A 135,306-nucleotide genomic window follows, 5' to 3' on the forward strand; every position below is an offset into this window, starting at 1 on the left:
CGGAAATCGTGGCATCTCCCAACATTGGAACGGGCCAGGAAGTCCTCGATGAGCCGGACACCGATGTTGTAACCCCTGTGAAGGGACCAGAGCAGCAGCTTTAGAAAGACAACAAATACTTATAAAATAAGACAGCAGAGAAGCAAAGCCTAATCTGAGAAACGTCAGCGTTAAATAACTTCAGCCTGCCAGGACTTTGCTCCCGGAGCAGCACGTATGGATGTGGCTGTGATCCCTGCCGTGATCCCACACGGCTCCAGCACAGCACATCCCCTCCCATTTGTGCATCCACTCACATTTTGTCCAGCTGCTTGTTGACGTCGTCGTCGTTCTCGTAGTCCTTGCAGAGCTGGGTGACCAGGGCACCGTAGGTGAGCGTGAACAGCTCCGAGTTCTGCGCACAGGGAAAGAGATTCACACAACAGAACGTGCCCCAGCTCCGCTGCCTCCGTGTCCAGCGCCGCCACCCTCGGCACGCAGAGGGGAACAGGGACCTGCTGTCTCAAAGGAATCTGGTGCTTAATAAGGAGAGATCCCAGCTCCAATTCTGGCAACAACTTCATTCTGCTTGGAACAGGGCTTGGAGGAACCTGGTCTACTGGAAGGTGTCCCTGCCCTTAGCAAGGGTGGAACTGGATGAGTTTTAAGATCCCTTCCAACCCAAACCATTCTGGGATTTTGGGAAAGAGACCAACACCTCCCGGGTAGCTGGAGGTGCCATGCCAGGGCCCTGAATTTACCTCAACTACTGGCCTAGAGCTGAGATCTGACTCAAACTCTTCCCTCTGTTTTGTGAACATGCTACAAACGGGCAGTGCCCGTTAGGCTCCAGCTCTGGTCCTTCCAACAGGCCCAAAATGCTCCTCCAGTCAGGGATTTATGAAATTCTGTACCAAGAAAAAGGACTCGTCTGGTCCCTAGAAAGTTGTCCAGGCACAGAATTTGCTTCACAGATTGAAATCAGCTCCTCAGACCCAGAATAGGCTCAGGGAGGCCAAAACCAGGCCAGCTCACCACACAGGTGCTGTGCACATCCACTGGGACTGGCCACAACCAAAGTCACTCATGTTTTCTTTGTACGATTGTCAGATTTGCAGAAAATTTGTGAAAAAAGGGAAAAGTTCTCCTCTCCCAGCCACCACCTTCGATCTTCACCCTTAAATGATGTCAAAGAGCATTTTTGGGGAGCCTTAAGTCAGACCAGTGATTAATGAAGTCATTACAGGCTGCAGAACAAAACTCTGCAAAAGGAAGTATTTTGGGGAACAAACAAACCCCCAGCACTGCTTTCTGCTGTCAGTTTTGGCATGCAGAGGGATCACAGGGGCTGACCTGGGATCTGTCACCTACCATGAGCTGCAGAGAGGCAGAAGGTGAAATGAATGGCAAATACCAATACTAGAGAATGAAAGCAGCAGCAGGCAGGGAGGGAAAAGAGACAAGATCAGAGTTAAGTGACAACACAGATCACCACAAGTTCACACAAAGCCACAACAAACACACAGAGGAAACACCCCCAAACAAACAGAAATTGGGTTTGTAGAGGACACGGGGAATTCCACCTTGTCTTGTTCCTGGATTAGGAAAAAATTCTTCCCTGTGAGGGTGGGCAGGCCCTGGCACAGGGTGCCCAGAGCAGCTGTGGCTGCCCCTGGATCCCTGGCAGTGCCCAAGGCCAGGTTGGACGGGGCTGGGAGCAGCCTGGGACAGTGGAAGGTGTCCCTGCCCATGGCAGGGGTGGGATGGGATGAGCTTTAAGGCCCCTTCCAATCCGTACCACTCTGTGATTCTGGGATTGCCATTCACAAGGACAACAGCAACCAAAAGGCTTCAGGTATGAAAACAACCAGTCAGGCTGCTTGGAGCTGTTGCCCCACTTTGGATCTAAAGAACTGAACACATTATTCAGGGGTTTTACTTAAAAACTTGCTCTCATCTCAGAAAACTAAAAGTTGGGCAATTCGCATCACTGGAAGGACAAGGTGGAAGTTCCTTTGGCTCAGCTGGAGTCAGAGACTTGGCAGAGAATTTAACAGACATGCAGAAGAGGTTGTGTTGCTTTTAAGAGTTTCAGTCTTCTAGTAAAGACAGAGGTGAAGAGGGGATGGGGATGGATGGAGGGAATCCAGCTGTCCCCAGCCTGAGGTGCTGTCACGGTGCGAGGCCATGGAAGTGTCACCTGCCACCATCAGCCCCAACACACCCAGAGGTGATCTCAGTTATTGCTGAGACGTTGTTATTAAAGGCAACTTAAGCTGTTACAATAAGGCAAACTCCTACACTCAGATTTGGACAAATTTTTTTCATTTTCAGCCCATCTGATGCAATTAAAGTGCCCAAAACTTCTCCAGTATTTTTATTATTTGACACTGCAGAGCAGTGTACAGTCTCCACACGATGCATCTGTTCTATGGCTACGGAAGTGTCGGAACTCCAGTGAATTAACACCATTTTTTAAGCAATAGTTGCATTTAAGGAGCTGAATCCCTAGAAAAGAATTCCCTGGGTGTGGAGAGGCAGGAGGGGGGCAGCTAAGCCTGACCCAGCACCTCCTCACGGCCAAAGAGGGAGAAAAAAACCCAGGTTTTATTTTTTATTACTCCTTTTGCATTAAAAATTAATGAATTCGACCTGGTTTGACCCAGAATCCGAGCTCAGCTCCGGAGCTTTGGGCTTCATCTCAGTTCCTGACTCAGCTGGGCTGATAACGCGGAATGAGTTGGTGAGGGGAAGCGAGACACGCCAGGGAAGCATTTTGGGTGTGAACTTCCCACAAACGAGAGCGCCCGGTGCCGCTGATGGCTGCCCGGCCCCACCGCACCGAGCGCTCCGGGCCGGGCCCGATCACTCCCGCCCCGGGCCGGTCCCCCGGGTGCCCCGCGCCCTGCGCTCGCCGCACCGGCCCCTCCGTTACCATTTTCTTGCTCTCGGTGCCGCGCCCGCCCTGCCGCGACATCGTGTCCGCCCGGCCCGGCCCGGCCCGGCCCGGCCCAGCCGCTCCGTCCGCCGCGGGGCACCAAGGGACTCCCGGGGCACCGCAGGGCACCACGGGACACGCAGTCCCCGCCGCGCCGCCCGCCGCGCCCCGCCCGCACCGCTGGACTACAAGTCCCAGAGTGCACCGCGCGCACGCTGGGTTCATCTGTCCCGCGTCACGTGACTGGAGGACACCGACCAATCCCGGCACGTAGGGGAGGTCAGGTGACGGCCGCGGTCGCCGCCAGGGGGCGCTACTGCCCGCCGCCAGCGTGGTGCCGCCGCTGTCGAGGCCCCGTTGGGCCCGGCCGCTCCCGGGACCGCCGCTCCCGCTCCCCCGGCCTCACGTCCCGAGGTGTCCGCCGGGAGCGTGCGGCCCCTGCCCGGCCGGTGACGGGATGGTGGCCCTGATGCTGCTCCCTGCGGTCGGTCCCGGCGCTGGCGGCCTGGTGCTGGCGGCTTCCTGCAGGCCTCCCCGCGGCCCCCCAGCCCCGGCTGACGTTGCTGGGTCAGTAACTCCTCACGGGCCGTCGGCAGAGCAAGGGTCTCCCCTTGGAAAAGGGACTTTTTCTGGTGCACCTGGGCTGGGCTCCTGCTCCCACCTTGGTCCCACACTGCCACCTTGGAATCGGAATAGAATCATGGAATATCCCGAGCTGGAACGGACCCACAAGGATCATCGAGTCCAACTCCTGGCTCTGCATGGGACACCCCAACAATCCCACCATATGCCTGGGAGCATTGTCCAAACGCTCCTTGAGCTCTGCCAGGGCCAGGCCCTGCGGAGCCTGTTTCTGTGCCTCCCTTGCCCAGCTCCAGGGGCTCAGCAGAGGCTGATTCCTGGAGAAAGGGCGACTGGTGTCCCTGGGTGGATGAAGTGAGGCCTGTGCTGGCAGGATTGGGCAGGCTCCGAGCCTCAGGCTGCGGCTCAGAACAGGAGCAGGTTTCCAGCCTGTGAGAACTGCAAATGGCCCCCAAGAACAGAGCAAAGGACAGGGTGTCACAGAAACCAGCCTGGCCTGGGGCTCCAGGAACTGCAGGGAATATTCCCTGGAACAACCCAGCTTCTCCTAACCCTCCTCAAGCCAGCATTGCCCCTAGAGCACCAGGTTCTGCTCCCAGACAGACTGTGCCTGCTGTTGTTAACTTATTTATTTAATCTCCTGTTATTTATTTATTCCATTATGTCTCTGTCCCAGACCTGTCACTGAGCGAGTGCTGAGCCCTGACCCAGCTGGGTGGTGTGCCAGGGGCAGGACATGCTCTGGGCACAGGGGGTCTCCCCCCACTCCTGCGGGCTGCTCAGGAATTCAGCAGCTGGGAGCTGGCTCGCTGTCATCGCCGAGCAGGAGCGTGGGGACCGGCTGCAGTGACCCACTGGCATTGCCTTACATGGCTGCATCCCTGGGACACTGCCGGCTGCGAGGTACCGGGCCTGGCACTGGAGTGTGTTGTGGTTGTCCCGGGCTGGGGAGCTGCCAGCGTCACCTCCATTGTGCCAGTGAGCTGATGAGATGTCTGTGCTCCCTGTCTCCAGCCCAGCAGTGCCAGGTCCCCTCCTGCTCCCAATCCCAAATGCCACCTTGTGCTCTCTGCCACAATGGCTCCACTGTGCTGGTGGCCACTGGAGATCATTGAATCCTAGAACATCCTGAGTTGGAAGGGACCCACAAGGACTATGGAGTTCAGCTCCTGGCCCTGCCCAGGACACCCCAACAATCCCACCATGTGCCTGAGAGCGTCATCCAAACGCTCCTGGAGCTCTGGCAGCCTTGGGGCCGTGCCCATTCCCTGGGGAGCCTGGGCAGTGCCCAGCACCCTCTGGGGGAAGAACGTTTTCCTAATATTCAACTAAGAAGGCACCATGTTCCCGGTCACTGCAGAGGTCCCTGGCAGTGTCCCCCCATGCTGAGCTGGGGGGCAAGAGGGGCACATAGGCAGGCCCGCGCTGGCATCTCATTCCGTGTCTGGCCAAAACGCCCGGTGAGCACATGGAGATCCTTCCCAGGTGGAGCCGTTACTGCTCCCCGGCCCCGGGCAGGGGCCGAGCCGGCCCCGCTGCAGCCGAGGGCACCGAGAACCGGTCCGACGGCGCCGGGCGGCTCTGCCGGTTCCCGCCCGCAGACGGGAGATGCTCCGGAAGACGGGTGGAACCAAACGCCGCGACTTGTCCCCGCGGCGGGGCCCGGCTGCGCGGAGCTCGGGGATACAGATACAGACCCCGATGCACCGGGTGCATCTCGCAAATCGGCCCGGGGAGCGGCAAAGGCCCGTGCCCCCGACCCGTCCCGTCCCATCCTGCCGCGCTCCGCCCCGTCCGGTGGGCGCAGGACCGGCTGCAGCGCGCTCCGCCCCTCCGCGCCCATCGCCGGGGCCTCGGGGCGCGGGGGCCGGGCCGGGCCGAGCCGTGCTGTGCAGATCCCGGGAGCCGGGCCGGGCCATGCCGTGCGGATCGCGGGGGCCGAGCCGTGCCGTGCGGCGCGGGGCTCGCCCGGGAGCGGCGCTGGGGCTGCGGGTCCTGGTGCTGAGCGCGGCGCTGGGCGCGGGGGCGGTCCGGGCTCAGCCGCCTCCCTTCCCTTTCTGGGACCCCTCGCTGCCCTGGCACCGCCGCCTCGACGACCTGCTGGGCCGGCTGAGCCCCGCCGAGCTGGTGCTGCAGGTGAGGGGGCGGTGGGACCCCCCCCGGACCCCCGCGGGATTCCCCGCTCAACGCCGCTGCCCCGCAGGTGGCGAGGGGCGGAGCGATGGGGAACGGCCCCGCGCCCCCCATCCCGCGCTTGGGCATCTCGCCCTACAACTGGAACACGGAGTGCCTGCGGGGCGACGCCGAGGCACCCGGATGGGCCACGGCCTTCCCGCAAGCGTTGGGGCTCGCCGCCGCCTTCAGGTACCGGCAGCGGGCACCGGGCACCCTGGGGTGTGGCATGTGGCCTTGTGAGACAGGTCCCCCCTTGCCTACGCCGCCCTGACACCCCTGTACTGTCCCCACAGCCCCGAGCTCATCTACCGTGTGGCTAACGCCACGGCCACCGAGGTGAGAGCCAAGCACAACAGCTTTGCTGCCGCTGGCCGCTACAGTGACCACACCGGGCTCAGCTGCTTCAGCCCTGTCCTGAACATCATGAGGCACCCACTGTGGGGGAGGAACCAGGTGCCAGCCTGGGAGGGTGTCGCCTGGCTGGGATTGGACCGTGGCTGACCAGCTGGACGTGGCCATGGCTTGCCAGGCTGTGGGGGTGTGGGGACGGGGCTCCCAGCGGTGACCCGCCTGTGCCTCGGACAGGAGACCTATGGGGAGGACCCGTTCCTGAGTGGGGAGCTGGCCCGCAGCTTCGTGCAGGGGCTGCAGGGGCAGCACCCTCGTTATGTCACGGCCAGTGCTGGCTGCAAACACTTCAGTGTGCACGGAGGCCCTGAGAACATCCCCGTCTCCAGGCTCAGCTTCGACGCCAAGGTGAGCGCAGCAGGGCCAGGGGTGTTAGGAGGGCAGAGGACTCACCAGGTGCTGACCCTGCTCTGCCATGGCGCTTGCAGGTGCTGGAGCGGGACTGGCGCATGACCTTCCTGCCCCAGTTCCAGGCGTGTGTGCGTGCTGGCTCCTACAGCTTCATGTGCAGCTACAACAGGTGTGGAGCGTGGCAGGGGCCACGTGGGCTGGGCTGCCCTTGGCATGGCCAGTGCCCTGCTCTCCCGGCTGCCCCATCCCCTCTCCAACAGGATCAACGGCGTTCCTGCCTGTGCCAACAAGAAGCTGCTGACAGACATCCTGCGTGGCGAGTGGGGATTTGATGGGTACGTGGTGAGCGACGAGGGGGCTGTGGAGCTCATCATGCTGGGGCACCACTACACGCGCACCTTCCTGGAGACAGCAGTTGGTGAGCTCGCAGGCTGGGCATGGGGTCAGTCCCCAGGCATTGCGCAGCCGTGATGGGAGTTCTCTCTTCTCCCTGGCACGGCAGCCTCAGTGAATGCTGGCTGCAACCTGGAGCTGTCCTATGGCATGAGGAACAACGTCTTCATGCACATCCCTCAGGCTCTGGCCATGGGCAACATCACACTCCAGGTGAGTGAGGGGAGTGGGACCAGGGGCGTGGGCAGACAGCCTGGGCTGTTCCTGCCAAGCACAACTGGGGCATTGGGTTGGGGTCCCCACAGATGCTGCGTGACCGGGTCCGGCCCCTCTTCTACACACGGATGCGGCTGGGCGAGTTTGACCCCCCAGCCATGAACCCCTACAGCTCCCTGGACCTGAGTGTGGTGCAGAGCCCTGAGCACCGCAACCTCTCGCTGGAAGCTGCTGTCAAGAGCTTTGTGCTGCTGAAGAATGTGCGGGGAACACTGCCCCTGCGGGCCCAGGACCTGTCTGGCCAGCGCCTTGCGGTGAGCCCCTGCAAGGGGGCGGGCAGGGGGGCGTGCTGGCTCCACACCCGTGGCACACAGGTGTCACAGGGCTGCTGGTGCCCACCCTCACCCCTCTGCCCTCTGCAGGTTGTGGGTCCCTTTGCTGACAATCCCCGGGTACTGTTTGGGGACTATGCACCAGTGCCAGAGCCTCAGTACATCTACACTCCCCGGTGAGAAAGCGTGGTGCCACCTCATGTCCCCCTCTCCTGGTCACTGTCCCTCTCTTCTGGGCACTCTCCAGGGCTGCTGCTGGAGCTGCTTGGCCCTTGGCTGGTGGCCAGGGCAAGGGGCGTGTCCCCATTGTGCCCCTACCCTGGGGCACAGCTGCCCCTGTGTCCTCTGCTCTTCCCTGGTGCAGGAGGGGGCTGGAGATGCTGGGGGCCAATGTCAGCTTCACGGCGGGCTGCAGCGAACCACGGTGCCAGCAGTACTCACGGTCAGAGCTGGTGAGGGTGGTGGGGGCGGCTGACGTGGTGCTGATCTGCCTGGGGACAGGTAGGTGGGAGCGGGAGGGCACTGGGTGGGCACTGCCAGGGGGAGGGGAGTGCTCTGGGGGAGGGGGGGTGCCCATGACCCCCTCTGAGGCGGTCAGTGCCCCTCTGCCCTGTCTGCCCAGAGGGGTGTAAGAAGCTGTCCTTGGCTGTCCCCACCTAGGGGTAGATGTGGAGACAGAGGCAAAAGACCGGAGTGACCTGTCTCTGCCGGGGCACCAGCTGGAGCTACTGCAGGATGCTGTTCAGGCGGGTAGGGCCTCTGTGGGACCTCAACCTGCCCAGGTGTTTCCCATCCATGGGACACCCCAGGGCCATCCCAGCAGTGCCAGTACAGGGCTCTTGGTGATGGCCACCTCCCTGCAGCCGCTGGGCGCCCCATCATTCTGCTGCTGTTCAATGCGGGGCCCCTGGATGTGAGCTGGGCACAGGCACATGACAGCGTGGGAGCCATCCTGGCCTGCTTCTTCCCTGCCCAGGCCACTGGTTTGGCCATAGCCAGGGTCCTGCTGGGCGAGGCAGGGGCCAGCCCGGCTGGCCGGCTGCCGGCCACTTGGCCTGCAGGCATGCACCAGGTAAGGCCAGGGCTGCTGGTGGCACCCATAGCCTTTCCCTGCCTCAGTGGCTGGAGCAGCTGTGGGATGCAGGGCTGGTGCTTGCCTGTGCCTGCCCAGCCCTGCCCTGTTCCACTGGCCCCTTGTCCCACAGGTGCCGCCAATGGAGAACTACACCATGGAGGGACGGACATACCGGTACTATGGGCAGGAGGCTCCGCTCTACCCTTTTGGGTATGGGCTGTCCTACACCACCTTCCGCTATCGGGACCTGGTGCTGAGCCCCCCAGTGCTGCCCGTCTGTGCCAACCTCTCTGTGTCTGTGGTGCTGGAGAACACGGGGCTGCGGGACAGCGAGGAGGTGGGCACAGCTGCTCTGCACTGAGCCGGCTGCGCGGGGTACAGACGTGCCCAAGCTTCTCCCTGCAAGGGGGCTGCTGTGAGGTCCCATTGTGCTGACTGCCATCCCTCCGTGCAGGTGGTGCAGCTGTACCTGCGCTGGGAGCAGTCGTCCGTGCCGGTGCCCCGCTGGCAGCTGGTGGCTTTCCGCCGTGTGGCCGTGCTGGCCGGCCGGGAGACCAAGCTGTCCTTCCAGGTGCTGGCCGAGCAGCGCGCGGTCTGGGCGCAGGACTGGCGCCTGGAGCCCGGCACCTTCACCCTCTTTGCTGGTGGGCAGCAGCCGGGCCAGAAGACGCGGGCGCCCTCGGAGGTGCTGAGCGCGCGGTTCAGTGTCACCGGCACGGCCCGGCCCCTCCGTGGGTGTTAGCGGCGGCCGGTGGCCACGGGGTGCTGGCAGAGAGAAGGGACGCGAGGTACCCTGTGTGCCGCGGGCAGCGCGGTGGTTCTCTGCCCTGCAATAAAGTGCTGGTGCTCCGTGGCAGCTGTGTGGTGCCTCCCCTCCATCCTCCCGGCACGGCTCTGGGATCTCCCCGGAGCAGGACCGCGCTGCTCTTGCCCTGCCCAGTGCTTTCACCTTTCTCCCGTCGCTGTCGCACCCCGAGGTGCTGCTGCAGCCCCACACCCTGTCCGTGCCCCACACCAGCCACGGGGCAGCGGCCGCCCGGACCCGCGTGTGCTGCGGCCACACGTGCCTGCGCCTCCCGCTCTATTTATAGCTGCCGGGCTGCTCCAGCGCATTCCCTGGGCCGAGGGAGCGGGTGACCGGCAGCCCTGGGAGGCTCGGGAGGGCAGGGCCTGACCCTTCTTCCGAGGTAGGATCTACTTCCCAGGCAGCATCCAGGGAACGGGCAGGATGCTGCAGGGAAGGGGGCAGAGATGCAGCTGTTGGAGCGACCAAGCCCTGCGCTGGTCTGAGGGACAGGTCCAACCCTGCAGCAGCTCGGGGGCTGTGGAACAGCGCTGGGATGTGATTCTGGCAGCAATGCTGGCGGGGAGCCGGAGCCAGGCAGGAACTCCTCCGGATGGTGTTGGAAGACTGTGATCTCCTCCAGCCCCGAGGCCGGAGGCCAGGGTGGGGGTGGCAGGGAGCTCGTGGGGCTGCCCAGGCCTGACCCCATGACATCAGGACACTAATTACAGATGCGGCTTGGGATAATTACAGAGCAGGCACGAGCTGTGGCAGGGCAGGGCACAGCCTGCTGTGGCTCAGCCCATTGCTGGCCCATTTGTCACTGACACCCAGAGGGGATTGTCCTGCAGCAGCCGGGATTTGCCATGGACAGTGGCGTAGCCCCATGGCAAAATGCTGGGGGTCTGGTTATAGCCCTGAAATGCTGCTGGTGATGGGTTCCTATTGCATCCATCCGCCCCAGGACAGGACACAGGCACTGACACTCGCCTCCAGGATCCTGTTGGGTCACTGCCCCATGGCTAGTGGGAATCAGCTGGAGTGTTTTGGGGACCGGGATTCAGATCAGCCCTTGTGGGCACCATGTCACAGAGCAGCAGGGTGGGAGCAGCCTGGGGCCAGTGCAAAGTCCTGGGGCTGAGGAGAGGTGGGAGCAGAGGGATGGGGAACAGGTGGAAACGGGTGGGATGGGGTGTCCCACATGGAACTTTGCTCAGAGGTGCAGGCAGGGTTTGTTTGCCCTCCTTATCCCTGTTTGCTCCCAGAGTCCCACAGCGTCAGCTCATGCTGGCAGGGCTGAGCTGTGGCTGTAGTTGTCCTTTGACTTTGAGGTGCTGATCCCTTTGGGTCCCTACAATCAGTGTCAGGGCCAGGTGTTGGGCCTCGGGGTGCAGCCCCCTGCCCAGGCTGGCCTGAGGAAGCCATGGCAGTGTTGCATCCCATGCTGCAGGGCTGAGGAGCACAGGGAGTGCTGGGGCATGCAGCAGCTAGGGCTGGGTGCCGTGCTCATCATGAGCTCATCGGATTTTCCATCAGCTCAGGGAGGGCAGCTGTTCCCAGCACCACGGGAATGGGGGGGCTGGACCCAGGAACCCCAACACAGCAGGGCTCTGTCTGCAGCAGAGCAATTGATCAATCCCTGCTTGTATAAGCCCATCGACTTGAGCTGGTGTGGTGCTCACGAGCCCTCTCATGTTGCACTATTGGAGCACAGCCACAGGCCCTGTACACCCATAGTTGCCCCTTCCTCACCATGCCCCCTGCTCCAGACTGACCCCACAGCGGGGAGAAGGACCATGGACATGGCTGGACCCAGTGCCAGGCTGTCCCAGAGCCTTGAGATGCTCATCTGCTCTGGGTGATGCTGTGGGACCCACAGGCAAAGAGGCTTTGGAAGCCACCCACAGACACTCTTGGAGCATGTCATGGAGTGGCTCCAGTCCTGCTCTGCCGGATCCCTTGTGTGCCATGGAAATATGGGGTGGTAGGGCCGCTGGAGCCCCTTGGAGGCTCAGCCATGCAACAGTGTGAGTGGGGCTGTTCCCCTTCCCTGTCCCAGGGCATATCCCAGCTTTGTGAGCTTACTGGGACTTTGCACTCCCTGCCATCCTCCTGGGGTACCCAGCTCCCAGAGCTGAGGCTTGGCCATGCAGCATTCCCTGGTGGGAAGTCAGCTGGCAGGTGAGGCTCTGGGAGTTTCGGGAAGTCTCTGCTCTGTCTGAGCCAGGTGAGAGGGTGCCGACCTGGAGGCTGTAGGAGGGTGATGATTTTAGGGTGATTTGGGTGTAGGGCTACCCCTGCAGCATCACAGAGTGGGGCCACCCCATCCACTGAGGAACTCCCCATCCTTGAGTCAGGGGAATGCACTTCCAAAGGAAAGGGCTGGGATTTCGGTAAACCTGTTTGCCTGGTAGGTGAGGGAGAATGAGTGCCAGGGGATCTTCTGGCCTGTGGTGACATCATCCCCAAAACAGGCATCTGTGATGGGTGCTGCCTGCAGAAAACTAACTTTGCTCATATACACACCCAGAGCCGGGCACTCTGCGGGATGCCTGGAGCAGTCTGGCCCCGTGGTGGACAAGGACATGTCCCTGGCTCCTGGTGCCCCTGAAGAGCCTGGAGCCGTGTTCCTCCCACTGCTGGTCCTGCCCACTTGTCCCGTACCCTGGCCGTGCTGCTACACTCCCGTCCTTGCAGGGCCGAGAGGGGTTTCAGCCCCGAGCCGGGCCGAGCCGGGGCAGCTGCTCCTGCCCGGGGAGAGGGAGAGGCCTCTGTTGTCTGCCGGTTACCGGGGCAGGGTGGGATGCGGTGGGGGAGCCCCGCGAGCGGGGGCGGCTGCTGGCGTTGACTAAGGCTCACGTGTGACGGGGAGTGGGGGAGAAGCAGCTCCAAGGCCTCTCGAACAGCTGAGGTGGGGCTCGGAAATACGAAACCGGTGTCTTTTTGGGGTGCCTGAGGCTGGGGCAGCTCGTCCGGGTGGCGCTGGCTGTGCATCGAGGTGCTGCTCGGGGCGGGGCGTTTTTGCTGCGGAGCCAGCGCTTCGCGCGTGACTGGAGCATCGTAAAATGTGTGTGCGAGCCCCAAAATCTGGGAGAGCAGGGGCTGGAGGCGGGCGAGCGGCCGAGCAAAGCTGGGGGATGCTGAGCACTGCGGGGGCAGGCAGCGGGTGACGGACGCGGGGTCCCAGCCGCGGCTGCGGGAGGAGCGGCGCCGGGTCGGGGCTGCGGGGCCGCGTCTGGAGCCGGGGCGAGGCGGAGCATCCCCCGGCCTCTCCCCCCGGCCGGAGCCGCGGGGCCGGGGCGGGGAGCGCTGAGCGTCCTCCCCCGCGGGCCGGGGGGAGCGGGGCTGGGCCAGCCCCTGCGCCTGCCGCGCCATGGAGCGGAGCTGCGCCGGGCGGGAGCCGCAGCCCCGGCCCCAGCCCCAGCCCCTCGGTAAGGATCCGCGGCGGCACCGGGGCCGGTACCCGCTCCGGGGGGGGCCCGGGCCCCCTCCCTTGAGGCGGGGCCGCACGGAGTCGGGGTGCGGGATGCGGCCGAGGGGCTGCGGAATGGGGCCCGGGGGTGCGGGGTCTGCCGGGGGGTGCGGGATGCGGCCGGCGGTGCCGGCGGAGATGCGGCGGCCGGGTCCGCGGAATGCGGCGGAGCGGAGCGGGGCGGCGGCTCGGAGAGGCGGTGGAGGAGCCGGGGGGGGAGGGGGGGGGCAAACGCGCTGCCGGGGCCGGGGCGGCTTCCCGGGAGGGACAAAGCCCGGGCACGGCCCTTCCATCTTGGGGAGGGCCGTAGCGGCCCCGGCCCCGCCGCCGTGGGGGGTGCAAGGAGACTGCCCTTGGGGAGCCCCGGGGGTGGCGGCGCCGGCGCTGCCCCGGCTCGTCCCCGCCGGCCGGTGGGCGATGCCCCCTGTGGGAGGCACCCGCTGCCCCCCGCCCGGGGCCGCCCCCGCCCCGCCGCGTGGACTCGCGGCTCGTCCCGGCAGGGCCGGTCCCGCTGCCCCGGGATGAACCGGGGAGGGCGGCGGCGGCGGGGCCGTGCTCGGGGCCGGGGCCGGGGTTGGCGCTGCCTCCCGGGGCTCCAGTGCAGTGCTCGCTGTGACTAAGCAGAGCTCCGCGGCGAAGCCGCTTCCCACCGCGGGAGGAAGAGGAGAGGCGGCTCCCCTCCCCCTCGGCCCCAGTGCTCCATCGCCCACGGCCCGGGCCCGCGGAGAGGGAGGGATGGCTGCGGCTCCCGGCGGTGCTGAAAACCGGTGGCTCCTGCACCAACCGGCCGCGGGTCCTGGCATGACTGCCCGAACGACGCGTCCTGCGCCAGACATGTTGTCTGAGTCCCGCTCTCTGCCTGCGCCGCCTTCCCGCCCGCCGTGGCCTGCCCACTCGATGCTGTCGCTGCCCGGGGACCAGGGCTGGCTGCTCCCGGCTACCCTGGGCTCCCCGCACACCTGGGTGGGTCATTGGCTGCTCTACTGTGAGCACAGAATGGTGATGAAGGAGCGCGGGCAGCTTTGCACCATGTCCTCCTTCAGGGTCCATCCTTGACCTGTCCCATGTAGGTGACCTGCATGACTGGGCAGCGCGGGCTGCTCCCTGTCTTGCTGCCTAGAGCGGGTTGGATCCACCAGCAGGGATGGGATTTCAGTCTAGGGGCCAGGACCCACCATGGTGTGGGCAGCCAGTGGCACCGGAGGCCAGAAACTCGTGAAGGGCAGCCAGGGCAGGGTGTGACCTGGGGAGCTGCCCAGGTGGGCAGAGGGATGCAGTGGACAGAGGGACAAGGGCCAAGGCAGGGAGCAGGTAGAGGTCTGTTTGTATCCAGGTTTCTTCCAGCTTCTCCAGCCCTTCTACCTTGGCACGGCGGAGAGGGAGGGTGAGCTGGTTGCCCGCCAGTGCCTGTGTTTGGGAGTTCAGCAGCTCGGGAGTTCTCCCAGCGCGGGAGCTGCTGCTGTGAAACCGTCAGAGCAACGTGATGCGACGTGCAGAGTGGTGATGTGACAGTCCCGTGGTGCCATGTCCAAAATAGTTAGCACAGCTCTCTCTCCTTGGAGGGCTCTGGGCAGGGTTGGGCAGCCCCACAGGCAGCCTGCTGGGAATGGACCTGGATCCTGCATGGCCCCAGCCCTGGTAGGTGCCACATCCATGTTGTGAGGCACAGGACCTGTTTTTTGGGGATACTGACCTGCTCCCCAAGGGACTGGATGCTGGCAGGTGCAGAGCCCCATGCCCTGCCTTCCAGCCAGGTTTCTGTTTCCCAGCGTGATGCTAGCAGACAGGTTTTCAGGAGCGTGGCTGGGCTGGCTGCCCTGGGCACTGGTGGACCGCCACATGGGTCGCCCCAAGGACGAGGGCACCTCCTGTCGCCACTGCCAGCATGCCAGATGGATGGTGGGCAGGTGTTCCTGCCCCTGCCCTCGGGCTGTTTGGGGTTGCGCTGTGACCACAGCCACAGTTTGCTGTGGGGGTGCTGGGGCCAGCAGCAGCTCCAGCTCTTTCCTCTGCCTGTGTTTTAAACCCTGGAAACCCCCTGGCTCTGGCCTCACTCTCACCACGAGATCCCAAGTTCCCCTTGTTGCTCTCCAGCTCGGCATGTCACTGCTGGCTCGGCAGTGCTGCGGGAGCTCAATGATCTCTGCCCTGGCCCAGGGGCTGGTGCAGTTCCCCCATGGCTGCCCCCCATATGCCTATCCCAGAGCCTTGGCAGGACACGAGCCCTGGGAAAGAGGGCTGGATATGCCTCTTTCGCCTGCCTGGCACCTGGTTATGTCCTCCCAGGGGCCCTGCTGCCTGCCCCCTCCTGCCTGCTCCAGCCTATCCCCGGAGGCCTGTCCCCCAAAGCGGGGCTGTGGGCAGTGGTGGGGCACCGTGGGCTGAAGCCCAGCCAGCTGCCAGCTGTGTTTCACTGGCTCCAAGCTGGCGGGGAGAGGAGCCAGCCATGGGTGACAGTGCCCGTGTGCCTGGGGACAGGCTGCAGGTGGCTGTCCCCATTCTAGGCAGGGTGTCATTGCTGATGGCGGCTGCCAGGGTGGCACTGGCCACCCCCGAGGTGGGGGCTGCTGGCATTGCCCATGTCTCCCTGCCCAGGCATGTGAGCTGTCACTGAGGGTGCGTGTCAGTGCTGTGCCTGCAGACAGGACATAGTGGGGACGTGTTGGGAATGTGCTGTGGACGTGCCAGGGATGTGTCAGGAGCGCTTGCTCACTGTCCCTGTCATCCAGGTGTGAGTGTTGCTGCAGCACAGGGGAATCCCAGGAGCTGGGTGGGACAGGGCAGGGCTGAGCCCCAAGGCACATCTGAATGTTGAGGCGGGGGTGGGATCAGGGGCAGCACTGGGGCTTGGAGCACCCCCAGGGCTTGAAGCATCCCGGTGCATCCCACAGTGCTCTGGTGGCCTCAGAGTGGCCACCAGCACCCACAGAGCAATCCCTGCCCTGGAGCCACGGCTGATTTCCTGCTCTGCACCAGGACCTGCTGGGACAAGAGACCCAGGGACTCATTCCCGTGGGGCTGCTGTCAAGGCGGGGGAGGCAGCTGGGCACAACTGCACCAGGAAGGGCCCAAGGGTGTATTGTGCACATGGATGTCCCCACGGGCTGTGGGGAGCAGCCCTGCAGGGCCAGCAGTGGCTCTTGGGGCTGGCCTCAAGGTCTTGTCCTTGGCACAGCAGGGACTGGTGCAATGGCCAGGGTGGCTGGGCGCTGTGACACCAGCACCTTTGGGTGGTTTAGCAGTGGTCACCAATGACCTCCACTGCACCACCAGCCCTGCTCTCCTGGCCCTTGGGGCAGGGGTGGGCCCTGGCTGATGACCCCTGCCCCGCTGGGCACTGCACGAGGAGCTGTGGAGCGGGAACACAAGGATACGGAGCTGGGGGGACCTGAGGTGACATCAGGAGGGTGCCCCCCCGATCTTACGGGCAGTGCCCTGCAGGGGTGTACGGCGGGCAGTTAATGAGGGCCGCTGGTCCGAGCAGTGCCCGTGGGCCTCGATGTGCTCTCGCTTCACGGCACCGGGGATCTGCCTCCGCCTGGCTGAGCATCCCTTGCCATGTGCTGGTCAAGGAACCGTGCTGTGCCGGGCACTGCCGGGCCAGAGGTGCCGTTGGTGCTCGGTGGCACAGGCACCAGTGCCAAAGGGACCCATGGGAGGAGCAGGATGAGCTGGGTGATGCGGCGTTGAGGGCAGCACCTCGCCCTGTGCTGGGCACAGCACCGTCCCGGTGGCAGCAGTGGGGCCGGTGCCATGCAGGCTCGCCCGGGCTGGGTGCTGCGGGGCAGCCGTGCCTGTGTGTCTGGGGGGACCAGAGCTAATCCTTGTGGAATGCCCTGGCTGGGGGAGAGGGGACGCCCGCGCCGCTTGGGCGCAGGCAGCGTTGGGTTTCAGGGCAGCTGCCGTGCTGGAGCAGCGACAGGGACAGATGGCGGCAGGGCTGGCCCTGCCCCACATTGGGGGTCTTGGCTGGGCCTGGAGGTCTTGGCCATGCCCACAGCCCTGCCCTGGCCACAGGTGTTGTTGTCTCTCTGGCCAGTGGGGCAGGGCAGATCCTGCCCAGGGCTCTGTGCCTGGCTGTGTGGGGTGGCAGGAGGCACCCACTGTCCCCTGCCAGTGCTCCCCACACGTCCAGGGCTCTCTGAGGTATTTCCATCTGCTCAGGGGATCAGCCTGGCCTCGATGCTTTCTCTCAGCCCTCTGGGCAGCACTTGGCTGTGCCACCACAGTGGTCCCAGGGTCACCCCTCCCAACTGGCACACACGTGGTGACACTGCAGGTACCATCCTGGGATCTGGCACCTGGGAGCTGCCAAGCCCTTCTGCCTATGGATGCCCATCTGGGGCAGCCCTGGGGGGACAGAGCAGGGGACCCCCCAGTCCCAGCCCCTCATCAGACCGCTGGCCGCCTTGCAGGGTGCAGCGCTGGGGACATGGGATGTGCAGGATCAGGGCCAGGGGATGGGCCGGCTTCCTGCGGCAGAAAATACCCGGAAGGTCTGCGGGGCGGCCAGGGCTGGCTGTGTCCCGGGCTGGCTGTGTCCCCACAGAGTCCAGGGTGGAGGAACCCTGTTAACACAGTCCTGGCCTGGGGGGCTGCAGCAGCACCCCCAGCCCCTCTCTGGGGACCAGGGGACCAGGGGACCTGGGGTGTGCCCATGCTGTCAGTGCAGGGGGCTGGCAGTGCCTCTCTGGGTAGCCTGGGCTGACCCTGGCTTGGAGTGCTCCAGCATGGGATGGGTAAGAAGCCATGGGGTGGGTGAGGAGCGGCGCCGGCTGTGTTTGCAGAGCCCACACTTTGCCCCTCGCTGAGGGTTGTGGAGAGCTCTGCAAACACGGCTGAGCCGGCGCGTGACATCAGCTGGTGGTGGGTGCTGCTCACTGGGGTTCTGCCATCCCCCCTGCAGCTGGGGGCTCGCTCTGCAGTGGTGCCCAGCGGGCTGGAGTGGTGTGTCCTGGGATGGCTCTGGCATCATTCCGGCCAGGAGCGATGGTGCCGCCGCTGCGTGGGGGTTGGAGTTGGGATCCTGGCAAGTACTGAAGGGTTTGTTTGCAAAGGGCTGATAATGGGGGCCGGGGGAGTCACCACCACTGTTGTCACTGCAGACACTTCCGTCACCACTTCTAGAGGGCACGTGCTGTGGCATTGCCAGGCGCTGGCACCGTGTTGGGGTGTGCTCAGGGCTCCCTCGGGTTGCCTGGGGGGCATCCAGAACGGGGGTGATCCCCCGGGCTGCCCCACGGCCGGCCCCACGCGGGGAGGGGGCTCTGTCTGGCGGCCTCGTGTGCATTCCTGGGCCATGAGTTCATGGCTGCGGGTCCGTGGCTCGATGGAGGCCGTGGGCTGTCACGGTGACGCCACGGCCCGCGCCCATCCTGCCTCCGGCTGAGCTGTCTGTGCCGCGGAAGCGCTCGACGTCCTCGTCCCCCCGGGGAGAGCTGCAGGGGAATGTGGGGTCCCTGTGCCCATGGGGGGGGTCTCTGGCCCCGTGTCCCCCCACGGCAGGGCCAGGCGGCAGCTGCCAGGGGATGAAGGGCAGCTTTGTGGTGGCAGTGCCTGGCGGAGCCCGGCTGTCCCTCTGTGCATTGTGTGCCCAGCGCCTGGCACCCGCCGCGGATGCCCCCCAGGATCGGGGCAGCAGCAGCAGGGCTGAGGTGGGATCCCACTGCCCTCCCTGGCCTTGCTCCTGAGGGCTGTGTTTGGGGGGGACAGGGCTGTGCCCCTCTGAGGGCTGTGTTTTGGGGGGATGGGGCTGCCCAGTTTAGTGACTGCGTGTTCTGCTCTGCTCCTCTTGCAGGGAAGCCACCATCCCCGATGGGAGACAGCATCCCCCCACCCTCCGCACCGCCCCCTTCACCTGGGGATGCCCTGCAGGGAGACCGCAGCCCCCCTCAGCGTGACCAACCCGGCCCTCCAGATGTCATCCCCTCGGAAAAGACCGTCCCACCCATCCCTGCAGCCATCCCCCCCTCTGAAAAGATTGTCTCGCCCGTCCCTGCAGCCATGCCCCCCTCTCGGCAGCCCAGCTGCCCCCCGGCTGTGATGCCCCCCTCTGAGAGCAGCCCCCCTCAGCGTGACCGACCCAGCCCTCCAACTGCAGCACTGTCAGGACAGCCTGTATCTCCCAGCCCTGCAACTCTGGTTCCCTCAGCACAGAGTGTCCCCCCCCAGTGTGACCAGTCCCCCCCCGGGCCCCCCAAGCCCCCTGGGACAGAGCACCCCAAAGAAGAGGCACTGCCCCATGCCACTGGCCAGCCTGTCCCCGTCCACGCTGCCGCCCCTTGCTCGGCAGAGACACCGCCCCACGGGAGCCAGCCCCCAGCCCCAGCTGCCGCTGAAGGGGCTCCTCCTGATGCCAGGAGCTCCCTGGGTGCCGCAGGTGGGCCCTCGAAAGATGTGACCCCCCGCAGCAACCGCCCCTCACCGTCTCCTGCTGCCAGCCCCCGGCCCAAGCAAGGTGGGTGCCAGGAGGTTGTGGTGCTCCAGTGATGCTGCACCCTGTGAGCACCACTGGATGCCTGGTGGAGCTGGGTGCTACCCTGACAGCCTTTCCCCTCTGCAGATGCCCAGAAAGCCCAGGCAAGGCACAAGCAGGCAAAAGAGCGGCGTGAGGAACGGGCCAAGTACCTGGGTATGGGGCTGGGAGGGAAAGTGGATGGGGGGGAGGCAGGGGCTAAGGCGCTTTGCTGGGTCATGGGCAATCCCATTAGCTGTGATGAGCTGAGCCCAGGCGGACACGGTGGTGCTGGCAGCTCTGCCCACCAGGCACACCACTGATTCCCCAGCACACTGCTGACCCCTGGGCACACCACTGACCCTCCGGCACACCAGTGACCCCCAGACACACCACTGACCCCCAGGCGGGCCACTGACCCACCAACACACTGTTGCTCCCTGCTCTGGATATTCCCCAGGTCTGTGCAGGTGCCACCAGCCTGGTGCCCAGCTCTGTCATGTGCAGGCAGCCCCAGGCAGCCCCACAGTGGCTGGGGGCAGCGGGCGAGTGGGGCCCCTGCGTCGCGCATGGGGCCTCCTTGTCCCTGCGCTCTTTCCACCCTCATTCCCCCATTGTTCACCGCGCGGCTCGGCGGGCTCCTGGCGGGCTCCCGGCCTCCCTTTTGTCCTGGCCCAAACCCCTCCCTCGCCGGCCGGCCAGCCGGTGGTGATGCTGCCTGCCCCGCAAGCCCGGCCGCGTGCCCTGGACGCAGCCAGCCTGTGGCCCCATACCACCGGCATGGGCATGCGGTCCCATCACGGGGCTGCCCAGGGCTGTGCCTCCGGTGCGATCCCACTGCCCCCCACAGCTGCCAAGCGGGTGCTATGGCTGGAGAAGGAGGAGAAGGCCCGGCTGCTGCGGGAGAAGCAGCTGGAGGAGCGGCGCAAGCGGCTGGAGGAGCAGCGGCTGCGAGCGGAGAAGCGCCGGGCGGTCCTGGAGGAGCGGCAGAGGCAGAAGCTGGAGAAGAATAAGGTGGGGATGGGGATGGGTATCATGGGTGCAGTGGACAGAGGGCTGGGGCAGCACATGGATTGCAATCCCTGAGGAGTCCTCATGGCTCCATCAGTCCTTTCAGGAGATGCTTCATGAGCCCTTCGGGAGCTGCCCACTGTGCCCATCCTCTGCTGCCCCTCCTTCATGGTGCAGAGCTTGCACCGTGCCCAGCTCCTTGGCACGTGTGCCCTGGCCAGGGCAGGCATCACTGTCCTGTCTCCCTCCAAGCACCAAGCATCCCCATTGCTGCAATGGCCTCATGCTGGGAGGCTCTGGCTGGCCCCAGCCCCACTCCTGCAGCCGCCGGGCTCAGCCTGTCCCTCTCCCTCGGGCAGGAGCGCTATGAGGCAGCAATCCAGCGGTCGGTCAAGAAGACGTGGGCAGAGATCCGGCAGCAGCGGTGGTCCTGGGCTGGGGCCCTGCACCACGGCTCCCCTGCACACAAGGACGGTGAGTGCCGGGCGGGGCACAGGCACCTGGGACCCTGTGGCTCTGACGGCAGTGAGGGCAGCTGGGCATCTCTCTGCCAACCCTCAAACCCAGCTCAGCCCCACTTGGTGGGGTCATGCTGCCATCACTCTGGGCTGTGCTGGGGACTGATGGGGTGCTGTGGCTGTTCCCTGCTCCTGTGGGGCTATGTGTAAGCTGGAGGCTGTGTGTCACAGTCCCTGTTCCACTCAGGGACCTGCGTGGGGACAGCCCTGGCTGCCTCAGCATGCCATGGCCATGCTGCCAGGTCTCCAGCAGCCATGAAGGGCCCCTGGCCCCAGGGGCTGTGGAGCTGCATAAGGCCTCTGCGAGCTCTGGTTGGGGTCTGTGCTGTGGCGTGTCCCCTTGTTCCCCAGCTGGATGGGGGCAGTGCTTGGCCCCTCCAGCTCCAGTGTGGGGGTGACCGTGGCTGTATATGTGGCTGCAGAAGCTGGTCCTGCTCCTTGGGGGCTTCTCAGGGACACCCGGCACGATTCAGCACTTGGACATGTCTCCACTGTCCCCTGACTGCTGTGCTGTGCTGTGCTGGCAGGTGCTACCACTCTCTGGTATGGATGGTGACAGAGGGGAGTGCTGTGTATTTGGGAACCGTCTGGCCTTCATGTGCCATGGGGCAGCTGTTGTGGCCCCGGCTGTAGCTGGCCAGACTGTGTACAGGTGTTGTGTTCCTGGCTGTACCTGACCGGGCTGTGTACAGGTGTTGTGTGCCAGGTTGCGCGTACTGGCACGGTGTGCCCAGTGCCATGTGTGTACAGGTGTTGCGTGCCCGGCTGTACCTGGCTGGGCTGTGCGTACAGGCTCCATGTTCTGAGTACACCTGTCTTGGTGCTGTGTGTGCCACTGTGGCTCATGGCACACTCGGGGGCAGCCCCTTGTGTCTGTGGTGCAGCACCTGGCAGGGTCTGGCAAGGGGACACCTTCCCCTGCCACCTCCCATTGGGATGTGCTGCTGGAGCTGCTGCCAGCTGTCACTCACCAATCTCCCGCCTCCACCACCCCTGAGCTTCCCTGGCTGTTTTGTCCAGAGGAGCCCGGCCAGGGTGGGGAGATCCCAGCTACTTGTGGAGGTGCTGCCAGCCACCAGCACTGTCCTGGCAGTGCCGTAGTGACCCAGCACCAGTATGATGTTGTCTCGTGTCTGTCTGGACCTGCTGCCCTCACCCTGCTCCCCCAGGGTGGATGCTCGCCTGGTGCTGCCGAAGTCCCCGGCCACCCACTCCCGATTCCCAGGACTGTGTTTGGGAAGACTGTTGTAGCGGGGCCTGGGAGCCGCCCTGGCTCTCTGAGGATGAGATCCCTGCATGACCCCAGCATGACCCTGCAGGGTTCAGACACTGCCATACTGAATGCCAGTGCTGTGTGTTGTGTCCCCAGACGGCAGTATCTCCTCTGGCCCCACTCTGTGCTGTGTCCCAGAGTCCAGCATCTCCTGCCCCAGTCTGTGCCATGTCCCTGGATTCCAGCATCTCCTGCCCCAGTCTGTGCCATATCCCTGGATTCTAGCATCTCCTACCCCATTCTATGCTGTGTCCCTGGACTCCAGCATCTCCCCTGGTCCTTCCACTTCCGCCCCAGTGCCCTGGCACGGCCGTGCATGCTGCATGTGGGGGGCCTGGCCCCGGCCCCGGGACCTTAATGCCCTTGTGTCTTTTCCCTCCTCCAGGTGCGAGCCGGTGCTCGGTGTCCGCTGTAAACCTCCCCAAACACGTCGACTCTATAATCAACAAGCGGCTCTCCAAATCCTCCGCCACCCTCTGGAACTCTCCCAGTAGAAGTAAGAGCCCTTTGTGTTTGCCCCAGCGCAGGGGGCACAGCCCGGCCCCCGCCCAGCGCTGGGGACCCCCGAGGCCAGGGTCCCCCATCCCCAGGTGTCCGCGGAGAGAGGAGAAGCCGTTTGCTGTTTGCGGGAGGAGGCTGGAACCGGCCGGTGGCTCCTTGAGGCTGTGTGGGCTGGGAGGAGAAGAAAGAAGAGGAGGAGGAATGGCTGGGTGGTGGCAGCCCCGTGGGGCGCCAGGACGGGGATGGGAGCCTGGCTCCCTGCCCCAGGGCAGCTCCAGTGGGTGCCGGTGCACCCACAGAGGGGCTGCCTGTCACTGGCCCTGCTGGGGCTGGGCACAGTGCCGGTGTCCCCACAGGCTCCTGGGGCTGGGTTCCACAGAGCTCTGTGGCCATGGTGCTGCAAGGTCGTCCTGGCCCTGGGAGTGCTGCCCAGGGCTGCAGCCGTGCCGGAGGGATGTGTCCAACAGAGGGATGTGTCCAGTGCCGGGGCTGCTGTTGTGTTTGGGGTTGCCTGGTGATGGGCGCCTTCCCGGACGGGTATAAATAGCCAGAGCAGCTGACGCCGGTGGCTGCGGTGACGCAGGCAGCTCCCACCGCCCCGTGCTGGGGCTCAGCCCAGGGACAGGCACCTGGGGGCTGTCAGCAGTGCCCGGGTGGGAGCAGCATCTCCCTGGGCCGGTGCCAGACCTGCCATCCTGTCCCCCCGCAGCACCCATGGCTTTGTGCTCTCCCCTCCCGGCAGCCGGTGCTGCCCCTGGCCTGATGCCCAGTGGAGAGGGGCAGAAGGGCCCTGTCTCCATGGGCGCTTCCCATGCGCCGTGGGGTGTTTGGTGACAAGTGCTGCAGGGCAGCCAGTGGCAGCCCCGTGCCCATCTGAGCCAGCTGTGTGGTTGGGCATCGCCGTTCCGTGAGTGCTGTGAGCCTGGTCTGGCTCCTGGGGCATGCTTGGTGATTCAGCACAGCTCCCGTGGGATGAGGGCACACTGTGGGGCCGCTGGCACGTGCCAGAGCCTTGGTCACACAGGGCAGGAGCACAGAGGGATGCCATTGCTGGGCACAAGGAGAGGGCAGAGTGGAAGGGCTGCTGTCACCAGGGTGGCATCCAGCACCACTGGTACACGGTGACTGTGGTGTCCACAGGACACAGGGATCCCACTGTCATCATGCCACAGCGCCGTCCCACAGGTGCCCAGCCGCCCGCGCATGCTTGGGCCCGCATGACCCTTCATCCTGCTCAGCTGTGTGAGGCAGTGGGGACCCTTCCAGCTGCCTGGGGTCGTGGGGACCCCTCCCCAGCATGTCCAAGCTCTGGGCATTCCTGAAACTGTGCATGCGCCATGGTACTGCTTCAGACACATGGCTGCTCCCTCCCAGCGGTGGCAGGACTGGGATCTGAAGGTTTGTGGCGCACTAATGGCCCCTGTTCCTCCCCAGACCGGAGCCTGCAGCTGAGCCCGTGGGAGAGCAGCATCGTGGACCGGCTGATGACGCCCACCCTGTCCTTCCTTGCGCGCAGCCGGAGCGCTGTGACGCTGGCTGGGAATGGCAAGGAGCAGGGTGAGCCCCCGGGGGTCAGGGACACCCGGGTCCTGGCACAGGCAGGGAACCAGGATGAGGGAGTCTGTAGTCAGTGGGGAGCTGGAATTGGTGCTGGCTCTGTCCTGACCATGGTCACTCCTCTCCCAGTGCCCGTGTGTCCCCGCTCAGCCTCTGCCAGCCCCCTCAGCCCCTGCCACAACCACCGCCTGCCACACCGCTGCTGGGAGCGCCGGAAGGCAGCCGCTGCCAGCCCTGATGTGACGCCGCGCCGCAGGACCGAGCCCTCGCCCGTGAGTGCCACCTCCCACGGGACCCTGGGTGCCAGGGCAGCTGTGGGACACAGTGTGGCTTCCGGCCGAGCCCAGCACCCAGCGTTGACACCATTTCTGTCTGTCCTTGGCCGGAGTAGAAGAAGAAGGAGAAGAAGGAGAAGGATCGGGACAACGCCAAGGAGCGCAGTGCCCTGTCCCGTGAGCGCAGCCTCAAGAAGCGGCAGGCACTGCCGGCAGCACAGCCCCGGCTCCTGCCTGCGGCTGACAGCAGGTCAGGACCTCCTACCCTGAGGCTTCCCAGCCCCTGACCCCACCCGGGGGCTGCCCCAGCCCCACTAACACGGTCTGTTGCTCTGTTTGCAGCCCTGGCCCCAAGAACCGTCCCTCATCCCCTGCCGTTCCCAAGAACCGTCCCTCGTCCCCTGCCACCCCCAAGAACCGTCCCTCATCCCCTGCCACCCCCAAGAACCGTCCCTCGTCCCCTGCCACCCCCAAGGCCCGGCCGGCGTCCCCCAGCCCGGCCCTCAGCTCTCCCCACAAGCCACCCCTGCCTCGAAGTGCCCATTCCTCCCCCAAGGTGCGGGCCAGGGCCCGGGAGGAGCGGGGGGAGCAGGAGAGCCAGGCGAAGGTGCGGGAGAGGATGGAGGAGGAGCGGGGTCTGGCACCCCCGGCCCTTCCTGAGCCCCCCAAGGTGCCCGCAGAGCCGACAGCAGGTGGGTACATTGTGGCCAGGGAAGCCGTGAGGCTGGGAGAAGCCAGAGCAGCCCTGACGCTGCCTGCCTCCCCCAGCACACCCAGTCCCTACGGCCCCCGGCCCTGTGCCGGCCAGCCCCCCAGCCAGACCCTCTGCCGGCACCACGGACCGGGAGGAGGCTGCCCGGCTGTTGGCAGAGAAGCGACGCCAGGCCCGGGAGCAGCGGGAGCGGGAGGAACGGGAGCGCCGGGAGCAGGAGGAGCAGGAGAGGTGGGTGTTGTCCCCCTAGCCCCCAGCCCTGGCCTCCTGCCGTGCTAAGGGCTCCCTCCCCGCAGGCGGGCGCAGGAGGAGCGGGCGCAGCGGGCGGCCGAGGAGCAGAGCCGGCGGGAGGCCCTGGCACGGCAACGGGAGGAGGAGCGGCGGCTGCAGGAGGAACGAGAGGCCCAGGAGAGAGCCCGAGCCGAGCGAGAGGAGATGGAGCGGCTGCAGAGACAGGTTGGGGTGACAGGGTGTGGGGGAAAGGGGCTGCAGCAGGGGATGGGGGGACAAAGGCAGGGATGGAGGGGGAAGGCAGGGATGTTCTTCTGGGGGATGAATGGGTGAGAACCAGCCCAGCGCCTCAAGGCCCAGGGTGGCAGGAGAGAACATGGGGCAGGGCTGTGCTGAGCTGTCCAGGCAGCACATCCCATCAGTCCCTTCCCTGGTCCTTGCCCCATCCCATCCCTCCCTGTCGTATCTCATCCATTCCCCCTCTGCTGTGACACAGAAGGAAGAGGCCGAGGCCAGGGCACGCGAAGAGGCTGAACGGCAGCGCCTGGAGCGGGAGAAGCACTTCCAGCGTGAGGAGCAGGAGCGGCTGGAGAGGAAGAAGGTGAGGGTGGGGGGCTCCTCCAGGCAGGGGCACAGCAGGTTTTTCCCTGGAAGGGATCCTGCCTGGCACCAGGGGCAGATCTGGGTGGCCAGGGCCCCTCTGTGAGCCCCTCTGTGACTGCAGCGCCTGGAGGAGATCATGAAGAGGACGCGCAAGTCGGATGCAGCAGACACCAAGGTGGGAGCCTGTCGTCTGTCCCGGGGCACAGGGAACTTGGGGCACTCTACAGAGCCCTCCTGCCCCTGCCCGCAGACCCTCACAGCTCTCCTGTCCCTGCAGAAGAAGGAGGACAAGAAGGTGGTGAATGGGAAAGCAGCTGAGCAGGAAGATGTCCCAGGTGTGTGGGCACCCCAGGATCCTACTTCCCCCAGCCATGGTCTGGTCCGGGCCATGGCTGAGCCAGGTTCTGCCGTGTCCTCAGGCCGCGAGAAGCACCTGGGGCCAATCCCGAAGGCAGAGGAGCTCCCGGAGACAGAGACCCCAAGTGCAGGGACACCAGGGGGAACGAAGGCCTTGGTGGGCGAGGGGCTGCAGCCAAGGTGAGCGCGGGGACACTGGGGGTGCCGGGGGGCAGCGGGGCTGGGGCTGAGCCCAGCCCTCCCATCCCGCAGCTCCAAGGAGGCAGCGGCCCTGGTGAACGGCGTGCAGCCCAGCAAGCACGAGAACGGCTTCTCGGGCACCGAGGGCTCCAAGGAGCTGCGGGATCTCTCCCACAACGGTGGTAGCCCTGGCAGCATCATCCCCTTCGGCGACAAGGAGCCTTTCCTCAAGCAGGCCGTGGTGAAGCCCCCACAGGTGACAGGTGAGCAGCGGGAGGGGTGTGGGGGGACGGCGCTGTGCATACCTCAGGCTCACACTGCTCTCCCCACCTGCAGAGGTGCTGTGAGGGCCTGGCCGATGTTCCCAGGGGCCACTGCCCGTGCCGTGACCCCGGCGGCGGCCCATGCAGACCCGTAGCTGTCACCAGAACACGACCCTTGCTGCTCCTCCCGGGCGCCCGGGGGCTGTGGGACCCCGGCGAGGACGCCTGGCTCCTCTCTTTGTTCTCGTTTTTATTTCGTTTTGTTGGGTTTTTTATTTTAAATATGCACCTTATCAGACTGACAGCCCACCCTCGCAGCCTGCCGGAGCCGCCCCAGACGTGTGGTGTAATGATGTAGTTATTTAACTCGCTGGGTACAACGTCTGTGAATACTGTAAATAGAGCCGGCCGGGTGTGGGGATGCTCTGGGGGGCTCGGGGAGGTGGGGGTCACAGCTCCCTGTCCCCACATTCCCCCGCATGTCCGTGTGTCCGGTGTCCCCGGGCCCGGCCGGCACCACGCTGCTCTGTGCCCTTGTGACAGTGTTATGCATCCAGACAACCTTTGACAACAATTAAAAGTGGACAATGCCCTCGGCGTGCCTCTCTGAGTCCGGGGAGGGGACTGGGCGGGTCCGTGCCCGCGCCTTGGTGCTCCGCAGGGCAGGGCAGGGCAGGGCTGGGCAGGGCAGGGTAGGGCTGGGCGCTCTGCCGGCCCCCACAGCAGCGGGGCAGCTTCGCCCCCGCGCCCGGCCGAGCCCCCAGCGCTGCCCACTCCATCAGCTCCGTCCCGGCGATGGGCGTGAGGGGCCTCATCCCTGCGGTCCCACCTGCAAGCAGGGCCCTGTCCGAGGGCTGCCCCTCCCCTCCCGGGCCCTCAGGAGCCGCACGTGGGACAAACCGGGAGCCCGCACCGTTAGGGCTGGACGAGAGAGGCCCCGCAAGGCCCCTTCGGCGAGGAACCGCGCCGCGCCCGCCCACTCGGCGGAGGACGCCACGCCACGCCAGGCCAGGCCGGGCCGGGCCGGGCCGGGCCGGGCCCCGTCACCACCCCCTCCGCCATTTCCCGCCCGCGGTCCCGCTCCCCGCCGGAAGGGCTGCGCGCATCGCCGCGCCATGGGCGGAGGCGGAAGTGACGGAACGGCGTGCGCGAAGCCCGCCGGGAGCTATAGTGCGGCGGAGCAGCCGGGCGGGGAGCGCGCAGAGTGGGCCGGACTACAGCTCCCGGCGGCCCCCGCGGACGGGCAGAGCGCGCGCGCGGGCCGGAAGTGCGTGAGGCGGAGGCGGAGGGGGCGCCTGGTGCGGAGGGGCCGCGGCGAAGCGGCGCCGGTGAGTGCAGGGACATCGGGGAGTCCGCGGGGTCCCTGCCCCGCCCCGCGCGCTGCCACTGGGAGCTTTCCTTACCCCCGTCCCCCTCCCCGGGCCATCAGCAGCCGCCTCGCCCCGCCTCTGCCCACTCCCCCCTCCCGCCCCTCCTGGGCCTCACCGCGGCGCTGCACCCCCCCCCCCCCCCCCTTTCCCGGTGTCGTGGCCCCGCATGTCCCCGGGCGAGGCTCGTTCGCTGCTCCCGCGACCGCTCTGGCCCGGCCCCAGCGGCGCCTCGTGGTGGGCCTGGGCCTGGCCAGGCCTTGGCGCCTCCTCGCGGCCCCGGCGCCAGTTGGGCCCGCCCGGGCCTTTCCCGAGGCCGCTCGTGTTCCGCTGGGCTCTTCGCAGACTGTTCCTCTGTCCCATTCCCGGAGATCCCTGTCCTCCGCCTCTGGGCCGCGCCACCGGAGTTTCCTCCCTGCGTCGGTCTGTCCCGGAGGTCCCATCCCGATGTCCGGGGCTCCGCATGCTGCCGGCGGCTCGGGAGGCGGGCGGGGCCGGGGCTGCGGGAGCGGCAGCTCGGGGAGGCCGCAGCCGTGACCTCGCGTCCCAGCCCCAGTTGGTGTGTGGCTCCCGCACCGGCGCTCGGCACCGCCCGTTTGCCGGTGCAGCAGGAGGGATGTGTGCTCTTACGCTGCCTGCTCTGCGTCTTGCTTTAACGTGAAGTTCGGCTGAACTTCAGGCGATGTGGCAGAAGGGGCGTTGCAGTGGCTCAGACACACATGTGGAGCCTGAGTCTTGATTTTACTTGGGCCGATAAAGGCTTTTCGGCTAGTTCATGTTGTTTTGGGGAAATGAACGTGTTTGAGGTTTCTGCAAATGCATTTCAAAGTCTACCCAAGGTGATTGTAATTGTCCTCTTGGTTTCTGGGTGTTTGTGTAGAAAGTGACGTGATACGTCTGGGTAAGTCTGGAATAAGCCGTGCTGCATAGAATCACAGAATCATGGAATGGTTTGGGTTGGAAGAGACCATAAAACTCATCCAGTGCCACCCCCTGCCATGGTTCCCAGGTTGCTCCAAGACCTGTGCAACCTGGCCTTGGGCACTTCCAGGGATGGGGCAGCCACAGCTTCTCTGGGCAGCCTGTGCCAGGGCCTCACCACCCTCACAGGGAAGAATTTCTCCCTAATCTTTGATCCAAACCCACTTTCAGTGTGAAGCCATTCCCTATGCCCTGCCTTGGGAGGAGCAGGTGAACTCGTGTGTGTGGTGTGTATGCAACAGTATCCTCTCAGGACCTGTCAGAGGTGGGGGACTCCTTGATTTTTATGTGTACAGTGATGTGCCAGGTGCTGTGGCACAAGAACAGGTTTGTTCCTTGAAATAAGCGATTAAAAACCATTTGGAAGATGTTCTGGGTTGTCTTGTAGCGGGTGGTGGAAGAGAAGAGCCTTATTGCTTCAGCAGTGCAGAGGCTGCAGGGTCACATCAGCAAATGGACGTTTTCAGGCTGCTTTTCCTGAGAGCACAATTAAATCATCCAGTTACTCTCTGGAAGGACTCCTGACAATTCCCTCTCATGGGGAGCTAAGGCAGATGCTGTGTCAGTGTGACATGCTGATGGTGTGTGACATTCTGGGTGGGCTTTACTGTGCCATTGGTGGGTGCTGGGCTGGGAGAGCTGCTCCCAGCGATTGGGTGTCATAACCTTGGCTCCACTCACTCAAAAGGTGTTTCAAAGCTTTGCTTCTCAGGTTTCCTCAAAGGGAGTCAGCTGCAAGCACAGGAAAGCAAGTGCTAGGACACAGCAGTGCCTTCTCGTGGAGTCTTCCATGGTTCCTCTGTGTCCTGCTCTGGAACTTCACAGGTGCCCAGCATGGAGCGAGGAAATGGCTGGCTTTGTGACCTCTCTTGTGAGTTGCACAATCTCACAGCAGATAAGAGGACAAAATAAGACAGTTGCTGTAGAGAGCTTTTTCAAATATACTTTTTTGTGTCCTAGGATCCTCTGGAGGGTCTAGGGCATTGTGATTTTTGTCTAACATTTCTTTGGGTGCTGCTGCATATTTTTTATTTGCATCCTTCCTTCTGGGAATATTGTCCCTACTTCAGCAGGAACAGGGAGGGCAAGTAAGAACTCAGTTTGAACAGTTACCTCCAATGTCCTTAGGAAGCTGAAGGTTGGGAATATGCTGCTTCTGAGGCAGTGCTCCAGTGGATGGGCCTTGGTATCTGTTCCTCGTGAGTGATTTGGAAATGCTACAATCTGGTCACAGGGGTTTGCAGAGTTCTGGGGTCTGAACCCTTCCCCTCCAGTTGGGGGTCCTGTCCCTGGGATGAGGGAGGCCCAGGGCAGCTGAGGGCTTGCTGCCCCTTACCTCATTTTCACATGTTTTTTGTTCAGAGATCCAAAGAGGAAACCTTTTCCCTGTCAGGTTATTGCACAGGGTGGTCAGGCACTGGAAGGGGCTGCCCAGGGAGGTTTGGAGTGCCCATCCCTGGAGGTGTCCAAGGAACACCTGGACGTGGCACTCAGTGCTCTGGGCTGGATGGGGATTGGTCACAGGCTGGGCTCGATGATCTTGGCAGTCTTTTCCAGCCTAAATGAATCTATAAAGAAATGACCTGGCCCTGGGAAGGAGTGCTGTAAAGCCTGGGAGCAGCAGCAGCTCTGGCTGCAGCCGAGTGTCCGCCCAGACTGTGTTGGCAGCAGCAGGTGCGAGCGACAATGGATCCCTGCCCGTGTTCTTTGTCTGCAGGAGTCCTGTCTGTGTTTCTGCTGAGTTACACCCTGGTGACTTCCTGCTGTTTTCCATCCTTCCTAATTCCCTGCCTCTCCATGAGTTCTGGAAGACATAGTTCTGCTCTCAGTGCTTCAGCAAATGCTGTCTGGGAAGAGGCTTCCCTGGACACTGGGGTTTTGGAGCAGCCATGTGCCCTGACCTTCACTTCTAGTTCTTTTTCATGGAAGTAAGGCTTTATGTGTATTGTAAATAAAATGGGTATTCTGCTGTTGGGGTTCTGATAATATAACTTAGCTGTCTGCTGCTCTCTCCAGCTCGTTTAAGTCAAGGAGTGTGTAAAGTATTAAAGAAAACAATCATTTGGGTCAGGCCAGGCATGTGGGCTCACCTTGAGATGTTTGAGGCTGCAGGAAAGCTGGTGAACACTGGCATGGGTGTTACTATTAGAAAACAAAAAAGATACAGTTATAAAACTCCAGGATGTGACAATCTATGCACATCAGCTGATCTAAATGTGGTTTACCTGTTCCCACTTTCTCTGCTGTCAAAGAAATGTTGCTTTGGGAGGCCTAGGGAGGGCTGAGCCACACTGGATAAGCCTGAGGATGCTTTTTGTTGTAAGGCCGTGGTGTTCCATAGTTGTATCCCTGAAGGAATAGAGTGGTTTTGCCAGAAGTTTGAGTATTTTTCAGCTCACTTGGCTTTGTCTTTGGGAAATCACAGTTTGTCGTGTTGCAACTCGTTAATTGTTTGAGCAGCCACGGAGCCCTTGAACTTTTTCTCCATTTCTGGAAAAGTTTACGGTATCCTGAGCTGTGTTTGATGGCTGCACGTGGCAGGGCAGGAACATGGGGTTTGGGTCGTGTGGTTTCCTCAGAATTATGGCGGTACAGGGAGTTCTTTGGTGATGCAGGAATTTCAGGGTATTTAGCCACACAGTTCAGGCCACAGGCATTGGAAGAGAGAGGAATGGTGGTGGTGGTTGCAGAAGCTGTTCTGGCTCCCCGGGGAGCTTGTGCCAGGTGATGGTGCCAAGCTGTGTGACAGCTGCCAGTGGCAGTGGGGCTGTGGCAGTGCCCCTTGAGCTGCCTCTGTTCCTGGACACGGTGGTGCCTGTGCTGGATGGGCCTGGGAACAAGGCTTAAACTGCTCTGTGGGGTTCTGTAGTGGGTCCTAAGATGAGGAAGTTGTTAAATTTGGCCCTAGCAACTCAGTTTTTGTTCCCACTGGTGCCAGGCCGAATTGGTGCCTGGGAAGGAGCCGGTGCCATTTTGTTTCCGGATGACAGGCTGGGTGTGTGGGTCTGGAGTCTCCTACCGTAAAGGAAACATCCTTCCCCTCCTCACAGGGAAACTGTGTTAGCAGAGCCTGAGCGTGGGGGGAGTCACTGCTGGGAGCTTGGAGAAGTTAAGAGTTCCTGCTTAATTTAGCTTTATCATGTCAGAGCTATGAATAGTGAAATCACGGGATCACATTTCGTGCCAGCTGGGAATGGTGTTTGCGCTGCCTCACTCCATGGTAACCGGAAGCTGCCGGGCCATAAAAAAAAAAAAGTGAAGCTAATGGCACACAGAGGTGGCAGCCGGCTGCACTGGGGGTTGTTTCCTACCCAAGGAGGGGTTTTCTCTTCATGTTCTTGCTCCTGTCACACATGAACACAGCTTGTACCTCTGCGGTGTCCGAGAGTGAGGCCTATGCACAGCCCTGCTCGCGGCTCCAGTGATCCCAGAACAAGTGCCCTGCTCACAATTTCACCTCCACATTCGTCACCCGGCCATTTTTAGCCTGCCATGATTTACAGGGTGAGATGGGTGCGCACACCCCAAAGAGCCCCTGCTGGGACCACAGGGTGCGGAGCTGGCTCGGCCGGCCACTGCTCCCGCTGCTGCCTTGGGTCGCTCCTGCCTTTGGCTGAGTGAGAGCAGCAGAGGAAACCGGGGCAAGGAGCCCCCCGGGAGTGTCTGCTCTGGGAGCACTAAAGGTGATGGGGGAGTGTGGTGTGTCAGGCTGGAATTCTGTGCTCCAGGGACTGAGGCTCAGCATTAAGGATGTTAACTAACCTGTGCCTTAACAGGGGGCTGGACATGTGATACCAGGTGGCATCGTGTACGTTGTAATTTACACCTGAATAATTACAGTAATTGCTCCTGTGGGGCTGTGGGTGAGGTTGGTTTCCCGAGTTAAGACCTGTGTATGCACTGTCTGATTAGATGATGTTATTTTGGTGGCCTTTTTTTACTGGGAATCAGTGCTGGGATGAATGGCTACAATCAGAATCCTTTCCTGTGCTGCTAAAATAGGAGGATTTGCCAGTGTCTTGTTTAGTTTAAATTTGATTTTCTTTTTTTTTTCACTTAGGTCAATTGCTTCTAAGAAAGCAGCGTTTAGAACCAGATTTGATGGGACACTTGCACAAGGTACGTGAGCACAGCACGGAAGGTTGTTCAAATAAGTTTATTCCATATGTACAGGATTCCTGTGGACAGGCATTTCCCTCTGTTTTGAAGCCTGGCGGAGTGTAGAGATGGCCTGGTCTGGTGCCTTGTGCTTACAATAATGCCACAATTTAAAAAAAAAATTTAAGAACTTTAAATGTTATACCAGGTCATGGAAATCCTTTTCCTTGTTTACCCCCTGAGGTAGTGGGATTCCAGTTAAGGTAGAGATAAGTGAAGTGCTTGCTTGAGAATATGGGAGTAGTTTTGCTTTTTTCAGCTTATAAATGAAATTTGCTGGAGTTGGTATTTTCATAGGTTAAATGTGCGGAGAGTTGTAATCCCTCAGGAGAGTCTGTTTTGGCTGTAACTGTACTGTGTGTTGCAGAAGAAATTCCAAAGAATCCCCAATCAGTTTTTCTGTTACTTGCTGTTTATTTGGAAGCAGAACTTCCACGGTTTTTAAGTGTGTGTGGAGCCTGCTGGGCTCCAGCTGGCAGACACCTGAGAGGATGGAAATGTTCATCCTCCCTTTGCTGAGAACTTCACTTACACACAAGTTTGAATTGTTTGAGTTAACTGATTTGTGAACAGTTTTCTTAAGAAAAGTAAATTAGACCGCTTCTTGTGGGGGTTCCAAAACTCCAGGCACAGATTCCCAGCCCCTCAGCAGTGTTGTCAGAGCTTCAGTTCGCATCCAAAGCTGCTCCGAACAGTAGGGCTATGCTGTGAGAAAGCTATCAGTTTGGGGAAAGACCTGATCTTTCTGCTTTTCCCAAGCTGTGTAAATTTGGAAGGAAGAAGCTGATGAATATAGGTTTTTCCCTTTTTTTAAAAATTAAGGATGTTTTGTTCTGTGTTTAACAGAAGTTCCAGCCGCCCAGCTTCTGTAACAAAACCACCCAGATTTCTAATCAGCTTTTTCTTGGATTGTTTCCTTGAGCTCCCTGTCACTAAACTGTCTGAATAACAGTATATAACTTTTTAAGCTCAAATATTTATAAAATAGTTTCTCTCAAGTAGCCAGTTTCAGAAAAGTGACTGACTGGGGTTTGTAGCTGGTCAGATTATTTGGAAAGGGATTGTTCAGCACTGCAGTCTGCAGAATCAGTCCTTTCCAGAAGAACCTGTAAATACTCTTCCAACCATTCCATAGAACCTGCTTCTAATTATCTGAACCCAGGAGCTCAGGGTTAAACTTCTTCAGGGATTAGTTTAATGGTGTGAAAACCCAAATGTGCTTGAAGGAAAATCTTAGTTTTGAAAGCACATAGACTAGAGAGAAATTGAAACTGCTGCTGACAAATTTGTGTTTCTCTTGCTGTGGCAAAATAATTCTGGATGTTTTCCCCCAAGTGTGTTTGGCACATGTTAGAGTAGAACACTCTGTTTTGTGGTTGGGTTTTTGGTCATTTCTTTTAGCAGTGTTGTCTGGACATCTTTTGGTGAGGAGGTCGGTAGGTGTAGCTGTAGCTTTAGTTAATGTGCATCATAAATCTTCTGAAAACATACACTGAATCTGGGAATAGAAGTCTTTCTGCTTTTTGTTCCCCCAATGAGATTTGATTAGAAATAACATTTTAATTTGCTCTTCCCTGGCTGGCTGTAGGAGCTGTGCAGGTGGTTCTTCCCTTCCCCTCAGGTTGATATCAAGAACATACTTGAGGTTAGCTTGAAGAGGAAGAATCCAGTAGAAAGTGAGGTGTTAAGAGCTGGGTTCTAAGCTAACAAAGATGAGTCTGCTCTCTGTACTTGCTGCTGCACTTCAGGGACATGGAGAGAGCTGCAGCTCTTTATGAGCTTATTTTTGCAGTGATTGTTGTTGCCTCATTGCACAGAGTGCACTTTGTAAGGTGTTTTGTGGGATTATTCCTTTTTTTTGGAATGAACTAATCTTGTTTGGGTTTTGGGGCTTGGGATTAGGAATTATAGAGCTGGCAGAAGGAGAATTAATTTTTTTTCTTCCCTGATAATGGAGGGTGTTGAGCAAATGAAGGAGCAGTTCAGCTGTTCCTCCTGAGCTGAATGGCTGTGCTGGTGACACCAAATGGATGCCAAGAGGCTCGGGCAGAAATGTGCTCTCTAATGAGGTCCCACCTCATTTACTTTGGGCCTCACAGCAAAATAAACCACAACAGCTTCACTCAAATGCTGGCCAGAAGAAAGCAAATTTTTGTTTACCTACCACGCTTCTATAGAGCTTTCTACAAATGCTTTTACAAGACATTTAATATTTATGAGCTGAGTGTTTGCAAACACCATGTGATAAATGGAAACCACTGTAAGGAATTTCACCACACTGTGCTCGTGTCTGAGGTATGTACACAAGCCATGTCACTTGTTTCCAGGTGTTTTGGGGTTTATGCTCAGATACGAACACAAACAGCTGCCTTGGCAGGGAGGTGTGTGCTGTGTTTCCCTCTCCAAGCTGGCCAACAGCCGTGGTGCTCCGTGTGCAGGATCCTCACTGACACCTTGGGGTGGAGTGGGCTCAGCTGGAACTTGTGCCAGCTGGCTGCTCTGGGCAGGGCTGTTCTGCAGCAGCTGGGGAAGGGCTGAAATCCTGACATGTGCTGCCTGAAAGACCTTGAACAAAGGAGTGGAAGATGGAAAGAGTCATAAAGTAATACAGGCCAGTTGGAAACAGGGAACAAATTCCTGGAAAAAGGCTTTTTGACAACCAGCAATGTTCTTCATTTGACCCATGACTTGGCACATGGAAATGTTCTTTACAGTGTTCTGGAATAAGAAACTCCTGGACTATGATTTCTACTTCAGCAGAGAGCCTTGAGCACGTTTCCCAATTTCCTTTCCCTATCTGGAAGAAAGGTTTGCAACTCCTGCCTGTTGTGTGTTGACTTGGTTCCTTTTTCTGTAGTAGTGCTCTAAACACAAGAACAGTATTTTCCTCCAAAGGAGAATCCAGGTTTTGCTCTGTGTGTGGGATTGTACCGAAACTTGGTGGTAACACTGGTGTTTGGGATATAGGAAAAAAAACCCCAAAGCCCAAGTGTTCTGTTACAAAGCAAGAAATAATGGGTATGGCAAACTCTTTCTGCCACTGTGAAAGGCTGGAAGTCAAAGGTGTTTGTAAGATATAAGGTGAGATTTCTTTTTATGGACATTTAGACAGATGGACAAGATAACAGTAAAAATAATAAAAAAAGGTCTGTGGCATGCTGTTCTTTGTGGCTTTTTCCCATGATTGGTAAGCAGCATTTAAAAATCACTAGCTACACTTTGCAACACCGCCTTCCCTCTTAGGTGAGAACAGGACTTAATCACCAGTTCAGAAAAAGGTTTAAAAGCTACTTGAAAATTGTGCTTTTTCAGTGAAGTAAGGACAAGAAATTAATAGCTTTAAACAAGTCTATTTTTATGGCTGAACAGAGAGTAAGTGACAGTCTTGCTGTTAGATCAGAGGTTTAATAACATGGAGTAATTTCTGAGGTTGTGTTTAATGTTGTTTTCTCTTCTAAAACCTCCACCCCTCTAGCAGTGCATGGAAGGATTCTGAAATGTAACTGTAGACCTGTCAGAAAAGCTCCCAGTGGACTGGTGGCTCCCTTGGATGATGGTGATATACTGATGGATGATTTGTCAGGAAAACAATTGTTTCTGTTGGCTTGTGGATTCCTTTAACAATATGGGAAAATCCTTAGTCCTGAGCCCAGTAAGACCATTCAAATGGGCTGAGAGAAATGGCTCCGGCACGGCTGTACAGGTGCACTGACAGATGTGTGTCACAGGAGGTGGGATGGGGCAGGGGAGGGTGGAGCAAGGAAGGAAGAACACTTAGAATTTTGAAAGCATGAACAATCATTTTAAAAGCTACATTTTTCCATAGAAGTCCATGAAAAAAATTCCTGGTCAACTGCAGTGTATGTGCTCTCTGAAACACTGGGGATCTGATGAACATTTTGGGTGCAGCAGGAGCTTAGGGCAGCCAGTTCATCTCTGGTGGCAGTACAGCAATGCATGTACAAAGGTGTATTTTCTTCTCATTTCAGGTTTTCTTCCTGATTTCATAAGTGACAAAGCTGAGACAGTGAAATCTGACAGAAGGGTGCAAGGTGTGAGCCTGCTCAAGCAGGTAGGCAAAGCAAATAAAATCTTCACAAGAGGTAAAACTGCATGTCTTGGGATTTGGAATAGATCTTCTTATATCCCTTCTCTTCTGGGCACGCTGCAAGTTAAACTGATGGTAGAATTCTGCTTTCATTGATAATGTTGCTGTGCAAAAAATAAGGAGCAGGTTTAGAAGAAAAAACTCAGCCTTGTGTCTTGGAATGTTTGGGCTTGTCTTCCCAAGTAACTGCAAAATATAAGGGTAAAGTAGAACAATTCAGTGAAATAATCTTGGCTGTCCTGGAAGAAGTATTACCTCTTTCTGTTTTTTTAATGCTATATTTACTAATCTTTGGATTTGCACCCTGGTCATTTCTGGGAGAAGAGCACTGCTTCCCCAGATACCTTAACTGACCAGATTATTAAACATCACACTGATCTAAGTGTTAAATCCCATATTCTGCCATGTGCCCTCCTCCAGCTTTTGTTCTTTGCTTGAGCATTGCAGTGATTCCAGCAGTGACCTTAAAAGTTTTCCTTAACTATTGTGAACATTTAAATTCCAAGGCTGTGGAAGCTCATGGAAGTGCATAGCAGTGAGAGACTCTCAATGGTGACTCTTTTTCATTGCTTTGGAGCAGAGTTGAGCTTCTCTTTTGAGCTTGTCAGGAGGTAAAACATTAACTTTCCTGCCACTGCTTACTGACAATAGTTTGCCTTCCGGGTAAAGTCCATCTGGTGCTTTAGTGGGAGCATTTGGTCCTCTATTGTTTCCATCAGTGGTGTGCTGGATTGCCCTGAGAATTAGGGAATGGAGAAGGCAAAGTTTGCTCTATACAGTGTGGTTTTATGACAGATGAACAAGCTGTCAGGTGTCTGTTTCCCAGGGTGTGATGCCTTACCAGAACTTTTAAACTCAGCACACAGATCACATCCAAAACCAGCGAATGTTTTTGGATGGGAGACTCCACTCCTTGGGAAGATCTGCTGGACAGCTTAGAACTGGGCCTGCAGAAGAAACAAATGGAAAAACAAAAGTAGAAAATCCCTGGCAATGCTTCCAGCAGGACATGCCCTCCAGATGTGTGTAGTCACGCTTGTCTGCTGGGAGAGGAGATGTGGATCAGGCAGCCAGATCAACCTTGTCTCTTCCCAGGTGCAGGTGGAGCTGGTGTTGGGGGGCTCTGTAGCTGTAGGAAGGAAATGGGACTCTGGCAGGGCAGATTGTTAAGGACAAGTCCCCATGGCACTGTGCAAGTGCTGCTGCTTGCAGTCTTTGCTCAGGGCCAGACACAGCATTTCTAGGAGCTGTGTGCTCTGGGCACAGCTCTGTGGGCAGGGGAAAAATGGGAATGGGAGGTCAGCAGCCACTGCTGTTCTCAGTTTGCCTTTGCTTTACTTACGGGCACCTCTTTATTTAAAAAAATATAAAATCCTTTTTATGTATAAGAACAGATGCTTTCAGAGCAGGGTATTTTGCTGAACATATTTTATATATTTCGGTCATTCTTAAAACTAAATGTGTATCACAGTAAGTTTACAACTGCAGTTAACTCAGGGGAGCTGACATGACTCCAGTGTGCAGTTTGTTTAACCTTTTGAGTGCTGACGGGGCGTAGCAACTTTGTTTCTATCCTAGTAGGAGTCACCTCATGTGTTAGGAATGAATCAGTTTTAAAATGTTGACAAAGATAAAGAATCCTTCCAAGACGTGAGCGTTTGGCACACATTGCACACACCAGGGTGATGTTTGGCTGGTAAGTGCTGTGGATCAAAGTGAAAGACAAAAACTCTTAAACAGATCAAAGTGATGTTTTTAAAATCTATTTTGGGGTCTTCTTGGGATATCCTGAGAGTTAGTGCCACGTCTTCTGTATCTTGGAGTAGTTCCTGTTACCATTGCTTTCTTCTGCTCCTCTTCCGTGTTTTGCTTTCCAATGCTCAGCGTTGGATTTTTTGGCCAACGGAGTAGGAAGTGTTGCTGGTTCAACAGACATACTCAGTAAATTAAAAGGAAATACTTAAAAATTATCCTCTCACACATTCTTTCCCTGAAAAATGACCAAGCACAAGAACAAACTTTGGTTCTTAGTGGCAGTGTATTTTGATTTTCATCCCTGGGGCAACAGGGATTAAAACAGCTATTGTTTCCTAATAGAACAGGAAGCATTAATTTTACTATTTTTTCTGCATGCTTTGTGATGTGGAATATATTGGAATATTTCAGTTGAATTGATCTAACATCTTTAATATAGTGAAAGGGAAGAACAGGAACACGTAACGTGATTTTTTCAAAATAAAAGCCAACTTCCCATTTCTAGAAAGTCCCAGCTCTGGTGATGAACCACCACCCACTCTCCCAGCAGCTGCTCCAGTGCTGGGCATTGTGTTCTTCCTGGAAGTGCCTTGGCAGAAGTTGGAGCCTTTGGTAACCATATATGTAATTTTGGAGAGCGACTGGAAGTGAAGGCATTGCAAGTCAGTCCTCTGGAATTTCCTTAAAATGGATATAACAGCAGCAGCACTTGATCAGTTGTGTTTATGTACCTGAATGTCTCTATTTTTAATCAGTGAGTAAAAAGAAGATGAAGTTTGTACTAACATAGTTCATTTTTATTTCTGGCTCTTTCCCATTAGTCATTTTAGCTGGGAAGTTTGTTGATAACTTATCGAATGCGCAGTTAATGCAAATTTCACTCGTTGGTATAAGAGAACAGATCAGGGAGGGTGTAACTGAAAGATTTGTGTGCTCAAACTATGCCCTGAATCATCTTCTAAGCGACTCTCTAACCTTTACCTGGATACATGCCTGAAAATAGCCCAGGTAATTCATAATTATAGCTATTTTGAGTCATTTAGTGCTACAGTGTAATCTGTTCTGTCTCTGAATATTTGGAAGGACATCTGATTTATTTTGGCTGCAACAGAACTCCTGGCTGGGTGATCCATGCTGGTGACTGATCACAGCAACTGCGGGAACTGCACAAGCAGAGAGGACAGGATTGAACCTGAGCAGAGCTGTGCGAACAGGGTCACATTCCTGGGTCTTGGAGTATGAACTCTTTTTTTTTATTTCCTCTGAAAGTTTAGATAAAAGTTTATGGGGTGGGTTTTTTGATGGTAAGCTTTTTTATTTCTTTCGTGTCCTTTAAAGCAGTGGCAGCTGGCTGCACAGACAGGGATGTGGCTGCAATTACATGGAATTTTCACTTCCATGGGCTAGTTTGCCTCTAGAGGTGTCCTTGTCTCAGCCAGCAGCGTGGCCCTGCCTCTTCCCAGGTTTGTATTAACTTGGTGCTTTCAGCCGTCATGCTCTCATTTATGATTACTCTGGGTTTAGAGCCTTTTATTCTTTTTGCAGTTTTCCTCCTTAGACTGAAATAAACCTTCTATTCTAAGCCCAGAACCATTCATCTGTTCCTAGCAGGCACTTCAAACGTTCCTATTTCCAGCCTTATCAAGCTCCGTGTCCCTGGAATCTGTCAGCCTGCCAGGTGCTGCCTGTTGTCTCCTATCAACCACATGCTTCATTTCTCAAATACTTCTATTTCCCTCTTTCCCTCAGGTGCACTGACAAGTGCTTGCAAAGATGTCTAAAACTAACAAATCCAAGTCTGGATCCCGTTCCTCCCGCTCGAGGTCTGGATCGAGGTCCCGCTCCCGTTCCTTCTCCAAATCCCGCTCCCGTTCCCGCTCTATCTCACGGTCAAGGAAGCGCAGACTGAGGTGAGTATGTGCAGCCCTGGAGCCAAAGGGTGGAACAGGGCTTTTCCTCCCTTGCAGGTGGTTTGTCACTTAACTCTTTTCCAGGGAAAGACTTTGATTAGATCCCAGGACAGATAATGTCCTGTGTCTCAGGTTGTTTCCTGCCAACCTCTGCTGTTTGGGTGTTTTCAATGACTTAAGAGAATAAATTGTGAATAAATAAATAAATTAGGAGAGTGAGATGTTTGTCAGCACAGTCAAGATCTTTCTTTTGAGACTTTGGCTTTTTTAAGGCTTTAATGTAATTGATCCCAGACTCAAGGGGCCTTTGCAGACGTTGTGTGCTTTTCCCCTCTTGAGAAGTGAATTCAAGCAAGTTTTAATATCAATTTTAGACACTGCTGTGAAAGGTGGGGACAATTCTTGATATTCCTTTGCCCCTCCCCTCGACATGCAGGAGCCAGGTGACAGGAAAGATCCTTCTGGAGGGTTAAAGTGGATAAAGATAATTTTGCTGCAGTTAATTTTAAGAAATCATTAATGTATTTAATAGTTGTTCCTGTCTCCCTGAATTGCTTCTGAGCAGGCCAGTTACAGGCTTATGTCTTCCATGGATATCTGTTTTTTCCTTTTCTCTTGGCTAAGCATTCTGCATCTGGCAAAGCCATTCCAGTTGGATGGGGTATGATGGTGTTCTCCTGCCTTTTCACTCAGATGAATAGCACGTATTCTGAGAACTGCTGGGCTGTGAACGCATGCAAGTGTTACCAGTTAGAGATTCTTAAAGTACAGAGGTTCTAATGAATGTACAGTTGGAGAAAGAAGGACATGACAAAACTAAATTAGAGGCGGAGACTTGAGTCCAACCGGAGCCCTTTGCAGAAGGAAGCTGGAATGCTGGAAGATCAGTGCTCATTTGGGAATGTCTCCTAGCTGTGAAGGAACTTTGGCAGTTGGGAAAAAGGCACTCTGTGCAAACATGATTGTTTCCTCTGTGCTGCTGCTGAAGCTACTCTTGCTTTATAAATAACTCTTTTTAAATAAAAAAAAGTCCAAATGGAGCGAGTCAGCCCAGCCCAGCCCCCCTGCCTGGCCTTGGGATGTTCTCCGAGGTAGGTCTGGTGGGATCTTGGCATAAAAGGCCATTGCTGTGTACTTCAAGATGCACCACAAATTGTTTTATTCTTCCTTTGGTAGGTTTGCTGTTTCTTCTAAGTTACAGTGCTGTGTTGGAGTCTGCCTGATATCTCCTGCTTTCTTTATGACTTTGTTTCTCACTTCTTGTAAATGCTGGGGATTTAGCCCTGGAGCAGTGCAGTGCCAACAGTTCTCGGGGCTGGCAGAGTTGGGGGAATTATCACTTTTGGTGTTTCTTTTACTGTATAACTTTTACTGTATTTTTATAAAAAGATTTCTGATAAATAGCGTCTGCAACTTTTGGAGTGACATCTTCCTGCTGCAACCTCTCTAAAAGCACTAGAACAGATTTTGGAAGCATCATGCAGGTCCTTGCTGGTAATTGATCACAGATGGAGCACTTGTCTGAAAATTGAGCGTCTGTGTTCCTCATGCATTGGACTAGTTTGTTATAACTGGTGCTTTCCTCCTGCCTCTCTGCTTTTCCTTCTGGTTGCTGTTGTTTGAATGAAGAAGTGTCTCAGAGAAGTTTTTTGGTTGTTTGAAGGATTGAAAAATCTGTTAAAATGATTGTTAAGCTGTTTGTTAGCAATGATTGGAGTATGAACAAGAGTTTCCTACTAAACTGTGACCTGTTTGGTAGGAGGAAGACGTTAAAACAGAACTAAAGTTCATCTCTTGACTGCACATGTGTGCTAAGTGTGCAGGAATTCCGACAGCAGGTTGTTGTCCCTTGGTTCTGGGGGTTGGGGTGTGAGAGGTGAGGGGCAGCACTGAGATCTGTGTGAGGAGGTTCATGTCCATTGGAGTACAACCATTGTGTGTGTCAGAGCCAGAGCTCGGAAAGCGAGAAAGGGCTGTGGAAACTGTTCCAGTGAATGTTATTTACTAAAATTCCATTCGGAAAAATCTCTTTTCTGTTTCAACTTCCTGCTTTGGCCAGTCCTTCGTGTAGCTCTGGCATCTGAGCTCCAGTGGGACCTTTAAACAAGGTGACACAACGGCAGCAGTTTAATGGGGGAGGCTGTTGGGACAGTCAGCCCCTGGAACCTGCGTTTTTCCCGGGTTTGTGCGTTCCTGGGTGCGGGCGGGGGCGCGCACAGCGCCGCCTGGCGCCTCCCGGCGGAGGTGTCGCAGCGCGCTCCCTTCCCGGGAGCTCCATGGGACTGTGCTGTGGGATGCGCCTTTGGGAGCTTAAAACCATAGGGCAGCGTGCCCTTCGCCCCGCTGCTGCCCTTCTGCTGTGGAGGTGTAGCCATTTGTTTAACTTGCGTGCCAGAGAAGTGAGGTTTCATCTGGATTATCAGAATTTTAAAGTATGTGTGAAGTTGAGGCACGAGAGGAAGATTTGGGATCTGTTCCAGTAACAGTAGCATGATTTGCATGAAAAAATACTTCTTTGTAGATGAGTTATAACCATGACCTTGAGCTGTTAAGGGCTGGGTGCTTGAGATCTGTCACTTTTTCTGAAGCTGGATAGCAGCCATTTTCATCCCAGCAAAATGGAGAGCAGTGTGTGCTTCTCATGGTCTCTGCAATGATCCTGAAATCAAATATTTGACAGTATCACAGGTACAAATTATTTCCACTGCAGTTTATTCATGGCGGAGTATAATACCTCAATCAGATAAGGGTAAACCAAAGAAATTTCTTTTAGAAGTGAGTTTTTCAAATTCTTTTTTTAATAAGTCTTCAAATAAAAAGTTGTGGCAGAAGAATAAACTACAAAAATAAATCATAAAAAGAAACTATAATATAAAATATTTGTGAAATTTTTTTCTTTTATCAGTTCTAGGTCTCGTTCAAGATCCTATTCTCCATCTCATAACAGAGAAAGGAACCATCCGAGAGTCTATCAGAACCGGGATTTCAGAGGCCATAACAGAGGATACCGGAGACCGTATTATTTCCGTGGCCGAAACCGAGGGTTTTATCCCTGGGGCCAGTACAACCGAGGAGGATATGGGAATTACAGGTCCAACTGGCAAAACTACCGCCAGGCCTACAGCCCTCGCAGGGGGAGGTCACGCTCCCGCTCGCCCAAGAGAAGGTCTCCTTCCCCACGGTCCAGAAGTCATTCCAGGAATTCTGATAAGTCATCTTCCGACCGGTCAAGGAGGTCTTCCTCTTCCCGCTCATCCTCGAATCACAGTCGAGTTGAGTCTTCTAAGCGTAAATCTGGAAAGGAGAAGAAATCATCCTCCAAGGATGCCCGGGCATCCCAGGCCTCAGGAGATAACCAAGGAGACGAGTCTAAGGAGCAGCAGTTTTCAGGAGCTGGGGCTCAAGATGCCAAGGCATCCGAGGGATCAAAACCGTGGCAAGATGTGAGCAGTTATGGCACAGGCTCCACGTCCAGAGGGTCGGTGTCGGAGCTGAGCCCCCGGGAGCGCAGCCCTGCCCTCAAGAGCCCGCTGCAGTCGGTCGTGGTGCGCCGGCGCTCTCCCCGGCCCAGCCCTGTGCAGAAGCCGAGCCCGCCGCGCTCCAGCCCGTCCCCGATGGGCTCTGCCGCCCAGAGCGGCTCCACCTCCTTCCAGGGGGGCTCCCACCAGAGCCCCTTCGAGCACGGCTCGGCAGGAATGAGCCCCACGAGGAAGAGCCCGGTGTGCAAAAGCCCCACACCTGTCAGTTCGCTGTATGGTGCCACTCCGAAGGAGGAGGGCACAGCTCCTGGGGGAGGAGCCTTCTCCAAGAGGCAAGTGATGCGTTTTGTGGTGCTGGGTTATTTTTTGGGATATTTTGGAGGAGCCAGCTGCACATGTGGATGCTCCCCATGAGCAGGGCGAGGGGCTGGGGCAGAGTCCAGCTGGGAAGTTGTGCCAGTGCACCGTTCTGGGCCTGTCTGAATTAGGGAAAAAATACAGACAGCCCAGAGTTGTAGGAAGTTGGAACTGGTTTTCCAGCTTGGATAGTTCTAAAGATTGTATATGTTCCCTGCAAAAATGTTCATAGCCCATGAACACTTGAAGTGAAGATTGCCCAAGGAGATGGAAGCTCACATTTCCTGGTTATTTACATGTTGGTTGTAGACATTCTTAGTGTTGCCTTCTGGAATTGTGTTAGGTAATGTAAATTGAAAGGAATTAATTAAATCCTACTGCATATCCTGCTGCAAGCAGCCCAAGGCAGGTGCAGCTGCAGTGCTTGTGCCTGTGTATGTGGATAAGATGAGAAACTGAAGCACCAAGTTCATCTCTAGAATGAAGACAGCCTTCCATGCAGAAGGCATCTGCTTCCATCATTCTCTTGGTTAGTCCACTGCAGATTGTGCCCAAAGGTGACACTTTGTTTTGAAAGATACAGCACCATTCATAAGTCTTCATTCAAGTCTTTATTATTTTTAAAGATGTTTTGATCTGATTCTGTATCAAGGATGTCTGAAATTTCAAAAGAGAAGGGAAAAAACTCCTGTGACTCTTTGGGCCTTCCAAAGCACTGAGCTGGTGTCTGTGGGCTTTCCTGCTGTCCCACAGAGACAGGGTTTTGATTTGTGGATGCTTTAAAACTGTTCAGATGCTATAAACCAGCTGAATTGTTCTCACCAGAAGTGTTTTATCTTTCCCAGCAGCATATTCTCCTCTGTTAACCTGTTTGCTTTTATTTGTATTTGCAGTCTGTCATGAAATATTTAGCTTACCTATGAAACTTGCATCCCAAATTTGAAGTAGCTTTTGAGGCTTTTATTTCCAGTGTGTTGTTTAAAGCAGGACAGCCAATTTGAAAGGTTTGATGTGTTGTTCTCCTGAACCAGGTTTGTAAGTAAATAAACGGAGTGGGTAAGATGTTCCTCTTTTCCTTCCAATGCATCTGTGGGTCAGCTGGGTTTGATTTGTTCTCGAGCCTCATTCCATCAGTTCTGCATATCCATCTCCTTGTACATTTGCTGAATTTAGTGAGAACAAAAGTCTGAATTCAGGCTGAGTAATCTGCTTGACATTTTTATTATTTAGGGCCTAGAGGCAGCTTTCTGTACATGAATAGCTTGGTGTTTTCTGAAGTTTGACTCTGAACTGAACTATTGACCTTGTTGACCTCTAATAAGAAACCTCCTGTAATGTCTGTTTATGACCAGGTATCTGGAAGAGCAGAAGACTGAGAATGGAAAAGACAAAGACCAGAAAGTAACAAATGCTGAGAAAGAAAAAAGTAAAGAAAAAGGGAATTTCTCTGAGTTGGGATCAACAGATGGAAAGGCAAAGTCTGACTCATACGGATCAAAAGCTGACTCGGAGAAGGGATACCGCGGCAGCCAGTCGCCCAAGCGCTACAAGTTCAGGGATGACTTTGACAAGCTCAAGGTCCCAGAGTTCCACAAGGAAGGTCATTATGGGAAAGATGAAACAGATGAGCAGGACAAGAAAGACAAGGCAAAGGGCCGGAAAGATTCGGAATTTGATGATGAGCCCAAATTTATGTCTAAAGTCGTAGCCACTTCAGGTAAAAGTCAAGAAGAGGATAGGTCAGGAAAATGGGAAGGTGTGGTGTTCCTGCCACCTGGAAAAGAGAAGCAAAGGAAACCTGATGAAATGGAGGAGGAAAGCTATTCTGAAAGATCCAAAAAAGAAGAGAGACCAGGATCCAAGAGAGCTGAACCTGGTCACAGGGGTTTTGTACCTGAAAAGAATTTTAGAGTGACCACTTACAAGTCAAGCCAGGAAAAAAGCTCTTCCCCTCCACCAAGGAAGGCTTCTGAGGTGAAGGAGAAGCCAAGCACCAAAGTAGAGGGGCTAACTCCTGGCAAATCCTCCTTTTCCATTACTCGTGAGGCCCAGGTCAATATTCGAATGGATTCCTTCGATGAGGATCTTGCACGGTAAGGATCTGCCAGCTTTTGAGCAGTCTCAGTAGTGGTGTTTTTTCCTGTTTGTCTTCCTGAGATCCCCATGTGCTTGCCAAGTGTGAGGAAGGCTAAGCAATATTGCATCACAGTTTGTGGTTTGGGGAGCTGGAGATTTAACTTTTTCCTAACCTTTGCTATGACTGGATGTAAGATTAGTTTAGGATGCACCAGGCTCTGAGAAGAGTCCCAGATGGAGTCAGGTACTCAGTGGCTTTTGGCTGAGGGAAGCTGAGTTGTGCAGGGGAGTTACTGTGCTGCTTAAATCCATTTGATTCTCTGCCATGTGTTTTACTATGCTTATTCTCCGTGCAGCACTAGAACAGTGACCTGAATTATCACAGTAACCTGGAGCAGTGTGTTTAGGAATGTTTAAAGGAGCTCCTTGCTCATGCTTTTGAGTGTTCGTGGGTGCCTCCCTAATAACAACATAAACCATCACTGGGCTCCCAGCTTCTGCAGAATTAAACACCTTAAACTGCTCCCCTTCACCCCATTCTTTTATTTCATGGGCTCTTCTTTTTCCAGTCCCAGTGGTATATTGGCTCAGGAGCGCAAGCTCTGCCGGGATCTCGTGCACAGCAACAAGAAAGAGCAGGAATTCCGTTCCATTTTCCATCATATCCAGTCGGCTCAGTCGCAGCGAAGCCCTTCTGAACTGTTTGCTCAGCACATAGTGACTATAGTCCATCATGTAAGAGGTGGGTCAGGAGTCCGCGTGTCCTCGGGGAAGGTTCACTCTTGACCAAATAAGTGGGGTTTGTCCACTCGAAATGCCTGGAGTTGTTTTCCAGCAGATATTCCAGAGATGAGACCAGCAGCATGATCATGATCATCTTTATTTACATAAATACTGTTCTGTACAGGCAGAAGGTGTTCTTGCTTTTACCTGAGAAATATTCAGCATCTGGGACTTAGAATTGTATGTTCTGATGAATTTGTGACTCACTCGAAGAAATTGTTCATTTCACTGAAACACCAAAAATTGAAACTGGAATTTGTCAGCAGCATTAGAGCTCATCCCCATGGTGCTTCACTGTCCTGCACCTGGGTTTTAACAAGCTGTGCGATGGGTGGGCTTTGACTTTTTACAAAACTGGCACTAATATTTTGGCATTGTTTGTTTGAACCCCTGGCAGAGCATCACTTTGGATCCTCAGCAATGACACTGAATGAACGCTTTACCAAATATCTAAAGAAAGGAATGGAACAAGATGCAGCTAAAAACAAAAAGAGCCCTGAAATCCACAGGTCGGTGCTGTTAGACACTGTCTTAATATTGCAGAGGTATTCCAGATTTCATTTCTTAAACTCTGGAATAATTCCACAGTAATTCAAGTATATAACTAACTTCAGCCAAAAAACAAAAAAAGGAAAAATACAGGGAATTTTAAATACATTTGGAAATACTGGTTTGCTTTGAATGACATTTGATGTAAAATCTTCAGATTCTTCTTATGAGCAAGGTTATATCTGTGTATTTTTTTTTTTTTTCCTTAGGAGGATAGATATATCTCCCAGTACTTTTAGAAAACATGGATTCTCTCAAGAGGAATCGAAAAGCTCCAGAGATCCTGGCTTCAAGGTGAACTGTTACTCTGATTAGTTTAATTCAACAAAATGAGTGCATTGGGCATGAACTTAACAGTGATGTTTTTGTTTAAATTACTCTCTACTTAAGTTTGTGTTTTTCTTTTAAGGATGGGCATAATTCTAAAAATGAACTACAAAGGGTTAATTTTTATTAAAAATGTATCAACAACCTTTGTGAAGTGGTTAGACTATGGTAAATGACCCCAAAGTCAATTGAGGTGAGCTTGAGAAAAAAGAGAGGATTTTTGGAACAAGTGCCCATGATGAGAGAAGAGACTTTTTGTGATATTTTTCTGCTTGTAAGTATGATTAACTCCATTGTTACGTGCAATATTGCCAACCATGTTTTCAAAGACGTGCATGTCAAAAAGAGGAAAGTAAAACTAAATGCTGAGCTAAAGCAGATACACTATTAAGCAGATGATAAATTTTGTTCTAACAACTGACTGTGCCATTTCTGTTGATTGCTGTTACTTTAACATTCAGCACTTGTCTTAGATCCAGAGCATTTGGGATTGAGTGTTTTAGCTTTGCTGAGTAGATGAATGTTAAGCCATTGCACTCACTGTAAACAATCATAAAAAAGGCTTAACGTAAAATGTTTGAGATTTTAACCTTTGTTTATTCACCTTCATACATATTTACATTGAAGAGATTTTAACCAGTCCTGCTGAAACCTTACTTGTTTCATATTTGTTTTCGATTTTTTCCAAACACACTTGTGGCTTGACATGGACGATGGTGAGATGGATTTGATGGGCCTGAACTCTGAGCATCAGCTTGGCAGAGTGTGTTATAAACGTGGTTTCCAAACAGCTCGCCAGCCTTCCGTGAAACAGACGTGCCCTCCCAAACCCAAATAGGTGTTTGCTGTGCCACATAAGGGAGCTGCTGCCGATTTTGTCACTTATCTGTCATCCATCGTGTTGGGAGCAGTTTTATTCTCAGAGTAGAAATTAAAGCTCTTTGCCTGGGGAAAGTAGAAGAGCAAAATACCAAAACAAAATGCCTGCTCTCACTCCTGCGTTATTTGACATATTTATTTAAACAAAAAAGTGGTTAGAAACTCATGTAAGTAAAAAATTTAACAGCTAGAGAATTACTAATCCTTTTGTATTTAATTGAAGATGATTAATTTGATGTATGTTGCATATCAAGTCATACAGTTCCCAGGATGAGTGTTGTGTAAATGCATTAGCAATGGCTGAGGCTGGGTGTTGGTACCAACATGGTGTAAGGCTTCCTGCAGCCCTCCTGCTGCCCAGTTACCTGTTTGTCAAACCACAGCCACTGTCACTTCAGGCAGGCAGCAGAATCACACCCAGGTGCCACAGGGCTCAAAGGAGGCGCAGGGAAAACAACTACTCCTTTCCCAAAGAAACTCCTAATCCCTTCTTGAAGTACCAATTTAAATACAGCTCAAAGCAAGCATTACCAGGTGTCTTTTGTGATTGTTTTTAATTAGCAGTGTAAATTCAGTTTTAATGTTTCATGCAGCTGGTGGGTTTTTGCTCTGTGAGACACCAGCTTGCTGTAGCAGACTTGGCAGGACTGTGGGAGACACACAGTGTGTCTGTGGGGCTTTGTGGCACCTGTCACACGGTGCCCTCTGGCCCAGGGGAAGGAGCTGTAGGTGGCATCTGCATCGAGTAAATCTTCCTGACAGACGTAGTAATGCCTCCCTATCCATGGGATGTTGCCCTTCTCCCAGACCCCTTGGATGCTGCCTTTCATCTGGTTTTCTCCTGCCCCTTGGATCACTAATCTTGGATATCTCCAAGCAGCAAAGAGCTTTTGCTTCTCCCAGAGTGTCACTTCTAGACCTGGGATTAAAATCCCTCTGGCCCCTGCCAGGTGAGGCTGTCAGCAGGACCTCAGGTGCTGCTGGATGGGACCAAGCACCCACAGGCTGTCAGACAGCTCTGCCACACTGTACTTGTGATCCATAATCAGCTGGATGGGATTCCCAAGTTGTTCACATCCTCACTGGCTGTGGTGTACAATAAGTGTCAGTTTCCATGTCTCCCTCCCTTCTTCCAGACTGTTTATTTTAATGGTGTTTAAAGAGGAGATTAAAAATTTAAAAAGCAGTGATTTTAAGAGTAGGAAAATTGAATTCTGACAAAAGCAAACTTAATTTAATAGTGCACTATTTGACATCTTAAAGTGGAATATTGATTAGTGCTCAGTTAAAACTCCAGTTCTCCAGAAGTCTGTGCAGTCAGTAGCAAAGTAAATGGTGCTGAGCTGGGGCACTGCAGACCTTGTGTTCAACTCTGCCCTCCCTCTCCCCTGCGTTTGTAGGCTGAAGGGAAATATAAGGACGACCCTGTTGATCTGCGCCTTGATATTGAACGCCGTAAAAAACATAAGGAAAGAGATCTTAAACGCGATAAATCCAGGGAGTCGGTGGACTCGAGAGATTCAAGTCACTCAAGGGAAAGATCAGCTGAGAAAACGGAGAAAAGTCACAAAGGCTCAAAGAAAAAGTATGTAGGAAACCCAGTAGCCATTTGCTTGTGCTTCTCGTGTCTCTGCTGCTCAGGTTGGAGATGACATCGTGTACAACAGTTGTACACACAGTTGTGCACCTGTGACATAACTCCTCCAGTGGCCTGAGCTACCCCCTCTGCGTGTCGTCTCGCTATCATTGTATCTCTCAGAAACACTAAATAATTGTAAAAGGTAGATGGGAAGGCTCCATGTGTCAGGATGGGTGAGTCACTTTTCCTTCTTGTTCCTGTTGTGTCAGAGAGAAACAGCCATGTTTAAATGAGTTGGCTTTGATGTTCATTTAATCCTTTTCTATTAGCTTAATTTTCCATTTGATTAAAAACTCCATGGATGCATGCTAAGCTGAGAGCAGATGGTGTAAACACCTTAGGAAGGAGCAACAAGTTCCTTCTGGAAAGATCTTGGGCCCTGTGTTAGAGCCTGAGCTCTTACTATGGCTTTTCCCCTTGTAGTAGGAAAAGGAGAGCGTGGCATTGATAAGGGAGTGATAATGAAGTGGTTTTGTATCAGATGGGTCACAGCTGAGTTCCTAATGCTGTTGTGTCCCCCTCCCCTCCATTCCCATCACTGAAACAGGAAACACCGACGGGTGCGTGAGAGGTCCAGATCCAGCTCATCGTCTTCATGGTCCTCTCACTCAGTCAAAGCAGAGGAGTATCCTGAGGAGACTGAGGAGAGGGAGGAGAGCTCCACAGGCTTTGACAAGTCCCGGCTTGGAACTAAGGAATTCACTGGTCCAAGTGAGAGAGGAAGAGCGAGAGGAACCTTTGTAAGTGTTCTCCACACCTGCCCCAAATGTTCTCCACGCCTGTCCCAAGGGCTGATGCCCAAAGTGGGCAGGAATGGCTGTTTTGTTGTTGCTCCTTCAGTTAAAGCTGCCCGGGAGGAGAAGCCCCGAGGCAGTGGCTGGTTGTGGGTGATGAGCCCTAGCTGGATCACTCCAGGTCTGAGGCATGAACCAGGCTGCTGGGGATGTGCTGTGGGCGGCAAACTCCAGATGGGAGGAGCAGCACAAAGCCTGGAAGCTTCTTTGTGTTAGTGATGCTGAGCAGCCCGATGGGCACACGCCGTGCTTCTGTTGGGGCTTGGCCGCGCTCATGTTTGCAGTCCATGTACAGAGGGGTCTCACCTGCTTGAGCTTGCCCTGGAAATGCCTCTACCTGATCTTCAGCAGCTTTATAGGGACTGTGATGTGCTGTGTGATCAGATGAACTAAAAACCCAAAAATGTGCTGTCCTGTTGCTTTAGTGATAGGTTTTAAAGATGTTTTGGATGGTCAGGGAAGGGATGTTGGACCTCTGGAAGCTGGCTGGGGTGCAAGGGTGCTGCCTCTGCAGCCGTTCTATTTTTCTCCCCTGTGTTGCTGTTGCAGCAGTTCAGAGCTCGAGGGAGAGGATGGGGCAGAGGCAACTTTTCAGGCAACAACAACAGCAACAGCGGCGGCAACAATGACTTCCAGAAGCGGAGCAGGGACGAGGAGTGGGATCCCGAGTACACACCTAAGAGCAAGAAGTACTACTTGGTACGTACCTGGGTGCTGAGACACCCGTGTGCTCCAGGTGTGCCCGGTCTCAGGTGCTTTGGGGGCACCAGCTGTCACTGACACACCAGGTAGGGCTTCGGGTGGTGCTTCACAGGAAGCTGCTGGCTCCTGCCTAAAGAGAGCTTGTTCCTGCTCCCTGTAGAGTGGTTCCCATTAAGTGGATCCCAAAGGGCGGTTGCAGAGGCGCGGTGCAGGGCGGTGCCAGCCTGTCTCACCTGCTGTCCTTGGCTTCCCGTGCAGCACGACGACCGCGAGGGCGAGGGCACGGACAAGTGGGTGAACAGGGGCCGCGGCCGCGGCGCCTTCCCCCGGGGAAGAGGCCGCTTCATGTTCCGCAAGTCCAGCACCAGCCCCAAGTGGGCTCATGACAAGTTCAGTGGGGAAGAGGGAGAAATCGAAGACGACGAAAGCGGAACGGAAAACCGGGAGGAAAAGGACGCCCTGCAGACGACGGCCGAGTAGCCGCGGGGTCTGCGCGGTTCTGGGAGCCCTGGCAGGAGGGGAGGGGTCAGGCTGGTGCTGGGGTGTCAGGGTGATCCCCACGTGCTGAGCAGAGCCCTGGAGAGCAGCTCGGAAACCATCCCGACGTTATTTAACTGCATTTCCAGAGTTCAGCCTCCCCAAGCACGGACTGGGACTGATCCATCATTTACGCTCGGATCCACTCCTGGAGTTTCTCTTCCCAAAGACTTCCCTTCTGGACTGGATACGGTCAAGCGCTGGGTGAGACCCCAGATTTTTCCCTTCTTTGTGACCTTATGGATGGTCGGTTATTTTTTGGTAACAGGCTTTGAGGACGATGTGGTTTCAATTTGTGCTCACCTGACCCCACCAGTCCTGACATTTTGTTTCTCTTTTGTAATTTGACCCAGTGACAGTCGGGGTTCACTCGCCCGCTCAAATTTTCCTCCCCTATTGTATATTCAGTTTTCTAAATTCTGCTTATTTTAGGCCTTTACATACATAGCAACATCAATTCAGAGATAATTTTGGAAACTATTTTTGGTTCTTATAAATAAGAAAACAATGAAGCATGTGAGTAAACATCTAAACGTTCACTTGTTGGGACCAAACTGCTATGACCTTTTTTTTTTTTTTAAAACTTTTTTTTTTTATGTAACAGTTGAGTTTAGGGCCTTTTAAAAATGATTGTTTTCCTTTTATGTTGGAAATTAACAAAATTAGCATGGTTTAAAAGAGAAAAAAAAATTACACCCTACTTCTGGCCACTGTTTGTGTTCACTATTAGGCCTGGTGTGTGCTGGACCCCAAACTGCTTGTAGCATTTGTGTCCCCTCCCTGCAGCTGGTTGTGACCCGAGTGCCCTTTCCAAGGTGACACAGTTTTCTAAGGAACTTCCGAATTCTTCTTGGGGAAAAATATAAACAGAGATGAGAATTTTTCAATATTTTTTATTAATCTTTTTATAAAACCGAAAGGCAGATTCCTCCTGAGCTGGTTGAGGATGGCCCTTAGGATGCATTTCTTTTTATCTTGTACTTAAAAGATATTCTGGAGCAGTTTATGGAGGGTTCCCGGCCAGGTCGTGAGCCTGGGCGGGGAGTCACAGTCGTGCCCGTGCTCCCCCTGTCCCTCTCCCCAGGATTGCTGTGCTGTTCCCCACACACCAGCTAGTTTGGTTTGTTTTGACTTGAACAGTTCCTGTTTAGCAAAGCCCCGAAGTTTGTTTATGCAAATAAAATACAATAAAATAAGTCGTAGGTGTAACTCTGCTTGGTTTGTGTCCTGAGTCGCCGGGGGAGTCAGGGGCACAACTCCTTGTTGGGTTTTATGCATTAAAAGATCTTTCAGCCCCTGTTCTGGCAGTAATTGCCTGGGGCCAGGGGTGACACAGCCATGGGCCCTTCCCCAGGCCGCTGCCAGCAGGGATTGTGTCACCCGTGCACAGGACCGGCTCCATCCTTCCCACACCCAGGCTCCTCCCAGGAGGAGCACTGTCCCTGTGTAGCTGCAGCCCCGTGTGCTGTCCTCACTGGTGCCCAGCAGCAGCTGCTTTTCCATCGCTGCCCTGTCACGGGAGGCTGCTGTAGGGGCTCCTGGGTATGCGGCCTTTGGGGGAGTTCAGGGGCTGCCCACAGGCGGAGCAGCTTTCCTGGCTGCTGTGGGGTAATGGTGTTGGCCAAGAGCTGTTGGGACAGTGCCGTGGGTTAACGACTGCTGCTTCCCTTCACACTCAACCTTGAGCCAGCCTGAGGAAACCGGTGCCCAGTGTTCCCAGCTCCTTGGTCTGAGTGGCCACACGTGGGTAGCACAGCCTCCTGGTCTGCAACGCAACTTCTGTTCTGCCATCCTCTGCCCCAGGGCTGATTCCCAGCCCCACTCCCTGCTCCCAGTTCGGTATTGCTGAGTCAGTTGCCTTTGGCCAAAAGGAATATCCACGCTGTCTCCTGGACCAGGCACAGGCCGGGACCAGCCACGATCCCTGTGTCACACTGACCCTTCAGGCCCTGCGGAGGGACAGCAGCAGCGTGGCCGCACCAGCCCATGCACTCACGGTCTGTGGGTTTCAGCCCTTCTGTGGTTGGGGTTTCACTTCCTCTCCGTGACAGAACCTTTGTGAGAGCCGGGTGAGTGTGAGCTGTCACCCCGGGCCGGCTGCGGTCCTGCCCTGGCACCTCGCTCCGCACTGCGCTGGCCCCGGCTCCTCCCGCAGCCCTGGCGTGCAGGGCCAGCAGCGAGACGCCGCGGGTGGCACAGATGGCCCAGCCCTGCCCAGGGCCGGAGAAGGTGGGTGGGGGCTCCAAGTTGGGGGTGTCCAGGGGAGACGCAGGGCTCTGTGGGGCTCTGCTGTGCCTGCGGTCCCAGTGCCCGGTGCCCTCCAGTCCCACCCTCACCCAAACCCTCTCCCGCAGCTGAAGCCGGCAGTGCTATCCCAGCACACAGAGTCCAGTGAGTCCAGCCCTGGTGTCCATCCGGGGCCGGGAGCCTCGGTGTCCCGCCAGGATGGCCGGGCAGTCCCGCGGACGGGCGCGAGGTGGGTTCGGGGAGGCGGCTGCGCCGGGGAGCCGGAGTCCCCGGTGGGGCACAGGGATGTGGGGTGGACCAGCACCGAGGTGCTCTCTGCTTCAACTTCCTTCCCAGCGCCGAGCCGATTTCCTCCGGCATCACGTGTGCGGTGTGGGCCCGGGGGAGCCTGGCATAGCACGGCACCGCTCGGCCTCGGGGGCAGCCCCAGAGCGGCAGGTAAGACGAAGCAGCCCCGGCTCCGAGGGTGCGGCGCACGGGGATCATCCCAACGGCAGCACCTGCGTGTGATCGCGCTGCTCCAGGGCTGTGCCGTGCCCTGGGGCCCAGGAGGGCTGCCAGTGAGGGGCTGGCAGGATGCTGGGCACTTCTGGGCACCATCACCCTTGCGCCACTGGGAGCGAAGGAGCACTGGGGCCTTGGATAGGGGTGTCCTCATCCCCGCAGCCCTCGGGGCTTCAGCCGTATCTTTGGGTGGGTAATACCAGCACCGTTTTTGGTGTCTGCGAGGCCTCTGTGACAGGCTGTACTGGTGGCAGCAGCAGGGACCAGGCAGCAGCAGGGCTGCTGGCCCACCCCAGGGACATGGTGACCCACCACAGTGACAGCGTGGCCAACCATGGGGGCAGAGGGGCCTGCCATGGGGATGGGGCGTCTGCCAGGAGAACAGGGTGGTCCATGGGCACATGCCCGTGGCCTGATGTCCTGTATCCCACCATGCCAGTGGGCTTGTTCTGGTGTGACCCCAGGGTTCAGTGGTACAGGGATGCTGCTGTGCTGTGGATGGTGGCGGGATGACATCCTGCCCGTGCCGCAGTGCTGGTGCTCAGGGGAGCTTTGCAGCCGCCTGCTCCACCACACACAGAGGAAGCGCCAACCACAGTGGGGCTGGTGCGGGGCTGATGTGGGGTGGGGAGAGGCTGTAACAAGGGTCCTTCCCCGAGCCCCTTCGCTCCTCAGCAGCTGCAACCACAGCGAAGGACAAGGAGGGTGAGGACAGGGAGCCCACTGGGTGAGCCCTGGGCTGGAGGAGAGGGAAGGACAGGGATGTGCCTGGGACAGGCCCCCTGGGCCAGGGCATGTCCCCAGCAGGAAGCGCTTCCTGCCCCACTCTCGTCTGACAGTGTATGTCCCAGCCCCAGCCCTGCTCCTGCCTCCTCTCCCCAGAGCTCCCAGCACCAGCGAGGATGGAGCCGACCAAGCTCCCACTCACCAAGAGGATGGCTCCTGCTCCCCCTGTTCCTGCCAAGACCAAACCAGCCCCCGTGCTGGCCACCAAGTAAGAAACACGTGGCTGTGCTGGGCTGTCCAGGGCCACTGCGATGTCCCAGTGCTAGGGCCATGTTTGTGGCCATGGCTGGCAGCTCCCTGGCTGTGCCACTTCACACGTCTGCTGTCCCCAGGCCCAGTGACTCCCAGCCCAGCACCTCAGCTGACATGGAGCGGGGCAGAGCTGGTGACCCAGGTAGGAACCAGGGGCCACGCAGGGGGCTGCAGGGTGGCCAGGCCCTGCCTAGCACCAGATGCTGATTCCTGTTCTTTCTTTGGCAGATGCCAACGTCTTCAACATGGTGTCAGTTACCACAGCCAGGCTGAGCCACCCCACAGCCACACGGCCACGAGTACCTGGCCAGCGGCCACCCAGCATCGCCCTGGGGATTGGGGGGAGTCCCTGTGGCGGGGAGCAGCCCCGGGGGCTGCCACATGCTGGGCTCTGTGCCCCTGTCGCCAGCATGGGGCAGGCACCTGTCCTGCCATGGAGCATGGAAGGGCTGGAGGTGTCAGAGGGGTTGGAGGGGAGGTCACTGGCCCTGGAGGACCTGAAGGCCGAAGTCCGGACCCTGCACATCCTTGTGGACCTGATGCGAGTCCAGCACCTGTGAGTGGGGATGGGGGTGCCAGGGGGTCCCCAGTGGCTCCTGGCTGTTTACTGCTTGTTCTGGCCCCAGCTGAGCCATCCTGGCATGTTGCAGGCGGGACCTGCTGGACCTGCGGCAGGAGCTGTGCCAGGAGCGGGCCCAGCGCCAGGCGCTGCAGGTGAGTCCCTGGCAGGGGTTGCCCCGTGCTGGGGTCCCCTGTGCCCCCCAACAACCACAGCCTCTCCTCACAGGTGGAGATCGAGCGGGTGAGGAAGGGGCTGCCCTGTTAGTGTGGGGGGGCTGTGGTGCCCACCCATGGCACGGGGCAGGTGGGTGGCACATGGTGCCCTGTGCCCCCCCGACCTTGCTGTGCCCAGTCTGGTTCTGCACCCGTCGGGTACAAATGCTCACCCCACACCCAGGTACTGCTCCTTGAGGCATAACAGCCCCTGGACCTACAGAAATTGTTTAAAATAAACTATTTTGGGTACAGAGTGCTGTGTGGGGGCTGCTCAGGGCTCTGCTGCCATGGCTGCCATGTCCCTGGAGGGCTGGGCTGGTCCTGCCGGGCACAAAGGGTCCCACCATGGCACCAGGGGTCCCACCAGGGCCCGCGGCGGGGCTGGGACAGGGCCTCCTCCTCCCCTTCCTCCCCCTCCACCCCCGCACAGTTTCCCAGGCCAAATCCAGTCCCAGCCCCAGCCCCGGCACATCCTGGCCTCCAGCCACTGGAGAACATCTGGAAAACATCTGGATGCTGCTGGCGCTGGCGGCGGCGGGGAACCAGCCTGGGAAGGAGCTATTTTTATAAAGCTGCCGGGGAGGGGGCAGCGGGGGCCCGCACCCCGCGGGGTTGGGCTGGGCTGGGAGGGGGGCAGGATGCGGGTCAGCCCGGCGGGAGCTGCAGCATCCCTGGGGAGCAGCGGCCGGCCCAGAGTCCAGCGGGAACATCCGCCCTGGTCCGGCCGGAGGGCGCTGGGTCACTGCGGGCGGTGCCGGAAAAGACCCGGCTAATTTTAGTGGGGCCGGGAAGGGAATTGGCGCGGGGAGGGGCCGAGGCCGCCCCTGTGTCCAGGGCCCCCCAAAACGCCAGACCCGCCACGCTGGGCTCTAGTTCGTGTACAACAGCACCATGTTTGTGGGGCAGGAGCCCACGGCTCACACGGACGTACAGCCCGGCCCTGCCCCACGGGGTGAACCCCCCGCCAAATCCCGGCTGAGCCGGGCAGCAAGGGCTGCCCTGTCCTTGTCCCTGTCCCCGCGTGTCCCGGGGCTGCTCGGCTGGTGCCAGCCGTCGTACCAATGGCTCAAAGTGCATCGTGTCCCACAGCGGCGGGGGCGAGTCCACACCCCGGGGGTGCCCGTGACACCGGGGTCTGGCTCTCCGTGGTGCAGGGACAGTCCAGGGCAGCTCTGCCATCTCAGGGACAGTGAGCAGCCCCCCTGTCCTCCTGGTCCCTCCTGGCACGGTGTGGGATCAGCTGTGGGGGAGCAGACACCGTGCCAGGGCAGCTGCCGGGCTCAGTAGTAGTGGACGCGGCCCAGGGTGCCGATGGTGCCGGAGCCCAGGATGTCGGGCTGCCCGTTGCGCCAGATCTCGCGGATGATGCGCTCACGCTCCTCCAGCCGCTGCGCCCGCTCCAGCTCCTCGGCCGACGCGAACACATTCACGGCCAGCGCCCCGTCCCCGGGGCCGTGGCTCTCCAGCGGGATCTCGGTCACCGGCAGCAGCGACTCAGACGCTGCGCGGTCGACGGTGTCCTCTTCGTCCTCGTCCTCGTCGTCCTCCTCGTCCTCGCTGAGGTCGCCGGGGCGCGCCGGGGTCCGCGGGGAGGGCCGGCAGGACAAGCGCAGCACCAGCAGGCACAGCGTGAGCACCAGCCCGAAGCAGACGCCCAGCACGAAGTAGAGCCCGAAGCTCTCGGGGTTGGCTGCGGGGGGAACAGAGGGGGTGAGGGACCTGCCCGCGCCTGACGGGGGCCCGCGATGGCCCCGGGGGCCCTCCAGAAGCCCCCTGGCTCACCTCGGATGTGGGCGTACGCGGCCATGCTGTTGCTGAGCAGCTCCATGTCCCTCCGGCGACTCTCCATCCTGTGCCTGGCGGTTCTCAGCGGCTCCAAGGACGGCACATGCTTGGCATCTGCGGGACACGGGCTGAGCACGGCTCTACAGAGGACTGGGACCCACCCCCCCAGTCTCCTGTCCCTTTCAAGGCCGCGCACCCGGGGGCTCCTCGCTGAGCTCCAGCCGAGCAGGGGTTCGTGCCTGGGCTGGGCTGCTCCATCCAGGGCTGGAACCCCACAGATGCAGAGCTGGAGCCGCCCCATTCCCGCCGCCCTCCGTCCTTCCTGAGGGAGCGGGACGGAACGGCTCCTCCTGGACACGGCATCGGGTGGATCTGTGGCACCGGGCCAGGCTTTCTGTCCCCTGCCCGGCCATGGTCACGGGGCAGAGCAGGGTCCCAGCACCAGGCTGCCGGTGCTGCCGGGAGCCGGAGCTGCCCGTGCTCATGTGCACACACGTGCTCCACACGCTCTTGGGGCAGCGTCCCTGTCCCAGTCCCTGTCCCCCACACTGCTCCGGCCCAGCTCCAGCCTTGGCCTTTTGCCGTGGGGCCCTGCAGTGCAGGGACAAGGCCAGGCACAGTGCAATGGCCACCAGGACAAGACAGCGGTCAGGATGAGAGGCAGGACAGCGAGAAGGATGGGAGGCAGGACAGCGGGCAGGGCAGGGCGGGAGGAAATTCGGCCCTGGCAGGGGACGAGCTCATTCCCAGAAACGGCTCCAGGGAGGGAGGAATGAGGAAAGCAATGCAGAAAATGTGACACATCAGCAAAACCATCCCGGATAGTCCAGAGCTGAGGGGCCGCGGCACGACCCGGGGCTGGGCAGCCTCCCTAGTGGGACACCCCAAAACAAGGCCACCAGGGTCCCTTGGAGGGGCGGGTGCCCTTCCCGTGGAGCAGCTGCACGGCCAGCCCCTGCCCCGGCAAGGGGCTGCTGTGGGGCTGGAGGGGCACAGCCCCACCATGGGACCCCAGGGAGCCCCCGCCGGTGGCAGGGTGCTGATGAGGGCTGGGCTGGCTGTAGGGCCTTGCGGGTCCCCAAGCGTCCCCAAGAGCCGAGCCCCGAGTCGCTCAGTGCTGCGTCCCCGAGCACTACACCGTGTCCCCAAGCCGCCCGCTCCGCATCCTCAACCGCTACGTCCCCACAGCCCGAGCTGTGTGTTACCGAGCCCTGTGCCCTCAGCCCCCGTATCCCCGCACTGCGCCCGCGTCCACCAGCCCCGCGTCCCCCAACGCCAGAGCACCTGAGCCGGGACGGGACCGAGCCACGACAGCCGCGGTGGCCGTCGGGGCTGGGTGGCCGCGGGTTGAGGTCCCTCAGGGTGCCCTGTGCTGCGCCCCACGCGGTACCCGGGGCTGGTACTCACCGGGGTGGGAAGGCGGCGGCGGCAGAGCCGCTGCACTTTGGCTGGAGCGAGGGAAGAGAGAGCAAGGTCTGTTTAGCATTAACGCTGCAGCAACAGGAAATAGTTCGGAGGCGGCTGGCGGTCAGCGCTCCTGCCGGAGCCAATGGCAGCTCCGGCCGGTGCTGAGCGGGGCGCGGGGCCGGGGCTCGTCCCGCTCCCCCGGGACGCCACGCTCGGCCCTGCAGTGGAACCGCCCCGGAGCGGGGCCACAGGCAGCTCCAGGCCCTGTCCCAGCCTTGTCCAGCGCCCATCCAGCCACGCCAGGCCTAGGCTGGGCTGGCGGTGCCGGACCTAAGGCAAGTCCCCCGGGCTGGGGAGGCTCGGCCTCAGCTCAGGCCCGGCAGTCGCGATGGGTTTGAGGAGGCTGCCGGGGTTGGTGCCAGCCCCACGGAGGTGGGGGACATGCAGGGTCCTGCCCTGATGGCCCCGAAGCAGCTGTGGCCACGGGCAGTGCCTGGTCCTGGCCGAGGTGTAGGACATGCCAGGGCTGGTGGGGCCAGACCTCGGGGACACGAGGCTCCACATCCCACCAGTCCCCAGTGGCCACTCCAGGCTGGACTGGGCGGGACAGGCTCAGTGGCTGACTCAGGGCACTGGGCCTTGGGGCAGGACAGGGTTTGGCGTCCCATGGGGCCACTCAGGGCCGCTGCTCCGTGAGCCTGGCCCCTCCCGCTCCTGTACATCTCCCAGAGCACATCAGCACCCCAAAATCCCCCATCCCACCCATCCCTTCCCTGTGGGGTCGCTGGGCTGTCATATGAAGTTTTATTGCCGACATGCAGGAGTAGTTCCGATGTAGTACAAAAATAACGTCTTTATACAAATTTTTTTCCTCTTTTTTTTTTTCTTTTCTTTTTTTCCTTACAACAGGCTCTGTCCCGCCGCGGCCCTGTGGCCCCCCCATGCCCCCTGCACCACCCCCTTCCAGTTTGCCTTAGCACAAGTGGATTGACCAGTGCTGCCACTTCAGGATCCTGGTGTGATACAGCCTCAGGGAGTCCCAGAATATTGCTTTTTGCTTTAACATTGGGGAAAACCAGTAAAAATAAAGAGGTGGGGACAAGGCAGGAGAGAACCAGAAGGAGAGAGCAGGGCCCTAGTGGGGTGCTCAGGGGATCCCTGCCCTGCTGCTGGTGGCACAGGGGGTGATGGGTCCACATCAGAGGGTGCCGGGACAGACCCACCATCTTCAAAATAAATAAGGCAAAAGAGTTGGGGCTACTGGCTCAGCTGGGGCGGTGCAGGGAGCTGGTCTGTGTTAGTGTTCACGAGACCCTGCCTGGCCACAGGGCCTTGGTGAGGCGCAGGCAGGACGTAATGCCCGACGTGGCCAGGGAGGTTCAGGTCTAGCCCCCTGTCCCCACAAAGCCACCGCTGGGGTGGCCCAGCTTAGACCCTGTCCCCTTCCCCAGCCCGGGGCAAGAGAAGGCAACAACACGCTACAAGCATCTGCTACTCGCTCCCTGCCCATGCCCAGTGTGCTGCAAGAGCTGGGCCCAGAGAGCAGTGCAGCCCCAAAAAGCAGCCCCCAGCTCCAACCCTCCCTGCTCACAGGCCGGGCAGGAGGGTGATGCCAGGGCTGGGAACAGCCAGGAGCAGGGAAAGAGGCAGCTGAAGAAGCTGCTGCCTTGAGCAGGAGCCCTGGCCAGGGCACTGGGAGCCGTGGGAGCTCTGTGTGAGAACAGTTCATCTGGCAAGACAGGCATCCAGTTCATAAGTGAGGCTCAGAAACAATCATTCCTGTTCTCAGCACAGGCCAAGCTCTTCCAGTGGCACCAGATGACAAACCAGGATGTCCTTTTCCCCTGCCTTGGCATGAAGGCAGAGGCAGCCCCAGGTTTGGGCTGGGATGGCAAGAAAAGCTGGGAACAAATACAGTAGAGACTTCAGCCAGCCCCCTCCTACCTCTAGGCAGATTATTTTGGGAAGCTTTTCACATTTTAACTCATATATTACATCTGTACCACAACTGAGAGGGGGAAATGCTAAATCAGAATTAATGCAACTGTAACTGCACCTGGGATATGCTACTGAAAAATAAGATTAAATCATAGATCCTTATAAACTAAAGGGATCAGTGAGAGGTGGGAAAGAGGGCAGGGGCCCTGGCAGGCCAAGTCCTGTGAAACCTTTGAACTGGGGACAGGATCCGATCCCTGCAGGCGGCACTGCCCAGACGACTCCTCAGCTCCTGCCTGAGGCGGTGGCCGGGCTCTCTGGTCACAATGGTGGCCACACAGGACTGGCCAGCATGGCCAGACGAGGTGGCATTTAAGGACAGAAACAGATTTGATGCAGATGAAGGGAAGTGGGAGGTTTCAAGAAATTCTTCCTTTCGAGAAACCCTGGTAAATCCAAGCTTATTCAAACCACACGGAGCAGGCACCACGGGCCGGCTCCGCGCTGCACGGCCGTGGCTCTGTGCCAGCAGCTTCACCCTTGGAAGTCTCCTCCTTTCCCACGGGCTTTGCTCGATCCAGAGAACAGCATGGTTAAAAAGACAAGAGAGGTAGATTACAGTCATGATTAAAAGCAGATTAGTCATCTAGGCTTCGATTTTAAAAAACAGATTCCAGAAGATGCCACGAAGTTGCTGCTTCCAAAACTAGCTTTTCCAAAAGTCTTCTCCCTCCGGAGCGGGTGTGAGTGTGTGTCCCTGGACAGAGCTTGGGATTGCTACATTATTCCCCGTCGTGGGACACTGGTATTGCTGTAGGCTGGAGCAGGCGAGGTGAGGGCAGGCTGCAGGGTGGTGCTCGTGCTCTCGGGGCGTGGGAAGCTACTTCCGGAGGTACCTCTGGGCCAGGATGGCCGCGTCCAAAGGGTTCATGGGCTGCGCGTCGTGGCCCAGGCGCCGCACCGGCGGGATGTTCCCGAACTGCCGCTTCTGCAGAAAGCTCTTGGCCTCATGCAAGGTGTTCTTCTCCTCAGCCAAGAGCAGCTGCTGTCTCATGTAGTTCTCGAACTCGTACTGGGAGCACTCCTCCGTCACCTTCACCTGCAGACACCGACCTGTCAGAGCCATACCCGGCAGCCCCATGGCTACCACGGGATAAGCAGGGTCCTAATGCAGGGATGGGACCTGCTTCTGGGCACGCAGGCAGGACTCCTTGTGAGCCAGCAGTGCCACCAGGATACAGCTCTGGCCACCACAGTAGCTCTGTCCTGACATGGCTCATCCCAACCCTGCCAGCACTGAGGCTGCAGCTGCCTGACCCCTGTCCCTATGGCACCGCCACAGATCCTGCACGGCTGTCCCCGGGCAGCCAGGCCACGGCCGGCACTTCTAGCATGAAACATGCCGGCAGGAAAACAGGATGTTTGCTCCCACGGCAGAACTCACTGGGAGCCAGAGCCAACACCGCTGCCTCCTCCCAGCATTCCCAGCTGTGTGTGAGGGAGTGAGCGCTGCTGGGAGCAGAGCGAGCTGCTCTCATCAGCTCTGGGGCCGAGCTCACTTCCTGGCAGCTCAGCCAGCTGGATGTGCCTCCTGGTCCCAGCAGCATTGGCCTTTCCTTCCGTTGCACAACATGAGGGACTCAGCTGCATCCTCCCCGCCCTCCCCTTCCCAGCTTAGGGACACAATGGGTGCCATCCATTCCCATTACAGACAGCGGCACGGAAAAGCAGTTCCGTGGAAAGCAGGGAAACCTACCTCCTGGGGGTTTTCGGGATTAGCCACTTGGTCATCTATGTCCGGCACCACTTGCAAAGGGCCGCTCAGTGAGGACATGGACTGCCTGGAGGAGAGCACAGCATTGGGATCCAGAGCATGGCACTAGCACACCCACCCTCACCCAGCCCCAGGGTGATCCCACCGGCATGGCCATGGCTGCCATAAGCACTTGCACAGCCTCTCCAGCTGTATCCATCAGCACACAGTGGTGGACACATAGGATTTAAAGGCTTAGTGCAGTTCCCAGACCCTCTGGTGAGCTGAGCCAGCCACAGCTGGAACAACACAGCCTGTGGCCAGAGACAGCGTGTCCTGTCTCTCCCCTTGCACATACCAGGACGCTATGATGGAGCTGAGGGAATCCAGCACTTCAGAAGCCGTCAGCCGCTGCTGCGGATCCAGGACCAGCAGTTTCCGGATCAAGCACACAGTGTTTTCCGAGACCCGGCCATCCCTGGGAGAGACAACACGTGGTGAGCCTGGGGTGGGCAGAGTGGCAGCAGGATGACATGCTGGGAACACAGCCCAGGAATTACAGGAGCCACCACTGCTCTGACCCTGCCTCACCTTCCCACACGCTGTCCCAGCCCTGCTCCTGCTTCCTGGCGTCTACTGCACACAGCCTGTTTTGAGTACTGCTGTGACCCTTGGGGTGCTGAGGGGAGCCCCTCCAGTTCCAGCTGGCCCAGTAAGGCCAAGTAAGCCCCCCCAGCCAGGCAGGAAGGGCAGGCTGTACTCACTCGGGGATGGTGTACTCGGCAGCCTTGATTTTGCGGAAGAGCTCCTGAGGTATGCTGTCGTAGAAGGGGAACTGGCCGTAGAGCATGGTGAAGAGCACCACCCCCAATGCCCACATGTCGCTGGGCTTCCCACGGTATGGCCGGCCTGCAGGGAGAGGGCACACACAGCCTGAAAATCCTGGAAAGCACAGCCTTGGCAACCCCCTTCACCTCCCACAGCAGAGACACATGGGACCCTTTTTCTAAGCATTAACCAAGACATTTGAGGCTTCCCCTAACACGACCAAAACTCCCTCCAAGGCTCATCCTCTGTGAATGAGCAAATTGTCCATCTCCACACAAGTGTCCTCCTGTTCCCTATGGAGCAGGAATATCCCTGCTGTGAACTAAGGGCATCAGGTAGCTGGAACTGCTGTGCTGGAGTTCCCAGGTCAGTGTCCCTCGCCATCCCATAGAGCCACCAGGCTGCAAGTCTGGGCCAGGGCAGAGGGAATTCAAGGAACAGGGAGCACAGGGCAGGGGGAGGCAGGAGAGAAGCCCAGGAAAGGTAAGACTGAGCCCATGGAGATGGGGCTCTGACTGGGCGATGGAGCTAGCACACAGCCTCTGAAGCCAGATGTAAAGCGATGGAGTGTGCAGGAAGGTGCTTTCCTGAACAAAGACGTTCTTAAGGCTGCTGCAGCCCCAGGATTCACCTGATGGACATGCTGCTTCTAAGCCCCTTTGGTCACAATAATCAGCGCACAGCAGCATGGACAGGGTCACAAAATTAAACCCCAGTGCTACAGCACAGCACAGGATCCAGGGAGAGACTTCCTCTGACTCATACAGTGAGTCACTGCTGCAGCATTTGGTATTTGTACTAATTATTCTTTGCTTTATATGCTCAGAAAAAGGCACCTCTTCCTACTCCTCCAACTTTTCCTTCTGTGACATTTCAGCAGCCATCCCTCAGCAGAGACAGCTTCTCCTGGAGACCCATAACAATGATTAATTCCTCAGGCGTTCCAGCTTCCTCCTGCATAGGAGCACCAGCAACACAGAGGGATGCTCCAAGCCTGAAGGTGGTGGTGATGCCTGGAATGCCCTCAAGTAACTTGTCCCCTGATACTTGGAGGGTAACTGCAGGCTGAGCAATTTTGGAAGAGTGTTTTGGAGAGCACAGGATGGGCCCCATGGGAAGGGCTGTTGGCAGACACCGGAGCTGGGGTGCAGCACAATGGCAGCGAGAGCCAGGCTGGGCAGAGTAGGATGAGTCCTGAGCTAAGGATGAGCCTTGCAGGATCTCAGGCAGCCTCAGCTGTCAGAGATCAGCCAAGACAGCTTGTTCAGTACCCTGTGGCCAGTTACACCACAAGAGAGCCCTTAGAAGAAACATGAGAAGGTAGTTGGAGGCCTGGACAGATCAGCACCCTGGAGCAGGAAGGAGCAGCTCCCTCTAGCCTCCTCCAGCCACTCAAGCCACAACTGCGCCAAGCTCCTGCAGAGCAGTTTTCTATCATCCATCTGGTCACAAAGGCCTCAGGATATCCTGCAGAACAGGAAAGGCTTGCAAAAACCCCAGGATCCACCTCCTCGCCTGCCTCTGCTCCCTTCCTGGCTGGGAGGGAAGCGCCTCAAACCTGCCTGGCAGATCACGACGGAAGAACTCGGCTACATTTACTGCTGCTGCCTGCAAACCTGACAAAAAACCTCCTGAGGGGAGTCCACTGGGTCTGGATGTTCCAGGATGGGCTCCCTCTGAGGGCATTTCTGCAACACAGTTGCTTGGGATACCAGGAACAAATAACTCATGTGTTAATGCCCAATACCTGGATCTACGAGAGGCTTTGTGTGCACAGTTGCACCTGTACGACGTGGGCCCTTCAACACTAGTCCAGCTCACCTGTGTGAGAAGAAAAACGCCCCAAAATGATGCCTGGGTCACTACACTGACAACCAGGACCACCACTGCCTGCTCAAAGGCTGGTACAATAGCAGAGATGAGAGCTCATGGAGAGAAACCTACTGAAGTAACTGGCAAAAACCACAGCTGTTCCCGATGGTCCCATGCACTGGGAACAGTTAAAGGCAGGAGGACACCAGGGAACGCTGCACTGTGCTAGAGCCAGATGCTGCTCAAAGCCTCTGCTGGAGACAATGCACAGGCCAGGCTGCTGGAGAGGGGATCCAGCCCAGACTGCTCTGGCCTGCTCTCATAATTCCTTTATTTTTAAGTAACTCTTCTCTGTTGGTCCAGAAGCTGCCCAGAGGGTCACTAGCTCCCTCCTGGAAGTGAGCAGCAACTGGAGGAACCGCTCCTCTTAGTGCACAGCTGGAATACACCGACATCCTGGTGGGATCTGGACTGGCTGCCCCTCAGGCCCAGGGAATTATCTGCAGCTTATGGGAAGCCTCAGAACTGAATTCTGACACTGGAAACAGAAAATGTCTGCAGTCAGACTCATCCAGCAACAGCCAGATTTGAATTAGTTTTGAAGTTCAGACAAGCCTTAAGGAAAAAGTCAGGCTTGCTCCTTCCCTCCAGCTTTCCCAGCTGGAAAAGCAGACCAAGTCTCTAACTGGACCTTAATTAAGAGGCTCTCATGAAGGTTCATACGGGAACACAACAGGTGGTTTTATTTATTGTCAGGAGGCACAAAAGAGTGAAATGTGTGTTGAGGTGGGGCTGAGGGGAATTCCTACCGCTGAGCACGTCCGGGCTGATGTAGGCAGGGCTCCCGCGCTGGTCCTTCAGCAGGTCATCCTCGCTCACCAGGTGCTTCCCCAGGCAGAAGTTGGTGATGGTGATCCGGTGAGTCCTGGGCAGAAAGAAGCACAAGGTGTCAGGGAACACAGGGGCCATCCTGCACAGGCCACGCAGAACAGCCAGGAAGTTGACTCCAGAACAGGGACTGTGCCTGTGGGGCTTTCTGGGGAGCTTGAAGTGCTGGGAGAAGACACACAGATACACAGAGAAGACACACAATCCATCCCAAAGGGGAGGGATTCCATGCCTGCCAGCAAGGCTTGCAAAGCACTCACAGGGGCAGTAAGAGGGTCTGTGACAGCTGTGACAATGTCTGGGTGGCCTGTGTCGGCACGGCTGCAAGCACAGGGTGTACCTGGCTCATCTTGCAGCCACACAGGTACCACAATGGATCACAATCTCCCAGGAGCATCCCAGCCTGCAGCACCAGAGCTGCGGGATCTGCCCCAGGAGGTGCCTGAGCACTGCAGGGCATGAGTGTCAACAAAGCTGAGGTTTATTTTAGCTGCTGATTCTGCCCTGCGCTTCCCCGATGCCATCTTCTCCACACAGCATTTTCTGGGAGCCAAGGGAAAACACCCTGTGGAAGCTGCCCCGTGCCTAGCTCCTGAGCACTGTGTGTTTGCAGTCACCAGAGGAGCTGCAGGAGTTGTGATCAGACTCTGCACAACCACTTCTGTGTCACTCAAGAGTCTCACACAGGAGCCTGGTGGCAGTTCTACCTGATCCACAGGACTGCTCTCCACACACAGGTGAGCACAACACAAAGCCTGATCGACACCCAAAAACCTCCCACAGAAAAGGGAGAGCTGCAGGTACACAGAATTTCTTTATTAATTCATCCCTACTTCCCTATGGTACTGCCAACTCACATTAATGATTTTTTCCAGTGAAAGTGAGCTAATTACAAAACTATTGTTCCATTAATCTTCTCTGTCATTCAGATAATTTGGATTTTAACTTATAATGTAAAGGTGTGAGTACAAAAACACTGTCTGGAACATTTCTTGAAAAGTATTTCACAACTAGAGCCTGAGAGAATGGATTAAGTCAGTCACAATAACTAAGAAACATTTCCAGCCAGTCTCACAGACAAATGAAAAAGTGTGGGTTGGCCATGGAGAGCTGGTTATTAAAACAGACAGATTTGTGTTTAAGAAGTGTTAGCTTCAACTGTCAGGAGACTTCCCTGGCTGAATAACAAGCTGCAGGATTTGTTAAGGATTTAAAAGACTAAGTGTTCTATAGGACACTAAAATGTTCAGGATTGCTTGGTTCTATTTACTCCCTGAAATTTGATCTAATCTGTAATCACCCAACTCCTGCACCGGCTAATGGGGAAACCTGAGAGGCTTTAATGTCTGTGGGGGACAAGGTCTGAGGGAGCCCCAGGTGGGACATGCCGGCCAGGCCCTTGCAGTGCCACATTGTTACCTTCACTCCCTGCCGTGAGAAGGGACCTGGCTCTTTGTGAGCATGGCTGGAGCAGAACAAACGGTTCTGCTCAGCCCTACGGGCTGCTCCTCTCCATGGAGATTGTTCTTACGCCTCTCCCACCCTTCCTTGTGAGTCACAGGCTGCAGCTTTCCCTCACCAACGCTGACGGGCTTGTTAGTAAAAAGCAAAAGCAGAGATGTAACACAAAGAGTGACTCCAGCAAGTGTGTTCAAAGCTTCAAATACCTCCCCCTGCTAGTGGGGCCCTAGGTGCAGCCCCATTTGTGGGGTGCTCCCCTGCACTCAGTGCCCAGAAAAGAAGGGAAGTTCTGCATGGATCCTTTAAAGCACCAACCTTTGTCTGCCTCTTCCAGCAAGGAGGAGAATCAAAGCAGCAAGCAGAAGAGATTTATCTTACAATAGCTCTACAGAAACAACTTTAAACAACTTCGAGGTGGCCCTGAGAAGCAGCAGCTGCTGCGTGTGTGTGTGGGGGGAACCAAGAAGTTCAAGCTCTGTAGATAAAACCCATTTCCTTTCAGTGTTAGGGAGGAGAAAGCAGCAAGCTGTGAGCCCAGCAAACCTGCAAGCTTTGTAGACTCAAAGCCTGCAAACTCCAGCCTTCCCGCTTTTTATTCATTCCACAGAAACCCAGACAGTGTGAAAAGGATGAATTCCACTCATTCTTCAAGTTAGTGCAAAATATTTAGTCAGTAATGTAATCCTGGAGGAGAGAGCAGAGGATCTGAGCTGAACTAGGCTGCCAGCTAAATAACACAGACCCCCAAGGCACTGAGCAGCTCCAAAGAGCCACCAAGCAGAGCCAGGCCACCACCCCCTGCCCCGAGTTCCTGCTGAGCTCCTGCCCCTCTTCTCTGGGCTGGTCCCTCTGGGTCTGCACCAGCATCCAGCACCTGCCAGGCTCCAGAGGCTCCCGACAAACCAGCAAATGGAACAAGGGAGCCATTGCATACACAAATACACACTGGACAGAAGTGCTTTTGTTTAGATAAGTCAATATTTCACTGCTAGCAAAAACACAGCAGTGCAGCAGTCAGATCTAACACTGCTGGGATTGTAGCACAGCCGGCAGGGCTGGGAATGCCTTCAGCACGATGGAGGGTGAATGATGGGAACAGAACCAACCACCATGCTTTCCTGTTCGTTTTTTTTAGTACATATAAAATCAGTACTTCTCTTGCAGGTTACTAAATGACTATAGAATTCACTTTTCAGCAGTTAGAATCCAAAAAAACGTCCTGACAAGGGGCCACTAAGCTGGGTGGGAAAAGTGAACTATCTAGGTGGGGCTAAATTCATTTTTGGAGATTAATTTATATAACTTTGAGCTGGATTTGTATTTTTGTACCACCTGTTTCCCTTTCCCTCACCCTCCTTGAGGGCTGAGTGCACAAGGGCACTCAAGTGCTGCCTTTGGCTGTGCTTGTATTAGAAATCTGCTTCAGGGAAGAAAAAAGACCACTGCCAGGCCAGCAGCTCTCCAGCAGACTTACCTTTTGTTTAGCACCATGTTTCCTAGTTTCAAGTCTCTGTGCACAATATTTTTCTGCAAAAAGTATAAGAATATTACATGAGCAAAAGCCTATTTCTTGTAGAAGTATAAATTTCATACTTGGACACTAAAAAGAGCACTAAAAAGAAATCATGCACTCTCGGAAATAAGCGAGGTCAAGGTCCACCCTGGGTACTTTATGCCCTTCACTTTTGATTGTGATGAGGAAGAACAAACAAATTTGCTACTTTGAACACAAAGACAGACTTAGTGTACCTAAGAGACCTGAAACTGAAGTGTCCAGGCTTGGTTAGAGCAATGTGATGAGCATTTCTTTAACAGACCCACGCTGCACTGCCCTGCCAAGGCAGGACAAGTGCCCTGTGTCACAGAGGACAAGTCAAACATCAGCAGAATCCATTTTTATTACAATAGTTTCTAGTTTATTGATCTCAAAACTTGTACTTGGAGGTTCTGATCTCAAATCAATTCTTACACTGTGATTTATCTTGCTTCACAAGGAAACAGTTTCTGTTTCCTGTGTTTGATCAGGCTCTGCTCTCATCTTTGACTGCCCCTGTCTGAGGTTACCACACTGTGGTTCACCTGACCTGCCCTCAGCCCAGCTGGCCCCTCTCCACAGCCCACAAACACCACATTATCATCCAGAAACGTGAGGAGCAGGGAGGGAAAGGAATGCTCTTTAAGGCTTGGGGCATGAGGTGTTACACAGAACACTGTTAACACCCATGCCCTGTAACCTGGCCACTGCCCGCTCCAGGAAGTTTTGGAGCATCTACTGTTCTAAAGTGGGAAAACTCTGCCTCCCAGCACTGGAAGGGAGAACCAAGCCCTCACCTTGTGTAATGCTTCTACCACTCGTACCACGTCATAAAATATCACCACGGTCTCCCGCTCGCTGAGTCTCTTCTCTTTAATGACATAATGCTGCAGATTGATCAGATCTGCTGTTTTGTCACTGAAATCGTGAGCACAGAGACAGTCCAACACCAGGCAAATGCGCTTCTTCATCTTTCTGACCATCCTGTTGGCTTCGAGATCTTCTATGATTTCACAAGCTCGGTCCTGTGGGGAGGCAAACACAGGAGCAACCCCTCAGGGAAGCTCCAGGGCACATGCACAGAGCCTGGCAGAATAAGTAACTGGGTAACTTGATCCCAAAATAAGCAAATCCAATCACAGTGCTTGGTCTTTGCCTCAAAGTAGGATTTCAAAAAGATATAGGAGCTCTATTTAATGAATCACAGAATCCCAGACTGGTTTGGGTTGGAGGGAACTTAAAAGTTCATCTCATTCCATCCCCTGCCACGGGCAGGGACACCTTTCACTATCCCAGATTGTTTCAAGCCCTGTCCAACCTGGCCTTGGACACTTCCAGGGATCCAGGGGCAGCCACAGCTGCTCTGGGCAGCCTGTGCCAGGGCCTCCCGACCCTCACTGGGAAGAACTTTTCCTAGGAGGAGGAGGAGGAGAGCAGAAGGCAGAGGAAGTCTCTGCTATGTGGCTCTGTGTGCACATCAGCACTGATGCTCTTTATGCACACAGACACCCTGAGCTGAACCCAGGACAGCCCTGCAGTGGAGCAGCCTCTGGGAACAGTAGGGATCCAACACACCATTCATGAGAAGAACAGAAATCTCAAGGCACAATTAGCAGCTCTTCCATGACATTAAACAAGACACAGCTGAGCTGGACTATTGGCTTATTTAACATTTAGTACAGATGGTCTCAAGTGAAAAGTGTGTCGACAAAATGTAACCAGCAAGTCAGGCAATACCAACACCCAAAGCAGTAATTGCTATCAGCCCCTCACATCAGTGAACAGCCCTCAAGGCACCAATAGCAACACAATTCACTCACACAAAAACTGATCAGCACACTGACTAGTTTAACTTGCTGAAACAATTTCTTGGCTATTTGTTCCCTCTTACAAGTTATAAGCAACACCAAAAAGCAGAAATTTAAAAGGTGCTAATTAATTTGCCAGTGAAACAGCTGTTGTCCTGTTTGAAGGGGGAGTGCTGAGGGCTTGTTCCATCCGTGAATGTTCTCACATTTCCCAAAATCCCCCTGTACTCTCCAGAGCTCCTGTTTGAAGCAGAAATGGTTAACCTCAGAGTGCTGGAACTTGGACACACAAGTGTAGGGTCAGCATGAACTGTACATTAAACAAAAGCAGCTCAATCCATCAGCAATTCCTGGCATTGCCCCAGCCTGGATGGTGACCAAGTGTACCTGGAAGAGCCCGTGATGATGGACCACTCCTTCCTGGTTGTGGAGCAGGGAGAGAAGAGAATACTCCGTGTGCAGCAGCATCTTGCCCTGTCGCTCCTCCTGGGTTTCTATTCCTTTATCACCCCTTTCTTCTAAGGTAAGAATCTTCAGGAAAAGGGAAAAAGCCTTTACAGTTGCCAGAGACACCCAAATGCCCCCAGCCCTCTCTCATTTTTGGCATTCCCATGTGTTTAACAGCTGGTGTAATTGCTCTGATGGTTGTGTCCTTGCCACAGGCCTGTCTGAACTCAGCACCGTTCATGCAGAATGCACAGCAGCAGCTTCATTAACATGGAAAGGTGGCTGTTTGCAAATATCCCAGGTGCTTTTTTCCTCCTGGAGCTGCCCCATTCAGGCACAGATCCAAGGGCTCTGGGAAAGCAGCACAGCAGCAGAGGCCTTGTCTCAGGGCTGATATGGACACAGATCTGTGCCTGGCAGCACTGCCCTGCCAAGGGGAAGCTGCAGCAGCCGTGTCCTACTGCATTGGTTCAGCCCACACCACCCACTCATTGCCCAAGTGCTTCTGCACAAGACCTGGAGAGCCCTGAAGGTCTGGGAGCCTGCAGTTTGCTTACCTTCAGCTGATAAAAGTCATCTGTCCCGTCCTTTCTTGCCAAACACTGAACAATACTTGGCACAGGGGAGTTACCTAAACGTGGACCTACAGCACAAAGCAGAAACAGACATGTTTTCCCTCCAGCAGCAGTGACTAACCCGGGTTACATCAGCTGTCACCAGCTATGTTTGCTTGCACCAAGTTCCCGTTTCTGCAGGAGCTTGAGTGCATTTTCACAAATCTAAAGCCAAAAAAAAAAAAAAAGGGTATTGAACTCTGAAACCTTTTGGGACAATGTTTCAATTGTTCCCTAGAGAAACATTTATCAAAGCCCACACATGGCCCAGCTGTTTGCAGAAATCCTAATTTCTGCATGCCTGAACCACACAGCTCTTACATTCACAGCAACACCCATGGCAACTGTTACTGCCACACCTGGGAACACAGCTGCCACCTCTGCAGGGATGGCCCAGGGGTGTCCAAATCACCCCAGCTTTCAAGTTAACATACAGTCTCCACTCCTCACTTTAAATTAGTTAGCTCCAATTGATTACCCATTGGTTTCCAATGTAAAGTCTATGATTTCTGACAGTTTATATAACCAGTTCTGAACCAACAACTGTTCTAGAAACTCTCCAGAGCTGGCAGAGTGGCCTTGCCTTGACACATACCACTTTGAGTGACCACTAGTGAATTAATAAGCTGTACCCATGCTGATCTGACAATACATTCCAGATCAGCAGATTTAATGAAAAAGCCCCCCAGTGAATTTGGTCTTTAACAAAGTTTAAGAACAGAGTTTAAAAAATAAAAAAAACTAACAAAAAAACCCCAAGGGGGTAAAATCAAGATCTTATATTTCTCTCCCAAGCCCTGCCTGCCTTGCTGCATTGGCAACCCATGTCTCCTCAGCTCGGCCAGCTGCAGGAGCTCTCAGGCTGCTGCTCTGCACATCCAGTGACCCGCACTCTCAGGTAAGACACTGAGTTACACACCTGCTTTCCTCTCATTCCACAGTGCCTTTTGTTTTCAGTTTTGCCACCAGCAGCCACCTTGCCAACTGCAGAGCCCCCTCCCTGCTTACCCAGGATGAAAGGACCTGCTCTCTTGGCGTTATTCCCGGAAATCCCGGCGCACAGAGCCTTTGCCTTAGCGGATGTTTCCCCGGCTCCTCTGTCCGATGCTCGCCGCTTCATCCTCGGCTCTTGAAAGAGAAGAGAGATCCATCTGATGAGCCACCGAGTTATTTTCTCCTGCTATCCCCAGTTTGTACTGGAAGGCTCTCACCTACGGATGCACTGCTGGCTCTGCCTACTTGTGTGTCTACACACAGCCCTGGCTCCCTGCTGACAGACCAGGGGTGGGCTGCAGGCTCAGAGCAGTTCTCAAGGCATAAATCAGCCTCGTTATTCAGGGCAACATTTCCTACAACAGTTGTTTGAGAGACATAGTGGGAACAAGTCAAGATAATTAAAGCTTGTTTTACAGCAAAAACAAGTTTGCAAATTAACATATTCCAAAAGCTCTGAAAGAAGATGCCCAAGTTAGCCCTGTGTATGGGTGTCTGCTGCTGGAGCCTGGGGGATTTTGGGGGTTCCTCCACAGAGGATCCACACGAGGCATCGCAGCCACCCATTGAGTCCCTCAGAGGCTCAAGTCTGTTCCTCAAACAGCCAAGAATGCACAAAACTGACCACAAAAATTATCTTTCACCTTTCCCAACAACAGCATAGAAAACAAGCACAACAGTTATTGTGAGATTCAGCTCAGTTCACAACGATTTTTCAAAAATGTATTTTTAGCCTTGAAAAAAGTCCCCTCTCTCCTTGTAGCTTGTTAGGCTCTGACTTTATTACATCTCCATCTATCTACATCTTGTGCAGCTGGAATTTGGAGTCCAGCACATAAAACCCTGTCACCTAAGCTTCCACGTGCAGGAATCAATGCTGTGTTCAGAACTAAAACACTATTAAATGCTCCAATGGACATTCCAGTGAAAGGCAACACTGGTGACAACACGTGTGTTTTCCTGCACAACCACTATGGGCAAAAAACCATTTGATCTATTGAATGTGAATCTCATGGTTTGCATCCAGGAATTTATTCAAGGTCTACACATCACCACTATTCAACACCAACAACTGAAAACTCAACTACCACCTCCTTACTCAGGTAGTGCAGAAAGTCTGATTCCAACATGCATTTTCTGCTGCTCAGAAATCTAAAGAGAATTTGGGTCAGTATTACACAACCAAGACCTAAAGGGCCAAATAGATTCAAGGTTTATGACTAAAACACTTCCTTCTCTAAAGAAAAGTCTTGTTTCAGTGTAGCTGGAAAAGCACCTGTCAGGTGAGCTGCTGGGCTGCCCCCGGTGTGCTGTGAGCTCTCCACACCCATCAGCTCCAGCCAATGGAAGCTTTGCTCCCAGTACACCTCCTCTTCACCTAGCTTTTGGAAAATAGCTTCAAAGACTTTTACAAACATCTACACATTCAATGTCTGTGCTCTCACTTTTTAAAGAGACTTTGAGGCGTAGGTGAGAAGAGGAACCAAGCACAGCTCCATTTCCTTACTCAAACTCAATTCTGGAAAAAATCTTCCCTAAGAGGTTACTACAACAGACAGGGGAAAATATTTTTTGGGTTGTACATATTTGTTTCAGAAGAGCCCTGGTGTTTCACCACGTAAGAGTGATAAATCATCTCCCTCTGAGTGAAGTTCACCCTCAGGCAGTCCCGCCCTTTCTGTGGACACAGGCTGATCTCACTGCATTGATTCACCCAGCAGCACTTGACCAGAATCAGCAATAGCCCGGAGATGAAGGGAGGAGTCTTGCAGCAGACTTTGCATCCTTGCACTCCCAACTGCCAGCACCTTCACACCTCCACAGAGCAGTGTCACCATCCCAGTGAGCTGAACAGGTTCTGAACCCCATGTTCTCCTTGCTCCGTTCATTCCGCATCCCTGACCCAACATCCTTAGAAACTCCTCCACCCCTTGTACATCACCACCTCTGCTGGAAACATGTGAGTAACATTTCCACTGGAGAAACCCCCTGCACAGGAACTCTGGGATAAACCCATTGTGCCATCCGGGCTGGACAGGCCTGCTGGTGCAAATGGTGTTCTAGTAAACAAAACAATCTGAGGACTCACGTAGTTCAGCATCAACTGTATCGTTACTCTTCTTCCAAACTAGGTTTTCCAACGTCTCAGGAGACAGGAGTCATCACCTTGGAGAAGGCTGGATGGGCAAAAGGTCGAGGACTCTGTAATGTGAAATGAGACACACTTGATGCTGTGGTTCTGGATTACTCTGATTACAATAACACAGGATGCACTGAACCTATATGGCCCCAAACATCTGTGTGTGTTTGGGCTTGGAAAAGGATTGAAGCTCCTCGCATCATGTGAGAGAATAAAAGGGCTCTGGAAGTTCAGTCCCTGCACTGCAGGACAAACTCCCACGTCACCAATCTCCAAAGTGACACAGGACAGACCTTCGGAGCAGGGACAAACACAGGGACAAACACAGGCTCCACTTCAACCCCCACCATGCAGCACCTGCCTGGGCTTAACAGCATTTCAAACACACCCGAGTGAGCACCAAGACACTCCTCGCCACCACCAGCAGTTTTGTATCATGCTAGGTCAGATCAGTATCTGGTATCACTGTCCCTGGGATGGAGTGTTTTAAACATGGGTTTATCCTGGTTCCTTGCAGAGATGTAGGAGGCTCTCTCTCAAGACTTACCCTGCTGATGTTAAAATGATTTTTTTTCTTTTCAGTCTCAAGAACTGGAAAGTCCCAGCTGTCTGTGGACAGAGTCATCCCTTCCCCCCAAATCCAAACTGAATCAAACCGCCCTCTTCCCTTGTCCTGCCATCAGAACAAAAATGGTCCCTCACACAGACAAAGTTACAAGTCCAGCACAGAAATTCATACTTAATTGAGATGTCACACACTGGATGTATTGAACATCTCACTGGAGAAGTGTCCAGAGCCTCTCACTGTGCTAGCTATGGCTTTAATAGAATTATGAATCAATTCATTTGGAGACCTAAACGTAATGTCTTTTAATTATGTAGCTTAAGGAAACTGTCTAATTCCTGAATTACTGCATGTCCCGGTGCCCAGTGTAACAACAAAAAACATCAGATGAGGACAGTGCCCTTTTCATCCCAGAACAAGGAACAATCAGGTCCTGCAGTCCAGCAGCCACACCTCAGAGCTGGAGCTGGAAAAGGTACCTTTGGGGCATGAGCAGGATTACTCAGCAGCACAGAAACCACTCACGGCTCCAGATCCAGCACCCACCTCACTTTCGGGGGGTTCACCTTGCACCAAGGGCACAACACAAGCTCAGTGGTGGCGACACTTCTTGTGTGAGGACTGGGAACCCCAAAAGTGCTCGACCCCGCTGCTGTGATTAGCTGATCATGGTGAATAAGGCAGTGGATGAGCTGGGAACCAGCAGCACGTGACAGAGCCCAAGTGCACCTGCTGGAAGTTCAAGACTGCTGAGAAGAAGCTCCTTCAAGGAGCTCACACCATTCCAGGGACCTGCCTCTGGTGCCCACAGATGGGAGACATCCCGCCACCCAACGCAGCAGCATTCCTGTCCAGCGTTCTCTCCTGAAGCCAAAAGCTGTAGCATTTGGGATGAAGCTGGAGACCTGCTCCACAGGTTTTTGTCCCTCTGTGCAGCCTTCATGTTTGCAAAAATGAAGCTAAAAAAGGGAATCACATGAGCAGCATCAGGCTGCACCTTTTGCAACCCAAATACCACAGTGGGCAGTATTTATCAATGAGGGTTAATCGAAGTTCACATTTAAGCCTGGCTCACGGGAAGCTGTGTTGGACATGACCTAAAAAACCTTCATGAACAAAATATTAAATGGGTAAACACTGGACCACGGCCCAGCTTCCCACATGGAACACCAGCAGGTCAGTGTCACTGCAAGGAGTGACGATCCCAGTGTTGCCTCACTCCTTCCCGGGCAAACCCGGCCAGGAACAGCTCAAACCCGAGTCATCAGCACTCCGAGGGCCAGAGCCTCGGTTCTCACTGGAAAAGCTTCCCTGAGAACAGGCGGAGTTTGGATCAGGCAGGCCTGCGGAGGAGTCACTGACTGGGGAATTAAAGGGAATGTTCGCGGGCAGATCCCAAGGAAAGCAGGCTGCTGCATTAAGTGTATGAAATTTTGTCAAAAACACACCCCTTCTGTCCCAGCTGGTCCTCAGAGACCAGGAGCACACCAAGAAGGCATCATCCCACCCTGGGAGCAGGGAGAGGAGAGTTGTCCACCCAGTGCCTCCAAGGGCTTTTTAGCTTTTCCTCCTCACCAGGTGAAATTTCTGCCCCCCTAATCTACAGCCCACCCTTACCCTCTTCCTCCCACATCACACACAGCATGATCTAGGGGGGATATTGAACGATAAAGTCATGTGTGGCAGCATGTACTTCACTAGGCTTATGTGCATTTTAATATTTAAATGACCCTTAATCAGGCAAAAGTTACTTTCTGGACATAGTGTCCTTCAAAGTTTCAGTCACAGGACTTTTGTTTCGGTCTTCAGTGTCAAATCAGGCCCATTCTGTCTGTGCTGTCCCTCCTCCTGCAGCCAGCTCAGCCTTCCTGACATCAGCCAGGCACAATTTCATCCCCAAAGATAATGTGGAATACACAGGGGAAGCCTCAGCCTTTCCCTGGCTCCTTGTTCATCATCCCACATGGGCATGTGGGGAGGAGGAGCGGGGGCATCAGGGTGGGCTCCGCTCTCCTCCCTCTGCACAGCATGGGGGAGATTTCCTATGCAGGAATGTTAACATTACTGAAGGCTCTGGAAGCTGAACCGTTCTCTAAGAGAAGTAATAATATATATATATAAAAAAAGCCCATTGGATGAGTCAGTACAGCCTGTGTTCCGCTGCTCTGCCCTTCCGGGAAGGGAAGCCTGCTCCCGAAACGGAGCCCTGACTCACAGGGTTCTTGGAACTGAGCAGAGACTCATTCAACTTCTTCCCTAAGCGAGAAGTTCGCTCAAAACCAGGCACAGAGTTTCTCTGCCCAGAGAAATAGGAAGAATCCTGGGGCACTGGTGCAGCATGAGGGGCTGGGACAGCCCTGTGCTGCCAGAAGGTACCCAGGAAAGTATGGACTTGCTGAGCTCTACAAGCTGGGAGACAGAAACACCTCCAGCAGCCTCTGCTGAACCCCACCACTGGAGAACCTCCTTCCTCAGCCCAACCTGCGGATCAGCTGAATCCCAGGCACATGAACAAGGCACAGCCAGCACCTGGGAGCCCGTATGGGAGCCCAGCACACCTTACCTCCACCCACATCCAGCTGTGGTCGTCTCCAGCTCCTCAGGGACAAAAAAGGCTTCCACAGGCCAAGTCACACATCAGGGAAAGCAAATTCCATCCTGCCCTCCCACCCCCCCACCACCGGCAGCCGGGGAAACTCTGAAGCACAGGGTTCCAGTGCGTAATTACGGTGCAAGCAACAAGCCAGGCTTTCTTCAAGCCCTTCTGATGCATCAACACATGAGATAGCCAAGGACTCATCTCTGGGAGTTCCCTCTTTGGTTACATAAACACCAGCCTCAGCTTAACCCTTTCGTGCTGAAGCACAGGCCACATCCACCAGGAAAAATCCCCATTCCAGCCCAACACCCTCACAGCAGAAGCCTGGAAATACAGCTGCAGCACTTGAGGCTGCACTGCTGCCCAAGCACACAAGTCCCTGACCCGGTCTATGCCTGTGGTCAGGCCGTGCTCACCTTCCAAACCCCACCAGAGGTGAAGGGTGGGTTGTATTACGAGGTTTTATTTCTCATTTATTGCTTATGACGCTATCAATATGCCACAACCCCCTGCAGCAGGACCTCTGTGTGCACAGAGCGCAGTGTGACCCGCACACGTGCTGACACTTCCCAACCAGGTGTGGCTGCAGTTTCTCACAGCGGTGACTCACCTGGCCCTACCTGGAGACAAAGGTGTTGAAGTTACCTGCACACACTGCCAGGCCTACGCTACTGGGGGTTGCAGCATGACAACACGCTGACAGGAACTGCACACTCACCAAAAAGTATTAACCAAAAAAGCCCGTTTCACACAGAAAATGACCACGGACACACAGAGCCTACTCTGTCCAGCAAGAGCTCCCAGCTGGAGCTCCCAGGCAGGAAGGAGACACACACTGTACCTGCCCGGAGCACCTACACAGGTAACACCCCCCTGAGCTCAGTGGGCAGCTCAGGCACAATCCCCAGGGCTGTTCTTATTCATAGTCACAGACTGGTTTGGGTTGGGAGGTACCTTAAGGACCCTTCCACCCCTCTGCCATGGGCAAAGAGACTTTTCACTATGCCAGGTTGCTCCAAGCCCCGTCCCACCTGGCCTGGAACACTTCCACAGATGGGACAGCCACAGCTTCTCTGGGCAACCTGTGCCAGGGCCTCACCATCCTCACAGGGAGGAGTTTCTCCCTAACATCCCATCTAACCCTGCCCTCTGTCAGTGTAAAGCCATTCCCCCTTGTCCTGTCACTTGAGGTTCTTGTAAATAGCCTCTGCCCATCTTTCTTGTAGCCCACTCAGGTACTGGAAGGGGCAGTTACGTCACCCTGAAGGCTTTCTTCTCCAGGATGAACAACCCCAGTTCTCTCATAGCAGAAGTGCTCCAGCTCTCTGATCAACTTGGTGCCTCCTCTGGACTCACTCTAGCAGGTCAACGTCCTTTCTGTGCTGAATCATAGCACAGCTCGGTGCCTATGAAGCTTCCCTTGCCTGTTCCAAGTTCTATAACATCCTGAGGGTCACAACCCAGCTGAACTTTGCTTTTAAGGAACACAATTATGTGATCAAACCCTCAGCATGGATACCACAGAGAAACAATCAAAGGACGCAGCACAAGCCCTCCAGCAACGAGGAAGTATGTCCTGCACCCTGACTGCTGCCAGCCTGGGGCTCCATGGCAGCAGATGAGTGCTCCCATGCTGTCACTCAGGTCACGCCTCACCTGGGTGACAGGCACCTCACCTGTGCCCCACTGTGTCCCTGCTGCCTCAGAGGAGCCGGCTGTCCCACAGCACAGGGCAGAGCAGTGGTGGCTCAGCCCCACCACACTAGGCAATGGCCTCTGCTCTGACTTCTCCAGCTCCCTCTGGACATGGGATTGCAGCCCGAGACCCCCAGCACACCTGTTCATACCAGTATATGTTAAGCCCATACATTAAGGCTCTAAGCTAGCAAAGAGCTGAATCCCCAACACCAGTGCACAACATTCCAGCACAGCCTGGGCAGGAGGGAGCAGCTGGATGGGCACACGAGGAACCCCAAACCCCCTGTGTCGGGGGGTGGAGATGCCATCCCATGAGGTTCCAGACAGCACTGAGACCTTTCACACTCTGAGTACTGCACAGGCAGCAGGGCTCCCAAAGGCCACGACCAGAGAAGGACAGCACCCGGCTCTGGGTGAGGTCCCCCATCCCCCTCAACCCCTCGGGTGAGCTCCCACGGGAGTGCAGGGCAGTCCGTCCCTGGCTCCGACACCTGCTGATGTTACTCACCCTCACTCAGAGGCACAGCCCTCACCTACTCACTGCTGAGGCACACGAGGCTCCTCCTCGGCACAGAGGTCCCAAAAGCCTAAATTCAGAGGTTCCTGCCCAGACTGGAGGCAAAACCAGCCCCAGTCACGGGTTGTGCTTCCCTCGGCCCCCTGGACCTGTCCCCGTGCTGGCAGCAGCGCCCCAGCCCCCCGAGCTCCTGCCAGGCAGAAAGGGACAAACGAGCGATTTACCAAGGGGCCTTTTCAAACCCAGCCCCGCACCCAGCCTGGAGAGCACCGGTGCACCGGCAGCACCGAGCCGAGCCGGGCGGCCGGGGTCCCCCCGAGCCGCCGGCAGCTGGGGGCTCGCCCGGCTCGGTCCCGGCGGACGATCGGTAACACCGGCGCGTCTCCCCGCAGCGCCCGGCCCGGCCCATCGCGGGGCTGCGGTGGCGCCTCCAGGACACGGTGCCCGACCGCCCCCTCGCACAGTGGGACCGGGACGGTGACGGGTCCCGGGGCTCAACCCCGATCCCGGTTTCCCCCCTCATTCACCGACGGCCCCAGTTCCCTCGTCTCTCACCCATGGCCGCGGCCCCGATCCCGCTTTCCCCCCCATCCTCCTCACTCAGCCACAGCCACAGCCACAGCCCCAGCCCCGGTACCGGATTCCCCCGCTCTCTCTCACCCCTCACTCACCCATGGCCCAGTCCCGGCTCCCCCCGCTCTCTCTCAGCTCTCACTCACCCACGGTTTGAGCCCGGTTCCCCCCCGCTCTCTCTCACCCCTGGGCTCGGCCCCGGTTCCCCATGCTCTCACTGACCCCTCACTCACCCATGGCCCCGGGCCCGGCCCGGCCCGGCCTCGCTCCGCTCCGGCGGCCGCCTGGCACCGGAAGTGACGCGCCGCCACCGCCCCCCGCCGCCAGCCCGCCCCCTGCCGGCCGCCGCCGGGCCGGGGAAGCGGCGGCGCTGATTGGGCGAGGGCGACAGCGCGGGCGGTGATTGGAGGAGAGCGCGGGGGCCGGACCGGGTTTTGCGGCGGGCTCTGATTGGTTGAAGAGCGCGGCGGAGAGGGCAGCAAGCAGCGAAGGCTGATTGGCTGAGGTGGGATGAACCCGTCGCTGATTGGCTCGGGCCGGGGCCAGGAACCCGGAGGATTGGTGAGCACGCGGGAGATTCGAACGCGCCGTGATTGGTGGAGGGGCGGGGCCAGCTGGACAGGCCCCGCCCACAGAGGCCCGCGGGCCCCCCCCGGCGGCACCGGGACCCTCGGGCCGGGATCCCTGGGCTGGGACACCCGGGCTGGGACACCCCTGGCTTGGGGCCCCCGGACTGGGACACCCCTGGCTTGGTGCACCCCGGGCTGGGACACCCCTGGCTTGGGGCCCCCGGGCTGGACACCACGGGCTGGAAAGTGCTGGGTGTGGACCCCCACCACAGAACCCCCACGCTCTGATGGGACCAGCTGGGTTGGAACCCTCCGGGCTCGGCCCACCGGTCTGCCCTGCCCTGTTGCCCAGCCCCAGGCCCTGCAAACAAGCACCCCCAGGGCAGAACCCCCAGCTCTGCTCGAAGAGGCCACACGGCTCCATGTCCCACGGGGTCCCTGTGGGAACAGGTTACAGTGGGCTGCACACTTTGGTAGTACTGCAGATTTTGCGGTGACAGAGGGGCAGGAAGCAGAGGAACCAGCAGTACCAGCATTTCCCGTGTCCTGGGTGAAGCATGTTCCTGCTTTCTGAGGCAGACAGTGCTGCCCCTTCCCCTGCACATTCACTCCCCTTGATCTCGCTCTCTTCTCACTGAACACTTCCAGAACAGTGGCTCAGCAGGGAGCTGAGCACAGACCAGAACCAGACCCTGCCCAGCTCAGCAGCAGCAGCTCCCACTCCCAGGGAACCCACACTGGTGACAGCAGGTCCTGTGCTCTGTGGGCAGGGAAAGGCTGAGCTGGGGGCAGTGGGATGGCAGCTGGGGTCCTTTGGCCACTTGAGGAGGGACATGAGTAGCTGCCAATGAAACAGGAAATGAGCGGAGAGACCACAGAGCCTTTTAAATGGTGTTATTCCTTACAAAAACCAGCCCTGCTCCTCCGCAGGCACTGGTGAGGGGAACAGCAGAGCCCCAAGTCCCTGGGAGAAAATGTTCCTGGGGGAATGTCCTTGCATGGGATGTCCAGCGTGGCGGGGGCTGGCAGTCCATCAAAGGGGCATGCCCATCCCAGGTCCACCCTGGCTGTTGTGGGCAGCACCAGGTGCTCACTTGTGCTTGGCATCAAGGAACTCCCTGCGGCCCTTGTCACGGCCCCCAAAGCACCGCACCCTGTGGATGGCCTGGAGCTGCTCCTCAATGGTGGCCTGGATGTCCACCTCGTCGGGGATGTGCACGTAGCGGATGTTCCTGCCAGTCACAAAGAGCTCATCCAGGTGGGACACGGCGCCCTGCCTGTCTGTGAAGGTCACCTCAGCCAGGCGCACGTTCATGAAGGCGTCCACGCTGGTGACGCGCCCCGCGGCCGCGCTCTCATCACGCAGCTCCACGGTGGTTACGTGGCCGCGCAGGCCCTGCAGCAGGATGACCAGGCTGTTCTCGGAGATGGTGCGCTCCTTCACCGAGTGGCTCACCTCCATGGCGGCTGCGGCGGGACAGGGCACGCAGGGCTGGGGACACTCGCCCGCTGTGCCTCACACGGACCAGTCCCTTCCCATGGGCCAATCCCTGCACAGTCACCTGCCCACAGATCAACCCCTGCACGCGGAGCAACCCCCGCACACACACCTGCACACAGAGCGACCCCCGCACAAACACCTGCACACGGAGCAACTCCTGCACAAACACCTGCCCACGGATCAACCCCTGCACACGGAGCAGCTCCTGCACAAACACCTGCATACAGAGCAACTCCTGCACACACACCTGCCCACAGATCAACCCCTGCACACGGAGCAACTCCTGCACAAACATCTGCACACAGAGCAACCCCCGCACACACACCTGCACATGGAGCAACTCCTGCACACGGAGCAACCCCTGCACACGGAGCGACTCCCGCACACACACCTGCACACGGAGCGACCCCCACACACACCTGCACATGGACCAACTCCTGCACGCCCACCTGCATATGGAGCAGCTCTTGAACACTCCCCTGCACACGGACCAAGCCCTGCACACACACCAAACCTCACACACTCGCCTGCACACACACATCACCCCTTGCACGCTCACCTGCACATGTATCACCTGTCACACGCCCACATGCACACGTACTACCCCTTTCACACTTACCCGCACGTTCATCTGCACTCATACCACTCCCTGCACTCCCCTACACACTCCTACCACCCCTCACACACCCACCGCACGCCGCCCCTCTCCCCAATCTCTCCCATTCTCCTCGCTCACCCCCCTGGCACACCGCCCCCGGCCCCCTGCACGCTGGGGCGCTTCGTGCCCCCCTCGCACTCTCCCTGCCCCCTCTCCCCGCCCCACACTCGCTGTCCCTCTCCCAACTCCCCCCATTGTCCCCGTGTCCCCTCCCCTCCGCACACCGGCCCCCCCCCCCCCCCCCCAGCGCGCGCGCCCCCCGCGCACTCACGCGCCGGCGCCTTCCCGCGCGCCCGCTCGCACCGCCCCGCCCCCCACGCACGCGCGGCCCCGCCCCCGCTCCGCCCACGGCTGGAAGAGGCGGGGCGGCCCCGCGCGCTCCCCCCGCGCGATGTCCCCATGTCCCCGTGTCCCGCTGTCCGGGTGTCCCGATGTCCCCATGTTCCGGTGTCCGCGTGTCCCGATACCCCCATGTCCCGCTGTCCCCGTGTCCGCGTGTCCCGATAACCCCATGTCCCGGTGTCCCGCTGTCCGAGTGTCCCCGTGTCCCGCTGTCCCCGTGTCCCGCTCAGAGCCCGTCCATCAGCGCCAGCAAGTCCTCGCCCTTCTCGGCGCTGCCCGGGCGCGGCTCCGCCACCTCCAGCTCCCCCAGGATGCGGGACAGCTCCGCCCGCCGCCCCGGCTCCTGCGAGACAGACACCGCGCTCAGCCACCGCCGGTGTCCCCACGCTGCTACCGCGGCCGGGACTGGGCTGGACTGGGACGTGCCCCTTCTACACCCAAGTCGGCTAAACGCTTGCTCTGGTATTTGTCAGGATTCAAGTTTTCTTAGTAAATAATCACCAATTCCACTGTCTTGGCAGAAAGTTGGCCATTACTTAGTTACAAGCTTAAGTGAAATGGGAAAAAATGTATTTTTAAGTCCCTGCTCTGGGTGAAACACAGTCCTTAGCAAGACAGGGATGGTGAGAACCAGTGATGTGAAACATGTAACGTACCTGCGTGGCTTCAATGTTGATAACCTTGTAGGACAACTCCTCTGGTCTGGTCTGTGCCGCGTGTCTTGATTAAAAACATGAAAAGAGTGGTTAATCCCATGAAGATGTACAAGGAAGTGATAAAAATCAGACTTCATGAAGCTCCTGTAGGCACAAATGGTGCTCAGAGGATGCTCATAGGGCCAGACTGGATGGGGCTTGAAGCAACCTGGTCTAGTGGAAGGTGTCCCTTCCCATGGCAGGGTGGAATCAGAGGACCCTTAAGGTCCCTTCCAACCCAAACCATTCTGTAATTCTGTGAAGTCTGAACAATGCCACTCTTCCTACTTGGCAAATTAATGTGTTCACCCCAGTTTGGAGGCTTCTCCCCATCCTAAATTTTTTTGTTAAGTGTAGAAGAGCAGGAATATTTCTGTAGCTGAGATTAAAAGCAGGTAAAAACATCCTGCTAAAAGGGCTGAAGGTATGTTTCTGTCCCTCCAGACAGATCCCAGCCAGCAGCATTTGGAGCAAGGCTGCATCACAGGAGACATCTGGAGCAGGATAACAACCTGCTGGTCTGACCCTAAAGCTGTTGAGGGCCAGCTTTGGTCTCCAGGGCTCCCCACAGGGCACCCCAAACCCAAACCAAGAAGGACTCCAGCATACTCTTCCTCCTCGTCAGTCGTGAACAAGTTCAGCCGAAATCCCGTCTCACCACCAGCGGGTTTCTGGATGTCCAAACCTCCCAGCAGCCGGGCCAGAAAGTTCAGCTCTTCTTTAGCAAGAGGGTTGGGGACTATGTTCTCCTGCAGGAAACAGCAAGGGGCCCGCTGGGCAATTACCTGAGAGATGGGGCTGCAAGGAGCTTTGATATTCCATACATGTCCTTCAGAGGGATATAAACACATTTCCCTGTTGTTCCTGGGACAGATTGTGCAGATAACCAGTAATCACCAGCTCGATATTGGAAATGGTTGCTTGGATTTATAGATTCAGCACAAGATGCTTTTCCAGCTAAATTGGACAAATGAGAAATCTGTAAAGCAAACTTTCTGTTTTCTGAGATTAAAATGGAAGCAAGCACATCCTTGCACAAGCGTGTGGATTCTTTGGGAAAATGTGCTCTTCCCCTGGCTTCAAAGGACTGGGGAGGATTGCATGAGGCTCTGAGAACAACAGAAAAGCTTCCCTGAACTTATCCCGTATCTAGAGACTAAGAATTTGGCCAGTTTAAGCAGTGATAGGTACAGGATGACACTGACCTTCGCCTGGGATGCCAGCTTTTTGGATGATCCCGACATATGTGTCTCCACTGGCCGGGTCACACTGTACCTAGAGGGGAAAACACATGGGGAAGAACAGCCTGTTACTGGGACGAGGTACAGGAACCAGAGGGAGCAGCACAGGATGCAGGATTTTAGGATATTTTTCTGAAGACTGAACAATGGCAATGAGAAGTTACAGCTCAGTGTGGTGCCACAGTGAGGCATTAAGACGTGTGAGGGACAAAGCTGCGAGAAGGAACATGGGTCTCTTTGGATGGAACATCTACATTAAGGCAAACGTGGAGAACAGAGAGGCTTTCTTGACTGTGGTTACATTAAATCCTATTTCACGTAAAATGTAGCACCACGTGAGAACATTCTTTCCTCAGCTCCACTGCGGACATAAATCAAAGTTTTACTGCTTTCCACAGCTCTTTAGACACTGTCCACACATGTCCTGGTGCAGGGCAGCACCTTGTAACAAAGTCAACCTGATAATTAATAGCAAAAGAGGCCAAAACCACACCAGGCTGAAGATGTGTTTAAGAACAATCCATCAGCATTTGGTTCAGGTTTCTACATATAACAAAAATTACTTACATATTTGTTCCAAGTTTGAGGACTCTGTCTCCATAAAGCTCAAAAGATCCTTCCCTTTGTGGAGTAACGTAATTCCCAGCAGTGGTGAACTCAGCCCTTCTAACTTCCACTCCTTTGTGATTGAATATCCTTAAAAACAAGGCATTATTGAAACATTTAATAGTTTTAGTCCTGATTTTCAGTACCTAGTTCCTCTGCTTCCTGCACAAGGGGAATAAAACTCTATTCTGTACATTGGTAAATGCCTCTGTTACAGGATAAGTTACTAACAGCTAATTTACTGGGATAGAAAACTCCAGAAGCAGCTCAGCATTTCATTGCTGGTTGACTTAGTCCCAAATCCCGCCCTTTAAATAGTGTTTACTGGAGGTTCAGCTATCCATGCAACAGGAATGGCAGTCTGAGCTGAATTCCTGAGCCCTCTGGAATGAAATGCTCCTCCCTGAGCAGCCCCACACATGGCACCAACTCACCTGATGAGCCCTGGGACCTCCGTGCCCCACGGGACAGGCCCTGAGATTGGCAGCACAAAGCGACCGTTCGAGTTTTGCACTTTATCCTTCAGAAAGATGGAGACCTGCAAAAGGACATCACAACATCACACCTTGGGGAAAACCTCTGCGGACCTTCCCATCCAAATTCCCTGAAATCTGAGCCTGAGCCTCTCTGCCCACACTGAAGAAGGTTTCCTAGAGCTCTTGATGTGTGTAAAGGGATGTATTTACAAAGCCAGTGATGTGGAATTGCGGTCCAGAGGATGGGCACACTGATCTAACATTAAAAAAACTGTATTAAAAACTACATCCTGTTTGTGCATGTGAGTGTGATCAATTTATTTAGAGAATATCAAGACTTCACGCACAGGTTTCATATCAAGTTTCTTCTAAAAGGAAAAATGGATTTATCAATCAGCAAATCATACTAGTAGAGATTCCCTTTTTCATAGTATTGTGGAATTATTCAGCATTATTGTAGTAGATGTGCTCAATTTGCGAAATTTGAGTGTAATTACAAGCACATCAAGATGACTGAAAAGCACAATTAACAAACCCAAACCTGCAGTGTTTATAAGGAGATCCCTTTGTACTCCAGCCCCAAACTCCCTGTCATTCTCCCTGCCTAGCTGTATTGGGCTCTTACCCTGATGTGCATATCCTGGAAGAAAATGAGGAGTGTTTGCCTGATGAGCTGGAATTCACCATCAGAGAGACAGTTGTAGGTCTGGAAAAGGAAAATCATCATGCAAGGGTTTACAGGTGTTCCATGTCCCACCCACGGAAAGGGGGAACAAGAATATCTGACTATTCTGATCCACAGTATATACAGCATATTCTGATCCACTTGCAGGGGGAGCAGAGATGCTCTAAGAGGGCTGCTGGTCATTATCAGTAATTACTGTCACTAAAACTCTGATTTCATTTCTGCTGAAATCAGTGGAGACTTAAATCAGGCTGAATAAGCAATATATTGACTTAAACTGGACCAGTAGAAAAATAGCACTTGACTCACAGCCCTCCCCAATGTAGTAATTCATCTCTAAGATGACGAAAGAGGTAAAAACCCCATAAAATCAAACCACAGTGTGTCCCACCCTTTTTCTGAGGATTCTTACTTCGATCAGCTGCCGGAAGGTCTCATCCACCTGGTTCAGAATGCCAGGGGAGTCGGAGATGAAATCCTTGATGGCATCCAGGTGGTTGAATGTGACCAGCAGAATGTCTCTGGGCCGAGGGCACAGCAGCACTTGGTATTTGAAGGCCATAGTCATGAGGTCATACAGCTGCAAAGGAACACGGGAACGTTGGTCCCGTCACACAGGAAACTTCCCGGGGATGGAGAGAGGGATTCAAGCACTCAGGCCAGCACCTGCCTGTGGCACAAGGAACCATTTTAGCTCCGTTTCCTAAAAAGAACAAGACCTCTGCAGTCCCATCCCCAGCCTTCTTGCTGGGTCTCCAAAGTCACCAATGCTCAGGTGAGGTCACACCTCGAGTGCTGGGTCCAGTTCTTGGCCCCTCAGGGCAAGAGAGATACTGAGGGGCTGGAGCGTGTCCAGAGAAAGGAGTGGAGCTGGGGAAGGGGCTGGAGCACCTGAAGCGACTGAGGAAGCTGGAAAGGGGCTCAGCCTGGAGCAAAGGAGGCTCGGGGGGACCTTGTGGCTCTGCACAAGTCCCTCACAGGAGGGGGCAGCCGGGGGGGGTCGGGCTCTGCTGGCAGGGAACAGGGACAGGAGGAGAGGGAACGGCCTCAGGCTGGGCCAGGGGAGAGTCAGGGTGGACATCAGGAAAAATTTCTCCATGGAAATGTTTATTAAACATTGGAAGCGGCTGCCCAGGGAGGTGGTGAAGTCCCCATCCCTGGAAGTATCCAAGGAACGACTGGATGTGGCACTCATTGCTCTGGGCTGGGTGACAGGGTGGGGATTGGTCACAGGTTGGACTCGATGCTCTCGGAGAGCTTTTCCAACCTCAGCGATTCCATGAATTTCAGCAGCACTGACACCTGGGGGGAGGGTTCTCTGGTAGTCCCATTCCTACCATTTTTTCCAGAATTGGCTGCGGATACACTGCGTGCAGGCAGTAACTCTAACACCTGTGCCTGCAAGACAGTGGGTGTCAGTACAGAAATACAGATGTTTATCCACACCCACAGAAGTGTATATTTTTAATATATATGAAAGCATCTGCTAAACTTAAGGAATGCTTAGTGAACTTGTTCAAATCAAAGATTTAGCTGTTCAGGCAGAAATACTCAGTTCTGAGGTAGCTGATGCCACCATGGATTTTCTTGGCTGAGAACCATTTTCACAAGGAAAGCTGTTCCAAAATGCTTCAACATGGTAAAGCCAAAGGTTAATTATTGCAACAGAAACTGCTGGAGCACAGCTGGGAAGTGCAGCAGAGCCAGGCCAGGTGGCAGGTCTGTGTTACCTTGTCCATGCTGGCCTGGTTCAGTCTCATGATGGAGGTGTGAGCCAGCCGGTCGTACACAGTGCGCAGGGCTTTCTTGGAATAGAGATCCTGGGGTTTGAACAGCTCCTCCATGAAACTTTTCTTGAACATGGCAGAGATGATGTCGTTCATAACTGCAAAGACAAAGAGGCTCTGTGGTTTGCTCCAGAACAGCACGTTCCTGGTCCACCCCAGCTGCAAGGTTCACACCAGGGTTACCTGTGCAGAGCAGGGACAGAGCACAACAGGAGAGAGGGAACAGCACCTCCGGATCCAGCACTTCCTCAGTCCCACCTGGGCTAAACCAGCCGATGTCCCCCAGGGCACAAATGCCACGTGAGCTGAAGGCAGCAGTCCCTGTTTCCCAGTGGGAGTAAGGCTGGCTTTGTTGTTCTGGTTTTACAGCTATGCCTGGCACTTTTCACTTTTAAATAATGCTGCTCTGATGTGCTGTTATCTAAAAAAGCTGCAGTTCTGCTTCCCAAGGAGACTGTTTTGCATTGTGGTAGATCTCTGCAGATTGCAGCTACATGGCTGTGCCTGTTCCTCAACACGCTCTGACACTATCAGTCTATTTTTTAACTTCTCAACGGAAGCTCCTGCAGGGCTCTCTGTAATCTTTATTCAAATGGATTAACACTGGCAGGTATTTAATAAAGCATTTATATCCCTGAGATCTCTATCAACCCATTTATGGCTATCACAGCTGAAACTTCTGCAGGCCCTAGAGTTTCAAATGCAGAACTCCAAACTTCCTGACTTGTGGTTCATTTTTTTCTGTGTAAATTTAGCCATGGAACTGTTATGTGACTTACTGAGGAGTTCTTAGAGCTCAGGAGTACTGAGGGTGAGAGCTGTGCTCTGGTTATTGAGCTCTTAATACAAACAAGATGGAAAACACGGTGCAGTGGTTCAAGCAGATGCAGCATCTGAGCTTTTGTGCTGGATCTGCTCCTTTTATTATCTCCCTGATACTCTAGAGTTATCATCAATAAACATTTATTTCTCTAACAAAAAAAAAAAAGGTAAATTAATATGTCAGGTCACAGACTACTGTACAAGTGTGGATTTTCCTAAGCAAATGATTGTTATGAAGCCTACAATGCCAGACAATTCTTGTGGATTTGAAAAATCTCAGAATAAATAATTAAAAAAAAAAGGAAAAGGAGAAAAAGTGAACATACAGAGAGTGGTAGTGACCAGTGCTTTGAATTATTGCCCCAGTGATTCCCTGGCGGGTCAGACACCTGGCTTTCCACACCTCTCCTACACCAACAAACAAAACAAAGGTAATTTCCCTGTCATTTCACCTCTTCCTAGAGGATTAACTCCCTGGGGACTGCTGGGAGCCTGGGCAGGGAGAGCTGTGTTCCAAGGGTAAGGGCCTCCTGAGGTGATTCTCTCTCCTCCCTAAACCTGCTGGTTACAGGTTCCTCATGCACTGGTCACACACAGCTCAGCAGCCCCTGTGCTGAACCTGATGGGGCTCCCTAGTCCTGGTTTAAACACCCCAAAACCACAGACAGATCTCAGCTCCTGAGCAGTTTGGATCATGAATACACCTAATTGCAAACAGGAAAAAATCCCTCCTTCCTCCCTTCCTTTCAAATAAACTGGCCATAAAACAATCCCTACTTGCAATCCCAGGCAGAAATCCCCTATTTTTTTTGTGGAGAAAATAAAATATATTAGTACTAGTAGATATTAGTATTTAGTTAATTTTGCAGGGAGTCAATTAGGACAAAAATAAGAACTTCTGCTTTATACTGCTATCAAGGAAAATATTTTTCAGCTGCTCGTGTGTGCTGCCCACACAAAGACTTCTCCTGTCTTTGGAGAGTCACAAAGAACTCAAGCCACCAGGAGACAGACATGTCCCCGTACACTGATTTCTCAACAGAATCGAAGGTCTGTGTGAACCATGGGCATAAATTATCTTCTTAAATTAAAACCTCTTGTGTGGGCTATAAAAAGAACTGAGAAAGACATTAAAAAATCACAGTAAAGGGCAAATTTATAATAAATCTCTCACATGTTTGATAATGAAACAGCAAAGGTCTCAGGGGGGCCCTGGGGAGCTGCTGCTCACACCAGTGTGGCCATGGCAGGTGACACAGGAGCACCGGCCCAGGGACAAGGCACAAGCAACACAGAAAAAGCAACTGAACAGACAGGGGGGTCATCAGCTGGGATGAGAGGAGGGACACCAGTATAGCCAGTGTGATGGACAGGACTGAAGCTGGGGGTGACGGTGCCTTTGGCCTCCCCACGCCAAGTCACTGGTGACAGGCAGCATGTGTCACCTGCTTGGCTGGGATGCACGGCACGAGACTGGAGCTACGCCTGGGTGATGCTGGTGCTTCCCAGAGGATGCTTGGGGCAGCAGAAGGAACATTCCGAGTTGTGGACAGTCACAGCCTGTGTGCCACAGGCTCGTGGCTCCTAAAGGAACCATGTCACAGCACCATCAGTGACAGCCCCAGGAGGTGACTCCAGGACCCTCCCGAGATCCTCCGGAGCACTGAGAACAGGCAAAGTGTTCTCTCTCACAGGAGAAGTGATGGATCAGCCTGGGACCTGCTCCTGAGCCACCCCTGTCTCACTACGTCACGGCTCTGGGCAGCTCCTCGTTGTTTTGGATGGGATGGAATCTGTTCCTAGACTTCTGAGATGTTAAAGGCTGGGAAAAGGGTGTGCTTGGAAACAGGATGTAATGGTAGGAAAAAACCTGGGGCAAGCTCCAGGACACCAGTGTTTACCTTCAACAAATATCAAAACCTACCAATGATGCTTATTTTGCAAAACTTCAATCACAACCTTGATCTCTCTTAAAAAAGGGCTGCTCAGAAGGACCCTGTAAATTCTGCTCATGCTCACAGAGCAAAAACCTGAGATTCAAGAGATTCATTTCCTCATTCCTTAGCACAGCCCTTGCTGGAGGCTCCTGTTCCAGGGCAGATTCCAGAGGGAAACACGTTCACACCTCGGCTGCTCCCTTGCAACACCCGAGGGCTCAATCCCTCCCAGGATCACTCCAGTCAGGGTGAGCTTGGCTGAGGTGTGGGCATCTGCTCCTTGGGGATCACTCTGCCAGGTGACCACCAGCACAGGTGGGTAAAGCAGCTGGGATGGGAATGCCTTTGATCATCCCTGGAGTTCACCTGTCCAAACCTTGAGCAATGAATTAGACAAAACCTTAGAAAAATGGAATATACCCAATATTCCTGCATTTAAGCAGAAAAACGACCTGCACGATGCTCACACAATTACATGCTTGCATGAAAACGACAGTAAAGAAATACAAATACCATTTTTGCAGGCAAGACCACCAGGATAAAAAGTTTTGATCCATTTATAGTCTTGGTTAAATTAACAGCTGATTTTTGAGGCCATACGATTTTAAGATATGGTCTGTTTTTTCACTGATTTACAGTCAAAAGCGCATTTAAGGACCAGGTGAGCATTACTGTTCATTTGTGACACTGACTGAAGGCTGCAGGAACAGCCTCAGGTGTTCAGGCACGATGAGCCCCAGGTGTGCACGTGGGGTTGGACTGGTGCATGCAGCCAGCAGTTACTGTACCTCGTTTCCTGTCCACATCTGTCCATTCATCTACACGAAGCATATAAAACAAAACAGCAGTTCAAGATGTAAGAACAAGAGTTGTAAGGAGAAGAAAAGAAATAAACTAAAAAAAAAAAAATAAAAGAAAAAATAAGCTAACTAACGGATTTTGTCACTTCTCATCAGCATTCAGCACTGAACATTCAGCACTGAGCATTCAGAATGAGAACCTCACCCTCCCCTTGGATAAAATCCTGCTGCTTCAGTGCACATCAAATTTTACCCTTTGCACTGAGCTTGGGTAGTTTTCAGCTGTATTTTGCCTTACAAGTAACCAGTATTTGAGAGAACAGCTTTAAGCATCAGCAAACACCTGACTGTGGATGAACCACATCTCGGTGAAATTAACACAACAGTTTTTTGGAAGAAAAAACAATCCATGTGTGGACAAACTAAAACAGTCCAATTCTCCTGCTGAGATGCTCCAAGATTTAATTTAGCTAAAATCCTAAACTTGTCCCTGTATGAACAGCAGTAATCTTCTCTCAGATCATTCCCTCATCGGGACACACATGAATAATTACAAGTGCCCCCTCACAAACAATACAATAATTACACTGTGAACCCTTTATTGTTTAGCACTTCATAAAGGACAGGCAGAAGGGATAACAATACCAAGCTCATATCAAGTTGATTCTTTATTAAAACATCCCAGAGCTTCCCGAGGCACATTCCCCATCCCCTGACAGAGAGATGCAAGGACTTGTAAAGTAAAGCTGTGGTAATTTGCAATGGTAAATACAGAGGTGCTTGGCTGTGAGCTGGAGTTTCATGCCCCATATGAAGGCACGAGGCTATCTGTACAAGGATTTTGGCCAAATGGGATTGTATAAAAGCCAGACAAGGGTTTAGGGAGCCGTATTGGTATTTTAATTTTACACAACTGCATGTGCTGTGTCTGCACAAGGTTTACAAATTTATTCCTGGAAACTCCTTCCCACTGCAAAGCAACCTGGTCTGCCCAAAAACAGTCCAGGACCTCGGCTGACAACCAAATCCTGAGTTATTTTGAGTCCAAAAGTGATTTCTGAAGCTTTAACTCCCGAATTTAGCACAGAAACACCGACACGGCCTCCAGTTTCTTCTTCTGTGTCAGAAACTCCCAAACCAGCGTCAGCAACACCTTCAGGCTGTTCTTACCACAGGAGCTTCACCGAGCCGATCAACGCAACGGGCTGCGCTTCCAAGTGGAGACCACAAACCACTGAGGGCTGATTACTGTGATAATTACCGTGGTAATTACTGCGATGGAGCCCTGAAATCGGGGTAAGGAAACTCCTGCCCCGGACCGGCACTGACGCCGTTAGCTCGCAGCATCCTCCGCTGACAGCACCGAGTGTCCCTGCGTGTCCCGGGGCGGCACCCCGGGAACCGGCACCGCCGGGCGGAGCAGCCCGAGCCGCTACCGGGGAAGCGGGAGCGGGGGCAAAGCCCTGCCCGGGGGCACGGGCAGTGCCGCCAGCCCGACACCGCCAGCGGCTCCCCGGCGCGCCGCTGGCACCGGGACACCGGGAGCGGAGGGACCCGTGACCGGCCCGCGCCCGCCGCTCACCTTTGCGCGCCTTCTCTCCGGGGATGCTCTGGGCGCGCAGCCGCTGGTCCAGGATGTAGAGCATCTCCCCGCCCAGGTTCAGGAACAGCAGCGGCAGCGTCCGCGTCGACATGGCCCCGGCACGGCCCCGGCACGGCCCCGGCACGGCCCCCGCACGGCCCCGCACCCGGAGCGCCGCCGCCGTTGCCCGGCAGCCGCGGGGCCAATCGGGGCGCGCCGTCTTGGCCGGCCGGGGCGCGCGTGCGCATCGTCCGCGGTGCGTGTTCCCGTCATCCCGGTCTGAGTGTGCGCAGCATCCCCGGTGCGTGTTCCCGTCATCCCGGCCTGAGTGTGCGCAGCATCCCAGTCCGTGTGCGCACCGTCCGCGGTGCGTGTTCCCATTATCCCAGTCTGAGTGTGCGCATCATCCCAGTCCGTGTGTGCACCGTCCGCGTCATCCTGGTCTGAGTGTTCCCATCACCCCAGTCCCTGCACGCATCGTCCCAGTCCCTGTGTGCATCCTCCCCGTCTGTGTGGGCATCATCCCCACTGCGTGTGCAGAGCATCCCGATCCATGTGCACATTGTCCCAGACTGTGTGTGGATCATCCTGGCACACAAGCACGGCCCCTGTGCATGTACAGAATATTTTGGGTTGGAAGAGACATTAAAGCCCATCCAGTGCCACCCCTGCCATGGGCAGGGACACCTTCCACTGTCCCAGGTTGCTCCAAGCCCCAATGTTCAGCCTGGCCTTGGGCATTTCCACGGATAGGGCAGCTACAGCTTCTCTGGGCAGCCTGTGCCAGGGCCTCTCCACCCTCACAGGGAAAGATTTATTCAGAATGTCCAATCTAAATGTCTAAGTTTCAGTTTATAAATATCTAAGAAAATGTGACAGCACAAACTTCTGGGCTGGCTGTGCTGACAGGACACAGGCAGCCCTTGAGCTGTTCCCACTGACAGACCTGCCTCACAGAGTGACCTACCCAGCACCTGGCCTGAAATTAAACTTCTAAACCACTTAAACCACCCGCTGCCCTTCCCAGGTGCTCAGAACGGCGCAGACCACATCACATGAGCAGAGGCTTGAGGTCTTTGGGCAGGTGTTTATTGTCAGCCTCTCTGTGCCAGCCTGGCTGTGCCGCTACACAGGAGTCCCCTCCTGTGCCTGCTTCTCTTGCACCTGCTTCTCCTGCTGTGCCCGTGCTGCCCTTGCTCTCGCCTGCCACTCTCTCCTCTGCTTCAGTCTCTCTGCTGCTTTCAGCTTCTGCTTCTCCTGGAATACCTGTGGAAGCAGAAAGGAGAGATAGAGCTGCCTGCAGAGCTGCTCCCCAGGCTGTCTGCTGCAGGCAGAGCGGTTCCAGCAGGAGCCAGATCAAATCCTCCCTCTGTGCCTTCCTTGCTCCAGAGAACCATCTGGGATTACTCTGTTACAGCCACCCAGTCACAGAATCACTGAATCATTCAGGTTGGAAAAGACCTCTGAGACCAAGAGTCCAACCTGTGACCGATCCCCACTTTGTCAACCAGACCAGAGCATTGAGTGCCACATCTAGTCATTCCTTGGACACCTTTGGTCCAGTCCTTTGGCTGTAATTTCATTGGACTGAAATTTAATATTTACAAACCAAAGGCACGTCCAGCTTTTGGTTCTGCTCAGTTACACCAAGATCTACTGCACGCAGCAGTTACACCCATACATTCTGAGCAAATCAGGGCAGACAGTGGGTGGTACCCACGCTTCTGTTCCAAACTGCCATCAAATTATCTCATATATCAGTTCCCATACCAGCATTTGAGAAAAAAGCTGGTTTGAATAAAACATTTTTGAGCAAACCAGTAGCCCATCCCAAAGTGCCTGAGTACAGCATGTGTCAGTGCCCATGACATAAATGTCCCCCATGGAGCTCTTGGCTGAGCTCAGGCAGTTCTCTAGAGACAGGATCAAAGTCAAAGCCTGGCTTAGGAGGACTCAGCTATCAGTCACTTCTAACTTCTACAGAGGGGTTCTTCCCTGTCCAGCCTGCTCTGTACCTTGATGCAGAGAGCCTTCTTGACCAGCCAGCGCTTGGTGACACGGCGGATGTAGGGCTGGGGGGGGCTGTATTGGATGTCCAGCTGTTTGCAGGTGCTCTCGAAGGTGCTGTAGTTCACCCGGCGCAGGTACCCCAGCATCTTCCTCCGCCGGTCCAGATCCATCAGCATGCACCGACGGTTACTTTTGTCCTGCAAAGCACCCAACCTTCACTCCACTGCAGACAGACTGTCCTGCCATTCCAATAAATTACTGAGAACAGACCACATTTTGGCTGAAAGGGAACGATCAGGTTAAGGACAGAGTCTTAGAACAATTTCTGTTGGCAGATGCTGCGAGTACATCAGGTCAGCACAAGATGATCCAAGGAGATATCATTTACTTTGCACTGGAATTGCTTTCTCTGTTTCATGGCTCCACTTTCCCTGAAGACTGTTTTCAGCTTGTGTACAGTTTCAGGCTGTGCCAAAGCTGCAGGGAAGGTCTTCTGGCTAAAACCTACTTCCCCTGAAGTGTGCTGCTTCAGAATAACGCAGAAGCATTTACCTTCGTTTCGCCAGAAATTAAATATGAAAATAATCTGTGACTTGGCTCTGACTGTCTGGTTGTTCCCTGGAAGGGCACAAGTGTAGCCTGAGCCACACCAGTCAGGGCAGGTCATGGGAGACATCTCCCTGTCCTATACGAGTGATTTGTGTAAAGAACAGGCTTCAGCCAAGGAATTACAAAAGGTCTCATTGCTGCAACTCCTGGTACAGCTTCTGGCTTGTCATAGAAAGCTTAATTCTGTTCCACTGTACCCTTCAAGTTTTCATGAGTAACAATTAGGCACTTCTTTCAGATGCAGTTATCAATCCATTTCCCACCTTTTGCCCTGCATAAAGAATCTTTAATATCTCTTGTTCATAAATTCAGTCGAGATGTCTCAAATTTGGGCCTGAACCCAGGCTGCTGCAGGCAGGGAAGTGGGACATTCACACAGCGTTGTCCACCAAACATTTCCATGAGCAGAACAAGCACGGACTTCGCTCTTTGCTTATTACTGCAGCTGCCTTCATTAATTAGTGAAAACTAAGTTGTGAAGCCACATCTGCAATGATGAGAAACGGAGCTCAACTCTGCCCAAAGGAATTTGCTCAGCCATTTCCTCTACTACAGTAACAAACCGGAACATGGAGTCGGCGAAAATCCAGCTGTGCCTGAGCCTGCAGCTCCCCAAACTGGCATCATGGAACAGCTGTAACTATTTTATAAACCTCCTTAGGAATGCCATAATCCCCAGCATTAAAATCCTTTTGTTATAAACTGAGAAAACCACCTGAGCAGCTGCTGTGTGTGGACTCAGATCCACGAGTTACCTTGGGATGCCTCTGGAGGTGCTCCTCGAGCGTGCGTATCCTGGCAGTCAAAATAGCAACTGTAAAAACAGAGAGAGAGAGAGAAGCTGTGTGAGAGCAGCAGCTTTCCCAGCTGATCCACGTTCATCTGCCTTGCCTCAAGCTGCCAGCTGAGCACTGCTGCTCCTGCAGGTACCCACAGCAGCACAGCAGGGACTGCCCACGGCAGAACAGTGCCCACAGGAAACACTGTCCCCAACAAGCACTGCCCACACCAGCCACTCCCCACTGCCCACTGGACAGAGCACAACAAACCACAACACACAACCTGCAGAGCTGTGACTGTTATGAGGCTGCTTAATCAGAGGGTAAGATTTTAGCAACACATCATATAAATTTATCTGTGTATTTATTCCTCTTGCACTCATTCAATTCCCAGTGATTTGACATCCATTTCACCTCATGGGATTTAAGCTCTGGGGAAGCAGACAGCACTAAAGGTTATTTTTTCCAAGGGCAGCAGCCATGTCCCTCTGGAGGGAGGGGTTGGTGGCATCCTGCAGAACCAAAGGGCTTTACTGATGACAAAGGGGTGGTCAGTGTTGGTCAGTGCAACATGGCCTTTGTCCCTGCACTATCCCCACTGTGCTTCAGTCACAGCTCTCTGATGCAGAGAAAAATCTGGGTTCCATGGCTGAATTTGGCTCATTTTGGTAACAGCTGCAGCTCAGTGCTTCATGTCACAGAAGCACTCCAAGCAGAATAATGCACACTCTGCCTTTGGAGGGTGGATGTGCAGCAGGAATTTGGAAGTACCCCAGCAGCCTCTGCAACTCTTCCAGACCTGGAGCAGTCCTGCAGGGCATCCTGCAGGCTCCCTGCCTCCCAGGGGCTCTCCTGGAGGAGATTCTCCTGAATTATACAGCAAACTGGAAGTGCTGGGGTGGGAACAGCTGAACAGAAGCAGAGATGTTTCATCTGCCAACAACATCCTTCCCTTTTCAAACTTGCCTTGCACCTCAAAGGAGCCACTGTCATTGGGAGACCTCCTGACCTTCTCCACCAGCTGCTGTGTCTTTACCTTCATCTTCTCCTTCTGTGGGTCACAGAAAAGAGGTTGTCACTGTCTCAGGAACAGCAGAGGTCGGAGACACTCAGCTCTCTTCCCAAACACCCAGATAAAGGCTTTGTAATTCAGACCTTTACTCAGTGCTTTTGCATCTCTTCAAGCTGAAGTGGCAAGCATAGAAGAATGGTGAGATCTTTGTGCCACTTTCATACCTGTTTAATTTGTTTTCTGGGCATATGGAAAGTAAAAATAACTTGATGAGCATCTGCTGTCCCATGCAGCGGTTTCTAGAACAGAGGGGGTCAGCCACAAGCAGCAACAGAACAGCTCATTGCCCTATCACCCCTGAGTACTTTCTTCTCTCATTTTCATATGCAATTGTTACCATAAAGAAGACTGTGTGATAAATTTTAAGAGCAAACCAGACTTATCACTGTAATGTATTTCATCACTCCAGATTTACAGTCACTTAAAAATACAGTAAGTGAAAGACATTTAACAACATAGACAAGTCTCACATAAAGGTGTTCATTAAATCTATTTTTTTTCAAGCAAGCAGAATGACACTGACCTGGCTTGCCATTTCCAGGGACAACAGTCGTTTCACTACATCATCCACGCTGCAAGGAGATGGCAAATTAGCTTATAAACTAGAAACAAGTCTATTTAACAACAGAAATGAGCTCAGGTTCTCAGAACATACTCACTTTTCTCAGCTTTAATTTACTCTACAAATTTACAGGGACTCTCCTCCCCTCCCAAACCTGGCAGCCATAAACTGGTACTCACACTCCTAAGCAAAATCATGGCTCAGATTACAGGAGTATGGAGCAGTTTTGCTGCAAAAATATTTCATTTTAAGACTGGCTCCTTCAGAGATCAGTGAAAGTCACAGTTGGGCCACTGGGGGCCCTCCCTGCACCACACAGGAGCAGCTCTGCATCAGAGCACAACAGTGCTGAGTCCCAGACCCCAAATTCAGCAGCAGCTGAGTTCATGTTGAGTTGTTTAACGACACTCTCCATCACCTGAGTTCAAGACAGGCACAGATTATTTGCAAGATGACTATTTCCAGTATTGCAAGATTATTTCCTTTTTTTTCCCCATGGACTACAAAGCCCACAGAGCACGTGGGCAACCAGCACTCAAGCTCACATGGAGTAAACAATCAAGCCCTGACCACTGACTGTGTCTGTAAATTTGACTTTCCAACTGACTTTGCAATTTTTGTGCCCACAGAGCATTAACAATTAATTAGTGAGCAGGTGACAACTTCCACATACCATGGTTATATGTAAGATACAAACCCCTGCAGTGAGCAGCCATTCCCTCTCCCTGTTCATACCTGTTCATTATCGGGAGATTGGCATAATCCTTCTTCAGCAAGGTGGGAGGGAGGTCATCCAGATGGCTGGGGATGTCTACAAAGAGAGAAACATTTGAGGAAGAGCAGGACAAAGTCAGAGCTCTGACCTTGCAAATCAGATCAGAGGAAACACGTTCTGAAGGAAACTGACTGTGTGCTCCAAATAAGAACTGAGCAGATTCAGCCAAGATGGCAGGAACTGAGTGAAAAAAATAGGTTCAGTCTCTTCCCTTCAGCACTCTGGACTTACAATATGGTGTACATGTATTTACAACAATCCACCGAGCTCAGAGGCCACAGAATACCATAACAGTTTGTGCTGGAAGGGACATTAAAACCCATCTGATTCCACCCCTGCCATGGGCAGGGACACCTTCCACTGTCCCAGGTTGCTCCAAGCCCCATCCAGCCTGGCCTTGGACACCTGCAGGGATCCAGGGGCAGCCCCAGCTTCTCTGGGCACCCTGTGCCAGGGCCTCCTGACCCTCACAGATCTCCTGCTACTGACAATCATTCATCTCCCCACATTCAGGAGAAGAGGAATCTTCTGAGTAACTTCTGAGCTTGCAAGGAACTATTTCTGGAATGATTTCTGTGCCATGAGGATACAACTCTGAGCATGTCAACAGTAAAACATTTGGTCCTGTGGATCTTGACGTACCTTTCCTCTTCCTTGTCACACGTCTGGCATAACCCCTGGCTGCCTGGAGCACAGAACTGCAGACTGGGTGGGAGAAACAGAGAGACATCAGCCTTGCGTGCACTTCTCCAGCTCTGTACGTGTCAGATGCTGCTCAGTCTGTCTGAGGTCAGAGCACTGAGCCTCTGAGGTGATCAGTGACCAGACACATCTTTAGTCCCAGCACAGTGTGGGATAGTTCAGAGAGGCTCTCACAAGGTGCTAAAACAAACCAAGCTGGGCTGCTTGAGAGTGAGCAAATGCCGAGGCCGGAGCGGCAGAACAGACTGCACACACTGAGAGCTCCTTGTGCAAATGTGCTCATTTAGAGGGTTTAAACTGCTCGATTAACTGCTCAATTAACTCAGTCTCATGAACGACGTGGAGGGGCTGCTCTGGACCACCCCAGTGTCAGACCTCAGGGGCAGAGACACCTGGGGAAAGCCTGGGGACAACCTTTGTCTGACACAGCTCGGTCCAGACGGGAATATCATCACCAGCCAGGACTTCCTCATTCTTTGACCTTTCAAGAACAAACTCTTCCAGCTGCTCTTCCAGGGCCCTGCTGCTGGAATCAGGACCTGCTTCTGGCCATTCACCTGTGCCCGGCTCGGCCATCGCCGCTCCAAGGGCGCTCCAAGGGACCGCCGGGACCCTGCCCGCACCCCGGGTACCCCCAAGGTCACCCGGCCCCCTGTCTCATTTCAGCGGGGACAGACCACGGGGCCGGTGTGTGGTCCCGTGAGTGACCCCCGGCCACCCCCGACCCCGAGACCGCCCCTTTCCCCGCATCCTCAGCTCCCATCCCGGCCCCGACCCGGCTGCTCCCCAATTCCTCCAGCGGGTCCCGCTTTCCTTTCCACCCTCCCTCCCAGCGGCCTCCCGAGCCCCCCGCGCCCCTCACCGGGCTCCGCCCTGCCCAGCACGGCGGCCCCGGCACGGGCCGGCCCCGCCAGGCCGCGGCCCAGCAGCGCCAGCATGGCCCGCGCTCACCGGCACGCCGCCATGGGCGCCGCCATCTTGCCCAGGCGCGACTGGCGAGTGCCGAGACAGGGCGGAGGGAGCGAGCGCCGAGCGCGTCGATGGCTGTCCCGGATTCCGGTCCCCTCCCCGTCTTCGTCCCGGTCCCGGACCCCTCCCTGTCCCCGTCCTTGTCCCAGTCCCTGTCCTGTCCCCGTTCCCGTCCCCGTCCCGGTCCCGTCTCCATCTCATCTCCATCTCCATCTCTATCTCCATCTCCCATCTCCATCTCCCATCTCCATCATCTCCATCTCCGTTCCCGTCCCCGTCCCCGTTCCGGTCCCGTGTCCATCTCCATCTCCGTCCCCGTCCCCGTCTCGGTTTCGTCCCCTACCTGTCCCCGTCCTCGTCCCGGTCCCGATACTCGTTCTGTCCCCGTCCCGGTTCCGGTCCCGTCCCAATCCCTATCTGTATCCCTGTCTCGGTCTCGTCCCGGTCCCGTTCCCGTCCCCGATCGCGTCCCCATCCCCGGGCTCCCGCAGAGGCGCCCGGGTTGTTCGCAGCACGTCTCCGTTTATTTCGGAGGGAAAGAGTCGGGAGGGGGCACACACACAGAGCGGGGTGGAGCCGGGCAGCGCCCCGGGGTGCGGCTGGAACCCCGCGAGTGGCCCCCGCATCCCGGGGCTCCCTCTGGAGGGCCCGGTGTCGCTGCCCGGCTCCATCCCGCGCTAGTCCGCCCGGCACTCGTGCAGCTCCTCGGCCCCGCCGATGCGGAGCCCCTGCAGCAGCGGGAAGGTGGCGGGGGGCTCCTCGGGGAACCCCCAGTCTCCCGCGCCGCCGCCGTCCCCGCGGCCCCGCAGGTTCTCGTAGAATCGAGGACCAGGCTCGGGGAGCAGCCGCTGCCCCCTGTACCCCGCGCCCCCCACCCGCGCATACTGCACGGGCTCCCCGGGACCCTCCTGCCGCACGTAGGGCCGGGTCACCGCCGGGAGGGCGACGAGCAGGGCGGGGGGTTCCTTCCCCGGCTGCTTCCCCGGTTCCCCTTCCAGCACGGTGACCGTGGAGATGGCGGCCGGGCCGGGCTCCCTCGCGGCGGGGACCTGGATCGGCTCCTGGGGACCAGAGGGAGGTCACAGCCGGTGCCATCTGCCCCTGCTGTCCCTCACCGTGGCCTCGCGCCCCGGGGCCATGTGCAGGGTGGGCACTGGGGGGCCAGGGAGCAGCCGGCCGGTCTCACCTGCGGCGCCGCTGCCGGCACCCACTTGCCCAGGCTGCTGTTGGCGGGGTCGGGGACACTGGGCCAGAGCTGCTCCTTCATCCTGGGGAGCACGGGATGAGAGGACTCAGCGAGGCGGGCTGGAATGGGTGGCCTCAGTGCTGAACTGGCTCCCGCCAGGCTCCTGGAGGGATGTCAGCACTCCCGCAGACCACCCTGTCCCACCGGCAGCCCAGCCTGGGGCGGGGCTCTGCTACTCACCGCTCGTTCTTCTGGAAGCAGATGAGCAACACCATGAACAGGACAAAGATCAGCCCCAGGGTCAGGAAGAGGAACTGGATCTCAGTGTCATCTGGGAAGTGGGACAGGGTCACAGGGAACTGCAGTGGGCACTGCCAGCTGTGCTGTGCCATGAGGCCAGGGCAGGACCAGGGTCTGCGTGTCCCCTCCCATCTCCCCCCCGCCCCGAGTGGCTGCACCCCTCACCCAGCACTGTGGTCACCAGGGTCAGGCTGGTGCCATTGGTGCCGCCAGCAGCCGTGGATGCCATGATGTGCACCTTGTACAGGGTCGATGGCTTCAGCCCCCGGATGACAAAGGAGCTGAGGGAAGGATTCACGGTGGCACCTGGGGACACACGGGGCTGTTGGTGTGGTGGAATCCCCTCACCTGCACAGCCCCTCGGATCTCTGCTGGCCAGGGCCCTGTGAGACACCCATACAACTCCCTGACCCTCTCTGAGAAGGACACAGGGTCTGCTGATATCCCCACCCAGCACGTCGACGTGGGACAGAGGGCAAGGTCACTGGTGCTGCAGGCAAAACTCACTGGCCATGTCGGCAATGCTGTTGGCCCAGAAGATGGTGTAGCTGGTGATGAAGCCATTCTGCATATCCACTGGCAGTGGCTCCCAGCACAGCTCGGCCTCTGACTTGCTGATCCTCCTGAGGTGAAGCTTTGGGGCATGGGATGGTGCTGGAAAAAGCAGGACAAGAGGGACCAGGTGCTGAGCAGAGCCACTGCCTCGGGTGGGAACTGGTGGGGGGGTCCCACTCCCGAGGTGTGGGCATCAGGACCTGCCCACGCTGTGGGGGGGGCTGAGAGCACCTTCAGAGACGAGACAGATCCAGCCCCTCAAGCTGAGCTCTTTGGCACAGCTCCTGGATTAGGGGTACATGGGGGAGGGGGTGTTCCTCCTTTTGGAAGGGCAAAATCTTGGTGGTGGGGCACCCTTCCCACGTACCCTTCTGCTGTGAGTAGGCTGTGGTGTGGATGGGCACCCCGACAGTGTCCTCATAGAGGGGGTACAGTGAGATGTTGTACAGCTGGAAAGGCTTGATGCCATCTACAACAGAGAGCAGAGGGGGCTGGGAGTTTGGGGCACTGGCTGCTGAGACCCCCCAGCTGCCCCTGCCTGTGCCCCACGGCACCAGCCCACCTACCCTGGGGGTGGATCCAGAGGAAGGAGGGAGGGTGGGAGGTGGGCTGGGGCCAGGGCTTGGTCCTGGTTTGGTCAGGATGGGTGCCAGCCCCCTGGGACAGATGACCAGGGGGTCAGGGTCCCCTGGCAGCCCCCGCTTACCCTGGATAAGGGCTGTGGTGGCTGCCCCATCACGCTCCATCTGCCAGCACGCGCTGCAGTGCCCAGGCTCTGCTGTCACCCGCTGCCATTCCAGGACATAGGCGATCACCGGGGCCAGCGGTGCCTCCCAGTGCATCCAGAGGCTGTGCTCGTCCCCGGGCACGGCCCGGAGCCCGGACAGGGGCTGACCTGCATGGGACAAGCAGCCGGGATGATGGGAGAGGGGAGCACATCTCCCACATCACCCCCGGGTTGGAATCTGCCCTCTCCTTGCCCTGGCTGTGCAGCCCATGGCAGCCTGCTCGAGGGAAGCACAGCCCCTGGGGACACGCGGAGGTTTCGGGCACTGCCCTCACCTTTCCTCTGTAGGAGGACGACCTCGGTCGGCGCCGATTCGCCGGCGGCGTTGTAGGCTGAGAGATAGACCCTCCTGGTCCTCGCGGGCACCGAGAAGTTGCACTGGGTGTGGGTGGTGTTGCAGATGGTGGAGGGGTCCCTGCCCCTCCTCCGGGGGCTCAGGGTGACGCGGTACCCCAGCACTCTCCCGTTGGCCTCCCGCTGCCGTGGGGCCTGGGTGGGGCAGGGGATGCGGATGTCAGTCCCTGCGGGGATCTCAGGCCCCAGGGCAATGCCCCGGCAGCTCCCGCGCCCCTCGCCCGCCCCTGCTCACCTTCCAGCGCAGCTGCACCTCCAGCGGCTCCCCTGCCCCGGCCGGCTGAGCCTCCCACCACGCGTCCAGCTTTCCTGTGGGGGCTGCAACGGGGGGGGATGGCAGAAGCTGAGGGGCCAGCGTGTCTGTGCCCCCAGCGCTGTGCCGCCTGCCCTCAGTGCTGTGCCGCTTGCTCGGGCAGAGGGGACCCCCTGGGTGACTCACACTCACCTTTCTCGTGGGTGGTGTAGTTCCTGCCCGGGCTCCACTCGCTCCAGTAGGCCAGTGCCGACGCTGAGCTCCGCCGGCACCGCATCTGGAAGTGGTACTGTGTGCCAAAGAGGAAGCCGCAGCGCTGCGCGGTGCCGGCCCGGCCGATGATGCCGGTGACCTGGTGGCAGCCAGAACGAGGGCTGTGCTGGCTCCTGCCTCGGGCAGGGGCTCTTGTGGGCGCGGGGGGACACTTTGCCGTCCCACTCCCACATGGCGCTCCCACTGCTTGGAGCAGAGGGAGGGTCCCGGCTGCTGCCCGGTCCCACTGCCCCAGCGGCACTCACCAGGACCCAGGCAGGGTCCTCGGGTGCCCGGTAGCGCAGCTCACATTGCAGCTCCATGTGCTCTGTGCCCCGCGCCACATCCCAGGCCAGGGCGATGCAGTCGGTCTGGAAGGGGATGGACTGGATGCTCTGCAGGGTTGGGGGGTCCAGCTTGGCTGTAGGAAGAGCAGGGGAGAGCTGGAGAGGTGTGTGGTGGGCAGTGCCCAGAGCCACGTCCTCACATGTTGTTAATGCTGGGAGCTGCAGCCAGGGTGCTTCAGCAAGAAATGGGAGGAAACCACCCCAAAACATTTAGGAGAATGGCTGGTGGCAAGGGACAGGAGCTGGCATGTGCCACTGCTTGGGAATGGGTAATGGTAGTGAGTGCAATGCTGGCACTGCTCTGCATTAACACCTGTGCAGAGAAAACAGATTCCATGGGGCCTGGTGTCTGGAACACCCTACATTTGGGTCTGCTCGGGGGTGAGAGTGTGGCACAGCCATGGGAGGGCTCAGCTGGTTCCTGGGCAGTCTTTCCCCAGCCCCAGATCAGGGACGATAAGTCTCTGCATCTAGGAAGGCTCCCTTTATAAATAGTTTATAGGCACTGGATCCATTATTAATAGACCTCCTGAATAAATGGGTAATCAATTGCTGGAGGAGTTGTGGAGTGCAGCAGGTCAACTGGCAGCTTGTAACCCGCCGCACGCGCTGCTCTGTCTGTAACGCAGCGCTGGCACCGATTCATCCCGGCAGGACATTCATCATGGAACCTGCCCGTAAAATGTGACCTCAAAGCCCGACGTGCTTTAATGGCGCTTTAATACCCCTGTCACCGGTGATGAGCTTCCCTGGCCCTTGACCTCTGCACCGTCACTCACCCACGTCCATGGGGTCGATGCAGAGATGCTCTGACTCGGCTGTGCCCAGGGCGTTGGTGGCAGACACCCAGATCTCCATTTGCCGGTACAGCTGGAGCAGCCGGCGTGGCACCGTGCAGTGGCTGTGCCCTCCTTGCGGGGTGCAGCCCGTCACCACCTGGGCTCTGCTCCTGCGGCAGCCAGAGCAGTGGGCTCGGGGTCCCTCTGGCAGAGGACGAGGCTTGCTATGGGGTTTAGCAGGGGACCGTGGTCCCGGGACTTACCCGGCGCACTTCAGCACGATGCTGGTGGGGAGGTGGCTGTCGGTTCCCTGCTCCCACTGGCACGTCAGCCCGTAGTCACTGAGGTTCAGGACACAGCTGAGGTTGAGGGGCTTTGCAGGAGGGTCTGGGGGAGAACAGCAGGGAAAGAACCTGAGCAAGTGCCCGTCCCTTCTGGGGAGGAGGGTGACCCATGCTGGCAGCAGACTTACAGCCCGCCCTGATCTCAGCCATGCCAATGCGCTGCTTGGTCCCATTCCACTCCACACAGCACCACAGCCTGGCCTGTGTGTGGTTGAACCGGGGCAGGGTGAGGTTGGACACCTCCGTGCCCCCTGGACCCTGGCGCTGGCTCCCGGCCACAAGCTTGTTGTCCAGCATCCAGCTGATCCGGACCTTCCCCTGCTCCAAGCCGCGGCAGAGCTCTCTCTGGATGGTGCAGGACGCCGTGACAGCCGAGCCCAGGGGCACAATGGGCGAGCCCACAGCCACCGAGGCGCAGCCCAGTGTCCCTGCAGGCAAGAAAAGCGTGTCACATCCTGGGCACAGCTGTGACAAAGCCATCTCAGCTCCTCAGTGCCCAGGCGGGACATAGGGAGGAGCCTCTTCCCTTAGATGGGCCCCCCCAGCCCTGGAGAGGAAGAGCCGAGCGTTGGGCAAGCCACCGGCACGGGCCAGGCCCCATCCTGCCCGCGCCTGCTGCGCTGCCGCCGCTCCTGCCTGCCCCGTGGCCCCGGCCAGCCCGGCTGGGGCGCAGGGTGCCGGGGATGGCGTGGCTGTGGGACAGGACAGGATGGACCGCACTCACCGCCCAGGTGGAGGAGCAGAAGCAGGGAGAGCTGCAGCAGGAAGGGTGTCCCAGCTCCGCGCCTGGCCATGGTCTCCTCCGTGGCTTTGGCATCACCTGGAACGGAGCAAGCGGCTTGTTCTGGGGGTCGGCAAGGGCTGGGGACGAGGTGGGCTGAAGGAGCCGGGCTCCATTGTCACCGGCGCTTCCTGGAGCAGAATGTCCTTTCGCTGTCAGCGTCAGCCCGGCCCCGCAGCCCTTCTGACACCTCCGCCCCCGGCTCGGCGCCCGCGCTGCCACAGCCGCCGGCATGGGAAGCGCAGCGGAGAGACCCCGCAACGCGGGTCCCTCCACACCGCCGTCACCGTCCCGGCCCCGCACGCCATCCCGGGCACAGCACCCTGTGCCCGGCCGCAGGCACGGGCTGATTTTATCTCCACTATCTCCAGCCGCTGCCGGGCAGAGATTTGCGGTTTGAGGGCGGGTGAGCGCTGGGACGGCGGAGGGCGATAAGCTGGGAAAGGGAAGTGAGTGACCGACAGCAGCAGAGCGGGACTGGCCGGAGCTGCGGGGTCCTGCCCACGCCCGCCACGGCTGCCCCCGTCGGCTGCATCCCCTGCCTGCTGTTGGGAACGGCCCTAGGAGCGGTGGCTGCCTCTGCCCCTGCCCGGCCGCCTCTGCCCGCATCCTCTGCCCCGGGTGGGTCCCAGACACAGTTCGGAGGGGCTGCCCACACTGTGCCCAGCTTCGGGTGCCCACAGCTCCTCACCCCCCAAGCCAACATCCAGAGGGAGACAAAGCACTCGAGTGTGGGAAGTGGGACAGCGGCAACCCCTGAGCACTCGGCATGTGCGGCTGTCCCAGGCAGGGACTGGGTAGAGCAGCCACAGACAAGGCGCTGCTCAGTGGGACGTCAGCACCACGCACCCACCCCTACCTCACCTCCATCCCTACCTCGCCTCCATTCCTGCCTCTCCTCCGTGTCCGGTGCGTCCGGCTGCCGCTCACCGCCCGCTCCGAGCGCGGGGCTCCGGCTGCCGGCGGCTGGCCGTGCTCAGCCTGTTTGCTAACATGCTGCTTTCCCCGTTAGTTCCTCAAAACCAGGGCCGTTAGTTGCTGTGACGCTCTGAAGAAGGTGATTGCAAAACACTTCCCTGAAGCCTGCGACCCCCTCGCTCGCCGCAGGCAGGAAAGCCCAGGGGACGCAGACACCCCGAGCAGCGCCCGGCCTCCACCCTGCCCGCTCCAGCGGCCGGACCTGGCACAGCCGGGATGTGGCACAGACGGTTCCTCACTGCAACTGCCCTGGGGCCACCGGCCTGGGCTGGGGGACACGGCAGAGGAGCGTGGGCTGGGGAATGTGGCAGGAGGCCACTGGCCAGGGAGTGAGCAACTCAAGGGGCAGGAGGCAAACCCAGCCGTGGCTGCCGGCGCGGTGTGATGCCACCTGCGAGCAGCTCACATCCCCAAGCCTGTGTCTGTGTCCACATCCACGTAGTCCAGCTTGCTCCAGGGTGAGCGGTGCGCAAGATGCCCCAGGGCAGCCCACGACATGATGTTCCCACCAATATATCCCAGTACTGACCATTAACCCGTGTTGTTTAAACAGCTCCTTGCCCGGGGCCGTGCCGAGCTGCTGTGCCCACCCGTGTCAGGCTGGAGCACAGCCCCGGTGGGGAATCCCGTGTCTGGTGGGATGGGGCTGGCACGGGGAGTAAACAGAGGGTTGCTCAACCCTCCACACACTCACAACCTCTCGCAACCACGGCGGCTGTTGTGCAAAGAGCTGTTTACTCTGGGGTCGGGGCGGCGTTTCATCTCCACGGAACGCTTCAGTGCTCCCAGAGCCCCACGCTGCCAGAGCAGCCCCCCTGGGAGCAGGGTGTCTTGGTGTGGTGGGAGACCATCCTGGGGACATCTAGCATCGCCTCCTGCAGAGCCGGGCGCTGGCCTGAGGGGATGGCCTGGGGCTCTCACCACCGACCTCACAGCCCCGACAGTGCAAGCAAAGGCACTTTCCTCCAAATCTGCCCTGCATGTAACGGGTCTGGCTGCTGGCAGGGGTGGAGTGGGGGCTCAGCACCTCGGGCTGGGGCACGGGGCCGATGCCCACTGTCTGGAGGAGCTGCCCTCGCAACATTTCCCCGGGGTGTAGCAACCCCCAGTACTTCGGGACGGAAGCTGGTGTCGTGCGGGCTGTTTACCAGCCGAGCAGGAATGTCCATGGGGTAGCCATGGCGACGTGGGCATCTCCGTGGGAACCGAGGGCGTAGCGCTGCAAACACCCAGCTGGACACCGACAAGAGCCCGCCGCCGATGGGGCCCCGCCACAGGGTGGGATCCGGTGTGGGGAGGGGACCTTGCATCCCACACCAGCGCACGGCTGCCCTCGGGCAGGGAAAGGGCTTGTCTCAGGAGGCTTCGAGTGTGCCAATCTGCCGGGCCAACCTCCTGCGAGCGGGGATGGAGCAGACGTGCATCCTGACAGCGCTCTCGGTTCCCCTTCGGCTCTGAGTCACGCTCACAAGCTCACAGATCCCGTCCCTGGGATAGGACAGGAATACGAGGCAGGCTGCAGGGTGCCACCCCTGAGCCGTGGGTCCCAGCCAGCCTGGCAGAGGGGCTGGGCCAGGAGGATGCGTAGGGCACGGGGCCTACCCTCTTGCTGGGGTGCAAGAGCCAGCTGGGTGGCAGAGGGTCCCACGGTGCAGAGGCAGGTGGTGACACAGGCCTTGGTGCAGGACAGCAAGGGGAGCACAGTTTGGAGGGAGGGTGGATGCTCAGGAAGCAGGTTTTGGGGTGAGTGGTGGGGCAGTGGCTCCCAGATGTAAGAGCCTCCCAAGCCTGAGGCCATCAGGCAAGGGGGAAGGTGGAAAGGGGAAGCAGTTGTGGGGTTTTCCTGGTTGCAGGGTGTAGGATGGGGACCGATGGCACTGGGCAGCAGCCCATGGGCATGGCCAGACCCTGAGGGCAGCTCTGGTCGCAGTCCACAGGCAGCAGCCCCACATTCAGTGCCTGGGAGCTCTCAGCTACCTCTGTGTTCCCAGTGCCTCTGTTTCCATCCCTGCCAGGTGGATCATTGCTGTTAAGCAGAATAAAGTACATTCCTGGTGTGTGTCAGCTCCGCAGACAGCAAAACCCGGCTCCCCTAAAGGGATTTTCCCTTTCTTCTTTTCATTCCTTAAAAGAAGAGAATATTGCCAATCATGTAAGATGCAAAATCTAAGTGCAAAAGCTTCTGCAGTCTCTAATGGGTGAGGAGAGCTGGTTAATTGGTGCCCAACGCAGTTAATTCGAACAACCCCTTTGCTCAGCCATTAGCAATGAGGAGGGAGCAGAGGGCTCCCCATCAAATCACTCTGTGGGGGGCAGAGGTGGTCAGGAGAGGACCCTTGGCTCGGGACGGCATCACCAGGGGACAGGGGGACATGGGCAGCCTGCCAGCATGGAGCCACTCCTGGGACAGAAGCCCATCCAGGACCCTCCTGTGTCTGCGGGCTCTGGTCACCCAAACACCAGAGATGTCCCCGGTGCTTGTCCCTGCTGTGCCACTGGCGGCTCCTCCCCAGCAAGGCAGCTGCAAATTGGAGAGGATTGATGGCAGGGGTCCTAGAGGCTGACCTTGAACAGCTCCCGACACATTCCTGCAATTAATGAGGCAGGAGGATTAATTTCTGTGTGGCAGATCCGGGAAGGCCCTGATGGGCATGGGGAGGGGGAGGAGGGGCGGGATGTGCTGCCATTATTCATTTCTACTCTGTGAGGTGCCAGAGTGGTGCCAAGGGGATGCAGCTCCAGCTCGGCAGAGTGGTTCAACAGGATGGATGGGTGAGAGGGAGAGATCTTCCATGGGACCACCTAGAACTTGCTTTCTCCTAAATTCCTGCCTCTGTTGTACAGGTGTCTGTGGCAGGGGAACCTCCCCATGTTCTTTGGCTGAGCCCTGTACCAGCCTCTCACCCCCCCTCATATTCCTGGAAATTCCTGCTCTTTTCTGCTGAGTCACTCCAGAACTTGGACTTGTGGAGCATCTTCCCCCTCTGCTACTGCTGAAAAGAAATTTCCCTTTGAGATTTCCCCCATCAAACCACCAGGGCAGGGGCTTTTCACCCCCCACCACACCCCCTCACCCTGCTGTGCCCGTGGTGCCAGGCAACACGTCTGAGTTTGATCCCAGCTGCCGGGGCTGCGTGGCCACTCATGAAACTTCCTGGCAATCAGGCTGCAAGCAAAGCACTATTATTTTCTGCTCTAATAAACACCTCTGACAATAATAGAAAAAACCCAGCTTCTATCAGGAGAAAAGGATACCTGGGAATTATTTACTCAGAGTAAATAGTGGCAGGTAGGGGCTGCCAGCCCAGGCAGGCACTGACAGCTGCTCGTAGCTGGAGTGGCCAGAGCATTGCATGGAAAAGGGGCAAAGCTCTCCCAGCTGCTCCCCCCTTACTCCTGGCATATGAACCCCCCCATCTTGGCTGTGCTGCCCAGGAACATCCCCTTCATTCCCTGTCCGTGTCACTCCGGGACACGCTGCCAGTGCCAGGCCCCTGGAAGGCACAGGGGGGCTCCAGGTGCTCGAGCTGTGGGGTGGGAATGTGACTTGGAGTAGGCACTTCTCTTCCAAGGGCTCAGGTCAAAAAATCCACGGTCAATTGAGCTAATCACAGAGGCAATGAAATGTCTTTGTGAGGTTATAAACATCCCCGCTTAAACCCAGTGACACGGGGAAATAGGAATCCAAGCAAGCAGCCTCCAAAAGTGCTTTATTCCCCATTATTTTCATTAGCTGCCTTGTAATTTGATTTGTCCATCTCCTGCTGCTGGCTTTTTCCATGGCCAAAAGGAGTGACAAATGAAACACCCACAAATGAGTCTGACAGTGTCCAGGGGGGTCAGGAGTGACGCAGCTCCCCTGGCTCCTGGAAAACGGCTGTGTCTGCGCCCTGCGAGATGGGACTGAAGATTGAGGTGCCTGGACCACCCTGACGACCCTGACACTGCCCAAATCTCCTGGCCAAGACTTCCTGAGGCTCAGGCTGTGGTTCCCAGTGCCATCGGTGCCCTGCCTGGGGGGCACAGGGCAAGGGCCCTAGGGCTGGCACTGTGACAGCACCACCACCTGTCTCCGGGTGATCCTGTGCCCCCTGCTCCACACTGACATCCTGTCCCCATTATCTGCAATTTCCTTGAAAGCTGTCAGGCATCGACGGGGCCCCTTTGCAAATGAAGAGAGTAGGAAACAACCAGGTCTGCATTTATCCCACGAGAAATTAATCCCCCCTTCTTATTTAAAGGTATCAGTGAATGAGGCCAAGTTGTTAAGTGACAAAAGAAAAATGATTCTTGCCTTCCAGGGTTATTAAAATCATGTTCTACAATTTTAGCAGCCACAAGGAAGCCCAGATAATGACAGATGATGATAATCCATCTCCAGCACAGCCTGGTCTATAATGATACTGCCCATATCTCTTGTATTACCACCAATTACTCAGTGTATAATGAAAATGTACATCCATTCTGGGGAGCTGCATTTGCTGCCTCTGAATCCAATTTCTCCCTCTCCTTCCCCCAGTTCTCTCCTGCTACAGCTGGAGCCCCCACCATGCCTGGCTCTGGGATCTGGCTTAAGGGATCCAGCCTGTCCTTGGCGTGGATTGGTGCCTGCGAGGGCTGTGAGTGCCCCTCACCTTGGCCTCGAGCTCGGCGGCTCCACAAGGCCTGTCTGGGGACACGGGTAGGACAGGAGAGGCTTTGAAATGAAAATTGCAGGAGGAACCCAAGGAGATACAAAGCAAAGTGAATCCTCTCTGCTGGCCAGAAGCACAGACAGGAGCACTGGATGCTGCTCCCACGGGCTCCAGGCAGCCTGGGCCACCTCTGTGAGCTCCTGGCAGCTGCCCATGCTGCCAAAATCCAGGCGAAAGTGCCTGTCCAAATGCTGAGATGGCATAATCCTGCTCAGCACAGCAACATCCAGCTGGGCACAGCATCATCCTGCTCAGCACAGCATAATCCTACCCAGCCCCACATCATCCCACTGGGCAGAACGTAATCCTGCCCAGCACAGCATGATCCTGCTGAGCACAGCATCACCCTGCTCAGCACAGCATGGCCCCCCTGGGCACAGCACCATTCTGCCCAGCCAGCAGCAGCTGCATGGCTCAGCCTGGAGCAGAGCTTCCTTGACAACCCCATTGTCACCTTCTGATGTCTGGAGGTGACGGGGTCACACACCTCCCCTGCCGTGGATGTGTCTCAGGGAAAATGCACCTCCAAGCTTTTCCACACCCTCCCTGGAAGAAGCTGTGTTTCCTGCACCGGGACCAGCTGCATCTCACAGCAGCTCTTAATCCTGTTAAATCAGAGTGGGAATCACTCAGACCCAGGTGGGCATCTGATTGCCACTGGATCCACTCCTGCTGCAGCGCCTGGAAGCGGCACGAGGCTGTGTAAGATTAATGTAGATATATATTTCATCTGGATTCTATTATCTTTCACTTTATTCAGGTCAAAAAGCAGGAGACAACATCTTTTAAGATGAAAACATAATCTTTTGGAAAATTGAAAATATAGATCATTGTTTGGGGAGCAATCTGCGCGTGTGCTGCCACTGGGGCCTCCAGTGCCGCTCCAGAGACCCTCAGCCCACGTGGGGGGCAGCTGCACGGGGGTCCCTGGAGCAAAGGAGCATCTTGTGCTCATGGAGAGGGGCTGGCACTGGGAAAGCTCCCAAAAAATTTTGTGTGTGTGTATGCACACCATATGTGCACGGCTGGCACGGGGGTGGCCCTGCCTGCCCTTCCCAACACCCACCCTGCTATATCTCCCACATAAAGAAAGACCTCACCACAACAGGGCCAGGCCCCCTGTAAATGTTTTTCCTTGGAGCAGAGCTCCACAGCCAGTTGCCTCGTTAACACGGCTCTCCAGGTAGCAGAACTTGCCTCATTTTCTCTTAAATTAAATGCTTTTATTTTTTCATAACTTTGTGTAATAAATCTGTGTGTGTTTAATACATAATTAAGGGCTCCTCCTGCTCTGAGCTGCTCTGAGCAGAATGCCTGGTACCGCCTTCCCCAGCACAACTTTACATGAGTTATTAAAGAACAGAGGTGCATCTATTAATTATTTCATAAATATTAACAAGCCCTTAATGGCTGGAATCCTGGAATAACAAGTTCCCAGGGAGCTAAATTTTAAAAAGATCATTAACTACAGTGACCGCTGGGCTCTGGGAGCCCACAGGACCCCACGCTGTGGGCAATGGCAGCAGGACCAGTGCCAGCACCTACCAGTGCCAGCTGCTGTGCTTGGATCCCTTGGCAAGCTAGCCCTGAACTGAGGACGGAGCTGGGGTCACCTGAAACATGGCTTTAAACTGAAGGAGACTAGGTTTAGACTAGACATTGGGAAAAAATTCTTTCCTGTGAGGGTGGTGAGGCCCTGGCACAGGTTGCCCAGAGAAGCTGTGGCTGCCCCATCGCCCAAGGCCATGTTGGACAGGGCTTGGAACAACCTGGGATAGTGGAAGGATAGTGGATAGGTGTCCTGCCCACAGCAGAGGGTGGAATGAGATGGTCTGTAAGGTCCCTTCCAACCCAAACCAGTCTGTGGTTCTACGGGCAATGCTTCAGGTGGGTGTCAGCTGCCATGCGAACGAAGCGCGTCCAGGCTCCCTCACCCTGCAGGCTGGCACCTTTCAGAGATCTCAGCTCAGAGCAGCCCCTGCACAGCTCCTTAAACCACCCTGAGCCTGTTCTCACTCGTTACCACCCTGCTGCAGCAGCAGCAAAGTTATGGAATGGTTATCCCACATTAGCTGCATGCCCCGCAGCCGGCAATGCTGGTGGTGCACCTGCGGCTCCCCAGGCCCTGCTCCTCCTGCGTTTTCCTTCCTGGAGATCCAGAGATCCTGCTCTTGGGTCCAGGAGAATGGGGGCAAAGTGGGCAGCCAGGGCTGGCCCTGCACAGGACTGGGGCTGCACTCGCAGAGGTGGGAGCTGGGAGGAGAATCCACAACCGCCTGTGTGGCAACACTTTTGGAAACACATCCCCAGCACAGGCTGCCAACAGGGCTGATGTGCAGTGGGTGGAATGGTGACGTCTTGGAAGCCTGGGATGATACTGATTCATTGGGGCAATTAAAGCTCTTTCCGGCCTTTTCTCAGTGGCATTTTGGCATTTGATTCTTCATGAGTTACAGCACCTTCCTCGTGTGGAGACATTTATAGCCATGAATTTTGCAGATCCCAGTAGAGCATAATTACCTTCTGAGGAGAGGCAGGAGATCAGGGCAGCAGCTCCAGGCATGGGCATTCCAGCCAGGAGCCCCTGTGAATTCCCATGGGCTGGGGCTTCTGGAAGCAAGAAACACCAAGCCAAACACAGGGGGTTTGGCATGTTTTTATTCCACCCCGAAAATTGTTTTTTGTTGAGGGAAGATCCCATGGACCAAGCAAGAATCCCGTGTGGAGCATCACTCCAGGGTGCAGGTCTGGCAACATCCCTGCCCCTCTTCAGGCCCGGGGCTGGGGAGGGGGATGCTCCGGCACCGCCTGGAGGGCAAAAACCCCCGGATCCGCTCCCGTACCCCGTGGCTGAGGCTGCTTCATCTCCTCCGGGCCATCCGGCAGCGGCAGCCCTGGCTCAGGCACACCCCGACATGAATATTGATGGCCGGCTGGATGCGGGAACGCGCTAATTTAATCAGGGTGACAGGAGCGGGGCTCCCCGGAGGCGCCGCGCTGCCGCTTGCTGACATTAATGTTACTTTGTGTCACAAGGCATTTTTTAATGTATCTTGCCAGTAAAATAATCAGCCTTCTCCCGGGTACAGAGGCACTTGTTTCTCATCCATTATGATACAGACGTCGCTCCTCAGCTGTCATTAGCGCACGAGAGGAGAGTCAGGGCAACACGTCTGGTATTTTTAGAAGTATGACATGGATGAGAAACATATTCTCGCCTTTCAAAGGCAATAAACAACCTCTGTCGTGCAACTTCCCTCAGGGCACGCAGAGGTGATGGGTGCTGCAGCGCCCACCCGGACCCACGGTCTGTCCCTGGGGAGCGGAGGCTGATCCCAGGCCTCAGTGCTGGGGGAGGAGTGGGATTTGGGGAGGCCTGGGGGGCCCTGGGGGACCCCTGTTGCAGTCCCTGGGAGCTGGGTGACCTGCAGGAGGGCACGGCAGGGCCCTGGCAAGGACATCTTAGACCACAGCAGATGCAGCCCCAGCAGCATCTCGGGGTACAGCACCCACCTGGCAGTGCCAGGGCTGACGTGAGCCAGGGCACAGGGCTGAGGTGCCAGTCCAAACACCCCCAGACACAGCGAGGTTTGAAGCCGACTGCCTGTGTTCTCCTGACCAGAGATCTGAGGCAGTTTATCAATTTATGTAGTGAGCTTTCAGCTCACCTTCAAAGCCCCTGACTCCTTGGTGAGCAGCTCTGCTTGTTTTGCTCATGCATCTTTAATCCTGAGTGAAAAATGAGGGGTTTTTTCCTTTTCTTTTCACCGTTTGGCTTCAGAGACTAGGATAACAACATCAAATCTCCTCCTCAAGCAGACCCAGAGGGGCTTTCTGTTCCCCAAAAAGCACCATATTGCCCGCTGGGACTGTGCCCAGCAGCACTAGGAGGGCACAGAATGACCCAAACAAAGGGAGCAGGAGCCAGGCAGATCCTGTGGAGTGGGGATGAGTCCCACATCACGGTCATTTAGGCAGGAAGCACTAAGAGGAGCCAGACAGGCGCTTGAAGAGCATTAAACCCACTGATGGGTCAAAATGCAACTTCAGCTCCTGCCCCAGCAGGGTCCAGCTGAGGCCCTGGGATCAGCAGGGAGAGCAGCAGCGCCTGGTGGGAGCACAAGGATGAGCTGGTTTGTTTTGAGTTTACTCTATTATCGTTTTTTTTCCAAGGGGAAAAAATCGCTATGGCAACTTCTGCAACTGCGGCGCTCCTGGGAGACTGACTGCGAGTGAGACTTGCCACTCATCATCTGACAATGTTAATCTGCTGGATTTACATAGTAATTAATGTCAAGAGGCAATCTACGACTTGAGCAATCAGAGTTTCTGTGCATTAAGTCAGACTCCGAAGACAGCAATTCATAATTGTGTGTAAGAAAGGCATTTAACCCCTCGTGGGCTTTCCCCAGGGAGCAGGAGGGTTGAGCCCGCTCTCCTGTGTCCTGACACCGACGTGCTGCACAGATCTTTAGACCTTCCTGGTCCTGACCCCCTGAGCTCGGGGCTCTCTGGGCTACACTGGCTGCAGCTTCCAAATCCTGCCAAACCCTCTTTGCCCTTGAACTTCACCAGCTGTTCCCTGAGCAGACAACTCCTGCTCAGGTCTGGCCTTTCCTGCCCAAGCCACACTGCGTTTTCCCTGGATGCATCATTAACTCAGCACCTGCAGGATCCATCTGTAACCCTGCTGCCGTCAGACCCCACTGCCAGCAATAACCCACCTCCCCCAGCAGCACCAGAGTCATCCCCAGCTTTGAGCTGAGGAGTTGCCCCAGCCCCAAGGCAGACACCCTGTATCCCCATCCTGCTCCAGCCATTCCCATCCACACTTCCAGGCTCTCTGGGAAAGCCGCAGTGGGAGCCAGGCAGTTCATGGTAAAGAGCTTTGGGAAGGGGCAGTGGAACCCCTGGAACTTGGCCCTGGAGGAGGGAATGAGGGGATTGAGGGAGGACAGGGCAGCTTTCCACACAACCAACCTGGTGTCGAGGGGCTGCTCGCATCCTCCTCTGCATCCTGGGACAGGGCTCAGTCCCTGCCTCCCAAAACCCCTCCAAATCCCTGCCTCAAGCTGTTCCTGCAACCTCCTCTGTAAAGAACAAAGCTCTGCTGAATCCCAGCATCCTTTCTTCCTCCATCCTTTTGGCTGGATCCAAAACTTCAGAGGAGGAATAAAAAAAAATTCTAATTGATTTCTTCCGTATTAACAAGTCAATCATTAGGGTGGGTTTTTTTAATGACTCATAAGCAAGCTTGACGTGTCTGTTAATTAAATAGCCATCCCAGCTCTAATCTGCTGCAAGTTAATCATTTGGGGAATTAGAAGGTGTCAGTGCTGAATACCTCATTATTGTAAGTGCTTGCCTGCCCTTGCTGCTGGGAGGAGCTGGGGTGAGGATGGGACTGAGCCCTCGGCGGGTCTAAACCCCAAACACCCCAAACCTGCTTTCCTGCCCCCCTCAGCTGCCCCCTTGCCCCAGACCACTCACCCACTGTTTCCTCCTACCAAGCCCACCCAGCTTCCCAACACCCACACAGCCATTATCCAAAGGTGACTGAGCAATGTTCCTGCCATGGGCTGATGGAATGGGACAATTTCAGGGGTAAAAAGATGGTCTGTTTTAATTTTGAGAGCAGAGTTGGTGCCTCTGGTCAGGCTCTTTTGAGTATAATCAAAATTGATATTGATGAAGCCACCACAATTTAATTTATTGGCTCAGTGCACAATCCCGTGACCAGCCACGTGCAGGAGCCGATGGCTGAGCGATGGGATGTGGTGGAAGTGGGTCCTTCCAGGCGTCATGGGAGAAGCTATGGGGGGAAAAATACAGTGGAAAGCAATTTAAGAGAAATTCCTCCTTCTGTCTTGTTGTGGTTCAAGATCTTTAGGTTAAAAATCCCTTCTGCAGGGTGTCAGCAGGCCACAGGCTGCACTGGTCACACAGAGGGGCAGAGGATTTACAAGCCCATCAGAGGCTTCTCTATTAAATCTTGATTACAAATTCCTCAAAGCCACTTCTCCTGCCTCCAGAAGATCCTGGCCCAGCCCTTATGCCCCTTTGCCTTCCCAGCTGCTCATCCAACAGCAAATACCTCTTCCTTGTATTTCCTGCCTTTCTCAGTGCTTTGTTAAGGTAAACAACAAGAGGGCAAATAGGATAACTCCGGTGGTGAATGAAAGATGCAGCTTCACATTGCTGTGTGAACTGTATTAATCACTTAGTGACGTGCTGGCTACTGGCCTGATGCAAGATAATGAGAGGTAATTAGTTACTAAAATTAGGAGGTGGGCAGATTGCCAGTTGTTTACAGGTGCCATCGTGATGGGGGCAGCCAGGAGAAGGGATCAAAGCTTGTTTTAAAACGTTTGATTCAATTGTGGACCAAAGGCTGAGCTCTGAGTGGCAGCAGGACATGAACCAAAAGTCTGCAGGGTCTCTCCCAGCTACAGTGGGAGTGTTGGAGCATGGGTAGGATGTGTACCCACCAAGGAGTATGGGAACATTCCCTGAGACCTCTGAGCCCCTCACAGTGCTGGAGCTGCTGCTCAGTGACTGGCTGGAGCATTCCCAGACACTGAGGTCAGGAAGGGGTGTGCAGGAGGGAAGACGTTTTGGCACAGCAAGGGCCTCCCACTGCACCATAACCCACCTTCCTGCCCTCATCCCAAGGGATAGCCCTGCTCCACTGACTCTCTGGAGGATGTTTTCACCTGCAGGAAGCATTTCCTCCTCACATCCCCATGCCCAGCACACAACACTCACTGGCACTGCAGCCTCCCCATGGCTGGCGCAGGAGGAAGAGAAGGCAGCAAGAGCAGCTCAGGGGAAACCTTGAACCTATTCATGGCAGGATTTAAATCTTTTTTCCTGCCACTGGTTCAGGTATTTCACTGGTGTGAGCTGCAGCACTCTGCATAGGTGAGAGAGATTGATGAGTTACTGAGGGCTTGAAGTGAGCATCCTGCTGTGGGTGGTTCCTGCCCAGCCTCCCAGTGAAGTCCTGCTTCTTGTCACACCAACATGAACATGGCAGGTTGCACTGGCCATTGGCTGGCAAAGTGGTGGCCAAAGGGCCAGGAAAGCTGTGAACACGTGGAGCTGGGCTCTTCTCCTCCCTGGCCACCTGAGATCCCTGGGTGCCCCTGGTGGAGCAAAGCCCAGCTGGCCATGACACGCAAGGTTGCCATGGTGCCCCTGGCCCCTGGTGCAGCCACGTGGCAGTGCCAGGCTGTGGCTGTGCCAGGAACCACATGCGCCCGGCCATGTGCACGCTGGTACACGCGGCACAAGTGGCATCACCATGGCCAGGAAACCTCCCCTTCACACGCACTGGAACAAGAGCTGCAGGGAGCATTCGATATTTTTCCCTTGTAGATACAACTGATGTGGGCAGAAAATATCAGCTGCCACTTGGCGAGGGGTGCAGAGGCCAACTCCATTAAAGCTGCTGGAATTGGTACATTTGACACGACACTGGCTATAACTTAAAGCCAGAGTATGAATAATAGAGCTCTGCACTCAGACCTGCAAGAGAAATATATCTGATTGTTGGATCGCCTGCTGCACAGAAACAATCCCAAATCAATTCCTGCGTGTCTGGAGTGCGGGCAGAGCCCGGCCAGGCTGCAGCCTTCCCTCCCTCCTCCGCAGCTGCTGCCCCCGAACAAAGAGCCACCAGGTCCTCTCACCGAGGTGCTGAGCCCCTGATTGATCGCTGTGCCCTAAGCCAATTTGCACATCATTAAAAGCAGTGTCTGTGCTGGGTGCGGGGAGCTGGAGCCAGAGCTGGGGCTGTGAGAGGATGCTGTGCCACTGCAGGGCCGGGGCGGAGGGGATGGAACAGAGAGACGGAGAATAGGGATGCTAGAAGTGGCGTGACCGTGCCTGGGTTCCTGAGGGAGCCCCTGGCCACCGGCTGGGGATGTATCCCAGGGACATCCTGCTGGGGACCAGGGGCCAGCGGGCTGCACCTGAGGGGTGACAGTTTGCAGCAGGAAGGGTTAGTTTGGGGATAGTCCATGGCTTTAGATTTTGGAGCCTCCACGTGTTTGCAGGTGTCCTGCAGAAGTGCTGAGCAAAGGTGTCCTGCCCACAGGTGCTGCCCCACCCTTCACCTCCCCACGGGTTTCGGTGAGGGCTGGAAAATGGGGGGCTGCTCATTAACAGGGGCTTGGGCTTTGCACAACCTGGGGCTGGAGCACAGCAGGGAGCAGAGGAGCATCCTTGTGGGCGAGAGGAGGACGAGCATAATCCATTGGTGAGAAGGAGATGCGGGCGGGCACGGGAATTCCCGTCGGGATTTCTCAGGCTCAGCCATGGCACATGGCCATGGCAGATCCCTGGTTAATCCTCTCATTGCCGAGGCGATTAAGGAGGGATTACAGCGTTGGGCTGGTGGTGGATTCCTGTCTGTGTGGCAGTGGCCAAGGACTCCCGTTCTCACAGCGAGGGGGTTCCCTGCGGTGAGGGGGTTCCCCGTGCCGCTGGGGCCGGGTCCGGCTGCCGACACCGTGTGCTACCCTCGATCATTCTCGCTGCCGTGCTGGGTTGTACAGCAGGAGACAGGACTGATCCATCTTGTAAAATGCCGTTGCCAGGCGAGCCAGGGCAGGTTTCAGGTGTGAGGGTGGAATCAGAATGGACCAGGGATGGTAAAAGCACAGAACCTTTACTCACTGTAGTGAGAAGTCACAGCTTGACCCATCCCCTCCCGTTAGGCTGGGCCAGGGGAGTCCCAGGGGGGTGGACAGCAGAGCACAGGGAGCATGGACACTTCCATCACCCCCGAGCAGGCTTCTGCTTGTGGCACTCCTGAGGGCAGAGGAATAGGCACAGGTTGATCTGAAATTAATATTGCTTGAAAAATGGGTTTCAAACCACCTGCAACCACCAGGTTTTTTCAGGTTGGCAGCTGAACTGACAGGATCCTTGACATGTCCCTAATTCACCGTCCTTTCCCTTAGGGACTGGGAGCCTGTGCGGGGCAATGGGCTTGGGCTGCCCCTTCCCCAGCAGCCAGCAGGGCTGGAAACACTCTGTCACTGGGAATTTGCAGTTTGTGTTAATTTAACAATTTGTTTTCATTCTCCGTTTCTTTCCTTTACCTTTATTTACTTAATTTGAGTTTATCTGTTTATTTATTTAACCTTCTTTGCTGAAATCCCAGTTCCTGCCTGGTTTTGAGAGGAGACATGTCCGTGGGTCTGGCTGATGTGACCCGGCACTGGAGGCACGTGGCGCTGAAGGGAGTGGTGCAGCCTGTCCCGTGGAACGGTCACAGCCTGGAGCTGGACAGAAAGGAGCCGAGGTCAGGATCTCCAGTGAAGCCGCGGTGCCATGGCAGCGGTGCCAGAGGGCTGGGACAGCCCGGCGGTGACAGCCAAGCCTCGAACCTCGCCGCCGGGGGAAGGGACGGCCGCGCCTCTGCCGCTCGGTGCCCGGGGCTCTCGCTGCCTGGCACGGCGCAGGGTGCAGAGCAGGTGTGCGGGACCGCTCTGCCCGTGTCCCCCAGGACACACAGCTCCTGCTTGGGCCATCACAGCCTGCGTCCTGCCCGAGGAGCCATCCTCCTGTCCGGGGGTGCCCATCGGGACCATCCTAAGTCCCCACAGCGTCCAGCTCCAGTGGTGTCCCTGGACTGGTCCACGCTCTGCGAAGCCGAAATGGGCAGCCCCTCGCAGCTGTCCCTGTGCTGCCGCGGGTGCGAGCCCGAGCTCCCGAGCCCCGGCAGCTGCAGGGCTCGGTGCGGCAGCCAGGGAGCAGGATTGCCGCGTGCTGCTGCTCATCGCCCGGCCCGGCTCCGCTGGGGATGGGGCAAAGGAGATCTGTCCGGCGTGCCCTGCCTCTCCCGGCCCGGGGCCCGCCCGGCACAGCCCGGGGCCAGCGCAGCCCCAGCGCGGGGTCTGTCAGTGCTGGAGCCCCGCAGAGCCCCGAAAGGAGGAGCGAGGACACGGTGACACTCAACCGGAGCAGGGACAGGGTGACATTCAACGGCGCGAGGCGCCTCCCGACGCGCCCCCGGCCCCTGCAGCCCTCCCAGCCCCTTCCAGGGAAATTCTTCAGGAGTAATTGCAAAATCCTCTGGTGCATCACACGCAGCGTGCGATGTTATTAACTCGGCAGCCAGGAGCTGGCAGGAAAGCAATCGGGCTGTTTCCCCAAGACTGAGCCAGGGATAATTGAGTTGAATGGGAAGGAATTGCTGCTCTTTGTTAGATGATCTTCCAGCCCTTCCATACTGATCTCATTTCGGGTTATTCAAACAGACTTTTGAATTAAGAGATAAAGTTGTTTCAAAACATTCGGAAGCTCTTAGAAAAACTTGGAAATTCTTTCTGTTTACACATAACCCTTCTCCCGGGATTAAGCATCATCTGGGAGGGTCTCACCCCTGAGAGGTGTGGGGAAGGTGAAACCCAAACTGCCCATCCCATCCTGTCCCTCTGTCCCCCCGCACTGGGGGCAGCCCCATCGCAGGGAGGGGAGCTCAGTGAGGGATCCGTGGAGTTCATGTTACCGAAAGTACAGCGAGCTGGCAGAAAATCAATGCTGAAATATGGCCAGCTGTACTCCCTCCCTTAACTAGCTCCTTTAAGACTGTTTTAAGATGCAATTATTTAAGGTCGGGGAGGTCAAGTACACAGCACAATACTGCTGAAAATTAACTACACAGTGTAATACTGCTGAAAATTAACTACACCACGTTATAATGCTGAAAATTTCCCTGTTTGATCAGTTTTGCCCCAGTAATGGAGCCTCCTCCCTGGCATTTGTCTGACCTGTGCACTAACTCATCCTAAATGCAGGAGAATCCAGGGTTCTCCTCCCCAAGCTCTGACACATGCAAAAATCCACAAAAACCTGCACCCCTTGGAGTAAACCCAAGGCAGATGGCAGTGCTGGTGGTGGCATTTTGGCCTGCACTTCACAGGAGCAAAAACATCAGCTGGATAGAAACAATAATCTTATCAAAACACAAGCAGTTCTTCACAAATACATCCAGGTGGGAGTGAAATAGGGCTCTGCAGGAGGAGGGTGAGCCATCAGCTGAGTATTTTGATTGATTAAGATGCCAATCGCAGCGGGGTCCCAGCTCCTGCCAGTGCAAATGAAACCCCTTCAACAAAAATGTCTGTGCAAGATGAAGCTCCCCAAGTGCTCCCTCAGTTCCCCTTCATTAGCTGCAAATGCTCCTCAAAACACCTGCAGCCAGGTGGGATCAGGAGAGGGACTGGGAGCTCAGGGGCTCCATGGGCTGGGGCCAGAGTCAGGCCCGGGCTGTTGATAACAGCAGGTGAATGTATTGGGCTTGGGCAGAACAAGAAACACTGGAAAACCACCTGGAAACAAGCAGTTGATTAGAAGAAATTGATGCTGAGGCAGCACAGGACACAGAAAGGGTTAAACGTGGAGAGTGAAGGTGTTGGACCCACTCACACCCAACCAGCGCTGACTCCCTGCTGCCAGCGCTGCCAGCCCAGAGCTGATGGAAACGGAGCATTTATACTGAGTTTATTAATTTTTCTACATAAAGGGATGCTGCCAGGAGAACAGGCTCTTTCTCCCACTAATAATAAAATCCATATTCAGGAAGTTTGGAATTAATTTCTCTGAATTCACACCTTAGCTGTCAGCAAAAACCAGGTTGTAAATGGGAGTTGGCTGTGCCAGGAGTGCCCGGGGGGGCTGTGGGGGCTCCAAGGGCCATTTATGCTGGGAACAGCCAGGGCAAAGTTCCCCCTGCTCTTTCTCTGAGGGTGTGAGGGACCCTCACTTGTGACGACATTTTGTCTGTGAAAAGAAATTATTGCCCCTTTTGATGCAGTGCCCCAGGTGGGGGGTCCCCAGCGTGGGGACTGCTCAGCCCCTGGTTCATCCCAGGGTTGGTGTTTTCCACATCCTCATTTGCTCCAGGATAGTTTATCTAATCTATCATCTCTAATTAAAGATAAATAAAATCTTGCAATGACAAAAAGTAATAAAAATCTCATCAGAAACACGTATCCATCCTTGAAGAGGTGCCAAGTCTGAGAAACCACATGCCCAACCCACTCCCTGAGACCCATTTTCCTTCTGTCCTGGTCTCAATCCATCTCAGTCCTTCTCATGGTTTCCATCCCAGCCCTGCTCTCCTGGCTCTTCGGCTTGGAGGAAGAAGCTCTTTATCCCCAAAACTCCTCATTTTGTGGCCCTGGGAGGACCCTCAGCTGCTATGGGACCTCCACGGCCTCCTACAGAATCAATGACAAAAAAGCTGGGGCCTTGGTTGAATTAATTTTGCTTCAAATCTAAAAAAAACTTGCAAGAAAAAGAATTAATTATTCACTAAGCTCTTAAGATAATAAAGATAAAAATTAAGCTTGGATTTCAAGACAGAAAATAGTTCCTCTCCTGTTCAAATATAAATTAGGAGGGCAGATAAATGCTACACAACTCAAAATTCATTTTAATTTCTAAGCAGCCATACAATATTCACAGGCACAGAAGTGATTCCTTGTCTCAGCCCTGAGACGACCGCATTGGCACCGTGGGTAACCAGCTCCTGAAACTCACCTGGATGAGGGAAGGGCTGCACAGCCCCTCCTGGACGGGAGGCTTCATCTGACAGGACAAATCGCAGAATCATTTGGGTTGGAAAAGACCATTAAAATCATCGAGTCCAACCATTCCCTCAGCATTGCCCATCCACCACGAGCCCATGTCCCCAAGTGCCACATCCACATGTCTGTTAAACCCGCCCTGGGCTGCTCCCCATAACAGTCCCTGCCAGCCCTGCTGGCACCCGGGCACTGAGGCTTTGGAAAAGCGGAAGGATTTATTGGATGCTGGAGTTTTATATCACTTGACAGCTGTTGCCTCCCTCGGTATTCGCAGGGCAAGACCTCGAGCTGTCCCTTGCCCTGACAGGACGTTTTCCTGCCTGTGGAGATTCCAGTGCCTGCCCCTGGCTCTGCAGTCTCAGTCATGATGGCCCCAGACGCAGGGGACAGGTCCCTGGTGGGAGCAGCCTCTGGGAGCAGCAGTCCCAGCCAGGGACTATTTCATCTTCCAGCACCCAGCCAAAGGTTTATCTACTTACCCAGCCTCTGAAATGGGCTGGAGCAGGGAATTTATCCCACTTGCAGCCCGGGTGTTTCCCTCTGCAGCCTGAGCGCGATGGAGAAGAGCTCGGCTGGGCAGCGCTGCGGGCACGGGGCAGGCTGGAGGCACTGGGAGCTCTTCCCTCTCCGCTCATCGTCCCGGCTCTCAGGGCTCCCTGTGCCCTCTACAGGCACTGGCCGTGCCCTCAGACGGCTCCAGTGGGATTTCTGGTGGTTTTCCAGATGCTGGGTCATTCCAGATGCAGCTGGTCTGGCTGTCGGTGGGAGCAGTGTGAGGCAGGAGCCTTGGAATGCTCCAGCCATGGAATCATGGAGTCATTAAGGCTGGAAAAGCCCTCCAAGATCATCAAATTCAACCCTCAACCAAACGCCCCTGTGCCCATGAAACCATATCACAAAGTGCTGCCTTTGGGGGTGCCACCGAGTGCTGCAGTGTTTTGTCTCTGGAACAGCGTGAAAACAAGAACGGGGAAAAAAAAAATCTGCATTTTTGCCACGTATTTTTGTAAGTGTTGTGCAATAAATGTGTGTTGAACAAATTAGTTTGTGGTGAGACAGTCGCCGCTGGAACGTTCGGCTGCAGATAGCGCAGGGAAAGCTTTTGAAAGCCAATGCCCAGCTGCACCGACAAGGAGATTGCCGTAAATGCTGCTCAGAACAATTTAAACAATTAATTTCAGCATTTAATGGGCACTTGCACTATCTGCTGGAGCAGAAATGAGAGCGTGTCTTTCATTACCTGCCACACTTCCCCTATTCCTCATCTCACCACCATTCCCCGGGGGCAAAACAAGGCATACGGTAATTGAAATTGCAGCACAGCTGCAAAAAGAGGGGGGGAAAAAAAAAAAAAGGTGGATTTTAGGTTTTTGTCGACCCTGGTTTCCACAGTTTCCACAGGGGGAATGTGATACTCGACTATTTACAAGCATAAAAGTGTCAGGGGATACTGGGGCTGCTGGAGAGTGAAAACAAGCAAACCGCAGCTGCATGTTCAGCCAATGGAGGTGGAAAGTGAACCTGGATGATTTTTGGCTGTTACTCCATGTAAATTGGTCCCTTATCTATGGGGAGACGGGAAATGGGGCAGGAAAATCTCCATTGTGCCTTTCCCCCTTTGCTGTCCCTTTGCAGGGGCACCCGCTGAGCCATGTCACACCTGCAGCCCCGGGGACAATGCCCAGAGGCTCCTGGATGCTCCAGCCAATATTTGGGGCTGGAAGGTGTCAGCTCGGGGCTGAAACACCACCCCTGCTCTCATCATCCGCTGCCCCTGCCTGGTCCCTGCCATCCCTACCTGCACTGCGAGCACTGTCCAGCACTGCCCCTTGCGGATCCTCCTGCCCCTCCCTGCTCCCCACTGTCCCCTTCTGCAACCTCTGTCCCTCCCTTGGTCCCTGCTGTCCCTGCCTGGTCCCCCCTCTCCTCCCCCTGGACCTCCTGTTCCCCCCAGTCCCCTCTGTCCCTGAGTGATCCCCGGTGTCCCTCCCTTGTCACCCCGTCCCTTGCCCCTCCGTTGTGCCCCCTGTCCTCCTCTGGTCCCCACTGCCCCTGCCTGGTCTCTACTATCCCCCTTGAGCCCCTCTTTTTTGTTTCCTGTCCCTCCCTGGTCCCCACTGACCCTCCCTGGACCCCCTGCCTCTCCTTGGTCTCCCCTGCCCATCCCCGGTCCCCGCTGTCCCTGCCTGGTCCCCTCTGTGCCCCCCGGTCCCCAATGTCCCTGCCTGGTCCCCTCTGTGCCCCCCGGTCCCCAATGTCCCTGCTCCCGCCGGACTCTCGCTGTAGGTGGCAGGAGCTGCCTGCGCTGCCTCAGCGCTGCTCGGTGACACTCGGAGCAAAAGCTGCCCTGTGGATGAAAACAGGGGCTGGAAAATGGTTCGTGGCCCTGGGCAGGGGGCTGGGAGGGTCTCGGGGACAAGGAGAGCAGCTGAGGGGGGCAAAAAGCCAAATGTTAGTTTTCTGTTCAACTGCAATTGCCCTAATTTTCTTCTTTCAGTAACGAGGGCCAGGCTCAGGAGTCCTTTTGCTCCTGCCATTTGCTCACTATCAAGATAGCTAGCAAAGCCTCTTTGGCCTGAAAATGATTATTTTTCTTGACAAATCCTCCTGCTGCTGCTTTTTCTATTAATCTCCCTCTGTCTCTTCAGAGCAAAGAGAATTACAGCGGCTGCTCAGAGCCCGTTGCTCGGCTGTCCTTGAACCCGGCTGGCAGCCTGTTGTTAGCAGAACTGAGCAAATAACAGAGAAAGGAATTCCTACAAATATTCTCTCAAATTTGAAAGGAAATTTCCATCCAGCAGCACAAGCATCTCCTTTGTGGTCTTGTCCCAGGAACGTCACAGCATTTGCCCTGAGCAAGCAGAAACACAGGAAGCACAACTCACGCTTCTGTCGACTCAAACAGAAAGTGTTGTTCTGACTAAAATTACTCACTTTGAACAACGATTAACTGGTGATTAATTTCAGAGTGTGAGGAAGGGGGTGGATGTGGCCATGTGCCTCAAGTGCCACTCCAGCACTAGCCCTGATGTCTTTGCCACCAGTCAGCTGCCAGGACAGACCTTGGGCATCCTTGTCACCATGCCACGGGCTCCAGTACTCCACAAGAGCCTTATAAAACAGAGCTGTTTGGCAATTCACACAAGACAGGCATCCAGAATTTGGGATCCAGGTTTCAAACCCCTATTACTTTCTGCTGAGCACTTAGGAGAGCCTAATCCAATTGGCCATATGGTCCTGGGCTCCCTCCAATCTAATTCAGCCATCCCTTGGGCATATTGAAGGGAAAAGAGGGGGGGGAAATTGGAAAAATGTAAATCACATTTTAATAGACTCATAAAAATACACAAAGTGATGACCGAGAAAACTTATCAGATTTTATGGGCATGTGGGTTGCTTGACAGAATATGGAAATGCCACTCAAACGGCAGAGCTGTCCTCATCGGAAACTTCACAACATAATCCAATTTGTGCCGTTCGCTAGACAGAGCAGCCGGACTCATTCAAGCCGTCTGCATCACTGTCACCTCTGCTTCCCTCTCGTGCCACTCAGGGTGAGTGGGAGCTCGGTACAGCTCTGCACAGCTTGGTACAGCTCAGCCTTTCCGAAGGGCCAACTGGCTGTTGGCAGCAGGAGAACCCCAGGGTGGAGGGTCTGGCTGCTTCCCACATCCCAGAATCCTGGGGGGTCTCCAAATTCCAGCATCCTGGGGTCACAGAATCACAGAATCATTCAGGTTGGAAGAAATCTGTGAGATCATTGAGTCCAACCTGTGACCGATCTCCACCGTGTCACCCAGCTCAGAGCACTGAGTGCCACGTCCAGCCGCTCCTTGGGCATCTCCAGGGATGGGTCCCCATGGCCCAGGTCCCAAGGATCAGTCCAGCCACGGTGCAGGTTGGGAGGGAGAAGGGGAAGGGTGTCAGGCTTCCCTGGCCACAGCAATGGCATCTTAGAATCATAAAATCGTGGAAAATCCCAGGCTGGAAGGGACACACAAGGATCATTGTACCCAACCCCTGGCCCTGAACAGGACACCCCAACAATCCCACTGTGTCCCTGAGACTGTTGTCCAAATGCTCCTTGACCATTTTCCTGGGGAATCTGTTCACCATCTGGGTGAAGAACCTTTTCCTAATATCCGTCCTAAACTTCCCCTGACACAGCTCAGCCATTCCATGTTGGTTACCAGCACCCAGAGTCTGCTCACACGAGAGCCAACTGGAGGGAAGGAAGGTGTTAAAGCAAACATGCAGATGGTTTATCTCAGGGCTGCAGGGAGGGCAACAAAGATTTCCTGTTCCTGTTGCCACACACTGGTACCCCTGGAGCTGCCACCGAGGGTGGGGACGGGGGCTGCTCCGGCAGGAGACATCCAGCCCCACTGAATGAGCACTGCCCGGTTTGGATGCTCTCCCCACTGGCACACTGGTGTTTGCAGAGCCCAGTGGAGACATGAGTATCATCTCCTGGGTACCAACATGGCCAATGCTCAGAGGTGCAAATCATTTCTCCTGGGAGAGCCCATGTGGAGAACAATTTTTCTAAAAAGTGCAGGATTTGGCCAGAAATGAGTATGCAGAAGCCTTTGGCAAATGCTTTGAGACACCATTCCCAGATTCCTGCTGGCTGTAGGGCTGCACAGTGTTCTTGCTGATGGTAATTCAGCCAGTGACTGTTGTTTGGAACAAAGGAAATGTGTGAAGATTTGACAGACAATTGTAGAGGAGAAAATAGGTGTTGTGCAGGTGAGCTGCTGAAGTTCGCCCCTCTAATTGCTCTGTAATTGTGCTGCCTCGCAAAGGAGCTCTCTCCTGAGCCTGGTTTGCTTGAACACGCTTGCAAAGAGCTATTTTGTTGGAAGAATTTAATTTTTGCCATTATGTTGTCCAGCACAGTCCAGCTCTGGGTACTTACCACCAATTATCCGTCTGGTGTAAAGCTAATGTTGACACAGAGGTCCTCGATGCATCGACTCTGGGAATCTGCCAGGAAGGCTGGTTTCAAGCACAATAATTAGTGGGCACGGATATACGTGTAAGATGCCCTTGAACTGATGGACTATCTTTATTCACTGGGATGTGATCAATTCTGAGGTTTTTCTTTTAGACAAGCCCTTGAATTTAATTCCATTCTGTACAGTAAGGATTTCTTGTCTGAAATTCACTTTGCATCAGGAGAGCCCTGTCTGAGCTCCCCCATTAGCTATTCTTTCCCCTCATTCCAGAGTCTTAAAGCACTTTACATGGATTAACTAATTAGCTCTCTTCATAACCCAGGCTTTAAGTTAATTTCCCCATGTGCATTATAAGGACGATGCCAGGGAACAAATCTCCCTCCCCCCAGTATTTTCACCCCCCACTGCTGCAGGTAGCTCTGAGGTGGTTGGGGTTAGAGAGAAAGGAGCCCAAAACCCCATGGGACACCAAGCAGGCCTGAATCCCACAGTGCCTGTCCTACCCCGCATCTTCCCTGCTCAGGGTGCAGCCGGAGGGCTGGGGAAGGGAGAGCAGCTCCCTTAGCAATCCAGGGCCAAACACATTGTGCAAAGGACCTGGCAAAAGAGCAGTAGGAAAAACCCAAGGGCAGTGTGAGAAATGAGGGGAGAGGAGGGAGATCCTGCCAGATTGGGGCATTTTGCTGTGGACAGGGCATTTAGGCAGATCCCATGCTGGGAACTCTGCCAAGAGGCCAGGTCATGTCCCACCCGTGTCCAGGAGCACGCTGGGCTGAGCTGTCACAGCTCCGACGGCCACTGCTGCGGCAACACTGCACTGGCACCGGGGGTGTGTGGTTTCAAGGAGGGGTTTGAAGATGAAAATCGAAAAGTACAGAGAAATCTGTCAAAGAGCAAAGCCACGGCATGGGGGCTCTGGGCCAGGCAGGGGCTGCCACCTCCTTGTGAGGTGGTTCATAACCTGGGGTGTCCCCTAAAGCTGGAATTCCTATTGCTGTGACCACACCTGGTGATGCCTTTTCCTGGTCTTAAAATCAAGAGTCAAACACGGTTAGAAGGGGAAAAGGGATTTTACCTTGGGATTTATTGTAAGGATCCTTAGGTGCACACGTCCAGGTCAAATGCATCGAGATGCATCCTGCCGAGTCTGTGTGTGTCTCTGTCCCCCCCAACATTGGGTATCACATTATAGGTGTTACTAATTAACATATCTATCAAAGATTCCCCAAGGAGAGGCTCAAGTGAGCCCCCCCTCCCCAAGAAACCTTCCCCTGGATGGCTCTATCTGAGTTTACAGAATGTGTTCTGGAGAGGACCTTGGGCTCTGGGACACACTGATCCCTGGCTACGAAGCTTCTAAAATGTTGAGTCTCTCAGCTTGACAAACAAGGCCAAGAATGGAGGCAAAAAGCACTGGGAATACAGAAGTTGTAAAAAGGTATAACAGGGGTATAAAAGAAAAGGCAAAAATCTTCATGGCATCACTGGGAGGGTGCAGGCTGCCTGCGGGGACAGGGGCTCCCAGCTGCCTGCAGGATTCCTCTCCGGAGGATCCTGGGCGAGGACAGGCTGCTCCAGCCGTGGGGAGCACCCGCCCGGCTGCCTCCTCTCCCCCATCCCTCCGGCCTCCCGCACCTGGGAATTGCTGTAACACAAAGGCTACACACAAATGGCTGCCCACCCGCAGAGATGAATATATCCATTTAATATCCAGCTGTGCAGCTCCTGCTTTCCCTTTGGAAATGAGCCTCAAACGTGTGCAGCAGCCAGGGCAAGGCAGCGCTTGGTGATTCCCAGCCCCTGGCAGAAATGCGGTGACCACGTCCGTGTGCACACAGTGAGGGGGAACACCCCAGCTCGGGTTTTCTCAGGGGCAGCTCCCTGAGGCCAGTAATTTGTGCATTTTAATTTTATTTATATGCTGAAATTTCTCCTGCTGGCATTCACACGCAGCAGCTCGGCTTGGTGTAAGCCGAGGAAAAAACTCCTG

General features: G+C 55.7%; 10 protein-coding genes across 22 annotated transcripts in view; 3 read left to right on the forward strand and 7 right to left on the reverse strand.

Annotated features, from left to right (window-relative positions):
- TRAPPC3 (trafficking protein particle complex subunit 3) overlaps positions 1–3,025 on the reverse strand; it is a 5,558-nt gene extending 2,533 nt beyond the window's left edge. The window contains exons 1-4 of one of the 2 annotated variants that reach the window (XM_082296427.1): positions 2,915–2,993; positions 1,351–1,398; positions 297–394; positions 1–75 (exon numbers count right to left, since the gene is read on the reverse strand). The exon at positions 1–75 is cut by the window's left edge and continues 25 nt beyond it. In XM_082296427.1, coding sequence (XP_082152553.1) covers positions 1–75; positions 297–394; positions 1,351–1,398; positions 2,915–2,956 — 263 coding nt within the window. In that variant the 5' untranslated portion in view covers positions 2,957–2,993. Of the gene's footprint in view, positions 76–296; positions 395–1,350; positions 1,399–2,914 lie in introns of both variants that reach the window. The other variant, XM_082296428.1, reaches the window with a different exon arrangement.
- A 2,391-nt stretch (positions 3,026–5,416) lies between these two features.
- LOC309581746 (uncharacterized protein) lies at positions 5,417–9,251 on the forward strand (the record flags this gene model as incomplete). The annotated part of the gene is made up of 14 exons (XM_082296498.1): positions 5,417–5,635; positions 5,703–5,863; positions 5,968–6,127; positions 6,260–6,430; positions 6,511–6,602; positions 6,694–6,851; positions 6,936–7,039; positions 7,132–7,356; positions 7,465–7,550; positions 7,739–7,875; positions 8,035–8,124; positions 8,238–8,446; positions 8,580–8,786; positions 8,904–9,251. The coding sequence occupies 14 exons, from the start codon at positions 5,417–5,419 to the stop codon at positions 9,189–9,191; spliced, it is 2,307 nt and encodes a 768-aa protein (XP_082152624.1). The 3' UTR covers positions 9,192–9,251.
- Positions 9,252–12,217: 2,966 nt separating this feature from the next.
- Positions 12,218–27,232, forward strand: MAP7D1 (MAP7 domain containing 1). Of its 3 annotated transcripts, none has more exons than XM_082296475.1 (18): positions 12,218–12,300; positions 18,503–19,162; positions 19,268–19,336; positions 20,010–20,173; positions 20,530–20,644; positions 22,347–22,457; positions 23,897–24,019; positions 24,149–24,291; positions 24,411–24,544; positions 24,637–24,986; positions 25,063–25,237; positions 25,303–25,462; positions 25,734–25,838; positions 25,962–26,015; positions 26,118–26,175; positions 26,260–26,377; positions 26,450–26,640; positions 26,714–27,232. In XM_082296475.1, the coding sequence occupies exons 2-18, from the start codon at positions 18,520–18,522 to the stop codon at positions 26,722–26,724; spliced, it is 2,724 nt and encodes a 907-aa protein (XP_082152601.1). In that variant the 5' UTR covers positions 12,218–12,300; positions 18,503–18,519; the 3' UTR covers positions 26,725–27,232. The 3 variants fall into 3 exon arrangements, with proteins under 3 accessions (XP_082152601.1, XP_082152600.1, XP_082152602.1); XM_082296474.1 differs by lacking the exon at positions 12,218–12,300 and adding an exon at positions 12,514–12,664; XM_082296476.1 differs by lacking the exons at positions 12,218–12,300; positions 22,347–22,457 and adding an exon at positions 12,514–12,664.
- Positions 27,233–27,907: 675 nt separating this feature from the next.
- On the forward strand, positions 27,908–54,243 carry THRAP3 (thyroid hormone receptor associated protein 3). 7 transcript variants are annotated; one of them, XM_082296583.1, is made up of 13 exons: positions 27,908–27,968; positions 33,049–33,107; positions 37,136–37,218; positions 40,759–40,919; positions 43,825–44,730; positions 46,108–46,848; positions 47,401–47,573; positions 48,012–48,123; positions 48,373–48,457; positions 50,770–50,954; positions 51,556–51,748; positions 52,352–52,501; positions 52,763–54,243. In XM_082296583.1, the coding sequence occupies exons 4-13, from the start codon at positions 40,783–40,785 to the stop codon at positions 52,982–52,984; spliced, it is 2,904 nt and encodes a 967-aa protein (XP_082152709.1). In that variant the 5' UTR covers positions 27,908–27,968; positions 33,049–33,107; positions 37,136–37,218; positions 40,759–40,782; the 3' UTR covers positions 52,985–54,243. The 7 variants fall into 7 exon arrangements, with proteins under 7 accessions (XP_082152709.1, XP_082152714.1, XP_082152713.1 ...); XM_082296588.1 differs by having other exon boundaries at positions 53,131–54,243; XM_082296587.1 differs by having other exon boundaries at positions 52,355–52,501.
- A 3,871-nt stretch (positions 54,244–58,114) lies between these two features.
- Positions 58,115–60,929, reverse strand: EVA1B (eva-1 homolog B). Its single transcript, XM_082296716.1, has 3 exons — positions 60,800–60,929; positions 59,390–59,506; positions 58,115–59,297 (listed from the first exon to the last, which is right to left on the reverse strand). The coding sequence occupies exons 1-3, from the start codon at positions 60,876–60,878 to the stop codon at positions 58,888–58,890; spliced, it is 606 nt and encodes a 201-aa protein (XP_082152842.1). The 5' UTR covers positions 60,879–60,929; the 3' UTR covers positions 58,115–58,887.
- An 819-nt stretch (positions 60,930–61,748) lies between these two features.
- Positions 61,749–83,276, reverse strand: STK40 (serine/threonine kinase 40). 3 transcript variants are annotated; one of them, XM_082296724.1, is made up of 12 exons: positions 83,201–83,276; positions 76,965–77,077; positions 74,891–75,010; positions 73,826–73,911; positions 73,209–73,352; positions 71,811–72,038; positions 70,954–71,006; positions 67,940–68,055; positions 65,255–65,399; positions 64,849–64,968; positions 64,494–64,578; positions 61,749–63,836 (listed from the first exon to the last, which is right to left on the reverse strand). In XM_082296724.1, exons 3-12 carry the CDS (start codon positions 75,000–75,002, stop codon positions 63,618–63,620), a joined length of 1,308 nt encoding a protein of 435 aa, XP_082152850.1. In that variant the 5' UTR covers positions 75,003–75,010; positions 76,965–77,077; positions 83,201–83,276; the 3' UTR covers positions 61,749–63,617. The 3 variants fall into 3 exon arrangements, with proteins under 3 accessions (XP_082152850.1, XP_082152852.1, XP_082152851.1); XM_082296726.1 differs by lacking the exon at positions 83,201–83,276 and adding an exon at positions 82,411–82,456; XM_082296725.1 differs by lacking the exon at positions 83,201–83,276 and adding an exon at positions 80,144–80,161.
- Positions 83,277–84,438: 1,162 nt separating this feature from the next.
- LSM10 (LSM10, U7 small nuclear RNA associated) lies at positions 84,439–85,997 on the reverse strand. The gene is made up of 2 exons (XM_082296817.1): positions 85,967–85,997; positions 84,439–85,003 (listed from the first exon to the last, which is right to left on the reverse strand). Exon 2 carries the CDS (start codon positions 84,996–84,998, stop codon positions 84,627–84,629), a length of 372 nt encoding a protein of 123 aa, XP_082152943.1. The 5' UTR covers positions 84,999–85,003; positions 85,967–85,997; the 3' UTR covers positions 84,439–84,626.
- A 266-nt stretch (positions 85,998–86,263) lies between these two features.
- On the reverse strand, positions 86,264–96,780 carry OSCP1 (organic solute carrier partner 1; the record flags this gene model as incomplete). 2 transcript variants are annotated; one of them, XM_082296562.1, is made up of 11 exons in its annotated part: positions 86,264–86,380; positions 86,694–86,757; positions 87,342–87,481; positions 87,938–88,007; positions 88,541–88,669; positions 89,014–89,117; positions 89,681–89,761; positions 90,153–90,320; positions 91,471–91,625; positions 95,075–95,104; positions 96,669–96,780. In XM_082296562.1, the coding sequence occupies 11 exons, from the start codon at positions 96,778–96,780 to the stop codon at positions 86,264–86,266; spliced, it is 1,170 nt and encodes a 389-aa protein (XP_082152688.1). The 2 variants fall into 2 exon arrangements, with proteins under 2 accessions (XP_082152688.1, XP_082152687.1); XM_082296561.1 differs by lacking the exon at positions 95,075–95,104.
- A 955-nt stretch (positions 96,781–97,735) lies between these two features.
- MRPS15 (mitochondrial ribosomal protein S15) lies at positions 97,736–104,177 on the reverse strand. Its single transcript, XM_082296571.1, has 8 exons — positions 104,040–104,177; positions 103,118–103,180; positions 102,436–102,511; positions 101,662–101,710; positions 101,033–101,117; positions 100,043–100,101; positions 98,684–98,875; positions 97,736–97,934 (listed from the first exon to the last, which is right to left on the reverse strand). The coding sequence occupies exons 1-8, from the start codon at positions 104,113–104,115 to the stop codon at positions 97,794–97,796; spliced, it is 741 nt and encodes a 246-aa protein (XP_082152697.1). The 5' UTR covers positions 104,116–104,177; the 3' UTR covers positions 97,736–97,793.
- Positions 104,178–104,823: 646 nt separating this feature from the next.
- Positions 104,824–111,058, reverse strand: CSF3R (colony stimulating factor 3 receptor; the record flags this gene model as incomplete). The annotated part of the gene is made up of 16 exons (XM_082296404.1): positions 110,961–111,058; positions 110,028–110,123; positions 109,432–109,731; positions 109,223–109,346; positions 108,960–109,129; positions 108,100–108,254; positions 107,774–107,933; positions 107,564–107,646; positions 107,250–107,463; positions 106,894–107,082; positions 106,555–106,656; positions 106,140–106,286; positions 105,798–105,938; positions 105,573–105,663; positions 105,333–105,414; positions 104,824–105,207 (listed from the first exon to the last, which is right to left on the reverse strand). The coding sequence occupies exons 2-16, from the start codon at positions 110,095–110,097 to the stop codon at positions 104,824–104,826; spliced, it is 2,412 nt and encodes an 803-aa protein (XP_082152530.1). The 5' UTR covers positions 110,098–110,123; positions 110,961–111,058.
- Positions 111,059–135,306: the final 24,248 nt, after the last annotated feature.

The sequence above is a fragment of the Coloeus monedula genome (genome assembly GCF_965178545.1).
Source record: "Coloeus monedula genome assembly, chromosome: 24".
Taxonomy (NCBI): domain Eukaryota; kingdom Metazoa; phylum Chordata; class Aves; order Passeriformes; family Corvidae; genus Coloeus; species Coloeus monedula.

Bases quoted from the DNA above. Each gene is read 5' to 3' on its own strand.
- MAP7D1 (XM_082296474.1), top strand. From the start codon at position 12,607: ATGGAGCGGAGCTGCGCCGGGCGGGAGCCGCAGCCCCGGCCCCAGCCC. The intron at 26,176-26,259 runs GTGTGTGGGCAC...CCGTGTCCTCAG, and splicing joins TGAGCAGGAAGATGTCCCAG to GCCGCGAGAAGCACCTGGGG. The intron at 26,378-26,449 runs GTGAGCGCGGGG...CCCATCCCGCAG, and splicing joins GGCGAGGGGCTGCAGCCAAG to CTCCAAGGAGGCAGCGGCCC.
- THRAP3 (XM_082296583.1), top strand. From the start codon at position 40,783: ATGTCTAAAACTAACAAATCCAAGTCTGGATCCCGTTCCTCCCGCTCG. The intron at 44,731-46,107 runs GCAAGTGATGCG...GTTTATGACCAG, and splicing joins GGAGGAGCCTTCTCCAAGAG to GTATCTGGAAGAGCAGAAGA. The intron at 51,749-52,351 runs GTAAGTGTTCTC...TTGCTGTTGCAG, and splicing joins GAAGAGCGAGAGGAACCTTT to CAGTTCAGAGCTCGAGGGAG.
- EVA1B (XM_082296716.1), bottom strand. From the start codon at position 60,878: ATGCTAAACAGACCTTGCTCTCTCTTCCCTCGCTCCAGCCAAAGTGCA. The intron at 59,507-60,799 runs GTGAGTACCAGC...CGTGTCCCGCAG, and splicing joins GCCGCCGCCTTCCCACCCCG to ATGCCAAGCATGTGCCGTCC. The intron at 59,298-59,389 runs GTGAGCCAGGGG...TTCCCCCCGCAG, and splicing joins CGCGTACGCCCACATCCGAG to CCAACCCCGAGAGCTTCGGG.
- STK40 (XM_082296724.1), bottom strand. From the start codon at position 75,002: ATGAAGCGGCGAGCATCGGACAGAGGAGCCGGGGAAACATCCGCTAAG. The intron at 71,007-71,810 runs GTGAGGGCTTGG...TACTTTTTGCAG, and splicing joins TGGTAGAAGCATTACACAAG to AAAAATATTGTGCACAGAGA. The intron at 64,579-64,848 runs GTATGTGCAAGG...GCTCTCCTCCAG, and splicing joins AGCTCCATCATAGCGTCCTG to GCAGTCCATGTCCTCACTGA.
- LSM10 (XM_082296817.1), bottom strand. From the start codon at position 84,998: ATGGAGGTGAGCCACTCGGTGAAGGAGCGCACCATCTCCGAGAACAGC.
- MRPS15 (XM_082296571.1), bottom strand. From the start codon at position 104,115: ATGCTGGCGCTGCTGGGCCGCGGCCTGGCGGGGCCGGCCCGTGCCGGG. The intron at 101,118-101,661 runs GTCAGTGTCATT...TGTGACCCACAG, and splicing joins CCCTGGAAATGGCAAGCCAG to AAGGAGAAGATGAAGGTAAA. The intron at 100,102-101,032 runs GCAAGTTTGAAA...CTGTTTTTACAG, and splicing joins TGGCTCCTTTGAGGTGCAAG to TTGCTATTTTGACTGCCAGG.